Genomic DNA, 144,179 nt, shown 5'->3' on the forward strand with positions numbered 1-144,179 from the left:
GTTAATTCACCAGTGGGAAGTTAGCTAAATTGTAACGTCTGCTTCCAACTCACACTCTCAAACACGTAGATCCCCTGAACGCAACTTACTTTCCAGCCCACTTTCCAGCTCACACTCTCAAACACTTTTCAGCTCACTCTCCAGATCCCAATCACCTGAATTCTGATCACCTGTTCACACACCTGTATGTCATTTACACACACTATTTAGTTCAGTTCTTTGCACCCCATCATTGTGAGGTATTGTTACACGGTCTAGTCGGAGCGCTGGTCATTTCCGTATTAGTCCTCCTGTGTATTGTAGTTTTTGGCCATCCTCACTAACGACGCCTATTCCCTGCCTGTACTTTTGCCTTTCAGATTTCCTGTCGTCAACCTCTTGCCTGATCTCCCAGACTACGTTATTAGCCTTTTCCCTGCCTGTACTGTTTCCGTTTTGGAGTCCCTGTGTATGACCTTCTGCCTGTCCCTGGACCCAGCTACCTGCCTCTTCCTGTGGTCCTTTGCTAATAAACACCTGCTGCGCCCTGCACTTGAAACCAGCACTCTGTCTCCCATCGTATTCATGCCGTTACTAAAACAGTTGTACCTCTTGATTGGTAGTAAATAATTCTGTACTGATTCCAAATTTAAATACCAGCTAAGTAGACCAAGATGTCACACCTTTATATGTTTTGTCTAAATCGCTGGCAAAGTGATAAATGTTTTATTGTTTTTGTTCTGACATCAGATATCAATAGTAAAAAAGAAGGAGAAGATGTCATATGCTTTACATTTTCCTCTAACTGGTTGGGAAAGTGGTCAAAATTTGTTGTTAAAAAGTTTGCGAAAATGTTTTTGATGTAGTTACTTAAATAGCTGTAACGTTGGATCGGTACCAGATAATTATTTTCTGAGAAGTAGAGGAAGATTTCATACGCTGTAACTTATTGTCTAAGTTGTTGTGAAGGTGGTCAAAGTAGCGGATTTGTGTCAAAAGTTACATTGTTTATAGTGAATAGAAAAGTTGGAAGTGATGATATCACAATTGGACCTTTAGAAAACTGAAGAAATCTCATGAAAGTGTATGGAGGACAAAAAAGGGAAAAAAGGTAATAGTTTAAACAGGATCAGTGGATCCCCCACAGGAAAGTTGAGCTAACGTAGGCTAATGCGATTAGCATGAGGTTGTAAGTAGCAAGAACATTTCCCAGGACATATCTGATATTGGCAGAAAGCTTAAATTCTTGTTAATCTAACTGCACTGTTCAATGTACAGAAGCTTTTACAGTGAAATAATACCATGCTATTGTTTGAGAGTGCACAGTTATGAATTTAAAGTTATTAATAAACCAATTAACCACATTTGGGCAGTCCTGATACAACATTTTGAACATGATTGTAATGGTTCATTGGATCAGTCTAAAACGTTGCACATACACTGCTGCCATCTAGGGGCCAAAATCTAAATTGCGCCTAGGCTGGAATAATACATTATGGCCTTTTTCTTGCATTTCAAAGATGATGGTACAAAAAAACGCATGAGGAACTCTGGAGCTCTGCCAGAGTGACCCTCTGGCAGAGCTCCATGCAACAATTTGACTGAGTTATTGTTTTTATAAGGAAATCAGTCAATTGAAATACATTTATTAGGCCCTAATCTATGGATTGCACATGACTGAGAATAAAGATACAGTGCATTCGAAAAGTATTCAGACCCCTTCACGTTTTCCAGATTTTGTTACATTACGGTCTTATTCTAAAATGGATCAAAACCCCCCAGTTACGCCCTGACCTACTATACCATAGAAAAACAAAGGCTCTCTGTGGTCAGGGTGTGACAGCTAATTTGACCGCTACACGTCAAAGTACATGACCGCTACGGTGTAAGGAAAAAAGAACCAGCCATTTATCTAGCGTACTTTAAGAGAAATAATTCATTGTCCGTTCGGTGATGGTTAAAGAAATGTGTTTTCCTTTTCAAAAAAGTTATAGATCCAGTTGCGGCATGTTTGGAGATCTACATGATTTATGTGATTTTCTGAACTCACACACATACAGTCAATGGGGAGTGACACAGTGTGAGGATTACAGACATACAGAGACTGCAATAGCTACCTGCGTTCGAACTATCAAAGAACCGTCAGACCTTGAGCTCTGAAACTTTCTTTACATGTTCTAGAGCTTAAGTCGATAGTGCACAGTGAGTTATGTGGCTCTAGAAGGTTCTCAGGCCGAGAAACAAATCAAATCAAATGTATTTACAGTGGGGAGAACAAGTATTTGATACACTGCCGATTTTGCAGGTTTTCCTACTTACAAAGCATGTAGAAGTCTGTAATCTTTATCATAGGTACACTTCAACTGTGAGAGACGGAATCTAAAACAAAAATCCAGAAAATCACATTGTATGATTTTTAAGTAATTCATTTGCATTTTATTGCATGACATAAGTATTTGATCACCTACCAACCAGTAAGAATTCCGGCTCTCACAGACCTGTTAGTTTTTCTTTAAGAAGCCCCCCTGTTCTCCACTCATTACCTGTAGTAACTGCACCTGTTTGAACTCGTTACCTGTATAAAAGACACCTGTCCACACACTCAATCAAACAGACTCCAACCTCTCCACAATGGCCAAGACCAGAGGGCTGTGTAAGGACATCAGGGATAAAACCATCAGGGATAGACCTGCACAAGGCTGGGATGGGCTACAGGACAATAGGCATGCAGCTTGGTGAGAAGGCAACAACTGTTGGCGCAATTATTAGAAAATGGAAGAAGTTCAAGATGACGGTCAATCACCCTCGGTCTGGGGCTCCATGCAAGATCTCACCTCGTGGGGCATCAATGATCATAAGGAAGGTGAGGGATCAGCCCAGAACTACACGGCAGGACCTGGTCAATGACCTGAAGAGAGCTGGGACCACAGTCTCAAAGAAAACCATTAGTAACACACTATGCCGTCATGGATTAAAATCCTGCAGCGCACGCAAGGTCCCCCTGCTCAAGCCAGCGCATGTCCAGGCCCGTCTGAAGTTTGCCAATGACCATCTGGATGATCCAGAGGAGGAATGGGAGAAGGTCATGTGGTCTGATGAGACAAAAATAGAGCTTTTTGGTCTAAACTCCACTCGCCGTGTTTGGAGGAAGAAGAAGGATGAGTACAACCCCAAGAACACCATCCCAACCGTGAAGCATGGAGGTGGAAACATCATTCTTTGGGATGCTTTTCTGCAAAGGGGACAGGACGACTGCACCGTATTGAGGGGAGGATGGATGGGGCCATGTATCGCGAGATCTTGGCCAACAACCTCCTTCCCTCAGTAAGAGCATTGAAGATGGGTCGTGGCTGGGTCTTCCAGCATGACAACGACCCGAAACACACAGCCAGGGCAACTAAGGAGTGGCTCCGTAAGAAGCATCTCAAGGTCCTGGAGTGGCCTAGCCAGTCTCCAGACCTGAACCCAATAGAACATCTTTGGAGGGAGCTGAAAGTCCATATTGCCCAGCGACAGCCCCGAACCCTGAAGGATCTGGAGAAGGTCTGTATAGAGGAGTGGGCCAAAATCCCTGCTGCAGTGTGTGCATACCTGGTCAAGAACTACAGGAAACGTATGATCTCTGTAATTGCAAACAAAGGTTTCTGTACCAAATATTAAGTTCTGCTTTTCTGATGTATCAAATACTTATGTCATGCAATAAAATGCAAATTAAATACTTAAAAATCATACAAAATGATTTTCTGGATTTTTGTTTTAGATTCCATCTCTCACAGTTGAAGTGTACCTATGATAAAAATTACAGACTTCTACATGCTTTGTAAGTAGGAAAACCTGCAAAATCGGCAGTGTATCAAATACTTGTTCTCCCCACTGTACTTCTTACACTGGAGGCACCGTCATATCTCTCCAAAAATGATAGCCTAACATTTTGTAATTTCTTATGAGTAATTATAACAGTTTGCATAGACTGTGGATTTATAGCAGGAGAGTGTATAAAAGCCGAAGTCGTTATATTTGTGATGAAAAACAGTTGAAGTCGACAAAACCGTCATCTGTCAGCAGGCAGCTGCCATCTTTGACCACCTCGGCCTAGGATGGGAATTGGCTTGGAGATACAGCAGAAGTTGGAAGTTTACATACACTTAGGTTGGAGTCATTAAAACTTGTTTTTCAACCACTCCACAAATTTCTTGTTAATAAACTATAGTTTTGACAATCGGATAGGACATCTACTTTGTGCAAGACACAAGTAATTTTTCCAACAATTGTTTACAGACTTAAAACACTTAAAACTCACTGTATCACAATTCCAGTGGGTCAGAAGTTTACATACACTAAGTTGACTGTGCCTTTAAACAGCTTAGAAAATGCCAGAAAATAATGTCATGGCTTTAGAAGCTTCTGATGGGCTAATTGACATCATTTGAGTCAATTGGAGGTGTACCTGTGGATGTATTTCAAGGCCTACCTTCAGACTCAATGCCTCTTTGCTTGACATCATGGGAAAACCAAAGGAAACCAGCCAAGACCGCAGAAAAAAAAACTCTAGACCTCCACAAGTCTGGTTCATCCTTGGGAGCAATTTCCAAACGCCTGAAGGTGCCACGTTCATCTGTACAAACAATAGTACGTAAGTATAAACACCATGGGACCACGCAGCCGTCATACCGCTCAGGAAGGAGACGTGTTCTGTCTCCTAGAGATGAACGTACTTTGGTGCGAAAAGTGCAAATCAATCCCAGAACAACAGCAAAGGACCTTGTGAAGATGCTGGAGGAAATAGGTACAAAATGATCTATATCCACAGTAAAACGAGTCCTATATCGACATAACCTGAAAAGCCGCGCAGCTAGGAAGAAGCCACTGCTCCACAACCACCATGAAAAGCCAAACTACGGTTTGCAACTGCACATGGGGACAAAGATCATCATTTTTATTAGAGAAATGTCCTCTGGTCTGATGAAACAAAAATAGAACTGTTTGGCCATAATGACCATTGTTATGTTTGGAGGAAAAAGAGGGAAGCTTGCAAGTCGAAGAACACCATCCCAACCGTGAAGCATGGGGGTGGCAGCATCATGTTGTGGGGGTGCTTTGCTGCCTGAGGGACTGGTGCACTTCACAAAATAGATGACATCATGAGGAAAGGAAAATTAGGTGGATATATTGAAGCAACATCTCAAGACATCAGTCAGGAAGTTAAAGCTTGGTCGCAAATGGGTCTTCCAAATGGACAATGAGCCCAAGTATAGTTCCAAAGTTGTGGCAAAATGGCTTAAGGACAACAAAGTCAAGGTATTGGAGTGGCCATCACAAAGCTCTGACCTCAATCCTATATAAAAAATATGGGCAGAACTGAAAAAGCATGTGCGAGCAAGGAGGCCTACAAACCTGATTCAGTTGCACCAGCTCTGTCAGGAGTAATGGGCCAGAATTCACCCAACTTATTGTGGGAAGCTTGTGCAAGACTACCCGAAACGTTTGACCCAAGTTAAACAATTTAAAGGCAATGCTACCAAATACTAATTGAGTGTATGTAAACTTCTGACCCACTGGGAGTGTGATGAAAGAAATAAAAGCTGAAATAAATCATTCTCTCTGCTATTATTCTGACATTTCACATTCTTAAAATAAAGTGGTGATCCTAACTGACCAAAGACAGGGAATTTTTACTAGGATTAAATGTCAGGAATTGTAAAAAACTGAGTTTAAATGTATTTGGCTAAGGTGTATGTAAACTTCCGACTTCAACTGTATTTGCTTCCCACCCCAAAGAAAGAAGGTTGATGTAGTAGTCTATGAAAGTAATCAGACCAGATACTTTAATATATTTCACTATATTTCACCGATTCACATAAATAAAACTTTTTTAACTTCTTGTACTACCGCAAAAATAGTTTCAAAGCATTTGATAGTCTTCCATATTGGCATTACCAGAGAATTTAAAACAATTTTTGTAATAACATAGTATAGATTTTAAGAAATCTGGCTTAATTCATTTGATTAATATTATGGTGTTTCTATTCCAAGAAAAACAAAAAACAAAACCCTCAGGGTTTCCGTTAGGATGGAATGGAAAATATGCCACTGTAGAACGTGACAGTTTGGAGTAGGCTACAGCATAGGAGGATTTGAAGATTCTAAATTCATATCTAACGGGCATAACATTTTCCACACCCTAATTGTAGTGTAACCGAACTTTCAGTTGAGCGTACTTGCTCTTCGCCTTCTCTACTTCTCTACCGGAAGTGGATGCTGTTACTATGCAACCTCTTGCTAGCTAGTTAGCATACCCAATTACTAGATAGACATTTTTCGACTTTGGGTGTGTTCTTAAATTCAATCTGGAGTGCCTGCGCTCATAAATTCAGAGCGTTGTCAGATTGTCCGTTTGTAAATTTAGACCGTTTCGCTCTCTCAATGGAAAAACAGCCTTTCAAAATAATAGTACTTCCTGGTTGGATTTTCCTCAGGTCTTCGACTGCCATATCAGTTCTGTTATAATCACAGACATTATTCTAACAGTTTTGGAAACTTTTGAGTGTTTTATATGCATATCCTAGCTTATGGGCCTGAGTAGCAGGCAGTTTAATTTGGGCACGCTTTTCATCCGGAGGTGAAAATATTGCCCCCTACTCAAGAGAGGTTAAATTGTTTCCAGCAGCCCAGTTACAGTTACCAACGCTCTGGTTAACATGAAAACTGCCTAACCAGCTCTGTTAGGGCAAGTAAAATGGTCAGAGTGGTCTCATTTGTGTCTGGAAGTAGCTAGCAAGCTAGCCAACGTTAGCTTGGTTGCTTGACTGCCAATGTAAGGCCAGAATGCTCAAATCAACCCTACTCCTCGCCCGAACGTCCAGTGCGCTAACTGAGGAAAGATTGACCCAACACAAGCAGTCATATTTTCTAACTCTCGGCTGACATAAAATACAATATGAATTAGCTAATAGCAATTACTATGTATAATTAATCACATCAAGGGTGAGCTCACCATTGATCTAAATAATTAGGTAAAACACTTTCTAGAAATCGAAAGCAATCGATTAGTTTCAGCGCGCAGCCATGCATTTTTTTCCTCACAGAAACCGAAGATAATATAAGAAGTATGCATGTTGAAGGGGTGTGTCATCGACCGTGGTTCACATCCCACCATTCATTTCATAATCAGTACAACCTTCAAAAAAGTATTTTACACACATAATATGTACCCATTACAATCTATGCAAAAATCGGAATGCATGGTTTGTCACCTAGAATTGAAAACGTGAATAAAACAGTAAATACACAAATAATTACCACACAAAACATTTTCTGGTAGTGATTTATTGATACAAGTGGCGCGTGCCGGCAGTCAACCACGTACCCTCTCACTCCCACTCTGAGCCATTCAGTGTTGTTTATGTATGTAGCTAGTGAGCTAAGCTGTAGCAATGTCTTTCAAAAGGAGACAACTCACAAATGTGGAAATTATGGAGATTTTTTAAAATTCTGACAATGAGTCTGAGTATGAAAGTCAGGAATCAGATTCTGACAGTGACAGTGAGGAGCTGCCCCCCAACCTTGTAGCCATTGAGAACCCTGAATCTGAGGTTCCCTTGTCCACTGACGAAGTACCAGGTCCCTTTGAAAATGCTGGTGATGATGGAGGCAGACCGACAGTGGATGATGCAGAGAGGGGAGGTGGAGTTCCAGGAGAACGGTCAACAGCTGGCAGTAAAGTGGCATGAGAAACGAGACGTCCGTGTCCTCTCCACTGTCCAATCAGCAACCATGTCGGCCACAGGGAAGGTGGATCACCTGACTGGAGTGAGAAAGATCAAACCAGACTGTGTGCTTGACTATAACCTCAAAATGGGGGCAGTGGATAAAACAGCTTTGTGGAATGCACTCGGTATAAGAAGATATTTTCCATCTGATCGACACTGCTGTCCTCAATGGCCACATAGTTCACCGCCAACTGACAGGTGAGATGATTATTGAACAAGGTATTTTTGTAATTGGATGCACATACAGTTCCATTATGCCACCCACCTACCCACTGCCTCATCCTCCCCTCATAGGTAAAGTAATTACCTACCAAAAGTACAGAGAGAACCTAATGAGAGCGCTGCTGGAGGAGCACCCCTCGGCGTCCATCCACTAGGGGCTGTCCTGCTGCAGACAATCCCTACGCCTCACTGCACGGCATTTTCCCTGCAAAGTCCCTCAAACTGCTGCTCAAGGTAGTCACACACGGAGGCACTGCAAAGTCTGCCTGTCTGGCACCAGGAGAAGGAAGCAGAGGAAGATGACAAAATACATGTGTTTAGCTTGTGATACACCTCTATGTATTTCACCATGCTTTGAGGAGTATCACATGCTCAAGCACTATTGAGCACATCTGCAGCAATAAGTCACTGATTGACCTGACAGGTGACTTGACAGGTGACCTCCTATGATACTATGCCTTTAGAGGTGGGGGGGTGGAAATGTAGTTGTTGTTCATGCATGAATATTAAATATGGGTTATGCATATTCAGTTTTTTGTCCTCTAGTAAAACAAGTTGTTGTTGAACCAACTACCAATACCGCAATAAAATAGACGACTATTACATATTGGCCTATGTGTTTTCATCCAGTAAAACTGTTAAGGAGTGTACGTTAACTTTTGAGCTCCACAAGGGGGCAAGGCAGGGCAGAACAGAGCTATGCTGAATAGACCAAATAAACAAACCATGGTCATATTTTTTATTTATTTAACAACAAATTCTTATGTACAATGATGGCCTACACCGGCCAAAACCAGACAACGCTGGGCCAATTGTGCGCTGCCCTATGGGACTCCCAATCACAGCCAGTTGTGATAGAGCCTGGATTCGAACCAGGGTGTCTGTAGTGATGCCTCTAGCACTGAGATGCAGTGCCATAGACCGCTGCGCCACTTGGGAGTCATAAGGCCAGGGTAGCTTCAAAATACAACACAAGCTAATACTTCTCTGACGCAACTAGCATTGTTTTACAGAGCTGATAGAAGAATGTAGCTAGCTGCATAAGCACGATTGAATATAACACCATAAAGGTTATAAATTGAGTAACGTCCCCTCGCATGTCCGCGGTTATAAGGAATATACACAAATATACGGCCCAGTACATCACTGCGGCTAAGCTGTCTGCCATCCAGGACCTCTACACCAGGCGGTGTCCGAGGAAGGCCCTAAAAGTTGTCAAAGACCCCAGCTACCCCAGTCATAGACTGTTCTCTCTACTACCGCATGGCAAGCGGTACCAGAGTGCCAAGTCTAGGACAAAAAGGCTTCTCAACAGTTTTTACCCCCAAGCCATAAGACTCCTGAACAGGTTATCAAATGGCTACCCAGACTTTTTATATTGTGTGCCCCCCCACCCAAACCCATCTTTTTACGCTGCTGCTACTCTCTGTTCATAATATATGCATAGTCTCTTTAACCATATCTACATGTACATACTACCTCAATCAGCCTGACTAACCGGTGTCTGTATGTAGCCTCGCTACTGTATATAGCCTGTCTTTTTACTGTTGTTTTATTTCTTTACCTACCTATTGTTCACCTCATCCTTTTTTGCACTATTGGTTAGAGCCTGTAAGTAAGCATTTCACTGTAAGGTCTACACCCGTTGTATTCGGCGCACGTGACAAATAAACTTTGATTTGATTTGAGAAGTGTTTGATTATATTTTCGATGACATTTGCATTTATGTCAGACTGATTCGAGGGAAAATAGTGCTGACTACCAGGCAGTTAGCAAGTTTGGTATGCTACTAATGACCATCAGCAGCATCAGAGCTTGGAGAAGCCTTAATACCGTGACTAAATGTTCTCATGGAATTTGACTTCCTTCATGACGCATGTCCACCGGTGTGGCGGTAATATGGTCAACGCAACAGCCCTAGTTGTATAAAACAAAGTTATCAGCAATTGGATAATCTCTACCCAATCAGAGTATCAAAACCAATTATTCATTTTCAAAATTCCGCTTTACCCACGCTCTGGCCCAACCCATTGGTTTCTAGGAACAATCAAGCAGTCTAGAATGGATTTCCATAGAAATTGTCAGGGAAGTACTCAGAACTAATCTCCGTGGGCGTGGTGTAAGGTTTGGCTTTCAGGAAACTAGACGTATTTCGTGCGTCACTACTTCACAGGACAGGCATCGGAACGTCAACTTTTTTTTTTTTTTACGCGTTTTTAGGTGTAAATGCCTTCTGGAACATGTGAACTTTCATGTGCCTTAATAACAAACTTGTATGCCATCTGTAAATACGAATATGATAAATAAAGATTCTAGTTGGTTTAGACACGGAAAAAGACAGGAACATTCCCCCTAGCTATGGTTGGCTCAGATAATGGATGGGCTGGACTTGCCAAGAGATGAGTTTGGATTGGGTCTGCCATGTAGCCCGCTTCTGTTTATAACATAAACTGTTTATTATGTGTAGGTAATCTGTTCTAACGCAGCTTAAAAAATAAAACAGATATCACGAAGAACTGTGATAATGTTGCTAATGCTCTCCACTCCCTGGAGGACCCGAGTTTTGAAATCAGTGGAATGCCCGGTGGAAGCAAAGTATGATAGCTAAGGAGATTCAGGCATTTGATTGCAAAAATGCGGAGAGAGTTCAAAAAAGAGAACAAACAAAGGCTGTTGTTTAAAAAACCTGTCTCCGAATTAGATTTTCAAACTAAGGGCAATCATGGCATCCGTGACAGAGAGAGAGAAGCATTCATCCATGTATACGGGTAAGAGATTCTAGCTGGCTACATTTCAAATAGTATATGTTTCAAATTTTAATCAGAAAATCATTTTCATTGCAAGTTAAAGCATACAGTCATGGCCAAAAGTTTTGAGAATGACACAAATATTAATTGTCACAAAGTCGGCTGCCACAGTTTGTATGATGACAATTTGCATATACTCCAGAATGTTATGAAGAGTGATCAGACGAATTGCAATTAATTGCAAAGTCCCTCTTTGCCATGCAAATGAACTGAATCCCCAAAAAAACATTTCCACTGCATTTCAGGCCTGCCACAAAAGGACCAGCTGACATCATGTCAGTGATTCTCTCGTTAACACAGGTGTGAGTGTTGACAAGGACAAGGCTGGAGATCACTCTGTCATGCTGATTGAGTTCGAATAACCGACTGGAAGCTTCAAAAGGAGGGTGGTGCTTGGAATCATTGTTCTTCCTCTGTCAACCATGGTTACCTGCAAGGAAACACGTGCCATCATCATTGCTTTGCACAAAAAGGGCTTCCCAGGCAAGGATATTGCTGCCAGTAAGATTGCACCTAAATCAACCATTTATCGGATCATCAACAACTTCAAGGAGAGCGGTTCAATTGTTGTGAAGAAGGCTTCAGGGCGCCCAAGAAAGTCCAGCAAGCTCCAGGACCGTCTCCTAAAGTTGATTCAGCTGCGGGATCGGGGCACCACCAGTACAGAGCTTGCTCAGGAATGGCAGCAGGCAGGTGTGAGTGCATCTGCACGCACAGTGAGGTGAAGACTTTTGGAGGATGGCCTGGTGTCAAGAAGGACAGCAAAGAAGCCACTTCTCTCCAGGAAAAACATCAGGGACAGACTGATTTTCTGCAAAAGGTACAGGGATTGGACTGCTGAGGACTGGGGTAAAGTCATTTTCTCTGATGAATCCCCTTTCCGATTGTTTGAGGCATCCGGAAAAAAGCTTGTCCGGAGAAGACAAGGTGAGCGCTACCATCAGTCCTGTGTCATGCCAACAGTAAAGCATCCTGAGACCATTCATGTGTGGGGTTGCTTCTCAGCCAAGGGAGTGGGCTCACTCACAATTTTGCCTCAGAACACAGCCATGAATAAAGAATGGGGACCAACACATCCTCCGAGAGCAACTTCTCCCAACCATCCAGGAACAGTTTGGTGACGAACAATGCCTTTTCCAGCATGATGGAGCACCTTGCCAAAAGGCAAAAGTGATAACTAAGTGGCTCGGGGAACAAAACATCAATATTTTGGGTCCATGGCCAGGAAACTCAGACCTTAATCCCATTGAGAACTTGTGGTCAATCCTCAAGAGGCAGGTGGACAAACAAAAACACACAAATTCTGACAAACTCCAAGCATTGATTATGCAAGAATGGGCTGCCATCAGTCAGGATGTGGCCCAGAAGTTAATTGACAGCATGCCAGGGCAGATTGCAGAGGTCTTGAAATTTGAAGGGTCAACTTTGAAAATATTGACTCTAGGCATCAACTTCATGTAATTATCAATAAAAGCCTTTAACACTTATGAAATACTTGTAATTATACTTCAGTATTCCATAGTAACATCTGACAAAAAATATCTAAAGACACTGAAGCAGCAAACTTTGTGGAAATTAATATTTGTGTCATTCTCAAAACTTTTGGCCACGACTGTACTGTTAGCTAGCTAGCTAATGTTACGTGTATGAGCTGTGTAGTAATATTATTCATATCTCAGAGCCATTTGCATTGCTAGTTATAGCCTAATGTTAGCTACCTAGCTAACATTGAACCAAGTTGGTTAGCTTTAGCTACCTATAGATTCATGCAGGGTAGTAACATTATGAGGTGGGATAATTGTTTAGCGAGCTACATGTCTAAACAAAAGACTCCACTATGCAATTAACAGTTTCAGTGTGCCGTTTCCATCTTCTGTATCCTGTGCATCTGTCAAATAAACTTTGATTATATTTGATATAGTATGTGTTCACCAGAGATGGTAATGTGAAGAACAACATGACCTGCACCAAAGTTAGATTAGGATACAGGCCAAGGACTAGATAAAGTGTATTTTTACTACTACTTTCACCACTTTTAGTCTTGAAATCTTTGGTTGTTTACTACACTACCTTACACTGTTTAGCACATGGACCCACATGTGAATCCTTAAAGAGATGGGTGGGGCTAAACCTTGAGTGTGTGAACAATGCTGAAAGGGTGTAGACAAATAAAAGTTCTCCAGTAGGTGTACCAAAACATTCACAGGCCATTTTTTTTAATCAAAAGTGGGGTTACAAGTTTATCAACTTTCAAAGCAGAATTACTTTCCCATTGTTCCTCAACTGCACTGTATGATACACAGTACCATTTTGTAGCTCTGAGTCTCTACTTTTATCCAATCTAAAAAACACAATTTCAAATGTTGCTACATAGGACCGAATCCAGGTGGTAGGTCACATATGAAATATTTGTCTTCTGCTATTTAAGCCCTGTTTATACCTGGTGCTAACATGGGTCCTTTTTCCTGATCTTTTCTACATTCTGACTGTGCCCACATTTCCAAAAAATATGTCTACACATGGTATTAAAGTGTGTCTGTTATCCATCCAATGTGTCTGCATTGTGACCAGATTTCCTGTTCCCTTCATTTATGCAAATTATTATATTAAATTGTCTCTCTGTCCAGATCTGTCTACACTTGTAAGAAGATATCCAGACGCAATGCATGCCTGACTACCTCTGGAGATGAGCAGGATGATCACAATCAGATCAATGTCTTTTGATTGTCTACAACTGTTTAAAAATGTGGGCACAATCAGGATATGGAGAAGTTCAGGACAAAGGATGCAAGTTAGAAACAAGTATAAACTGGGCTTTAAATCTGAAATCAGAACAGAAATATCTTCGATCAAAAGTTAAGCTGTTTATCATTTAATGCGCTGAAAAGTAGCTAGTCAAGGCCAGCTAACAGCTCTCTAATGTCCGTTGCTATGGATACTCATTTGCAGAACCATCAATAATTTTCTCTCGTCTCAACACAGTGTAATTTTCGACAGACCACAACAACCAGAAACAGGGTGTTAACAAAGCTTGAATGAATGAAGGAAAATGTCACGGCTACTTTTGCATCTGACTAACATTATACTGCATAGCTTTTTTGGAATATAAACCTGCAAGGAGATAGGTTTTTGCCGACATCGACACTTATTTTTTTTTAGCCGGGTTGTCACACCCCTAATAACAACACAGTAGACATATCTGATACGTAGGCTAAAGAGGAAAACTTATTTCAGTTTAATTTGTTGCATGTGAAAACTATCCACTATCCAAAGTAAAAAGGTTGATATAGTAGTATATCAAAGAAATTAGACCAATTATCTTACTAAATTTAACTTTGACTATATGTAACTGCTTTGCTTTAAATAGTACAGTAACATGATTTAAACGTCTTCCACTACCCAAAGAAATATTTTAAATAGCTAAAGCAAGCCACACTAGTTATTAATGGGACATGCAACAGCAAACATCCCAGTTGCAATCTTCGTAATACTTCTGACTTTTTAGGTGGTATTGTGAAGCAAAATTCACGACTTTAAAGAACGTTCTGGGATAATCTGCTTGCATTGAACTATTTCTTCGTTTTTAAACTATAATTTTTTGTCTTCCTTTTTCTTCTCATTCAATGGGACTTTTTTTCAGCATTCTAAAGCTCCCCATTGTGACATCATGACTTCCAACATTCACTGTAAACAATGTAACTTTTGTCACAAATTAGCTACTTTAACCACTTTCCCAACAAGTTAGACAAAAAGTTAGAGGGTATGACATCTTGGAATCAGAACAGAAATATCTTGTACAGATCTAACAATACAGCTGTTTTAGTAACTGCTTCAAAAATGTTGTCTCAATTTTAATACACCCACCTGACAGGTGTGGCATATCAAAATACTTCTTAAGCAGCATGATCGTTACATAGGTGCACCTTGTGCTGGGGGACAATAAAAGGCCATTATAAAATGTACAGTTTTGTCACACAACACAACACAGATATCTCAAGTTTTGAGGGAGCGTGCAACTGTCATGCTGACTGCAGGAATGTCCACCAGAGCTGTTGCTAGATAATTGAATGTTAATTTCTCTATCATAAGCTGGCTCCAATGTTGTTTTAGAGCATTTGTGTTAGTGGAATTAAATAATTCCTACAATATACTCATTAATTAAACTCAATCTGTCTATCTATAAGAATTTGTAAGATACTTATCAACATAAAATAGACAGGATACAGTCATATCAAAACTAGACAATAGTGTTTATTCTCGGAGCAAGCTCCCATTTGATCATAAACACAGGTTTATATACAATATATGACGTCATAGATTACAGAATGAGTCTTATTGTCCTAACAAATAGAAAACAGGTTCAAAAGTTCATTCTTACCTCACAGGACACTCACATGAAACACCATATAATCATTTATCCTGAAGGCTCACTATAATTGATTACCACTTTAGCAGACAACTCAAGATAATGAAAGACCTAAAAAGTGACCCACAGCCTTATCTAAACATCTCAGGGCTAAGTTGGGTCAGTTCAACCAGAGTTTAATGACCCTTTCTGCTTACTTTATAACCCACAACACAAATCTCTTTTCACCAGGCATGCAGAGTTCAATTTGTTATATTTTTATCTAAAGCTAGAATTTGTTTTAACTATTTATTAACAAAATTCCTAACAATTTGGCAGTACGTCCAACCGGCCTCACATCCACAGACCACGTGTAACCACGCCAGCCCAGGACTTCCACATCTGGATTCTTCACCTGCGGGATCATCTGAGACCAGCCACCCGGACAGCTTATGAAACTGTGGGTTTGAACAACCAAAGAATTTATGTAGTGAAGCTCATCTGTGTGCTCGTCATGCTCACCAGGGTCTTGACCTGACTGCAGTTCAGCATCGTAACCGACTTGATGAGAAATGCTCACCTTCGATGGCCACTGGCACGCTGGAGGAGTGTCCTCTTAATGGATGAATCCCGTTTGCAACTGTACCGGGGAGATGATCCATGCCCTTACCTTTTCTTTAAGGTATCTGTGTTCTTTGAGGTATTTTGTGGTTACGATGACATCTTTAGAGCAGAGCATTTTCTGTTTGGTTTCCAGAGCATTGAAAGAGAATTATATTGAGGTATGTAGTGCAAATCGTTTGCGAGCTATTGAAGTTTGAAGGTCTGAATGTCAGGCAAATATTGAATCTCAAACCAACTTTACCACAGTAAATGAAATAGGCTACTACCGAGGTTTGATGATGCTTCTGATAGTATAGTAAAAGTGTGTTGAGTCGGTGCTGTGTTCGAGCGGCGTTCGACGTCACCGGCCTTCTAGCCATCACCGATCCACTTTTCATTTTCCATTTGTTTTGTCTTTGTTTTTTACACACCTGGTTTCAATTCCCCCATTACATGTTCATTATTTAACCCTCTGGTTTCCCCCATGTTTGTATGCATTTTTGTTTTATTGTAAGGCTGTATCTGACGGCTGGTATTATTGTTACCGGGTTTTGTTATTACACTCGTTTATTTTAGTGGTACCAGTATTTTTCCAGCACCATAGTATTTTGTTTATACTGGTGTTTTCTTGAATTAAACACCTTGTCCACGCATCTCAGCTCTCCTGCGCCTGACTCCTTTCACCAGTTACCCACAGCCTTGACATTGGCAGAGATCTAACATTGTGAATCTGTGACACAAATGTATCACATAAAATGTATATGCAATATCTCACAATCTAATGGACTTCACGAATTTAGTATTTTTGCTGTGACAGACCTTTTAAATTTTTCGTAGATTTACGTTCCTCCACAAAGTTCTATCTAGCGCTGCAGTGAGTGGGGGGCTGTATAACCCTGTGACATAGTTCTCTCTATAGCTCTACTATGCTGTTCCAGCGTGAGAGGTGCGCACTTTGACAGACAGTTCAATAACGAGTCAGAGGGGTTTACAGTGGTTCGCCCTTTAAAAGTTGCAGCATACTGCGGCGCAGCTTGCATGGTGCCACAGAATTCTATGGCACGTTATTTAAGTCTGAACAACTGTTACCATTTAATGCTAGTTAGTGCTAGTTCGACCATCAGAGGGCATCTTTGAGAAGCCTTCGATAGTGGCTGTACTAGAGAATTTAAAACCTTTTTTTGTAAGTATATAGAACTGATTTAAATACATTTTGCTTAATATTATGGTGTTTCTATTCCAATACAAACAAAAAAACCTCTGGGTTTCCGTTAGGATGGAACAGAAAATATGGCGCTGTACAACATGATGGTTGGGAGTAGGCTACAGGCTATTTAGCTAAAGAATCCCTGTGTCGTGCGGGCACGCAGGAGACCGGGGTTCAATTACCCGACAGGGAGGAAGGAGTAAGCTGTCCTTGTAAATAAGAATTTGTTCTTAACTGATTCCATATGTGTTATTTCATAGTTGTGATGTCTTCACTATTATTCTACAATATAGAAAATAGTCAAAATAAAGAAAAAGCCTGGAATGAGTAGGTGTGTCCACATTTTTGACTGGTACTTGCTTAATTAATTTGATTAATATTATGGTGTTTCCGTTAGGATGGAACGGAAAATATGGTGCTGTACAATGTGACGGTCGGGAGTACAGCACTGGGCTATTTAGCTAAAGAATCCCTGTGTTGTTCGAGCACGTGGGAGACTGGGGTTCAATTCCCCGATGGGAGGAAGGAGTAGGCTGGCCTTGTAAATAAGAATTTGTTTTTAACTGACTTGCCTGGTTAAATAAATGTTACACTAAGAGCATAATATTTCTACACCCTCATTTTCTAATTCTAGTCTAACCAATATCCAAACAGAGATACTGTGAAAATAGAAAACTCATTGATTTATCAAGATCAGTCCCCATGCTTGTCTCAGAGCAGCGTAAAACAGTGCTGAAATAGTTGTAGGCTACTGCTTCAAATCCTATTGCTTCTAGCTTCAATATGCTCTTTAAATAAATATGACCTACAGCACATTACTCAACACTAGTGAGACTCAAGTCGCCTATGGTAGGCCTACAATGAATCGAAAAACTATGACGTGACTCTCCGCCAATAATTACAGAGGATATATAGAGGATTGGAGGATATTTCTGTAATTTTGTGATATTTATTCCCATAGTAATTCATTATGGATCCATAACTAAATAAACATTGGCATTTTGAAAGAATATTTTTATCATAATTTTATAAACGAAAGCATAAAGATGCCATTATTAGTTACATTGTTTTAGTTTCAATGTGCAGACTGGCACTAAGAACAGAACAGCGGGAACGTTTCCCTAGTCAGCGCCATTATTAGGGCGATCCCCCTTAAAGTGTTGGCAGTAACTCCCCGATGCATTTGAAACGTAGATTGGCCCAAAATAGCTACGTAGATTGGCTCACCAAGTTTGTGAATTAAACACATTTGAAGTCATTGAATGTCTAATATTAATAGTAGTATACTGACTAGCTAGCATTGTTGGTAGTTATTTTCAAACCGTACAGACCTGAACTTTGGTTCTGAACTCTGTTGCCCCTGATCAGTGGCACTGTGGTACTTATAGGTTCTGCTGTACAGATGATTGGCTGTGGGGAACATTCTGAATGTATTTCATTTAAATGTTATTGTATTTATGTAGATATTTTAGTGCTAGTGTAATTGCAAAGTAAAACATTTAAATATGCAGTGGTCACAAAATAGAAGTTAAGAGAACAAATCAAATCAAATCAAATCAAATTTTATTAGTCACATACACATGGTTAGCAGATGTTAACCTATTTAATCCCATCGGTCACAATAGTGACCGTAAAAAAACGTTTTCAGTTATAAGGCTCTAAAAATGTTACTGAATGATCTATCAATGTATTTCCAGCAAATATTGAAATAATAAAGGGTCTCAATGAAAGATGTGCAGTGTCACATGTTTAGTGTGAATTGTCACATGACCAAAGCTGTTTACTTCCTGGTTGCACCATGAGAAGAGGATGACTGCATCAAAGCTCCCAAACAAAAGGTTAGTAAAGTATGTTAACATAAAGTTAGGACAAAGATTTTTGGTACACATCATCTTTAAGGTGTCTAGTATTGATACATTAATTTGCAATTACTCAACTTTGTTCAGTGTGGTCATAGAATGTGTAAACATGTTGACGGCAACAATAGTGACCGGCGGGATAACACAGTGCGTCTAGGTATACACATAGTTATACACATACATAGTTATTGTTATACCTAACTTTCTACTCTGTTCTTTCTTTTAGTTTCACTTTGAGTCAAGTTCTGGATATGTTGGATCTAGGTGACTGCCCAGACAAGGCATGCAACATTGCAGTTATCCCTCAAAATGAGAAAGATGCTGTCCTGAGTGATTGTGATAGCGATGGGTCAGATATGGACTATGGACAGGCCATTTGCCAGCCAGGCTGTTGAATGCATATGCTGAACATATGCAAACAGATCATGACAGGAACAACGTTATCAGTGATGATGACCTACCCCTCATCCCCCCCATCCACAAACTCCCCCACCCCCCTCCATTGTTGATAATGAAGAGCCAAGGGCCTCTACCCACCAGAGGGTCCAGTCAGAAGAGCCAAGGGCCTCTACAAGCCATAGGGGTCAGCCAGAAGAGCCAAGGGAAAAGCTGCAGGTGGTCAAAAATAAAGATTGAGTGTTCAAACAATCGAAGAGGCCTGCCACTGATGTGATTCCAAAACACATAGTATACAGCCCAAATATGCAAAAGTTTGGCACGAAACCACTGAGCCACGGAAGGAGATCTTTACTGACTGCTACTGTTGAAGATCAGGCAAGATATGACAAAACTTCTCACTGGCCAATCAAGACGATGCACCAGTTCCAGAGAAGTCGTCATTGTGACAAACGTACTACCTATGCATGTGAGAAATGCAAAGCGCCACTGCACATTGAGTGCTTCAAGATATACCATGGACAGTAGAAACGGATATAAGATCGAATGAAAAAGGGCTGAAAAAGACAATAAAAGAAAAATAGAAAAGTCGATAAAGGGTGAGGAGAAGCAGTACAACGGACTCTAGGAAGAAAAGAAAAGTCGACGAAAAAGACAATCAAAATGACTGAAATGTTTTTGGAAAAGGTCAATTGATTCAAGACATACTGTATGACAGTAGGACTGACTGATCACAGTTCAAAATAGTGATGCACAAACTAATTTTGCTCTTGGTTCTGAAGCCTAACTCTACAATATACTGTATATATATATAAGCACTCATTGTGCAGTGGTGCTTTTTAAATATATATATATATATACATATAATTGTATTTTGTTCAGTGTAGGCCTCTACTTGAATGCATATTCTACAGGCTACCTCTATCCTAAATGTTACCTTTATGTTCAGTGGGAATGAATCACACGACTGCTATACAGTTGTTAGTGAATGTTGCACTAAAATGTCACAATGACAATGTTACAATGAATATTGCACTAAAGTACAAGTTCAAATGTTACAATAAAGTTACAATAATAATGTTTCAATACATGTTGCACTAAAGTAACAATGTTACAATAAATTAACAATGTTGAAATACGTTGATGGTTGTTGTTTTTTTGTCTTTGCTCTCAGTATTCATATCGGTGTTGTAAAAGGGTTTTTGATGTGTAAAATAGTCACACTAGAATGTGACGGGGCATTCTAGTGGCAATGCTGGGGACTGCTAGTGACAGAGTTTTAAATGTGTTAATAACTGTGTTGGGATATATAAGAACTTTGATAACTGCATAGGAGAAATATGTTAATTCAGTATACGTAACATTATCCCACCGGTCACAATTGTGACCGACCATAAAACACACTTTTTCACCTACTTTTCCATTAAAATTTCAAAAAATAATGATTGATTACTTCAAAGGGTTACTAATGGCACTTGATTTGGATATTTTCATGTCTGGGAAAAATTTGGGATTAAATGGGTTAATGCGAGTGTAGCGAAATGCTTGTGCTTCTAGTTCCGACAATGCAGTAATAACCAACAAGTAATCTAACCTAACAATTCCACAACTACTACCTTATACACACACACAAGTGTAAAGGGATAAAGAATATGTACATAAAGATATATGAATGAGTGGTGGTACAGAACGGCATGGCAAGATGCAGTAGATGGTATAGAGTACGGTATATACATATGAGATGAGTACTGTAGGGTATGTAAACATAAAGTGGCATAGTTTAAAGTGGCTAGTGGTACATGTGTTACATAAAGATGGCAAGATGCAGTAGATGATATAGAGTACAGTATATACATATGAGATGGGTAATGTAGGGTATGTAAACATTATATTAAGTGGCATTGTTTAAAGTGGCTAGTGGTACATTTTTACATAATTTCCATCAATTCCTATTTTTAAAGTGGCTGGAGTTGAGTCAGTATGTTGGCAGCGGCCGCTAAATGTTAGTGGTGGCTGTTTAACAGTCTGATGGCCTTGAGATAGAAGCTGTTTTTCAGTCTCTCGGTCCCTGCTTTGATGCACCTGTACTGACCTCGCCTTCTGGATGATAGCGGGGTGAACAGGCAGTGGCTTGGGTGGTTGTTGTCCTTGATGATCTTTATGGCCTTCCTGTGACATCGGGTGGTGTAGGTGTCCTGGAGGGCAGGTAGTTTGCCCCCGGTGGTGCGTTCTGCAGACCTCACTACCCTCTGGAGAGCCTTACGGTTGTGGGCGGAGCAGTTGCCGTACCAGGCGGTGATACAGCCCGACAGGATGCTCTCGATTGTGCATCTGTAGAAGTTTGTGAGTGCTTTTGGTGACAAGCCGAATTTCTTCAGCCTCCTGAGGTTGAAGAGGCGCTGCTGCGCCTTCTTCACAACGCTGTCTGTGTGGGTGGACCAATTCAGTTTGTCCGTGATGTGTACACCGAGGAACTTAAAACTTTCCACCTTCTCCACTACTGACCCGTCGATGTGGATAGGGGGGTGCTCCCTCTGCTGTTTCCTGAAGTCCACAATCATCTCCTTTGTTTTGTTGACGTTGAGTGTGAGGTTATTTTCCTGACACCACACTCCGAGGGCCCTCACCTCCTCCCTGTAGGCCGTCTCGTCGTTGTTGGTAATCAAGCCTACCACTGTAGTGTCATCCGCAAACTTGATGATTGAGTTGGAGGCGTGCATGGCCACGCAGTCGTGGGTGAACAGGGAGTACAGGAGAGGGCTCAGAACGCACCCTTGTGGGGCCCCAGTGTTGAGGATCAGCGGGGTGGAGATGTTGTTACCTACCCTCACCACCTGGGGGCGGCCCGTCAGGAAGTCCAGGACCCAGTTGCACAGGGCGGGGTCGAGACCCAGGGTCTCGAGCTTGATGACGAGTTTGGAGGGTACTATGGTGTTAAATGCTGAGCTGTAATCGATGAACAGCATTCTCACATGGGTATTCCTCTTGTCCAGATGGGTTAGGGCAGTGTGCAGTGTGGTTGCGATTGCATCGTCTGTGGACCTATTGGGTCGGTAAGCAAATTGGAGTGGGTCTAGGGTGTCCGGTAGGGTGGAGGTGATATGGTCCTTGACTAGTCTCTCAAAGCACTTCATGATGACGGAAGTGAGTGCTACGGGGCGGTAGTCGTTTAGCTCAGTTACCTTAGCTTTCTTGGGAACAGGAACAATGGTGGCCCTCTTGAAGCATGTGGGAACAGCAGACTGGGATAAGGATTGATTGAATATGTCCGTAAACACACCAGCCAGCTGGTCTGCGCATGCTCTGAGGACGCGGCTGGGAATGCCGTCTGGGCCTGCAGCCTTGCGAGGGTTAACACGTTTAAATGTTTTACTCACCTCGGCTGCAGTGAAGGAGAGCCCGCAGGTTTTGGTAGGGGGCCGTGTCAGTGGCACTGTATTGTCCTCAAAGCGGGCAAAAAAGTTGTTTAGCCTGTCTGGGAGCAAGACATCCTGGTCCGCGACGGGGCTGGTTTTCTTTTTGTAATCCGTGATTGACTGTAGACCCTGCCACATACCTCTTGTGTCTGAGCTGTTGAATTGCGACTCGATTTTGTCTCTGTACTGGGACTTAGCCTGTTTGATTGCCTTGCGGAGAGAATAGCTACACTGTTTGTATTCGGTCATGCTTCCGGTCACCTTGCCCTGGTTAAAAGCAGTGGTTCGCGCTTTCAGTTTCACGCGAATGCTGCCGTCAATCCACGGTTTCTGGTTTGGGAATGTTTTAATCGTTGCTGTGGGTACGACATCGTCAATGCACTTCCTAATGAACTCGCTCACCGAATCAGCATATTCGTCAATATTGTTGTTGGACGCAATGCGGAACATATTCCAATCCGCGTGATCGAAGCAGTCTTGAAGCGTGGATTCAGATTGGTCGGACCAGCGTTGAACAGACCTGAGCGCGGGAGCTTGTTGTTTTAGTTTTAGTTCAACGGCCCATGCCATGTTGTCATGGTAATACTAAAGGCTACGGACCAGATGAAGTACATCATAGTCAGACTAGCAATTTATTGATTAGAAGTTTTAAACTTGACTGGACTCATAGGTCTGTCTCCATACTGCATGTCAACTAATGCAACGTTTGTGAATCATTTGAAAAAGGAGTGAATGCTGGGGTCAAAAGTTGCAACATTCTATTTAAAAGTTTCAGTTACGAAGTGTGTGTGTGTGTGTGTGGAAATTACAACATGATGTTATTCACATTACTTTAAAATAGAATGGATTTTTATATTAGTACTTTCACACTGTCTGTTCTTCTAAGAGGAGCCTCTGAGGCTTCATGCTGACAGTTGATTTACGATGCCTTGGTGATAAAACCTAGACTGCATTCCATTCCATGATTAGTGTCTGTGAAATGTCGGCCTATCTGCCAGTGCCAGGCAAACCCTCCCTCCAGTTTATTTCTCCCACATTGCAGATGAAGGCTGGACTTCATTATTTGAGGGAAGGACCTAGTGTCCTATGTTACATTCGTATTTCTGTATATACAAGCAGTAAATGACATAGAGACAGAAACCTGGTGCAGTGTAAATATTGCTGTCTCTTGCTTGATAGCACAATGTAACTTTGTATAATTCTACTCCTGTTGTTTGTCATGAACAATCAGGAGGATGTACTTTGCTATAAAATGCTGTGGCTCAGTTCTGCTCGTTGGGTTCTCAACGATTACCGTCGGGTGGTCGTTGACCAGATTCATTAATTCAACTCTTAATCGATTACGAAGATTGATTGTTTGAAGAAATCTAAAAGTCTCTCTCCTTTGAATCAGAAATATTCCACGACAGTCAAAAGTTAAAACGTTCTATTTAAACGTTTCAGTTTTGAAGTGTGAGTGTGTGGTGTGAAAAGCCATGTGTTGAAGTTAATCCTTGATATGGATGTTCTTTCTCTGTGTTTCCCCCTTGAAGGAGCTGCATCAGATGTTCCATCTTCACACAATCGTTACATCTGACGTTCATCATATCACAACATCATGTATTATGACCTAGGTAGGTTATGACCCATCCCCTGGCATTCCGTTTGGATCACAATCAGTTCAATGTGGCGTTACTGCAGGTTTTCTTCGAAAGCCTGATTGAAAAAATACGCACCATATGTATGTCACCGACCAAAGCACACTCAAAGTTCAACACCACTACTCGTTCTCTTAGTAGTTATATATTGAGCTGGTTTATTTTGTCTTGAAGTATTTGCCTCTATTTATAATTATACTTTTTGCTTAAATACAAGCATTCTCCTAGATGTCCACATACTTTTCCTCAGATCTTTTGCCCTGTCCAGGATCCAATGGAGTGCGTGCACGAGGGAAGATGTTTGAGGTAAAAATCCAGCACAGGGAAGCTGCTGTTCTCAGCTGACGACAAGGGGGTTGCATAAACATTACGCTTTCACCCAAGCCATTGGGTTGTTGTCTACTTCGACCTCCCATTCCCAGAAAGGTTCCTCCTGAATGTGGTTGTGGGGCACATTGATGTTGAAGGTAGTGATTCTCCGGAGACTGTCCAGGATGTTGGCGTCCTCAAAGACACACGCCAGTCTGAAGCAGCGGTTGCAGTAGTGGGTTGGATCTTCGGACTCTGCATACACCTTGGCCCGGATGGTTGTCACATCACTGCCAGCTACGACAAGAACCTTCAACACATCAGACATGTTTAGTGGATATGTATGACCTGTCCTCATCACATTGAACTTGACCCAATTTGACCTCAAACATGTTTTAGACAGGTCATGTGAAGTCTCGGAATGTGGATGTAGTGCATTCCTGGCTTTGTCTCTTGAGGTGCTTTCTTCTTCGTCGCTCCCGTCCTGAGCGTTGGAGAGGACGCTGCCCAGGTATTTCAAAGATTCCACTATTGTAAGTGGCTTGTTGGGGAAGGTTGGTGGGTGAGATGGAATAGAAGATGCCCGCTTGTGTTCACCGAGAGACGCAGCCTGCTATAGGCTTTGGTGTATGTTAAGCCTTGTTCACGTTGACAGTTTGAAGTGACTCTAATCCTGTTTTTTGTATTTCCGATTAGAATCTGTTTTGAACAGTCTGAACTGCCAAAAGCCAAATAAAATGGGATATTCCAAGCCAGATACAAATCTGATTCCTGGCCATGGGACTTGTGTCTGAACGATCAAGTCTGATTTATTTGGCTTGCAGTTTGACAAGGCATTTACTTACACACTGTCCTCCTAGCATCTGTAGACGTCAAAGACAGACAGGTTGAGGAACAAGTAAGTAAAAAATGTGCAGATGTTATTGTGGGTGTAGCAAAATGCTTGTGTTCCCAGCTCCAACAGTGCAGTAGTATCTAACAATTCACAACAATATATGAATCTAAGTAAAATAAAGGAATTAAGAAATATCAGGACGAGCAATGTCAGAGTGACATTGACTAAAATACAGTAGAATAGAGTGCAGTATTTACATGAGATGAGTAAAGCAGTATTTAAACATTATTAAAGTGGACAGTGATTCCATGTCTATGTATAGAGGGCAGCAGCCTCTAAGGTGCAGGGTTGAGTAACCGGGAGGTAGCCAGCTAGTGATGGCTATTTAACAGTCTGATGGCCTTGAGTTAGAAGCTATTTTTCAGTCCCAGCTTTGATGAACCTGTACTGACCACGCCTTCTGGATGATGGCAAGTTGAACAGGCCATTGTTCAGGTGGTTGATGTCCTTGATGATCTTTTTGGCCTTCCTGTGACATCGTATGCTGTAGGTGTCCTGGAAAGGAGGCCGTGTAACCCCGGGGATGCGTTAGGCAGACCTCACCACCCTCTGGAGAGCCCTGCGGTTGCGGGCGGTACAGTTGCCTTACCAGGCGGTGATACAGCCGACAGGATGCCATCACGTGTGCATATGTAAATGTTTGTGAGGATCTTAGAGACCAAGCTGATTTCCTTCTCCCTCCTGAGGTTGAAGAGGTGCTATGGCGCCCTCTTCACCACCCTGTCTGTGTGGGTGGACAATTTCAGTGATCTGTAGGCCAAGGAACTTTAAGCTATCCACCTTCTCCACTGCGGTCCCGTCGATGTGGATAGAGGGGATCCCTCTGCTGTTTCCTAAAGTCTACAATCAGCTCCTTAGTTTTGTTGACGTTGAGGGAGCAGTTATTTTTCTGGCACCAGGGCCCTCGCCTCCTCCCTGTAGGCTGTCTCGTCATTATTTGTAATCAGGCCTACTACTGTTGTGTCATCTGCAAACTTGATGACTGTGCTTGGATACACAGTCATGGGTGAACAGGGAGTACAGGAGGGGGCTGAGAATGCACACTTGTGGGGCCCCTGTGTTGAGGATCAGTGTAGCGCAGGTGTTGTTGCATACCTTCACCACCTAGGGGCGGCCCTTCAGGAAGTCCAGGACCCAGTTGCACACGGCGGGGTTTAGACCCAGGGCCCTGAGATGAATAATGATCTTGGAGGGTACTATGGTGTTGAAGTCTGAGCTATAGTCAATGAACAGCATTCTTACTTAGGTATTCCTCTTGTCCAGAAGCAATGGCGATTGCATTGTCTGTGGATCTATTGGGGTGGTAAGCAAATTTAAGTGGGTCTAGGGTGTCAGGTAAGGTAGAGTTGATATGATACTTTTAACTAGCTTCTCAAAGCACTTCATGATGACAGAGTGAGTGCTATGTGGCGATAGTCACTTAGTTCAGTTCCCTTACCTTTACCTTTGCTTTCTTGGGTACAGGAACATCTTGAAGCAAGTGGGGACAGCAGACTGGGATAGGGAGATATTGAATATGTCCGTAAACACTCTAGCCAGCTGGTCTGAGGACCCGGCTGGTGATGCCATCTGGGCTGGCAGCCTTGCGAGGGATAACACGCTTACATTTCTTACTCACGTCGGCCACGGAGAACGAGAGCCCACAGTCCTTGGGAGCATGCCAATTCGGTGGCACTGTGTTATCCTCAAAGCAGGAGAAGGTGTTTAGCTTGTCAGGGAGCGGTGTCCGCGACGTGGCTGGTTTTCCCTTTTCTTCTGGCCCACCGTCCATCACTAGTAATAGTCTCTGTGTCTGCTGCATGTTACACACTTTCCTCTTTGCATCTGAAGACGTCGAAGCTAGACAGGTTGAGGAACAGGTGAACTCCCAACTTGGTCGACGATGTTTCAGACTTCACAGTGGTCCCTCTTTCATTTGCGGTCATGGTTGTCTAACATAAAAAATAAAATAAACTTTACTTTGTGTTCACCACCCTCCACTGACAGTTTCACAACTCCAACATTGTTTACACACACTCCTTCGACCACCAGCACGGTAGTGGTAGTCTCCTCTTTCCAACAAGTAAAAGAAATTAGAAAATTAAATATAGTCTAATATATTTAATGGATTGGTCGGGACTATCATGAACCAATGCACTGAACCGTCCAAACATCCTGAGTCCCTATAAATAATGTTTTTTAAATTGTCACCGGTTAACTGATGTGCGCATCTGATGTGCTTTAATCATCAAAACATTTAACGTTAGTGATTTTCTAATTATGGTTGAAAGAATCTCAACCTTGATGGTGGTGTAGGAAGACAACTGGCTATCTGATGACACTGGTGATGTCAAGATATTTCATTCTACACAATTTATATATATTTTAAAAATACAGGTAGGTAACAGTCATGTTTGGAGTCTGTATGATAAACTGTTAACACTGATCTATATTTAGTGGCTTAGTTGAGGGTTGACATATGACATTTTAACAATATGCTTATGTTTTTAAAAACTTAGGAACAGTCATCAATGTAAGACAATGCTTTGGTTAAAGGTGAATATTCCCAGTCACTGAACCCTGAAAAGTCTATCCTTGGTACTTACTGATACAATCTTTTCACCTTGTGTGTTAGGAGTCCATTTACTGTTTTTAAAATGTGCAAATGGCTGGGGACGACCCAGGGTGCAGGAGCCGATCCCCAGACGGGGGGTGCCGAACCCGGGCCCATGGCTACCAGGAGGTGCTACTTCATCCAGCCAGCTCCCTGCCCCAAGAAGATGGTGGGAGGGGGGCGAAACACCGGAGGGGTCCTAACTCCCACCAAAGGCCTCCTGGGGGACGCCACTACATCCAGCCAACTCCCTGTCTCAGCTATAGAGAGAATTAGTAATGGCGTATTTCTGCAAGCACTATCTCCGCCATGGTTTGTTCAACAGCCTATGTTTTTTGTTGTTGATGATTATCGAAAATAACTTATTTGGTAAATACAGGCTTAGGAAACATTTTGTTCAATGAGATAATCTTCATCAGCTAAGCATTTACACTACCGGTCAAACGTTTTAGAACACCTACTCATTCAAGGTTTCTTCTCTATTTTTACTATTTTCTACATTGTAGGATAATAGTGAAGACATCAAAACTATAAAATAACACATATGGAATCATGTTGTAACCAAAAGTGTTAAACAAAACAAAATATACTTTGCATTTGCGATTCTTCAAATAGCCACCATTTGCCTTGATGACAGCTTTGCACACTCTTGGCATTCTCTCAACCAGCTTCACCTGGAAGGCTTTTCCAACAGTCTTGAAGGAGTTCCCACATATGCTGAGCACTTGTTGTCTGCTTTTCCTTCACTCTGCGACCTGACTCATCCCAGACCATCTCAATTGGGTTGAGGTCAGGGGATTGTGGAGGCCAGGTCATCTGATGCAGCACTCCATCACTCTCCTTCTTGGTAAAATAGCCCTTACACAGCCTGGAGGTGTGTTGGGTCATTGTACTGTTAAAAAACAAATGATAGTCCCACAAGCCAAAACCAGATGTGATGGCGTATTGCTGCAGAATGCTGTGATAGCCATGCTGGTTAAGTGCACCTTGAATTCTAAATAAATCACAGACAGTGTCACCAGCAAAGCACCCCCACACCATAACACATCCTCCTCCAAGCTTTACGGTCAGAAATACACATGTAGAGATGTTCACCCACACCGCGTCTCACAAAGACACAGCGGTTGGAACCGAAAATCTCAAATTTGGACTCCACAGCATAGGACACATTTCCACCGGTCTAATGTCCATTGCTCATGTTTCTTGGCCGAAGCAAGTCTTCTTCTTATTGGTGTCCTTTAGTATTGGTTTCTTTGCAGTGCTTCGACCATGAAGGCCTGATTCACACAGTCTCCTCTGAACAGTTGATGTTGAGATGTGTCTGTTACTTGAACTCTGTGACACATTTATTTGGACTGCAATCTCTGAGGCTGGTAACTCTAATGAACTTATCCTCTACAGCAGAGGTAACTCTGGGTCTTCCATTCCTGTGGCGGTCCTCGTGAGAGCCAGTTTCATCATAGCGCTTGATGGTTTTTGCGACTGCACTTGAAAAAACTTTAAAAGTTCTTGACATTTTCTGTATTTACTGACCTTCATGTCTTAAAGTAATGATGGACTGTTGTTTCTCTTTGGTTATTTGAGCTGTTCCTGCCATAATATGGACTTGGTCTTTTACCAAATAGGGCTATCCTCTGTATACCCCCCTACCTTGTCACAAAATAACGGATTGGTTCAAAGGCATTAAGGAACTAAATTCCACAAATTAACTTTTAAGAAGGCACACCTGCTATTTGAAATGCATTCCAGGTGACTACCTCATGAAGCTGGTTGAGAGAATGCCAAGAGTGTGCAAGACTGTCATCAAGGAAAAGGGTGGTTATTCAAATCTAAAACTATTTTGATTTATTAAACACTTTTTTTGGTTTCTACGTGATTCCATATTGTGTTATTTCATAGTTTTGATGTCTTCACTTTTATTCAACATTGTAGAAAATAGTAAAAAATTAAGAAAAACCCTTGAATGAGTAGGTGTTCTAAATATTTTCACCGGTAGTGTATTTATTAAAATAAAGCAGATTAAACACAAATGCTTAATAATTCATAAAGGTCATGTTAAATGACTGGTTTTATCTCATAGAAGAAAACGTATAAGATCTTGTAAGCGGGTCTTCAACCTTGACCTAATTTTCGGGATGTATTGTCATATTTCTACCATTCTTACGTTTACATGTTAGTAATTAAGCAGACACTGGTAATATTTTGTAGACACATCTCTGGGCCATCTTTTAGCATTTTCCTCACAGTAGCACATATTTTCAGCCTTTGTTGGTCTTATTAAACCAATATCTATTCCTTTATGGCATTTAAAAATCAATTGACTTCCTCCACACTGAAATGAATTGCGGCCAACTTGAAAATAGGCTGCTTTTACACAAAACTTTTCCAATGGGTCGCCTTGGTAACATCTAGGGTACCCCACAATATACACAGGTACGACCTTTGACCCCCCCAAGGTGGGCCCATGGAGATTTCATTAACATTCCAATTATTTCATACTTTATTTCATACCTCGAGTTATGGTGATTTTTCAGTAGCATATTGTGAAATAATAATGTAATGTAACAGAATCATTAAAAGCTTTAAAGGAACCTGTAACCACACCTGTATAGCATAAGAAAGGCCAATATACAAAGGAAACAGACATACAATGTAATCCAGATGCATGCCTGGATAAGTAATGTCATAATCAATATAATGAATGTATTTATGACTATAGCCTGGTGGGTGCTGATATAATCTATACAATGAATGTACATATGACTGCAGCCTGGTAAAGGCCCCTATTATTTTTTTTGCCAAACTGTTACAGTTGCGTCGCCAATATAATCGGTTCAGTGATTTGTGGAGGCGGGAAAAAGCCCTCCTCAAAGATTGTAGTGTTAAATGATTTGTAGAGGCGGGAAAAAGCCCTCCTCAAAGATTGTAGTGTTAAATGATTTGTAGAGGCGGGAAAAAGCCCTCCTCAAAGATTGTAGTGTTAAATGATTTGTGGAGGCGGGAAAAAGCCCTCCTCAAAGATTGTAGTGTTAAATGATTTGTTGAGGCGGGAAAAAGCCCTCCTCAAAGATTGTAGTGTTAAATGATTTGTGGAGGCGGGAAAAAGCCCTCCTCAAAGATTGTAGTGTTAAATGATTTGTGGAGGCGGGAAAAAGCCCTCCTCAAAGATTGTAGTGTTAAATGATTTGTAGAGGCGGGAAAAAGCCCTCCTCAAAGATTGTAGTGTTAAATGATTTGTGGAGGCGGGAAAAAGCCCTCAAAGATTGTAGTGTTAAATGATTTGTGGAGGCGGGAAAAAGCCCTCCTCAAAGATTGTAGTGTTAAATGATTTGTGGAGGCGGGAAAAAGCCCTCCTCAAAGATTGTAGTGTTAAATGATTTGTAGAGGCGGGAAAAAGCCCTCCTCAAAGATTGTAGTGTTAAATGATTTGTAGAGGCGGGAAAAAGCCCTCCTCAAAAAATAACTTAGGGAGGGAAAACAATAGTGGCGCAAAGCCAAAAAGAGTTGATCCATGGAGTAACTATGTATGTGTCACGTTCTGACCTTAGTTCCTTTTTTTATGTCTCTATTTTGGTTTGGTCAGGGCGTGGGGTGGGGTGGGCATTCTATGTTTTGTTCTATGTTTTGTATTTCTGTGTTTGGCCTGGTATGGTTCCCAATCAGAGGCAGCTGTCAATCGTTGTCTCTGATTGAGAACCATACTTAGGTAGCCTGTTCCCACCTGTGTTTGTGGGTAGTTGTTTCCTGTTTTGTGTTGTGTCACCTGATAGGACTGTTTCGTTTTTTCGTTGTTTCACCTTTGTTATTTTGTGTTCAGTTTAATAAATTTAACATGGACACGTACCACGCTGCATTTTGGTCCGATCCTTCCTATTCCTCATCAGACGAGGACGACGAACGTTACAGTATGTGATATAAGGATGAAAACTGTATAAAAGGAGTGTGCCGAGGCTGGGAAGACAGTTGATCCATGGACCAGCTTGGCTTGTTACTTTGTAATAAAGTCTATTTTGAATTCACAAGTTCCGGCATCTGAGAAATATTATTGGACCAATATTTCTACGACAAAGTAAATACATTTTCCCCCTGATAATACAAAATGACATTTCATATCTTCAATGCTATTGACTCAAAAACCAATGACAGTGATAACCACTTATAGGAGGTAGCTAAATGTGGTTATCATACCAAAATAGACTGTCACACACTGATCTGTTTCACCTGTCTTTGTGCTTGTCTCCACCCCCCTCCAGGTGTCGCCCATCTTCCCCATTATCCCCAGTGTATTTATACCTGTGTTCTGTTTGTCTGTTGCCAGTTCGTCTTGTTTGTCAAGTCAACCAGTGCCGTCCTGTGCCTTTGTCCCTACTCTGGATTACCGACCTCTGCCTGACCTGACCCTGACCCTGACTGCCGTCCTGTGCCTTTGACACCACTCTGGATTATTTTCCCCTGCCTGCCTTGACTTGTCGTTTACCTGCCCCTGTTGCTGTAATTAACAAGGTTACTTCAACACAGTCTGCATTTGGGTCTTACCTGAAACGTGATATCGTCATTAGACTTTGCCACACCAAAGTGGAAAAATGTTTGAAATTTGAGATGCAGACAGTGTCTTCAATCATTGCGTAATCCATGTTTTTCCTCTTAGTGTGTTTTTATATGCAATTTTTATTATGTTAATTCAGAATGTTTTTATTTTATTTTTTACTGTGGACAATAAAACCAAATTCTGTTGTAATTGATATCAGAAAAGTGTTCTACGGATAGTAGCTGAGGTTCTGACTGACTGCGCTACACAGACATGCAATTCTAGAGTTCAATCCAACGATTACAATTGATATTTTTTTTTAAATTTCTATTGTCTGGATATCAACAATTTAACTTCTGAAGTAACACGCTATTAGTCCATGAGAAAACAAATACCCTCCATCGTTTATTCATTATTTTATAGAAGCAAAATCTTCCTCCAGCCTTTGTCTTGAATAGTGATTTCCTACACATTCTAATGACACTATACAGTGCATTCAGAAAGTAGTCAGACCCATTGACTTTTTTCACATTGTTATGTTACAGCCTTATTTTAAAATGTATTCAATTAGCATTTTTCCTCCATTATTAATTTACACACAATACTTTATAATGACAAAAACTGTTTTTTTCACATTTTGGCAAATTCATTGAATATTAAAAACAGAAATACCTTATTTACATAAGAATTCAGAGCCTTTGCTATGATACTCGAAATTGAGCATCAGGTACATCCTGTTTCCATTGATCATCCATCAGATGTTTCTACAACTTGATTGGAGTACACCTGTGGTCAATTCAATTGTTTGGACATCATTTGGAAAGGCACACACCTGTCTATATAAGGTCCCACAGTTGACAGTGCATGTCAGAGCGATAACCAAGCCATGAGGTTGAAGGAATTATCCGCAGAAGTCCAAGACAGGATTGTGTCGAGGCAGATCTGGGGAATGGTACCAAAACATTTCTGCAGCATTGAAGAATTCAAGAACACAGTGGCCTCCATCATTCTTTAATGGAAGAAGTTTGGAACCACCAAGACTCTTCCTAGAGCTGGCCGACAAGTCAAATCGGGGGAGAAGGGAGTTGGTCAGGGAGGTGACCATGTCTGGCCAGATTCTCTCTCTGTGCTTTGGCTCCAATGATAAGTACCTTGGTCTTGACTTGATTTAGCTGGAGGAAGTTGTGAGCCATCCAAGTATTTAAATACTGTGTATGTTGCTTTATCAACGAAGTAGCTATCAGGAACCAAGGTAAGACCCAGATGCAGACTGTCAAAGTAACAATGGTTATTGTAGCAGAGTACAGTAATCCAGAGGTGGCGCAAAGGTGCAGGATGGCAGGCAGGCTCAGGGTCAGGCAGAGAGGTCACGCGGGCGGGTACAGGGTCAAGACAGGCGAAGGTCAAAAACCAGGAGGAGGAGAAAAGAGGCAGGAAAAAGATAGGCGCTGACAGAAAAACCGCTGGTAAGCTTGAACAGACAAGATGAACTGGCAACAAACAGACAGAGAACACAGGTATAAATACACAGGGGATAATTGGGAAGATGGGTGACACCTGGAGGGGGGTGGAGACAAGCACAGGGACAAGTGAAACAGATCAGGGCGTGACAGTAGCATAACAACGGTTGGACTGTGGAAACCATGACACATATTAACAGGATTTTTGTCCTGAATATACCCTGAACAAAATATTCAAGCCATTTCACAAAATAAAAATAGGGAATAGGATTTTTTTATTGTTAGTCTGCGATGACAATGCCCAAGCATTGGCCATGGTGGCGAAGTAAATACAATATAGCAAGTAAAACACTGGAATGGTAGATTTGCAGTGGAAGAATAGAGATAGAAATAATGGGGTGCAAAGGAGCAAAATAAATAAATACAGTAGGGGAAGAGGTAGTTGTTTGGGCTAAATTATAGATGGGCTATGTACAGGTGCAGTAATCTGTGAGCTGTTCTGACAGCTGGTGCTTAAAGCTAGTGAGGGAGATAAGTGTTTCCAGTTTCAGAGATTTTTGTAGTTCGTTCCAGTCGTTGGCAGCAGAAAACTGGAAGGAGAGGCGGCCAAAGGAGGGATTGGTTTTGGGGGTGACCAGAGAGATATACCTGCTGGAGCGCGTGCTACAGGTGGGTGCTGCTATGGTGACCAGCGAGCTGAGATAAGGGGGAACTTTACCTATCAGGGTCTTGTAGATGACCTGGAGCCAGTGGGTTTGGCGACGAGTATGAAGCGAGGGCCAGCCAAGGAGAGCGTACAGGTCGCATTGGTGGGTAGTATATGGGGCTTTGGTGACAAAACGGATGGCACTGTGATAGACTGCATCCAATTTATTGAGTAGGGTATTGGAGGCTATTTTGTAAATGACATCGCAGAAGTCAAGGATCGGTAGGATGGTCAGTTTTACGAGGGTGTTTGGCAGCATGAGTGACGGATGCTTTTTTGCGAAATAGGAAGCCGATTCTAGATTTAACTTTGGATTGGAGATGTTTGATGTGAGTCTGGAAGGAGAGTTTACAGTCTAACCAGACACCTAGGTATTTGTAGTTGTACACATATTCTAAGTCAGAACCGTCCAGAGTAGTGATGCTGGAAGGGCGGGCAGTTGAAGAGCATGCATTTAGTTTTACTTGTATTTAAGAGCAGTTGGAGGCCACGGAAGGAGAGTTGTATGGCATTGAAGCTCGTGTGGAGGGTTGTTAACACAGTGTCCAAAGAAGGGCCAGAAGTATACAGAATGGTGTCGTCTGCGTAGAGGTGGATCAGAGACTCACCAGCAGCAAGAGCGAGTCGGCACAAGAATTGAACCCTGTGGCCCCCATAGAGACTGCCAGAGGCCCGGACAACAGGCCCTCCGATTTGACACACTGAACTCTATCAGAGAAGTAGTTGGTGAACCAGGCGAGGCAATCATTTGAGAAACCAAGGCTATCGAGTCTGCCGATGAGGATGTGGTGATTGACAGAGTCGAAAGCCTTGGCCAGGTCAAGGAATACGGCTGCACCGTATTGTTTCTTATCGATGGCGTTAAGATATTGTTTAGGACCTTGAGCGTGGCTGAGGTGCACCCATGACCAGCTCTGAAACCAGATTGCATAGCAGAGAAGGTGCGGTGGATTCGAAATGATCGGTAATCTGTTTGTTGACTTGGCTTTCGAAGACCTTAGAAAGGCAGGGTAGGATAGCAGTTTGGGTCAAGAGTGTCCGCCCCTTTGAAAAGTGGGATGACCGCAGCTGCTTTCCAATCTTTGGGAATCTCAGACGACACGAAAGATAGGTTGAACAGCCTAGTAATAGGGGTTGCAACAATTTCGGCAGATAATTTTAGAAAGAAAGGGTCCAGATTGTCTAGCCCGGCTGATTTGTAGGGGTCCAGATTTTGCAGCTCTTTCAGAACATCAGCTGACTGGATTTGGGAGAAGGAGAAATGGGCAAGGCTTGGGCAAGTTGCTATGAGGGGTGCTGTGCTGTTGACCGGGGTAGGGGTAGCCAGGTGGAAAGCATGGCCAGCCGTAGAAAAATGCTTATTGAAATTCTCAATTATAGTGGATTTATCGGTGGTGACAGAGTTTCCTATCCTCAGTGCAGTGGGCAGCTGGGAGGAAGTGTTCTTATTCTCCATGGATTTTACAGTGTCCCAGAACTTTTTTGAGGTTGTGTTGCAGGAATCAAATTTCTGCCTGAAAAAGCAAGCCTTGGCTTTTCTAACTGCCTGTGTATATTGGTTTCTAACTTCACTGAAAAGTTGCATATCACGGGGGCTGTTCGATGCTAATGCAGAACATCATAGGATGTTTTTGTGTTGGTTAAGGGCAGTCAGGTCTGGAGAGAACCAAGGGCTATATCTGTTCCTGGTTCTAAATTTCTTGAATGGGGCATGCTTATTTAAGATGGTGAAAAAAATAACCAGGCATCCTCTACTGACTGGATGAGGTCAATATCCTACCAGGTTACCCGGGCCAGGTCGATTAGAAAGGCCTGCTCGCTGAAGTGTTTCAGGGAGCGCTTGACAGTGATGAGTGGAGGTCGTTTGACCGCTGACCCATTACGGATGCAGGCAATGAGGCAGTGATCGCTGAGATCTTGGTTGAAAACAGCAGAGGTGTATTTAGAGGGCAAGTTGGTTAGGATGATATCTATGAGGGTGCCCGTGTTTACGGCTTTGGGGTGGTACCTGGTAGGTTCATTGATAATTTGTGTGAGATTGAGGGCATCAAGCTTAGATTGTAGGATGGCTGGGATGTTAACTTCTTATGGCTGCATCCCGCTCCCGGGATCGATATGAAAGTGAAAGTGCAGGGCGCCAAATTCAAACAACAGAAATCTCATTGTAACGCAGTGAGATTTCGGACCAAGACGCAGCGTAGTTAGTGTCCATGTTTTAATAATAAACAACTGAACAAGACACAATACAAAATAACACTAGTGAATCTAACCGAAACAGTCCTATCTGGTGCAATGAACACAAAGACAGAAGACAACCACCCACAAAACCCAACACAAAACAGGCTACCTAAATATGGTTCCCAATCAGAGACAATGACAAACACCTGCCTCTGATTGAGAACCATATTAGGCCAAACAACAAACCCAACATAGAAACACAACATATAGATAACCCACCCAACTCACGCCCTGACCACACTAAAACAAAGACAAAACAGAGGAAAATAAAGGTCAGAACGTGACACTCATAATTAAAATTCCTCAAACATACATGTGTCTTATATCATTTTAAAGGTAATCTTGTTGTTAATCCCACCAAAGTGTCCGATTTCAGATATGCTTTTCAGTGAAAGCACTACAAACGATTATGTTAGGTCACCACCAAACCACAATAAGCACAGCCATTTTTCCAGCGAAATATAGCAGTCACAAAAAGCAGAAATAGAGATGAAATTAATCACTAACCTTTGATGATCTTCATCAGATGACACTCATAGGACTTCATGTTACACAATACATGCATGTTTTGGTTGATAAAGTTCATATTTATATCAAAAAATCTGAGTTTACATTGGCGTGTTACATTCACTAGTTCCAAAAACATCAAGTGATTTTGCATAGCCACATCGTTTCAACAGAAATACTCATCATAAATGTAGATGATAATACAAGTTATACACATGGAATTATAGATATACCTCTCCTTAATGCAACCGCTGTGTCAGATTTCAAAAAAACTTTACGGAAAAAGCAACCCAAGCAATAATCTGAGACGGCGCTCAGAAATATAATAAAATTAGCCGCCATTTTGGAGTCAACAGAAACCAGAAAATAAATGATAAATGTTTCCTTACCTTTGATGAACTTCATCAGAATGCAGTCCTAGAAATCCCAGGTCCACAATAAATGCTTGATTTGTTCGATAATGTCCGTTATTTATGTCCAATTAGCTACTTTGGTTAGCGCGTTTGGCAAACAATTCCAAAGTCACAAAGCGCGTCCACTATAACGTGACGAAATGTCCAAAAGTTCCGTAACAGTCAGTTACGTAAACATGTCATACGATGTACTGAATCAATCTTTAGAATGTTGTTAACATACATCTTGAATAACGTTCCAACCGGAGAATTAGATTGACTTCAGATGAGCGGTGGAACGGAGGTCCTCCTCATGTGAACGTGCATGTGAAAGCATGGTCAGCTCGTGGCAGTGGTGACTAATTCCTGTCTCCTTCGGCCCCCCTTCACATTAGAGTCATCAGACAAAGTTATATTACATTTACATTTTACATGTTGTTAACATACATCTTGAATAACGTTCCAACCGGAGAATTAGATTGACTTCAGATGAGCGGTGGAACGGAGGTCCTCCTCATGTGAACGTGCATGTGAAAGCATGGTCAGCTCGTGGCAGTGGTGACTAATTCCTGTCTCCTTCGGCCCCCCTTCACATTAGAGTCATCAGACAAAGTTATATTACATTTACATTTTACATGTTGTTAACATACATCTTGAATAACGTTCCAACCGGAGAATTAGATTGACTTCAGATGAGCGGTGGAACGGAGGTCCTCCTCATGTGAACGTGCATGTGAAAGCATGGTCAGCTCGTGGCAGTGGTGACTAATTCCTGTCTCCTTCGGCCCCCCTTCACATTAGAGTCATCAGACAAAGTTATATTACATTTACATTTTACATTTTAGTCATTTAGCAGACGCTCTTATCCAGAGCGACTTACAGTAGAGTGCATACATTTTATTACATTTATTTATTTTATTTTTTTTACATACTGAGACAAGGATATCCCTACCGGCCAAACCCTCCCTACCGGCCAAACCCTCCCTAACCCGGACGACGCTATGCCAATTGTGCGTCGCCCCACGGATCTCCCGGTTGCGGCCGGCTGCGACAGAGCCTGGGCGCGAACCCAGCCCAGCCTGGGCGCGAACCCAGAGACTCTGGTGGCGCAGCTAGCACTGCGATGCAGTGCCCTAGACCACTGCGCCACCCGGGAGATATTGACTGTTGACATCTAGTGGAAGCCGTAGGAAGTGAAAACTCATCAATATCTCGCTGTAATTTCAATGAGAGCTTGGTTGAAAATCTGCCACCTCAGAAAAAATCCAAACAGGAAGTGGAACTTCTCAGGTTTTTGCCTGCCATATGAGTTCTGTTATACTCACAGACATAATTCAAACAGTTTTAGAAACGTCAGAGTGTTTTCTATCCAATACGAATAATATATTAGCAACTGGGACTGAGCAGCAGGCAGTTTACTATGGGCACCTCTGTGCACCTTTCATCCAAGCTACTCAATACTGCCCCTGCAGCCAAAAGAAGTTAAGCATGTCCCAGTTTAGGTCACCTAGCAGCACAAGCTCTGAAGATAGATGGGGGCAATCAGTTCACATATGGTGTCCAGAGCACAGCTGGGGGCAGAGGGGGCTGTATAGCAGGCGGCAACGGTGAGAGACTTGTTTTTAGAGAGGTGGATTTTTAAAAGTAGAAGTTCAAATTGTTTGGGTACAGACCTGGATAGTAGGACAGAACTCTGCAGGCTATCAGAACTCTGCAGGATTCAGATACGGCTAGGACATCCGGGTTGGCAGAGTGTGCTAAAGCAGTGAATAAAACAAACTTAGGGAGGAGGCTTCTAATGTTAACATGCATGAAACCAAGGCTATTACGGTTACAGAAGTCATCAAAAGAGAGTGCCTGGGGAATAGGAGTGGAGCTAGACACTGCAGGGCCTGGATCCACCTCTACATCTCTACATCACCAGAGGAACAGAGGAGGAGTAGGATAAGGGTACGGCTAAAAGCTATGAGAATTGGTCGTCTAGGACGTCTGGAACAGAGAGTAAAAGGAGGTTTCTGGGGGCGATAAAATAGCTTCAAGGTATAATGTACAGACAAAGGTATGGTAGGATGTGAATACAGTGGAGGTAAACCTAGGCATTGAGTGATGATGAGAGAGATATTGTCTCTAGAAACATAATTGAAACCAGGTGATGTCATCGCATGTGTGGGTGGTGTAACTGAAAGGTTGGATAAGGTATAATGAGCAGGGCTAGAGGCTCTACAGGTTAATAAGCCAATAAACACTAAACAGAACAGCAATGGACGAGGCATATTGACATTAAGGAGAGGCATGCTTAGCCGATTGATCATAAGGGTCCAGTGAGTACTGAGGTTGGTTGGGGTCACGGCGATTCAGACAGCTGGCCGGGCCATGGGTAGCAAGCTGGCAGAGGATGGAGGAGATTAGTGGAGTTCCGTGTGGTAGAGGGGACCAATCTAATTGGCAAAATAGATATAGTGACCCAAGAGAATTGTCCGATAGACCTATTCAGATAGCAGCCGATAAGACAGCTAACAATTAGCGGGCCGCAGATGGGCTTTCAGGTTACGTCGCGACGGAGGGGCCAGTTGGATAACTCCCTCGGGCAGATAACGTCGGTAGTCCAGTCTTGAAGGCCCGGTGGGGCTCCGTATCGGCAGTAAAACGGGTCCGGATAGGTGATTGTAGCCCAGGAGTGGCTGATGGAACTCTTCAGCTGGCTAGCTCCGGAATAATTGATGTTTGCTCCGGGACCGACATAAGCCAATAGTCACTCGGATAGCAGCTAGTTAGATACAGAGAAGATACAGGCATACTTCCTAACTCAGTTACCGGACAGGAAAGAAACCACTCGGGGATTTCACCACTAGGCCAATGGTGACTTTAAAACAGTTACAGACTTTAATGGCTGTTATAGGAGAAAACTGAGGATGGATCAACAACATTGTAGTTACTAACCTAATTGACGGAGTGAAAAGTAAGAAGCCTGTACAAAATAAAAATATTCCAAAACATGCATCCTGTTTGCAACAAGGCACTAAAGTAATACTGCAAAAAAAAACGTCCCACCTGCCCATAAGAAGTTAAGCCATTTTGCCACAACTTTGGTAGTAAGCTTGAGTTCATTGTCCATTTGGAAGACCCATTTGCGACCAAGCTTTAACTTCCTGACTGATGTCTTGAGATGTTGCTTCAATATATCCACATAATTTTACTGCCTCATGATGCCATATATTTTGTGAAGTGCACCAGTCCCTCCTGCAGCAAAGCACACCCCACAACATGATGCTGCCACCCCCGTGCTTCACGGTTGGGATGGTGTTCTTCGGCTTGCAAGCGTCCCCCTTTTTCTTCCAAACATAACAATGGTCATTATGGCCAAACAGTTATATTTTTGTTTCATCAGACCAGAGGACATTTCTCCAAAAAGTACGATCTTTGTCCCCATGTGCAGTTGCAAACCGTAGGCTGGCTTTTTTATGGCGGTTTTGGAGCAGTGGCTTCTTCTTTGCTGAGCGGCCTTCAGGTTATGTTGATATAGGACTTGTTTTACCGGGGATATAGATACTTTTGTACCTGCTTCCTCCAGCATCTTCACAAGGTCCTTTGCTGTTGTTCTGGGATTGATTTGTACTTTCGCACCAAGTACGTTCATCTCTAGGAGAAAGAACGCGTCTCCTTTCTGAGCAGTTTACGGCTGCGTGGTCCCATGATGTTTATACTTGCGTACTATTATTTGTACAGATGAACGTGGTACCTTCAGGCGTTTGGAAATTGCTCCTAAGGATGAACCAGACTTGTGGAGGTCTGCAATTTTTTTCTGAGGTCTTGGCTGATTTCTTTTGATTTTCCCATGATGTCAAACAAAGATGCACTGAGTTTGAAGGTAGGTCTTGAAATACATCCACAGGTACACCTCTAATTGATTCAAATTATGATGTAAATTAGCCTATCAGAAGTTTCTAAAGCCATGACATTATTTTCTGGAATTTTTCAAGCAGTTTAAAGGCACAGTCAACTTAGTGTATGTAAACCTCTGACCCACTGGAATTGTGATACAGTGAAATAATCTGTCTGTAAACAATTGTTGGAAAAAGTACTTGTGTCATGCACAAAGTAGATGTCCTAACCGACTTGCCAAAACTATAGTTTGTTATTAACCTCTCTGGTACAAGTGGGACGGTAGCGTCCCACCTCCACAACAGCCAGTGAAATTGCAGGGCACCAAATTCAAAACAACAGAAACCCCATAATAAAAATGTCTCAAACATACAAGTATTATACACCATTTTAAAGATAAACTTCTTGTAAATCCAACCACAGTGTCTGATTTCAAAAAGGCTTTACGGCGAAAGCACACTTTGCGACTATGTTAGGTCAGCGCCTAGCCACAGAAAACCATTTTCCTACCAAGGATTGGTGTCACAAAAGTCAGAAATAGAGTTAAAATGAATCACTTACCTTTGATGATCTTCATCTGATGGCACTCCCATCTTAGACAGCAATTGTTCGTTTTGTTTGATACAGTCCATCATTTATGTCCAAATACCTCCTTTTTGTTCACGCATTTAGACCAGTAATCCGAAATGCACAAGGCGCGAGCACAAAGTCTAGACGAAAAGTCAAAGTTCTATTACAGTTTGTAGAAACATGTCAAACGATGTATAGAATCAATCTTTTAGGATGTTTTTATCATAAATCTTCAATAATATTCCAACCGGACAATTCCTTTGTCTTTAGAAATGAAAAGGAACGGAGCTCGTGCTCACGGCTGCATGCGTAACTAAACTGAAGGCGTTCAACCAGACCCCTGGTTCAAACAGCTCTTATTCGCTCCCCTTTTCATAGTAGAGGCCTGAAACAAGGTTCTAAAGACTGTTGACATCCAGTGGAAGCCTTAGGAAGTGCAATCTGACCCCATAGACACAGTATACTGGATAGGAAATCACTTGTAAAAATAAAAACCTCAAATCCAACCAGGAAGTGGGAAATCTTTCTCAGGTTTTCGCCTGCCATACTCACAGACATCATTCAAACCGTTTTAGAAACTTCAGAGTGTTTTCTGTCCAAATCTACTAATAATATGCATATCGTAGCCTCTGGGCCTGAGTAGCAGGCAGTTTACTCTGGGCACGCTTTTCATCCGGATGTGAAAATACTGCCCCCTACACCAGTGAGGTTAACAAGAAATTTGTGGAGTGGTTGAAAAACAAGTTTTAATGACTCCAACCTAAGTGTATGTAAACTTCCAATTTCAACTGCATATACAAACAAATTCTAGTTTACAGTGACGGCCTATCGAACCCACAACCTTGGCTTTGCAAGTACCATGCTTTACCAACTGAGCCACATAGGACCTTTTGCTTTATTATCACATGGTACCCTAGATGATAACTACACCAAATTTCCCACAGAACAAGGCGACCCATTGGAAAAGGTTCATAGAGTCATCATAAAATCAGTCACAGCAGCCTATTTTCCAGTTGGCCTCCATTAATTTCATTGTGGAGGAACTGAATAGATTTTTCAATGCAATAAAGGAATAAATATTGGTTTAATAAGGCCAACATAGGCTGAAAATCTGTGTTACTGTGAGGAAAATACTAAAAGATGGTGCAGAGATGTGAGTTATACGTATTTAGCTAAATATTACCAGAGTGTCTGCTAAATTACTAAAATGTAATGATGGTAGTAAGGTATGAGGTTAAGACGGGCTTAGGAGATCTTATACGTTTTGTTCTATGAGATAATATCAGTCATTTAACATGACCTTCATGAATTATGAAGCCTTTATGTGCTTTTTAAAAATACATAAATGCATAACAATTTACAAAATGTGACGTTAGCTGATGAAGATGATCTCATTGAACAAAACGTATAACATTTACCAAATAAGTTGTTTCTGGGAATATATTTTTTTTAACTACAAAAATGCAATTTATTATGCCATAGGCTGTTGAACGAACCATGGCGGAGTTAAGGTTGCAAAAATATGGCAATACACTTTCTCTCTATAGCTGAGACAGGGAACTGTCTGGATGTAGTGGCACCCCCTGGTGGCCTTGACTCAGGGTGGGGGTCGCCCCCTTCCCCCCACCCTTCCTTGGGTTGCCCCAGCCCATGCAGGGAGCTGGCTGAATGTGTGGTGCCCCCTGGTGGCCATGGGCGAGGGTTAGCACCCCTCCGGGGGTTGCCTCCCCCTCACTGGGCCCTCTCCCCTCATCTCCTTGGGGCAGGGAGCTGGCTGGATGAAGTAGCGCCTCCTGGTGGACGCAGGTGGGGGTCAAAAATGACCATAACAAGCATTTGAAGAAAGCAAGTGAAAAATGAAAATTACAAGTGTTAATGCATGTTCCTGCTAATACGATTTGAACCTTTTGGCTTTCCATATAGTAGAGCAGCAGACGGGCGGGAACGGTTCCTGTGGGCGGCACTTGAAGCGCGCATAAAAGGTGTTGCCCTGTAAAAAAAAAACATCAACTCACAATGGTCTCGCAGTCCACTTTCATGCGCACGCTATGATGTGTGCATTTGGATACCATACAACAGAGCTTATTGCAGCAGTTTTATGCGGTTTAATCTTTTTTTCCCTGTTTGGATACTACTGACTGGGGCATTGGATATGTGCACACGGGATGATGAAAACCCCTTTCCTCCCCGCAGAAGTAAGATAAAATAGGGTTTCGAATACATTGGATTTACTCCTCTCGTTCCATATGAAGAAGTCAAAAGTAAGTTAACATCGGAACTGAACATTTTCTTACTTACTTTCTTGTTATAGGCTGTCTTATTTGCATGTCCTTTTACGCCTGGTGCGGTGCGCGTATTCGAGTGGCAGGTGAGAACGAAAGGTGTGAATTGGCCTATTTCTGTCCATAGATTTTGAGAAGTATGCATCAATATGACATTATATGACATTGACATGAAGCCCGTTCCTTTTGTGGTCAGCGTCTTTGGAAACGTTTGTTAAGTTAAGCACCTCACTCCCCATTTTTCCAATACGGCCAAACAGAATATGCCAACGGTAATTATGTTTGGGTGTCCGAACCGATCAGGCACCTAATCATCCTAGATTTTCTCATATATCGTATCACAGTAACACACGAATGACATTTAGTGGCCTATTTGCCTGCACATATCCCATGATGTGTGCAATGAGTGCGCCCCTGTTGAATTGTGTGCAATAATGTACAATCTTTTCGCGCGTAGGGCCTAATCGTTTTCCTTTCATGAAGTCACTAGTTTGTGGTTTAAGGTTAAATAATAAGCAGTGATTAACATACTGTAAGTTCATGTCAGTACATGTACAGTATTTTGATGTGCCATGCGCTATGCCTATTGGTTTTTGGTTTTGGGGGTATTGAAATGAAAGTGTAATACAGGCTATTGGTTTTGGCACACTGCATTAGGAAAGTATTCAGACCCCTTGACTTTTTCCACATTTTGTTACGTTACAGCCTTATTCTAAAATTGATTAAATTACTTGTTTTACTCAATCTACACACAATACCCAATAATGACAAAGAGAAAACAGATTTTTAGAATTTTTAGCAAATTTATAAAACAAAAAAATTATAAAAGAAAGTACCTTATTTACATAAGTATTCAGACCCTTTGCTATGAGACTCGAAATTGAGCTCAGGTCAATTCTGTTTCCATTGATCATCCTTGAGATGTTTCTGTATCTTGATTGGAGTCCACCTGTGGTAAATTCAATTGACTGGACATGATTTGGAAAGGCACACCTGTCTATATAAGGTCCCACAGTTGACAATGCATGTCAGAGCAAAAACCAAGCCATGAGGTCAAAGGAATGGTCTGTAGGGTACCGTAACATTTCTGCCGCATTGAAGGTCCCCCAAGAACAGGGAGGCCTCCATCATTCTTAAATGGATTAAGTTTTAAACCACCAAGACTCTTCCTAGAGCGGGCTGCATGGCCAAACTGAGCAATCGGGTGAGAAGGGCCTTGGTCAGGGAGGTGACCAAGAACCCAATGGTTACTCTGACAGAGCTCCAGCGTTCCTCTGTGGAGATGGGAGAACCTTCCAGAAGGGCAACAATCTCTGCAGCACTCCACCAATCAGGCCTTTATGGTAGAGTGGCCAGACAGAACACACTCCTCAGTAAAGGGCACATGCCAGCCCACTTGGAGTTTACCGAAAAGGCACCTAAAGGACTTTCAGACCATGAGAAACAAGATTCTCTTGCCTGATGAAACCAAGATTGAACTCTTTGGCCAGGCTTGAACCTGATGCACCACATCCAACCTGCCAGAGCTTGAGAGGATCTGCACAGAAGAATAGGAGAAACTCCCCAAATACAGTTTGTAGTGTCATACCAAAGAAGAATAGAGGCTGTAATCCCTGCGAGAGGTGCTTCAACAAAGTAAAGGGTCTGAATACTTATGTAAATGTGATATTTCCAGTTTTTTTATATATACATTTGCTAAAGTTTCTAAACCTGTTTTTGCTTTGTCATTATGGGGTGTTATGTGTAGATTGATGGGAAGAAAAATAAAACTATTTAATTAATGTTAAAATAAGGCTGTAATGTAATTTTGTTGGGGAAAAAGTCAAGGGGTCTGAATTCTTTCCAAATGTCATCTTTAGCAATGTCATTTTTACATCAAAGATGTGGAAAATTGTTGTACTTCAGTATTCTACACAGCCTCTCAACATCCTGTTTTTGAATAGCCTAACAATATTCAGGTCGTTTATTTATGTAGGCCTACAGTGGGGTCTGAAATTATTGACACCCTTGATAGAGATAATAAAATAATGACCATATAAATAATTCAAATCCTGAGGTGCTCGAATTGGGAAATTATTTTCTACTAATACAATTGCTTCAGAGGGATTTTGTTTAACAAATAATAAAACATTCTCAAAGGTAGGGGTCAAAATTGACACCCCTAAAGATAAGTTATCAATGAAATAGTGAAGTTTAGTATTTGGTCCCATATTCCTAGCACACAATGACAAAATCAAACTTGTGACTATACAGACGTGTTGGATGCATTTCCAGTTAATTTTGGTTGCGTTTTAGATTATTTTGTGCCCAATAGAAATGAATGGTCAATAATGTATTGTCATTTTGGAGTCACTTTTTTATTATAATTAAGAATACAATCTGTTTCTAAACACTTCTACATTAGTGAAACAACATTGCTTTCTCTGAGCAGTTGTATAAAATAATACAATTTACCCTTTTTATTTGCATACAACACAGCTCAGCATTTGAATTTTATATTTTATACAGTCATTATTGCTCATCTTTATCAATGGTGTCAATAATTTCGGACCCCACTGGGTATAGGCTTATGTATGGCAATGTATGTATTATGTGTGTAATGTACAGTCTCTTTTTTTGTAATTTCAACAGTGAAACAAGAGTAAAATACTGTTATTAATGTTTTAAAACATTAATGCTGTAGATTGCACTGCATTATGGGTCAAATTCGGAAAAATACTGTTATTAACTTTAATTGGAAGCCAGCTGTAACAATTACTCTAAAGCACTTTCTTCACAGTAATAGCTTATGCCTACTATAGATTAAAATGATCCGTTTCAGGTGCCAACCTCATGCTGTCGAGTGAGACACATGAAGCTCAGACTATTTAAAAAAAAATATCTTCTTGAAGCGTCTGTGGTGGAAAAATATTTTCAGCAGCTGCTGGGTGGGTACCTTGACTTGTTTATACGTATCTTTATTGAATTGAATTACTGCATGTTTTCTTAGCTTAGCTAGCTTAAGTTGACACATGCCATTTTGGTCTGCTCTAAATTGCTCATAAATATCTTGCTGTGTGACCGAGAAAAGCATCACCTCCTAAATGATAATGAACCAGTATGTTTTCACCATTACTACAGAGAAATGGCATGGTTCGAGCAGTTCAAAAGATTTGACCCATATTACTGGCACAACGTTTTTTGAGAGGCTTGACGGGCCACATTTTGCACATAAACCGTGGGCTGTACTCTAAAGCCGCTGTGAATGACCAGTGCACCAGTGTGTATTGAGGTGCCTGCCGACCTAAGGTGCACTGGGCAGCTGTAGCCTGTCATCGTGTCACTGGCGGTAGCTAGGAACATGGACTCCAAAATTCAATGTAATGTTACAGTATTAGTAAACCTATTCACTTTATCATTAGTATGTAAACATTTGGTGGAAAAGAAAGGAAAATGTGAGTCTGGTAAATAATCTGTGGGATTGCGTAGGCTACAGAAATGTTTTATTAGTTAGAAAGGGTTTGAAGTATGTGTATCTAGCTGTCGATTTTGTTCAATGACTCCATTGATTTCATAAACTACCGTATATTGGATATATGCTGTAAATTCGAATCAACACAAGATGATGAACCCTGAAGATGGGACAAAGTGCATGAAAAGGTGGCCCAGAACAGCAGGCTTTTTCTCAACCCCTACATTGCCCCATTGTTCCAAGAGATTACTGAGTTTGAATGAAGGCCTTTAGCGAGTTAAGTACGCACACAACACCAGTTCGATATGTCCCTTGTCACCTGTGTTTTTGCCCCACAGATTAACTGCCCTGGTGCTCTGCCTCTCATTATATTCTTCATTTTTCTATACTTGTCCTAATTAAGGGTGAGAAGAACTAACAAATCAGAACTGAGGATGATTGTTTGAGCCCCATGAGGAACACCTGATGCTGCGCTGAGTTCTCTCCTGGATGCCCAAACTATCACGTTGTGTGTTTCAACTCCTCGGAACCCCCTTACCCCTAGTAGTTGCCCCTGATCATAGATCTAGGATGGTACCCAATCCCAATTTTTAACTCCATCTCCCTTTCTCTCTTCGTCTCTCGCTCCCCCACAGGCACACAATATTGTTTTTAGATTAGTGTTGCTCTTATTTGGTTACATGCGTTAACTGTAACTTCTGTTGTCAATTATGTTCACTTGTTTATGTTACCAATATGAATAAATGTATTTTATGTTCAAATGTATTGTTTTTCTTACTTTTAGATTTGAGGGAAAATGTCACTGTAAATTTACAGCATTATCCTAGTATGAGAGTTGCTAGATTAATACTGTAATTTTGCTTCACAGCAGAGATGCTATAATATATTTCACAGTACTATTTTCCTTACTGTAAAACATTACAGCATCCATGTAAATTTACAGCAGGGATGCTGTATGTTTTTACAGTAAGGAAAATAGTACTGTGAAATATACTACATCTCTGCTGTAAAACAAAATTACAGTATTAGGCAGGCAACTCTGCCAGGATAATGCAGTAGCTTTACAGGGAAAGTTCTTACAGTGTGTTTCTAAGACAATTTTCTGCTCTGGGACATTAAAGTTGATCCTACCATATCAAGTTTTAATGTCACATGCACAAGTACAGTGAAATGCCTTTTTTACAAACTCAAAACCCAACAATTCAATGTTTTACAACAAAAAAACATGAGAAATATAAAATGCATACTAAATACAGGAAATATTAAAGTCAGTTCCAATAGCATATTTACATGTGCATGGATACTGGATTGATGTAGATATGTATAGAGGTAGGGTGACTAAGCAACAGAATATAAGATAAACAGAGTAGCAGCAGCTTGCATGTGAGTGGGTGTGTAGAGTCAGTATAAATGTGTGAGTGAGCAAATTATGGAGTGTTTGTGTGTGTGTGTTAGAGTGACGTGTGTAAATACTTAAATAAAAGGTCAAAGATACCAGGTCAATTTGGTCCATGTAGCTATTTTGTTAGCTATTTATCAGTTGTATTGCCTGCGAATAGAAGCTGTTCAGGAGCCTGTTGGTGTCAGACTTGATGTACCGGTACCTCTTGCCGTGCGGCAGCAGAGAAAATTGTCTAAAATAGTCTATTTATTTACGGGCCTTCTTTTCACACCACCTGTTAGAGGTCCTGGATTCATGGTGTCATCAGCAAACTTGATAATGGTGTTGGAGTCGTGCGTGGCCACACAGTCGTGAGTGAACAGGGAGTACAGGAGGGCACTGAGCCAACACCCCTGTTGGGTACTTGTGTTAAGGGTCAGCGTGATGGAGGTGGTGTTGCCTACCCTCACCACCTGGGGTCGGCCTGTCAAAGTCCAGGATCCAGTTGCAGACCCAGAGTCCTTATCCTAACTTTCCTTGTATCCAGACTTGGTATATGAGCCTAACTGAAATCAGGTGTTTCTCACTTTCACCATAGCCTACAATGTGAACTTTACTGTAGCCTAATCTTTTAGTCAGTGAAACTTTTTTTCTCTGATTCAGTTAGTGTAATTGAACTTCTCACATCTAGACTTGCATTCCTGTTTCTTATTCACACAGCTACTTCAGCACAGCAACTGACAAATACATTATGCACGCTGTGAAACTTTGCACCCTTTGGTCAGCCTATGATGTATAGTCTATCCAGTGTTCTCAATAACTTGGTTAAATTAAAGTATTATATAAATCCTGATAATTCATATTAACGCAAATATTCTGCCTGTTCCATGTTGTGTGGAAGCCCTTATTGGCAACGTCCTGCTAAGACGGGTTATACCAATCTAGAGTACTCTATCGCTATCGTTTGGAACAAAACTTTATTGACTCCAATGAGCCACTCATACTTTTGACATATGTATGGTACCTCACAGAAAAGAGGAAACATTCCCCTCTTTCATTTCCCTCTTGCTTGTTTTTTATCATGTCAACTACAGTAATAACATATATTTTTTTAAATCTCATTGTGCAATAGTCTGCAGCTGCTGCTGAAAAATAAATGGAGCTGTAAAAGTATAATACGATACAGGATGTGTGAAATGTTTGGCTATCAAGAGAATAATGTGTGAGGCGAGGTGCGTGACATTGAGCATTTCTAAAAAGCAATGCACATCGACAGATATAAGCTACACATACTGTACCTCCTAGGTTGTGTTTTATGTCTGCTATTAAACATATCCATGGCCGCCTTCCACGAAGGTCCCAAATGCCTCAGTAGTCAAGGTTTCCAAGACCATAATAAGGCTGGGTATATCGGTTCACTTTAATGCTCTTAACCCCCATTTACAGTCTTGACAGCAGACCGGGGGGGCTCCAAGGTCTCCTTAGAAGTTAGGGACCCAGGGCACCTGTGGAGACACCGGGGTGTGCATAGAGGGGTCACACGCCGACAGCCCTGTTTGTATCTCTGCTTTACGGTGTGCCCCCTGTGGAGAGCCGAGCACATTTAGGAAGAGTTAGTGATCCAGCGGAGTGGGTCAACGAGGCTATGAATTGAGTGAGATTTTCCCCTCAGATGCCCTTTTCCCCTCAGGTATACAACCTTTCGGTGGGGTAGAGACTGCGGAAGATGACACTACCCCATGCCGCAATTTGGTCAACCTTCAAGGGGAAGCTTTTTTGTTGTTGTTGGTCTGTCATAATTTACGAGGCAACATTTCAGAGGGCTAAGCATCTGGAAAGTGTTAGGAGCAAGCCACAAAACATGGCCTGAGTGAAAGAAAGTGGTTAAACTAAACAGTCCAGGTGATTTTTACATGATTGCCAGTAAAATGGAATGCTGCTGAGGCTGTCTGCATCCCAAATTACACCATATTCCCCATAGGGGGAAAGAAGTGCACTATGAAGGGAATAGGGTGCTATGTCTCCTGAACTCTAGACTCCACATGCCTGAGAATGCTAGTAAAATGGGTCAGACTGGATGATCTGTAAGCAGCTCAGGTATGCTAAATCAACCTGTGTCCCTGCTGAGACTAACAGCATTATTGTCAGTCATGACTTTTTACCATACATTCTACCCACAGACTGGTATTAGAGAGGCATATCACGATCGAGGAACTCTTCGACCAGACTTGAAAGACTTGTGAAGCACCGGCACTGAGTGAAATATTTGTTGTCCCTTTGGCCTAAAGCAAAACAAAAGCCTGACTGACCAGCAGCATGTTTGTAGGAGCCTGTAATGCTCTTCCTAATACAGGGGATAGGCTCTAACAATCGCCTGTAGGGCTATACCGTTGAAGTCGGAAGTTTACACACACCTTAGCCAAATACATTTAAACTCAGTTTTTCACAATTCCTGACGTTTAATCCTAGTAAAAATCCCTGTTTTAGGTCAGTTAGGATCACCACTTTATTTTAAGAATGTGAAATGTCAGAATAATAGAAGTTTACATACACTCAATTAGTATTTGGTAGCATTTATGGACATGATTAGATAAGTATTCACCCCCCTGAGTCAATAAAGCAAAAGGGCCCGGGGGTGGGGGGGTGGGTACAGCTAAGGGCTGTTCTTAAGCACGACGCAAAGCGGAGTGCCTGGATACAGCCCTTAGCCGTGGTATATTGGCCATATACCACATACCCCCGAGGTGCCTTGTTGCTATTATAAACGGGTTACCAATGTAATTTGAGCAGTTAAAATTCATATTTTGTCATACCCATGGTATACTGTCTGAGATACCACGACTTTCTTCCAATCAGCATTCAGGGCTCGAACCACCCAGTTTATAATACATGTTAGAAACACATTTGACAGCGATTACAGCTGTAAGTCTCATAAGAGCTTTGCACATTTCATTATTTTCAAAATTATTCAAGCTCTGTCAAGGTGTTGGTGATCATGGCTTAAGTACAATTTTCCAGTCTTGCCATAGATTTTCAATCAGATTTAAGTCAAAACTGTAACTTGGCCACTCAGGAACTTTCACTGTCTTCTTGGTAAGCAACTTCAGTGTAGATTTGGCTTTGTGTTGTAAGTTATTGTCCTGCAGAAAGGTGAATTCCTCTCCCAGTGTATGGTGTAAAGCAAACAGAAGCAGGTTTTCCTCTAGAATTTTGCCTGTGCTTAGCTCCATCCCACATTTTTTCATCCTGAAAAACTCCCCAGTCTTTGCCAATGTCAAGCATGCCCATACCATGATGCAGCCACCACCATACTTGAAAATGGGGAGGCAGTTACTCAGTGATGTGTTTGATTTGATCCAATATAAATACTTTCATCAAATAAAACTGTCGTATATACTATAGTAATTCATGTCGTGTTTTTGCAGATTGTAGTATTTACTGTTGTATACTGTAGTATTTACTGTTGTGTGTTGGCAGACATCACTGTAATATTTGCTAGAGTGGTTTTGTTTTATTTTCTTTGACATAGAAGTGGAGGCTTTCTCTTTTAAGAAAACCTGAAGCAAAAATACAAAAATCGCATATTTTTCATAACCTGTAGGTAGGACTGGGGTCTGATGGATAGTTATTTTCTATAACCTGTAGTGAACACAATATATGATCTATACTTCGCATGTAGGTTTCTCACTTATGGGTGGCACAAATTGTAATATGGGGGAGGGGGATGTGCAATATATTTGTAATTAAATACTCTCGTGAATGTACCAGCCCCCTTATTATCTCAACCAATCATGGCTAGGAAAGATTCTGTACTTTCTCCATGGCTGAACAGCTTCGTGATTTCCAGTGAAGTAATAATGTCTGTCTTCCGCCTCATTTCCATTTGTAGGCGTGTGACCATCAATGCAAATTATGAGCCGAATCCAAACTCTGATTGTATTTACACTGCGTTTTCACATTAGACATGCATTGATGTCAACAGTAGATTTGCAATAGAAGTAGGCACATCTAAGGTCAGGGTGTGATTATACATATGTACGAGGCAGAGAACAAGCCGTTGGATGTATAGTTAATTATGTTTACTTTTCCCCTGTGGCTGTGGATAAATCCCCCACTGTCTATGACACTGCTACTGTAATTCATGAAATTTGATTTTCAAGGAAATGTTGGAGGGGGTGCCGCGTGTTGGATTTCTAAGTCACTCAGTAATGTCCTTGTATTTTAAAGAAAAGCAACAAAAAAAAGTGTCTTAAAATAACATCAAATTGATCAGAAATACAGTGTAGACATTGTTAATGTTGTAAACGACTATTGTAGCTGGAAACGCTTAATTTTGTTTAATGGAATACCTACATAGGCGTACAGAGGCCCATTGTCAGCAACCATAATTTCTGTGTTCCAATGGCATGTTGTGTAAACTAATCCAAGTTCATAATTTTAAAAGGCTAAATGATCATTAGAAAACCCGTTTGCAATTATGTTAGTACAGTTAAACTGTGGCAACTCCGGGATGCTGGCCTTCTAGGCAGAATTCGCAAAGAAAAATGCATATCTCAGAATGGACAATAAAAAGAAAAGATTAAGATGGGCAAAATAACACAGACACTGGACAGAGGAACTCTGCCTAGAAAGTCAGCATCCCGGAGTCACCTCTTCTCTGTTGACGTTGAGACTGGTGTTTTGCGGGTACTATTTACCAGAGGTTTGGACTCGAGTCAGATTCGAGTCACAAATATGATGACTTGCAACTAGACTTTGACTTTAACACCAATGACTCGTGACTTGACCTGACTTGCTACCCTCCCCAAGCCCAAATATTAAATATGATGCTATAAGAAAAGTGTGCAGCACATCAACTCTTCATTTAACAGATTACAGTTTGAATCGGACAGCAGCCAATCAAATTGTGCGTGGCAGTGCAGAGGAACGTCAGCGGGTGAATTTAGATGGAGCCCTTGGAAAGATGATACCCCAAAATATTATTTTCGGATATAAAGACGACGCTGTATCAACAAAAAACGGATTGTGGGAAGAAAATTACAGACGGAGGTGCAACAATTTCCAACTTTGTTCGACATTTGAAGCTGCACAAAGAACGGTAAGTCGTGGGTAATATAGCCGACAGCTATCCATCACACAAGGTTGTGTGTTTATGAGTGTGTGTAACTTGTTTGTTTCATGGGTTTCTTTTTGCTGGCTTGTGATGTCTGGAGCCTGTATTGTTATGTGCGCTCCTCACTGCTTGCCTAGATTAGACTTGCAGATATACTTGCCACCACGCTGTTTGGAGCTGGAAAAGATCAAATGAGCACATTTGTGGCAGAGTGCCTCCTAGAATGGTTGCGTACTCTTCCTAACCTGCTGATTATGGTGAGTGCTTGAACCTCTGATTGTGTTTATGCTTCACACAAATCCCACCATCCTTCTCTCTGCTGTCCTCCATTGATAATGAAGATCGGAGGCTTATTTCATCTGAGGCACCGCATTCAGATACAGTTTTCCAGATAGAAATGCAATATATAGATCTGTACTCGATTCTCTATTCCACACGGCAAAGGCTGTTGTAGGTGATGTATTTCTGTGAATTGCCATGTTGGATGGCCAGCAGATACTCTGCTGCTTAATTCATCTACAGGAGAGCAGCCACCCCACACGACCGGACCCATCCTACCACGCCTCTCCCGCTGTCACAGAGAGAGAGAGAGGGGAGGGGGGAGGTCTTTCTCATGGCTACCCATGTATTTTCATGGAAATATAACGTTTATTTGGAAATGAATAATAAAGATATTTAATAATAATAATAATAAAGATATTTTTAAAAGCATTCATGATTTGCGTGAATGTAATATACTAACTATTACTCTTGTTAAAAATATGAAATGGTATTACATTTGGTGAAGAGCACATTATGACTTGTTTAGGACTCAACTCAAAGTTTAGGACTTGAGACTTGACTCAGACTTGCCTGTCTTGACTTGGGACTTGTGACTTGTAAAACAATGACTTGGTCCCACCTCTGCTAATTACTGAAGCTGACAGTTGAGGACTTGTGAGGCGTCTATTTCTCAAACTAGACACCCTAATGTACTTCTCGTCTTGCTCAGTTGTGCACCGGGGCCTTCCACTCCTCTTTCTCTGCTGGTTAGAGCCAGTTTGCCCTGTTCTGTGAAATAATACACAGTGTATGAGATCTTCAGTTTCTTGGCAATTACTCTCATGGAATAAGCCTTCATTTCTCAGAACAACAATAGACTGATGAGTTTCAGAAAAGTGTTTTGTTTCTGGACATTTTGAGCCTCTAATAGAACCCACAAACGCTGATGCTCCCGATACTCAACTAGTCTAAAGAAGGCCAATTTTATTGCTTATTTAATTAGAACAACCGTTTTCAGCTGTGCTAACATTGCAAAAGGATTTTCTAATGATCAATTAGCCTCAACTTGGATTAGCTAACATAACGTGCCATTGGAACACAGGAGGGATGTTTGCTGATAATGGGCCTCTGTACGCCTATGTAGATATTCCATTTAAAAAATCAGCCGTTTACAACATTAACAATGTCTCCGCTGTATTTCTGATCAATTTGATGTTATTTTAATGAACATAAAATGTTTTTTTTTAACAAGGACATTTCTATGTGACCCCAAACTTTTGAACGGTAGTCTATATTTAAAAAGGAATAGTTTCAACATAAACTAGTCTTAGAGTGAAACACATATTCTGGTCTTCATTTTGACAGTTGTTGGAAAAGTTATATATTTTGGTCTTTTTGTAGTCAATCTTTTTGCCCCTAACAGTTAAACTCTACTTTTGAAATTGTGATTAGAGGCACCTTCTCTCATCTCAAGGGAGGGGTTAGGTATGAAATACACTCCCTTCTAGATAAGCTGGGTGGTACTACCTCAAGGGAGGGGTTAGGTATGAAATACACTCCCTTCTAGATAAGCTGGGTGGTACTACCTCAAGGCTTACTATAAAAGCAGATGACATCAATGGTCTTGGTAAGTGGAGCGTGCCAATATTTTTTGCATGATGCTTCCTTGTCTAGACGACTGACATTACACAAAATTCAAAAGGCAATAAGGCACATTTCCCGCAGTTAGGCACATTTCTGCATATGACCAAATTCAACATTTTTGCTTACCATTTCATACACATCTGTGCTTTTCCGAAGAAAAAAAACATGTACGGTAGGCTGATTATGTGTTTATATTTGTAGCTACATCCATCGTAACAAGAAATAGATGACAACATGTCAATTCAATGTATTTTGTCACAAACTCTACAACTGATTGTTGGCGCAGTCAGCCAAAATAATTAGCTGATTGTTCAATGATTGTAAATTCTTATCCCACAATGGGCAGAAATCTTTTTTTTTTTCCTTCAAAACCTTTATTTACAATATTCATCCCATGCCTAATTCTGAAAAGTGAAAGCTTTCCTGTGAGAGGGATCGCCCTGGTAGTAGTTGTATGTTTTTATACAGTACCCAAGACCAATCTGTGAGTTAATTTGACCAATGGAAAAAGATCTACTGAATAAATATTGCAATGCGGGTTGGATTAAATAGAGCCCCTAATCTTCATTTTTCAAGGTGATGATTGCACTTTTCTTCCCAACACAAAAGGCACAATAAATGTGAGTCTACATTTCAAAGATAAGTGGCAACAGGTGTCAGGAACTTAGCGCCTCACCACTGTGAGGTAGCTGTCCAGAGCCATTTTTACTCGCGATGCACATTCTTTTATTATCAGAGCCTGCCAGTAGACTTCTGGTAAAGTATGCTCTAGACAGAAAGTGTTGGGATCAGGTACAACTACATTTACCCCCCCCCCCATTATTTATGAGCAATATCCCCACTCACAACTATTTTTTTTAAGGGGTTGTGCAAATGCTGAAATTGGGATTTAGTTACCCTTTTAAAACAAATGTTCTGTTGATGTAACAGGGTTGACCTGAAAATGAGGGACAGGGTTTTTTCTCCCTAAAATTATTCAAAAATAACTTTGTGAAAGCAACAAAATAACTATGGCTTTACAATGATGGTGAAAACTTGTATAAATATTCCAGTTAAATGGGTTAAAATATTCCTAGAAGTCACAATGCTGTATTTTTATTCGTATAAGAAAATCAGATGTATTGAGTTTTCTATGTGGTCTATGTTAAAGGCTACTTCATTTAATATAACAGGCTTTAAAATGCAATATTTGTGCACAATTACTACTTAAAATATCAAAGGGATGCCAAAAGGCACTCATTTCTTGGAATGACCCAGTAGTAGTAGTACTTTATTGATCCGAAGATATACTACTCAATGTGCTCTTTAGTTGCCAACGCAATGTACTTCCAGTACTCAATCTCTTCAGTTGACCACATGGCATTGAGTGAGCCTCTACATTTTAGACAGTATAATCCCCATGGCATCGTATCCATTTGTGTTTATTTAGTTAACATGGGCCTTTAAGTGCACCTGAGTGGACAGAGGCAGGCAGAATGCAATTTGTAGATGCAGATTTGATTTATACACATTTTGTGTGGGCGCTGGTCCGCTTTCTGAATCGCTGTGGGAATAGATCAATCGCATTTCCTGTTTTGTATCATAGACTTTACTTTTCCTGATGGTTTTCATTTTTACCCACTCTTGTAGGCCTTCTATTTTGGGTTACCATCAGATATGATGAAACCATTATTTTACACAAATGCCAATGTTCTAAATCTATGTTTACACTGTCATTCTTAGACCGAAATGTTTCAGATTTCCATTACATATGATTTTAGCAATACCTGGGAACACTGCAGAAATGTTTTTGTTTGTTGTTAAGATGGACAAGACACAGTAGAAGCCAGAAGCCTACCAAGACCGTGTCATTGTCGTTCCATTCCAGTCAGTAAAAAATGCACTGGACCATAAAGCCTTGGTCATAGACCTCAAGTCCACTGAAAAACAATAGTTTGTTCCTTAGTAATTTCTTCCATCTCATAGCATCTAAGCTTTGAAAACAGATTTTATCTGCAAATGTTTTACTCCTTTATAAAACATTTAGCGCACTGGCTGAGATGTTGTATTGTCGTTAGACCAAAATAATTTAGATGAGATTAGGAACAGGGTCTTGCCTGTGAAAAACTGATGACCTAAATAAAAATATGCCATGTGGCAATAATGATATGCATGGCCCTGTGTTTTTGTACAATGAGATTACTGTATGTTGTTGGAGAAGGCTGGAGAGGAAGGCACAGGCCTGGGTATCTGGAGGGCCTGTTGAGTCTATTTGGTTAATGATACCGCAGGATCAAAGTGGCTGTAGAATCAAAGTAAGTTGTAGACAATGAGGACATGGGTAATCATCATCAGGCAGGGCCCTAAAATTTTGGCAGATATTTGTTTTTGTTTAAAGTACATTTCCTGGGAGTAGAGCAGATGTTGCAGTTTTAAAGCAAGCTTTCTGCAATTCTACACATTTTGCCATGGGGCGGAGAGAGGTTTAGACATTTTATAACACATTTCATGCAATTATACTCATTTTGCCATGTTGCAGAGATAAAAATGGGCAGTTTTACAGCTAATTTCCTGCAATTCTACACATTTTGCAAATACTTATGCCATGTTAATGATATCTGAGGAAGAGTGACTAACAAAATCCATGGGGGCCCCCAGGAGATCAGGGCCCCTGGGCACATGCCCTGCATCGGTATTCGGCCATGATTACTACAAGTTTAGATAGCTGGCTAGACCAATTTACCAATCAAAAAATGGTTTGCTGACATAATAAGAGAAACTGATGATGCACAACCAAATTTCGAGTCCCTAACTGAGCTAAAAAAAAAAAGACCGCTTATGTCACTTATGCCTGTAGCTGGCCCTGTCATCAGGCAGTGCAGTGCAGCCAACACAACATACCTCGAGCAGTAATGCACCAAACAAAGCGTGAACACAGGCCTTTTAAGAAGTAGAGAAGTGTTAGTCTGGAGTTCAATCAAACCTGCACTGCAGAAACCTGGCTTTGTTCTTTTTCTACTAAAACGTGCTATGGCTTACTGAAGCAAACAAGGAAGCATTCATTTAAGTTCTTTATGAAAATGTGTGTTCGATTTGTTAAACAATGTAATTTAATCTCCAATTACTATTAATTTCCAACTTACCTTGTTTTCATTTTGACCAAGCACTGGTGTGTCAATCTAAGTAACACAATGCAAAAATCCCCTTCAAAATCTGTCAGTTTAAGCTAGAGATATGTATTTTTTGCATTGGAGGTTAAAGGTGACAGAGCTAGAGCGGTGTTTGTTAGACCATGAGACATCCGTAAAATCGGTCTTCTCACAAATGTCTTTAGCGTCCGAATGTTTTGACCCCTCTATGGAAAGATGAGACTCTCTCATGAACACGATGGTGTTCTCCGTTTTTCTCTACGACCCACACAAGTGTCAAGGGCCTCATCTGAAGGTGAACGGTACAGTTTTTTTTATATGGAAGAATTATGGTAGTTTTATGCATACACAAAAAAAGGTTAAATGTGTGTAAAAAAATAAATAATAATATATTACCCACAAAACACCAATCTCAACGTCAACAGTGAAGTGGCGACTCCGGGATGCTGGCCTTCTAGGTTGACATAGAGACTGGTGTTTTGTGGGTACTATTTAATGAAACTGCCAGTTGAGGACTTGTGAGGCATCTGTTTCTCAAACTAGACACTCTAATGTACTTGTCCTCTTGATCTTTTGTGCACCGGGGCCTCCCACTCCTCTTTCTATTCTGTTTAGAACCAGTTTGCGCTGTTCTGTGAAGGGTACACAGCGTTGTACAAGATCTTCAGTTTCTTACGTAGCATAGCCTTCATTTCTCAGAACAAGAATAGACTGACAGAAGAAACTTTCAGAAGAAAGTTATTTGTTTCTGGATATTTTGAGCCTGTAATCGAACCCACAAATGCTGATGCTCCAGATACTCAACTAGTCTGAAGAAGGCCAGTTTTATTGCTTCTTTAAATCAGAACAACCATTTTCAGCTGTGCTAACATAATTGCAAAAGGGTTTTCGAGTGATCAATTCCCCTTTTTAAAATGATAAACTTTGATTAGCTAACACAATGTGCCATTGGAACACATGAGTGATGTTTGCTCATAATGGGCCTCTGTACGCCTATGTAGATATTCCATAAAAAAATCAGCCGTTTCCAGCTACAATAGTCATTTACAACATTAATAATCTCTCCATTGTATTTATGATCAATTTGATGTTATTTTAATGGACAAACAATGTGTTTTTCTATCAAAAACAAGAACATTTCTATGTGACCCGAAACTGCATTCGGAAAGTATTCAGTACCCTTGCCTTTTTCCCACATTTTGTTACGTTACAGCCTTATTCTAAAATGGATTAAATACATTATTACCTCATCAATCTACACACTATACCCCATAATGACAAAGCTGAAACAGGTTATAATACAATTTTGCAAATGTATTTAAAATAAACATACCTTATTTCCATAAGTATTCAGACCCTTTGCTATTAGATTTGAAATTGAGATCAGGTGCATCCTGTTTCCATTGATCTTCCTTGATGTTTCTACGACTTGATTGGAGTCCACCTGGGGAACATTTTATTGATTGGACATGATTTGGAAAGGCACACACATCTGTCTACGTAAGGTCCCACAGTTGACAGTGCATGTCAGAGCAAAAACCAAGCCATGAGATCGAAGGAATTGTCTGTAGAGCTCCGAGAAGGGATTGTCGAGGAACAGATCTGGGGAAGGGTACCAAAACATTTCTGCAGCATTGAAGAATTCAAGAACACAGTGGCCTCCATCATTCTTTAATGGAAGAAGTTTGGAGGTAAGGTCCACAAGAACAGATTTGCGTCCATCATTCTAGACGAAATCGGGGGAGAAGGGCCTTGGTCGGGGGAGGTGACAAAGAACCTGATTGTCACTCTGACAGAGCTCCAGAGTCCCTCTGTGGAGATGGGAGAACCTTCCAGAAGGACAACCATCTCTGCAGCACTCCACCAATTAGGCCTTTATGGTAGAGATGCCAGACAGAAGCCACTCATCAGTAAAAGGCACATGACAGCCCGCTTGGAGTTTTCCAAAAGGCACTTAAAGACTCTCAGACCATGAGAAACAAGATTCTCTCATCTATGAAACCAAGATCTAACTATTTGGCCTGAATACCAAGCGTCAAGTCTGGAGGAAACCTGGCACCATCCCTACTGTGAAACATGATGGTAGCAGCATCATGCTATGGGGATGTTTTTCAGCGGCAGGGACTGGGAGATTAGTCAGTATCGAGGGAAAGGGAGCAAAGTACAGAGATCCTTGATGAAAACTTGCTCGAGAGCACTCAGGGCCTCAGACTGGGGCAAAAGTTCACCTTCCATCAGGACAACGACCTTAAGCACACAGCCAAGACAACACAGAAGTGGCTTTGGGACAAGTCTCTGAATGTTCTTGAGTGGCCCAGCCAGATCCCAGACTTGAACCCGATTGAACATCTCTTAAGAGACCTGAAAATAGCTGTGCAGCGACATTCCCCATCCAAACTGACAGAGCTTGAGAGATCTGCAGAGAAGAATGAGGGAAACTCCCCAAATACAGGTGCGCCAAGCTTGTAGCGGCATACCCAAGAAGACTTGAGGCTTTAATCACTGCCAAATGTGCTTCAACAAAGTACTTAGTAAAGGGTCTGAATACTTATGTAAATGTGATATTTCTGCGGGGGGGTTATTAATACATTTGCAAAAAAATGATACAAACCTGTTTTTGCTTTGTCATTATGGGGTATTGTGTGTAGATTGATGAGGGAGAAAATGATTTAATCCTTTTTAGAAAAAGGCTCCAACGTAAAAAATAATGTGGAAAAAGTCAAGGGCTCTGAATACATTCCTGATATTGATTTGCAGCCCCTTTTGCCCTCGGAACAGACCCAATTCTTCCAGGCATGGAAGAAGCGCTCCACAGGGATGCTGGCCCATGTTGACTCCAATGCTTGATACACACGGGAAACTGTTGAGATTGAAAAACACAACAGCGTTGCGGTTCTTGACACACTCAACCAGTTCGCCAGGTACCTACTACCAGACCCCGTTCAAAGGCACTTAAATCTTTTGTCTTGCCCATTCACCCTCTGAATGGCACACATACACAATCCATGTCTCAATTGTCTCGAGGCTTAAACAGCCTTATTTAACCCGTCTCCTCCCCTTCATCTTCATCTTTGCCTCTACTTACTACTTACTACTCTCACTTATTACAGGAGATGACATGGTGGCTGTGCCACAGTCTGCTGGCCTGGAGATAGAAGTTGTTTTTCAGTCTTTTGGCTTTGATGCACCTGTACTGTCTCTTTCCGCTAGATTGTAGCAGAGTGAACAGACCGTGACTTTGGTGTCTGAGGTTCCTTTGACACCAAGTTCGGTAAGTGTCCTGGAGGGCAGGAAGCCTGCCCCCGGTGATGCATTGGGCTGACTGCACCACCCTGTGGAGAGCCATTTGGTTGACGGCGGTGTAGATTCCATATTGGGCGGGGATGCAGCCCAACAGAATGCTCTCAATGGTGCATCTATAGAAGTTTGAGGGTTTTAGGGGCTTTTTTGTTTAGGCATCTGAGGTTGTAGAGGCGCTGTTGCACCTTCACCATGGTGTCAGTGTGGTGGGACCATTTCAGGTCCTCCGCGTTGAGGATAAGAGTGGCGGAGGTGTTGTTGGCTACCCTCACCACCTGGAGTCGGCCCTTCAGGTAGTCTAAGACCCAGTTGCAGAGGGAGGGGTTCAGACCCAGGGCCCTGAGCTTAGTGACAAGCTTGGGGGCACTATGGTGTTCAAAGCAGAGCTGTAGTCGATGAACAGCATTCTCACATAGGTATTCCTCTTGTCCAGGTGGGATAGGGTGGTGTGCAGTGCAACAGCAATTACGTTGTTCGTGGCGCTGTTGGGGGTGGTATGCAAACTGTAGTGGGTCTAGGGTCCTCAAACTCAACTCTGGACCACAAAGACAGTTCCGCTGTGTTTTTCATTGTTCCCATCTAATCAGGGACTGATTTAGACCTGGTGAGTGCAATTAATTATCAGGTAGAACAGAAAACCAGCAGGCTCTGGACCTCATAGGATAAGAGTTGAATACCTCTGGTCTAGTGTGTCAGGCAAGGTGGAGGGGATATGGTCCTTGACCAGCCTCTCAAAGCACTTCATCATGACAGAGGTCAGTGCTATGGGTCGATGTTCAGTTACCTTAGCTTGCTTGTTGGTTACATGAACAATCAATGGTGGACATCTTGAAGCAAGTGGGGACAACAGACTGGGATAGGGTGAGGTTGAAAATGTCCGTAAACACTCCAGCCAGCTAGTCTGCTCATGCACTGAGGATGCGGCTTGGAATGCCGTCCGGCCTAGCAGCCTTGCGAGGGTTAACACACTTGAAAGTCCAACTCATGACGGCTACAGCCAAGACGGCGGTGTGTTTTCCTCAAAGCGGGCAAAGAATGTGTTAAGTTTGTCTGAGAGTGAGGCGTCGATGTCTGTGACGTGGCTAGTTTTCCCTTGATAATCCATGATTGTCTGGAATCCCTGCAACATGCGTCTTGTGTCTGAGCCATTGAATTTTTCCCTATGATGTATTTTTGTCCCTGATTGACTTATAGAGGTCATGGATGGTCTGTTTGTACTTGTCCATGTTCCCAGTCACCTTATTGTGGTTAAATGCGGTGGTTCATTCATCCACATTCTTTGGTTTGGATATGTTCTAAGTGTCACTGTAGGAACAACATTCTCTATGCACTTCCTGATTAAACCAGTGACAGTGTTGGAAAACGTGTTTGACATTGTGCCAGTGCTTAGCTAGCTGCTACCTACTATTAGTGAAAAGAGGGGAAATGATAGTTAGCTTTACAACCCTGTGTGCATACGTTTTACGAACTAGTTATTACGTTTTAATAATAGTTATTGCTTTGAGTCTGACATGGGAATTGAATTTGAATAGTTTGAATATGATTCTTTTTCAAATCCATATTAGAAAAGTCAAACAGAAAAGTTTTATTTTTCTCCTGATTAGCCTGTTGCCTGCAAAGGTTGTTACATTGTAACTACAAGTAATACAAAATGGCACATCACTTTACATTAAGTTGCTTGCTCCTGGTAAGTACATTGTCAATATATACTTTTATTTTTCTTTTTCTTTTTTTTTTCAACTTTATTTAACCAGGTAGGCAAGTTGAGAACATGTTCTCATTTAAAATTGCGACCTGGCCAAGATAAAGCAAAGCAGTTCGACACATACAACAACACAGAGTTACACATGGAGTAAAACAAACATAGAGTCAATAATACAGTAGAAAAATAAGTCTATATACAATGTGAGCAAATGAGGTGAGATAAGGGAGGTAAAGGCAAAAAAGGCCATGGTGGCAAAATAAATACAATATAGCAAGTAAAACACCGGAATGGTAGATTTGCAGTGGAAGAATGTGCAAAGTAGAGATAGAAATAATGGGGTGCAAAGGAGCAAAATAAATAAATACAGTAGGGAAAGAGGTAGTTGTTTGGGCTAAATTATAGATGGGCTATGTACAGGTGCAGTAATCTGTGAGCTGCTCTGACAGCTGGTGCTTAAACCTAGTGAGGGAGATAAGTGTTTCCAGTTTCAGAGATTTTTGTAGTTCGTTCCAGTCATTGGCAGCAGAGAACTGGAAGGAGAGGGGGCCAAAGGAAGAATTGGTTTTGGGGGTGACCAGAAAGATAAACCTGCTGGAGCGCGTGCTACAGGTGGGTGCTGCTATGGTGACCAGCGAGCTGAGACACCCCACCTCTTTAAGGAATACCTAGGATAGGATAAAGTAATCCTTCTCACTCCCCCCCCCCTTAAAAGATTTAGATGCACTATTGTAAAGTGGCCGTTCCACTGGATGTCATAAGGTGAATGCACCAATTTGTAAGTCGCTCTGGATAAGAGCGTCTGCTAAATGACTTAAATGTAAATGTAAATAAGGGGGGACTTTACCTAGCAGGGTCTTGTAGATGACCTGGAGCCAGTGGGTTTGGCGACGAGTATGAAGCGAGGGCCAGCCAACGAGAGTGTACAGGTCGCAGTGGTGGGTAGTATATGGGGCTTTGGTGACAAAACGGATGGCACTGTGATAGACTGTATCCAATTTATTGAGTAGGGTATTGGAGGCTATTTTGTAAATGACATCGCCAAAGTCGAGGATCTAAAGGACGGTCAGTTTTACGAGGTTATGTTTGGCAGCATGAGTGAAGGATGCTTTGTTGCGAAATAGGAAGACAATTCTAGATTTAACTTTGGATTGGAGATGTTTGATGTGAGTCTGGAAGGAGCGTTTACAGTCTAACCAGACACCTAGGTATTTGTAGTTGTCCACATATTCTAAGTCAGAACCGTCCAGAGTTGTGATGCTGGACGGGCGGGCAGGTGCAGGCAGCGATCGGTTGAAGAGCATGCATTTAGTTTTACTTGTATTTAAGAGCAGTTGGAGGCCACGGAAGGAGAGTTGTATGGCATTGAAGCTCGTCTGGAGGTTTGTTAACAGTGTCCAAAGAAGGGCCAGAAGTATACATAATGGTGTCATCTGCGTAGAGGTCGAGACTCACCAGCAGCAAGAGCGACATCATTGATGTATACAGAGAAGAGAGTCGGCCCAAGAATTGAACCCTGTGGCACCCCCATAGAGACTGCCAGAGGCCTAGACAATATGCAATCCGATTTGACACACTGAACCCTGTCAGAGAAGTAGTTGGTGAACCAGGCGAGGCAATCATTTGAGAAACCAAGGCTATCGAGTCTGCCGATGAGGATGTGGTGATTGACAGAGTCGAAAGCCTTGGCCAGGTCAATGAATACGGCTGCACAGTATTGTTTCTTATCGATGGTGGTTAAGATATCGTTTAGGACCTTGAGCGTGGCTGAGGTGCACCCATGACCAGCTCTGAAACCAGATTGCATAGCGAATGGTGGGATTCGAAATGGTGAAGGTGGGATTCGAAGGTGGGATTCGAAATGGTCGGTAATCTGTTTATTGACTTGGCTTTCGAAGACCTTAGAAAGGCAGGGTAGGATAGATCTAGGTCTGTAGCAGTTTGGGTCAAGAGTGTCCCCCCCTTTGAAGAGGGGGATGACCGCAGCTGCTTTCCAATCTTTGGGAATCTCAGACGACACAAAAGAGAGGTTGAACAGGCTAGTAATAGGGGTTGCAACAATTTAGGCAGATCATTTTAGAAAGAAAGGGTCCAGATTGTCTAACCCGGCTGATTTGTAGGGCTCCAGATTCTGCAGCTCTTTCAGAACATCAGCTGACTGGATTTGGGAGAAGGAGAAATGGGGAAGGCTTGTGCAAGTTGCTGTGGGGGGTGCAGTGCTGTTGACCGGGGTAGGGGTAGCCAGGTGGAAAGCATGGCCAGCCGTAGAGAAATGCTTATTGAAATTCTCAATTATAGTGGATTTATTGGTGGTGACAGAGTTTCCTATCCTCAGTGCAGTGGGCAGCTGGGAGGAGGTGTTCTTATTCTCCCAGAACTTTTTTGAGTTTGTGTTGCAGGAAGCAAATTTCTGCTTGAAAAAGCTAGCCTTGGCTTTTCTAACTGCCTGTGTATATTGGTTTCTAGCTTCCCTGAAAAGTTGCATATCACGGGGGCTGTTTGATGCTAATGCAGAACGCCATAGGATGTTTTTGTGTTGGTTAAGGGCAGTCAGGTCTGGAGAGAACCAAGGGCTATATATGTTCCTGGTTCTAAATTTCTGGAATGGGGCATGCTTATTTAAGACGGTGAGGAAGGCATTTAAAAAAAATAACCAGGCATCCTCTACTGACTGGATGAGGTCAATATCCTACCAGGATACCCGGGCCAGGTCGATTAGAAAGGCCTGCTCGCTGAAGTGTTTCAGGGAGCGTTTGACAGTGATGAGGGGAGGTCGTTTGACCGCTGACCCATTACGGATGCAGGCAATGAGGCAGTGATCGCTGAGATCTTGGTTGAAAACAGCAGAGGTGTATTTAGAGGGCAAGTTGGTTAGGATGATATCTATGAGGGTGCCCGTGTTTACGGGTTTGGGGTGGTACCTGGTAGGTTCATTGATAATTTGTGTGAGATTGAGGGCATCAAGCTTAGAATGTAGGATGGCTGGGGTGTTAAGCATGTTCCAGTTTAGGTCACCTAGCAGCACGAGCTCTGAAGATAAATGGGGGGCAATCAGTTCACATATGGTGTCCAGAGCACAGCTGGGGGCAGAGGGTGGTCTATAGCAGACGTCAACGGTGAGAGACTTGTTTTTAGAGGTGGATGATTTTTAAAAGTAGAAGTTTAAATTGTTTGGGTACAGACCTGGATAGTAGGACAGAACTCTGCAGGATTCAGACACGGCTAGGACATCCGGGTTGGCAGAGTGTGCTAAAGCAGTGAATAAAACAAACTTAGAGAGGAGGCTTCTAATGTTAACATGCATGAAACCAAGGCTATTACGGTTACAGAAGTCATCAAAAGAGAGTGCCTGGGGAATAGGAGTGGAGCTAGGCACTGCAGGGCCTGGATGTCATCATATGTGTGGGTGGTGGAACCAAAAGGTTGGATAAGGTATAATGAGCAGGGCTAGAGGCTCTACAGTGAAATAAGCCAATAAACACTAACCAGAACAGCAATGGACAAGGCATATTGACATTAAGGAGAGGCATGCTTAGCCGAGTGATCATAAGGGTCCAGTGAGTAGTGAGGTTGGTTGGGGTCACGGCGATTCAGACAGCTGGCCGGGCCATCGGTAGCAAGCTGGCAGAGGATGGAGGTCTGTTTTTAGCCACCTCGTGCGTTTCTGTCGGTAGATTAGTGGTGTTCCGTGTGGTAGAGGGGACCAATCCAATTGGCAAAATAGATGTAGTGACCCAAGAAAATTGTCCGATAGACCTGTTCAGATAGCAGCCGATAAGACAGCTAACGATTAGTGGGCCGCAGATGGGCGTTCAGGTAACGTCGCGTCGGAGGGGCCAGTTGGATAAAACCATCGGGCAGATAACGTCGGTAGTCCAGTCTTGAAGGCCCGGTGGGGCTCCGCATCGGCAGTAAAACGGGTCCGGATAGGTGATTGTAGCCCAGGAGTGGCTGATGGAACTCTTCAGCTGGCTAGCTCGGGAATAATTGATGTTTGCTCCGGGACGGACGTAAGCCAATAGTCACTCGGATAGCAGCTAGCTAGCTGCAAGATCCAGGTGTAAATGTCCAGAGCTTGCGGTAGAAATCCGGGGATATGGAGAGAAAAATACGTCCGTTATGCTCTGGTCTGAGTCGCGTTGTACAAAACTGGCGATAGCTTTTCGAGCTAAAGGATAGCTGATGACCACCAACCGTGGTTAGCAATATTGTAATTACCGAGTGGGTTGGTAAAGATTGTAAGTACAATGTAACGTAAAATGGTTATACCTAGTGCTCTCCTGTCTCCTAATTTGACCTGGTTAGGGTAGTGTCTGAAAAAGTTGTTACACACTACTGGATTTCAACTTACATTAAGTTGCTTGGTTAATAACAACTATATCATATGTAACTACCTTGTTTTACATTACACTTGAATCGGTGTAGCTTTTGAGTGATAACATAACTTTACCATCTGTAGACTACTGATTTATCTTATTTCAGGAATGTCCTCCAGAATATGCAAATTACAGATAAGATCACTTCAACCCAGCAGTTACCGGAAACAAATTCCAATCATACTCAGATGGTGGACCTTAATTTGATAACCCTGTTGTTGCAGTAAATGCACAGCTGGAAATGCGAACGTTTAGTGTATTCAAGGTTTATAAAAATGCTTCTAAAGTTTATAATTAACACTTTAACATGTCAAACTTGATTTGCTTTAAGGGGCCTTTTGTTGCAAGACATAAGTCATAAATATTGTTCCCTGATCTATTATACTGTCTTCCAATCTGATTTTTTTGGATACAAACAGAACCTCAATTCATGCTGTCTCTGAAGTAGCTCTCATAACATCCCTCACAAGACCCTGACACCATTGTGTTCTCCCAGTTTAACCAAAGCCAGATGTCAAAGCCTATGATGCTATTATATCCATTTCCTCATCTTGAAGTGGTTTACCAGTGACAGTTTACCAAACGTGCCACTGTGTATAGTCCCCAGGCATCTATGAAACAATGGCTGTTCCACCGGGGCCTGGCATTTTCCTGCCTCACATGACACTTTTTTAAGACCAAGTGCTACACCAAAGTAGTTTGAACTTTTGCTCAGTTGTGGCATAGCTAATTGTAAAATAACGACCACAACACCAGGGTTTTATTTCCTTTGTTTTAAGCATAGACAGGGGTAAAGTTCTCCGTCACTGCAACAGTTTTTCCTCATATGGATTGTGGAGAGATCATTTTTGAGATCCACAATAAAATCTCCAGACAGAAGCATGTCTTTTCTACGAAATATGTATTCTCAAATATGTTATTTTCTCTGTTACCCTGTGTGCACTGAACTGACATGTCTGATTGTGGATTAAACCCAGATGAATCAAATTAAATCGTCGATAATGCTCACCACAGCAGCGCTCAACTCAGACAACCGTGTGTAGCTTATTGTAACTGCTTGCAAAGTAATTTAAAGCCTATACTTTATCATTCAGGATGTTTTTTATTTATTTTATTTCACCTTTATTTAACCAGGTAGGCAAGTTGAGAACAAGTTCTCATTTACAATTACGACCTGTCCAAGATAAAGCAAAGCAGTTCGACACATACAACAACACAGAGTTACACATGGAGTAAAACAAACATACAGTCAATAATGCAGTAGATAAATAAGTCTATATACAATGTGAGCAAATGAGGTGAGATAAGGGAGGTAAAGGCAAAAAAAGGCCATGTTGGCGAGGTAAATACAATATAGCAAGTAAAACACTGGAATGGTAGATTTGCAGTGGAAGAATGTGCAAAGTAGAGATAGAAATAATGGTGTAACTTTCCAGTGCTACTATATTTGTGATTGTAATGTTGTTATAAAGAAATTCACAGACAACCCCATTGTAGAATACTTTACCTACTTACCTAGTCGGCTTGTTGGGTGTGAGATAAATATTATTCTCAAGGCGTATTAAAGTTGCGAGAGCCATAGGAGGGGAAACTGTATTAGGAGAGAAACTGTATTCTGACAAGCAGTCAATGCACAACAATTCTTAACTAAAAACAGTTTTGGCCTTTGTTTAAAAAAAAAAGAGAGGGATCACAGTTTTACATTGCTACCAATTGCTATTTCTCTACTCCTTCATCTGCTTGTGTAGCATGGAGTTTCAAGCATGTCTTAGGTGTAGCTACTAACAGAGCTCTTAAAGGGGCAATGTCCTTAAAAGGGCAATAACATACTTTGTAATAACAACAAAAACATTTTATTATTATTTATATATTCATCTGTATGATAAAATTATTAATAATAACAAATCAGGATTTTGTGTCCAATGGAGTAAATGCAGATGTATAAACCCCATGCTTTTGCCTGTGTACATTTTATAGGCACTATGCATTCATCAGTTGGGCTACAGGTGATAATGCTTTTTGCTAATAGCACATCTGCGTAAACAAGTTGGTCTTAAATGCTAGGTCCGACTTCGGGATCAGAATTTACACCTGTTGCAACAATCAAAATGAGACTAATTGTTGCTAAGTCCGGCATAAGCAATGCACATTCGTACCATCCTTGTGGCATTTCTAAACTTTGCGATGCATTTCACTTTGCAAAGCCCACCACTATGCATGCACGCTTCCTTAACCACAACTGGATGGATCAATAAATAATTACTGGGGGAACGAATATCACTGAATGACAAAAATATTGGAATAAAGTAGGTTAATGCAATTGAAGGCATGTATCAAATTGTTGCTTACCGAAACTCCCAAAGTCATCCAACTGTTTTAAATAATTTAAAGCAATAGCCGTGTGTGGTCAACTACACTATATACAAAAGTATGTGGACAACCCTTCAAATTAGTGGATTCGGCTATTTCAGCCACACCCGTTGCTGACAGGTGTATTAAATCGAGCACACAACCATGCAATCTCCATAGACAAACATTGGCAGCAGAATGGCCTTACTGAAGAGCTCAGTGACATTCAACGTGGCACCGTCATAGGATGCTACCTTTCCAAGAACTCAGTTCATACATTTTCTTCCCTACTAGAGGTCCCCCGGTCAACTGTAAGTGCTGTTATTGTGAAGTGGAAACGTCTAGGAGCAACAACGGCTCAGCTGCAAAGTGGTAGGCCACACAAGCTCATAGAACGGGACTACTGAGTGCTGAAGCACGTAGCACGTTAAAATCTGCTGTTTTCGGTTGCAACACTCACTACCAAGTTCCAAACTGCTTCTGGAAGCAACGTCAGCACAAGAACTGTTCATCAGGAGCTTCATGAAATAGGTTTCCATGGCCAGGCAGCCGCACACATGCCTAAGATCAGCATGCGCAATGCCAAGAGTCGGCTGGAGTGGTGTACAGCTGAATCACGCTTCACCATCTGGCGGTCCAACGGACAAATCTGGGTTTGGCAGATGCCTGCTCCAATGCATAGTGCCAACTGTAACGTTTGTGGAGGAGGAATAATGGTCTGGGGAGGTTTTTCATGGTTTCAGGCTAGGCTCCTTAGTTCCAGTGAAGGGAGATCTTAATGCTACAGCATACTATAACATTCTAGACGGTTCTGTGCATCCAACTTTATGGCAACAATTTGGGGAAGGCCCTTTTCTGGTTCAGTATAACAATGCCCCCGTGCACAAAGCGAGGTCCATACAGAAATGGTTTGTTTAGATCAGTGTGGAAGAACTTTACATTTACATTTTAGTCATTTAGCAGACGCTCTTATCCAGAGCGACTTACAGTAGAGTGCATACATTTTTATTACATTTTTACATACTGAGACAAGGATATCCCTACCGGCCAAGAGCAGACGCTCTTATTCAGAGTGTCTTACAGTAGAGTGCATACATTTTCTAATTTTTTTTTTTTTTTTTTTTTTTTTTACTGAGACAAGGATATCCCTACCGGCCAAACCCTCCCTAACCCGGACGACGCTATGCCAATTGTGCGTCGCCCCACGGATCTCCCGGTTGCGGCCGGCTGCGACAGAGCCTGGGCGCGAACCCAGCCCAGCCTGGGCGCGAACCCAGAGACTCTGGTGGCGCAGCTAGCACTGCGATGCAGTGCCCTAGACCACTGCGCCACCCATCCACTAGACCACTAGACCACTGCGCCACCCGTCTGCACAGATCCCTGACCTCAACCCCATCGAACACCTTTGGGATGAATTGGAATGCCGACTGCGAGCCAGGCCTAATCGCCCAACATCAGTGCCTGACTTCACCAATGCTCTTGTGGCTGAATGGAAGCAAGTCCCCACATCTAGTGGAAAGCCTTCCCAGAAGTGTGGAGGCTGTTATAGCATAAAAGGGGGGACCAACAATGCCATGATCCATATCAATGCCATGATTTTGGAATGAGATGTTTGACGAGCAGGTTTCCACATACTTTTGGTCCTGTAGTGTATCATTTCACCACCGTTTTTGATTGATTGAGACAAGCGTTGGGACTCATCTTGATAAATCAATGTCAAATGTTTTTCACTGAATCTCTGCTTGGATATTTGGTTACAATTAGCTATATTGAGGTTAGTGCTCATGATCATAATCTTTAGTCTACCTTGTTTAGCACTAGTTGATTATTTTGCTCTTCACGCGTAGTAGCCTATATCCCAACCAAAAGCCCTTGACTTGTCGGATAATCAATCAATTTGATTTTGCTTTACTGAATCTCCGTCTGTAGCATATATGCGGTTATTTTATCTCTGGCTGGACTAATAAATAGTGGTGGTAGCTAGTCTATTTGTTTGCTAATCTGTCACTGATCAGAAAAAGGTAGAATGATATAATGTAGAATAAATCAGGTTTATTAGTTTTGCTATTGACTCATAGGCAACTCAAAAATGTTACGTTGGATGTAGAGTTATGACCCACTTACAATCAACTGGTGCAACCGGCCCTTGATAATATACACAGTGCTCAAAACATTCAGAACACCTTCCTAATATTGAGTTCTTATCTGGGCTATGAGGGTGTAAGGTGTGGGTCAGGTCGATCTGTTGCATAAGGGAATTTACATCGAAAAGGACCCATGAGCACCAACATCTGAAGTTCATAGGAGCATGTCAAATGAAAGCTAAGAGTCTATAGTTTTGGGAAAAAGTTAAAACTTTGATTTCTGGATAAACAGATGGAAAAGGGGTCTGAATATATAATAATAATATATGCCATTTAGCAGGCGCCTTAATCCAAAGCAATTACAGTCATGCGTGCATACATTTTAGAAAACATCTACCAGAAAAAGTCTTAAAAGGTATCAGAAATACATCAAAATACAATAATGCTGAGGTAAAGACCCCTACCAACTAATGTAAACACTTATATTTCGTTTTGGAGAAATTGTCTACCTTCTGTAAGTTTAAGAAATACTGTCTTGTAATTCCGTGACCAAAAACCTACATATCTTTAAGATATTTTCTCATTTCTCTCCCTCATGAGGAGAGAGGATGATGATAAGTTTACTGAAGTCAAAAGTAAAGGTAGACCTACCAGTTAGTTATAGTGTTTTTACTGATAACAATTTTGTTTATGAATTAAGTGATTAAATCTCTGAATTATGTTACGGAATTACCCAAAAATGAGGAAAATGACATTAATATCCATAATTATACATTACTGTGTAGAACAGATCAGGGACCCATGATGTAATTCCATTACCGGGTGTAAATCAACTTCACTTACTGTAGTTCATTAACCAAAAGAGATTTTGGTAGCACTTCATTTGAATGGGTCCTTATTACAGTGTAATTACACATGTAATTTCACTGTAACATGTAGTTATTTATAATAACTTATCGTTACACTGTAATAACATGTAACTGGTGGTAATTGCAGTCTGTTATTACAGAGGTGTAACTAATGCTTATTACCATGCTCAATAAACTCTAATTACCTACACGTGAATGCGCACTATTCAAAATCTCCACTCGTTGTTGCTAGCACTTGCCCCAAAAGAGTGTAACATCTGGGTTAACTTGGTTGAGTTTACAAAAACAGATCAGATATTTGGTTTGGATAACTGGTTGTCATCCCAGTTTAGAATAAAAAGAAAACTTGTAATCAATGTGTACATTACCCGTTATGACAACCTGAACCTCCTTGCCATCCAAGTGAGGGGATAAACCCACAAGTACACCACAGAGTACAGAAATATCTGCATAAGTACAATGCAATTACAAGGTGTTACACAGGATTTAGCTACTTAAAATGAAGTGCATCTTGAATGGTACTTACTTGTAATTAATGTGAACTTATTTTAAGGCTTCTGGAAGCTCCATCCAAGTGAGAGGATAAACTAGTACACCACAGAGTACATGTAATATCTGTATAAGTACAATGCAATTAATAGGTGTTACACAGGATTTAGCTTGTTGAAATTGAGGATATCTTGAGGGGTACTTACTTTGAAATATTATGTACCTACAAAGTACGTTACCTTTTCTGACAATCCAATCGTCAGCATCTGAATGCGCCATCCAAGTAAGAAAATAAACACAGTAATATACCACGGAGTACATATCTGTAATATCGGAATAAGTACAAGGTTGTTGCTAGTTACACAGGATTTAGCTATTTAATAAGTGTCACTTTATAGTGAGCTATGATCAATATCTATATAGTTACTTATGTATTGCTCATTACCAAGTGAAAATACCTACAAACAAAAGATGAGCTTCTACTTTAGTCAACCTTATTGCAACATGTTAAAATACCTTACAAGATAATACAGATTTGTATTGTTAGATTAAACAAAGATATAGGCCTATAACACAAAAACAACTATTCTAGTGGTGACTCACATCTTTAGCCTAAATTATGGTGAGTAGCCTAGATAGCTAGCTAATTTAGAAATATGGGATTGTCTTTTTCTTCCCTTTTTAACATTACACGTAACAATGGACAACTCAGTCTCTGACCTCATCTGTTTCTTACTTGTAAGCATTTTCCCATCCTGGAGTCTAAGACCTTGTTGGAATCTGTGGTAGAGAAGATGAATGTATGACAATTTAGCATAGACACTATTCATTACCCCTAGTTATCATCATCATGATTTCTGTAGTTTTTGCATATAGCTAGCTAGGCCTAACTAGCATCTTAGCTAGTTATCACGTTATCCAGCGAGCAACAATAGTGTTTGTGTTGACACAAGTAACTAGCTAACAGATACCCTTATAAAAGGGTTCAGGGAAGAGCCCAGCTAACGTTAGCTAGCTAGCTAGTGACTAGCAACCATAGCATATTTGCCAACTTTAGGTAGCTAGCTAGCAAGTCAAGGTTGGAAAACTAGCTAGCTAGCATGCTAGCTTATCCAAAAAAACAACAGATTGCATGGAAAGTCTATTCTTTAACTAACTAGCTAGCCTAGTTGGTGGGCCCAACAAAAACTAGCTAAAGTTTGATAGCTAGCAAACGCTAGCTTACTACCTATGTTAAATCGTCAAGGAAGAATTAATGTATACAAAAAAGCTAAACAAATTGCATGAAAATGTACTTTCTGTCTCGTGTGTTGACATTTTTGACACAACACCTTGTTTTATTTAAAGCAATCTTTCATGTTTGGAATTCGCACACTGACCTTCTCGATCCCGTTCTTTACACACTGTTACATGAAGTCAGTGTCAACACTTGGGCATGTTCGAGGTCGCCATTATTCCGAACGTGTAGCAGATGGGCAGATCTTGACATGATGCATTAATTCCTTGAATAAATAAATAAATAATTGCACCAATGTATCCCATCCAAAAGTGAGAATGTTCCAACAGTGAAAACCCTTGCATGATCGACAGTTTGTCGAATGACATTTTTAAGTGCATTTATAAACCATTATTCAACCAAGCTTCATAGGGTTACAATTTGGCAAGCACGAATGACTCTCACAATTTGACCATAACTGTTTATTAATGTGTCTAAAAAAATGTAATTGATGGTTAAAATAACTGACCCATTTTCAAATTAAATTGTTAAATCATTTAATGTTCAAGTATTTTTTTATGTCAACCGTTTGAACCCGTTTTTGCCAGACCTTTATTGCAGAGTTGTCTCAATGAGGTGGTCGGTTATCAATTGGCTAACACTTATAACATGGTTTGTGCAGGCTGAAATATGGTGTGTTGGGATGGTATCGGAAACTTTTACATTTAACAAGCATGGTAACAAGCATTCGTTGTTACACCCCTGTAATTAACAGACTGCAATTACCACCATGTTGTTATTAAAGTGTAACTCTGAAGTATTAAACTTAATTACAATACGTGTTAGTGTATTTACACATGTAATTGCACTGTAATAAGGACCCCTTAAAATGAGGTGTTACCGAGATTATTTCAAACTCAAGGTGCCATGTCACAGTTGACACCCCATTCTTTCTGCAGACATTGTTGAATCTTAATTCGGCGCAGATATTTAACAGTTAATCACCTGAGGGAAATTTGACCCTGGATACCAAGGCTGCAATTCCATTACCAAAGTTTGCATCTGCAACTTTATATCACTAAATTTGTTTTTGTACATTTTTCAGTGGAGATTGTTAAAAGTAGTCCTTGTTCAAAGAGTTTTATGGTTTGTTAAACTTTAAAATCAATGTGTTTTTTTTGGCATACATTTAAAAGTGAAAATACTGGGTCAAAGCGTAATTCCGTTACTGTGGAATTGCCCATAACATGCTCAGACTGTCATGGGGAAAAGGGTGGAAGGGGGGACAGGGGCGAGGGGGGGTGACAGGGGCGAGGGAATGTTCCAGGGGCGAGGTGTAGGCAGACTGTCACACAGGCCTCCCTGAAACACTACAGGCATTAGTCATTAGACAGTGAAAGGCCTGGTCTGGATACCAAGCCTGCAATTCAGAAGATTGAAGTGAGCCAATTAGATAATAACAAAAGAGAAGCATCCAAGTTAGCTGCTGACAACCATATAATGGCAAGCTGTGTCTGGAAAGGACTAGAGCACTAATCACTGTCTATTTTACGGAGCCTAGTGTTTGAAGACAGACTTCTAAGGGAACAATATCATCACCATGGTGAAAATAAAGTTGCGTGGATATGTGCTCTTCTCTTCTCATGCCTAGGATGGTTTTTAAGTGTCAGGTTGCTACCTTTGATCAACTTAGATCGGCCTAAGGGTTAACTTTAGTGGATTATGTCTAATTTAAATAATATATTTCCAAAATGCTATATCCACTTTTTTTTATGTTTTTTTTTCTAATGATTTTTTATCAGATATTTTATTCATAGATTTTAGATGTTTATGAGTGTTTTTTTTGCAAAACGCTATATATTCATATGTTGGTATCCTGTATATTTTACTGTGATATGTGGTTGTCTTACTCAATTATCTAAAGATGAATGCACTTACTGTAAGTTGCTCTGGATAAGAGCATCTGCTAAATTACTCAAATGTAAAATGTTTTACATACAAATCTCATATTACTGTATTGAATTATAATAAAGTATAATATGTCACAAATGTATAATTTGTACTGTTCTTAAAAAACAATTATCAGAGAGTGAGGTGGAAAAGTAGCATTTGCCCCAAAAAATATATGATTATCTCGCTGTCACGACTTCTACCGAAGTCAGTTCTTCTCCTTGTTCGGGCGGTGTTCGGCGGTCGACGTCACCGGTCTTCTGGCCATCGCCGATCCATTTTTCATTTGTTTTGTCTTGTTTTTCCACACACCTGGTTTTCATTACGTGTTGTGTATTTAACCCTCTGTCCCCCCCCATGTCTTTGTGTGGTATTGTTTGTTTGTAAGTGCTTGTGCACATGTTGACTGGTGCGCGCCGGGTTTTGTCCCCAAGTTATTTTCTTGATGCCGTTGGTTTTGGAATTAAACTGCTCCGGCTATTACCTAGTTCTGCTCTCCTGCGTTTGACTTCCTTGCCACCAGTTACGCACCCCTTACACTCTCTGAAATGAAACCATCAAGTGACAGATTTTAAACAAATACAGTACGTCTGTCATTGAACAACCCCATGCCATAATTAGATAGTGAAAAAACACACCAATCTATTTAAGAATGTCTTTAAAACAATAAAAGCTAATATACCAACATTTCTGAAAATGGATATATGGCATTTTGAAATGAAACTCTTCAATTGTAGGCAACAGCTAGCTACGCTAATATAATATTTATCTGTAGACATTTCTCATGATGTTGTGTGTTTGTCTTTCTTGGTTTTCAGATTTGGATACGCATCTGTGTCCATTTATTGCTGTGCACCACATTTGGAGTTCACTCAAGTGAATTTGGAGATGCTGTAACAGATGACATCACAAGCATTTCACTATTGGTAAGGTCCTCGGAAGTACTTACTACTTCAAGCCAACAAAACTGCAAATTAAAGCTCTTTGGCTAATGCTCTTATTGTATTTAGCTGTCTCGGTCCAGTTACTGCCAGTATGTAGTTTTATTCTCAACCAGGGATCCTTTCGAAATCAACCTTTAGGCAGGCTTATGCGTAACATTGTTGCAATGCCAGTTGCACACAATTCATTTGTGAACATTATACTTTGATACATTGATCCATTGTTTCCAAATACCACTTATTTTCCTAATGGGTATTGTAATGCAGTTGGACTTCCTGCATTAGCATTAGTGTTGTCACGATACCAGAATTTTTACTTCGATACCGATACCAGGTTTAATATCGCGATACTCGATACCATCATGATACTCAATACCAAAACGATACCACGGCAAAACAGGCGTATTAGCCAAAGTCACAGAATGGCACTTTATCCAGACAGATAAACTCCGCTACTGCTCTCTTCAATAGTTGGGAATCTTGAGTTCAATATCATTACATTTGAAATTTGATGTCAACATGTTTCAGGGACAGCTATGTTTGCATTAATTATAAAATCATACAATTAATGTGGCTTTGTTTTTACCAATCTAACTAAATAACAGCATAATGGTAATCATTTATTTGAATAGTAAATCTCTATTAATAAACTGGGAAAACAAGATGTAGTCTAGGCGGTCTATCCACAATACAGGTGAATGCATATTCAATAGGACTGTGTACATGCATTGAGTTTTGAGCTTGTTTTCGCTGCTTTCATATGGCTACAGATAACAGACAATCTGTTTCCCTTCCATTTGGGACTTATTTTATTGTACTGATCAACAAAATGTCGTAGAAGTAGCAATCTCTTCTTTTATAAAAGTGCCCGCTGTCTCCTTAAACCCAGTAATGACGTCATTCATGATGAGTCACATGCCCACACAGTCAGTTTAGTTCGGTGAGGAAGAGACGTGACAGACGAAGGGGGAAAGGATCTTTGGATGGAGATGATTAAGTGAATTTGTAACGATTGTTCTCCTCCTCTTCGTCTGAAGAGGAGGAGTACGGATTGCACCAAAGCGCAGCGGTGATTGTAGACATAATGATATTTATTAAAGCAAAGACGAAACACTAAGAACACTTGAGAAAATACAAAACAACAAAACGACGTAGACAGACCTGGACTTGAGAACTTACAAATTACGAAGAACGCACGAACAGGAACAGACTACATACACGAACGACAAAACGAAACAGTCCCGTGTGGTAACATATACGGACACAGGAGACAACCACCCACAACAAACAATGTGAAACAACCTACCTATATATGGTTCTCAATCAGAGGAAAACGTCAAACACCTGCCTCTGATTGAGAGCCATACAAGGTCAATTAACACTGACACTTAACATAGAACAAACACAGACTGCCCACCCAGCTCACGTCCTGACCCACTAAACACAACTATACAAAAGGAAAACAAGGTCAGGAACGTGACAGAATTAATAAAGTTTTTGGTGACAATTAGCTTTGAAATCATCATATTTTGCATCACAAACAAAGTACTAGGATAGTGAATTGATGTCAGCGTCATCTGTAAGCTAGCAAGGAAAGTTAGCTTACAAAGCTGGAAGCTACCGGTATCATCTTGTATTGTAAAGTTTTCTAATAAGTAATTAACAGTATCAACATTTCAACATGCCTTGTTGCATTATTCAAGTGTGTTAACTTCTGTGCAGCATGAGTGGGGAGCCAACATGTTGCATGAACGGTGCACTCGTGCTAAGGGGACATCGGCTGCACTGATAGGCAGACTTGATCCTCTCAATCAGTATACGACATGAGACACATTTGAGAAAAGTGACGAAAGTAACAACAACAGTTTTTCATGTTCTAGTATCAAAAAAGTACATATGTTTTGATATACTGTGCAACACTAATTAGCATTAATGTAAATTAGTAGTTTCCGGTATAAATGTTTTGATATTGTCTGTTTTTCAACAGAAACAAAATATACCTAAAGATTACAAGATTCCAGTGACATACATTCCAAAAGAAGTGGTAAGATGTAGTTTTCTTCTCAATAGCATGATTACACTATTATTATAACTTCAAATGTTTGTATTTCTTAGAAAATATAATTGAATGTCTGTGATGCCTGACTTTTTTAGAGGGTGGACTATACATTTGAAGTGTCAAAACTGTCCAGTAGCCATGATTCTTATGTCCGGATTATTGTTTTCTTTTTCAGGGTGGAATGTGTTGGGTCACGCTAAATGTTTTCCACTTGGAACTCAGTTTACGAGGATTGGCAGACAAGTTTGGAAACATTTCTTCCAACAAATATAATATCAGCATATTGATCGAAATGCTGAAAGAGACGCGATATCACATGAAGAACTTGGTACGTTTGGAGCTTTGATTCTAATACTAATAATGTAACTACGATAGATACTATGACAGGTTTATTTTAATGAGGACACATGTTTAAGACTATTCAAAAATGCACCTTTGAAGTGCATTACTGTACATATAATATTTATGATACCAATATGTCATTACCAATTACAATTATCGCAATAAGCATACCACCCATAGTGCAATGAGTTAGTTAAACGCTTCAAAACATTGAAGACTGAATTGGCAAAGGACTTGTTGGATAGAGGCTTTGACTGGGATGACTACCTGGTTGCTTCTAGTGGAGCTGGCCAATAACACATACATTCATGCAATTCTTTCTGGCCCATTGACATGAAATAGAGAAATACAAGAGACTAGAATAAATTAATAAACAGGTTATATCCCAGTGACCACATCAGAGTTGTCAGCAATAATGTCTTGTGAGTACTGGGTCATTTGTCAGGTAGATCAGGTATTCACAAAGGGACCTCTTGTAGTCTCATGAGAGTGAAGAAATATGTTCATAATGCAGATGTAATAAATTTAAAGCATATTACTCATATTAACTTTGCTCATAATCCAATAGGGATAATTAAGTCCCCCTTGTCCTATATGTCTTAATTTTGGTCTCAAACATCTCTGTCCAGCTGTGTTCTTTGAACTATTTGCTGCATCGCTAAATGAGAGCGCTATTGGGGGGGAAAAGTGCAAGCTAACATGTTTATGTTTTGAATTTCACACCATTGAGATTAGTATTTCCCTTTTGTATCCTCAGGAGGTGATCACGTCTGATTTTGAGTGCCACTATAGAGACGAGAAATGGCAGACAGGACACTATTTTCAGTTTGTTGAAGATTTTCTAAAAACGGCCCGTTCGAATAGAGATTCGCCAGAAGAATGCGATCCACCTCCCTGTCCAACAACAACAACAAAGGCATCAGCAACTACAATAACAACACAATACCCCACATCAGGTAAATGTTCAAGTATTTTTTTAAAGTGTAAATGTTATCTTACATCATTGTTGCATTCGCTCATATTCAGATAGTGTTCAATGCTGATATGGTCATGGGAGTCTCTGTTTCGATCTTGTTAACTCGTCTAAAATATAATGTGGTGGTTATCATATGCCAGAATTAAAAATGACTATTTGTCTTCTTTGGTGCATGGGCACCAGTACCTCTCCATCAAACCTCCTGCTGTGTTCCTGCCGAATTTGACCGATTTACAAGTTCTTTCTCTGAAAAATGGTATATACATCTTTTTGAAGCCTTGCTCACAATTCATTCTGTGGCAGCACAATGACCAAACGATATACTGTATGTGAGGCTCTGGATAATATCTTTGATCATGACACTAGTGAGGAGGAGAGAGTCCTTGTTAAACTTTGAGTAGTCTGTGATAAATAGCACAATATAGTTTCATCTGAGTATTTGTTATTGTCAAAATAATCCATACATTATGCTTTTTTTAAACTCATAAACGAGTTGTATGAGCTCAGGTCATTAAGGCCTACAGGTCATAAATTGCAAATAGAAGTTCAAAACTCGTAATGTTCACAAGAACGTAAGTTGATAAAAAGATCTAACACAACATTAGGTGATAATATATGTATTATTATTGATTTATAATCAGCTATAATGGAGCGGTCATTTTGGACAGGGAACAGAATTAATTAACATAAAAAGAACACAACAGGAGTGTTAAATGATTCCTCTTGTGAACAGACTTTTTTGTTTTGTTTTAGATCTCTTCTTCACATGACAAAACATGAAACGTACCAGGTGCTTGGAAGGTCCATTGTGACATTAGTGCTTTTTAATTATAATACTTTTTCAAATTTAACTAGGCAAGTCAGTTAAGAACACATTTTTATTTACAATGACGGCCTACCGGAGAACACTGCCTCTGAACATTGCCTTGTTCAGAGGCAGAACGACAGATTTTTACCTTGTCAGCTCAAGGATTCGATCCAGCAAACTTTAGTTTACTGGCCCAACGCTCTAACCACTAGGCTATCTGCCGCCTCTTCAGCCGAGTCACAGAACCAAAAGGAAGATTAGGGCAGCTCACAATTGGCCCAGCGTCATCCGGGTTTGGCCTGTGTAGGCCATCATTATAAATAAGAATTTGTTCTTAACTGACTTGCCTAGTTAAAGAAAGGTTAAATTTTAAAAATAAAGTAAAAGTAAAGCCCAATGTTTGAACTTGTTATCAGTGTAAAAGACACCTGTCCACAACCTCAAAGTCACACTCCAAACTCCACTATGGCCAAGACCAAAGAGCTGTCAAAGGACACCAGAAACAAAATTGTAGACCTGCACCAGGCTGGGAAGACTGAATCTGCAATAGGTAAGCTGCTTGGTTTGAAGAAATCAACTGTGGGAGCAATTATTAGGAAATGGAAGACATACAAGACCACTGATAATCTCCCTCGATCTGGGGCTCCACGCAAGATCTCACCCCGTGGGGTCAAAATGATCACAAGAACGGTGAGCAAAAATCCCAGAACCACACGGGGGGACCTAGTGAATGACCTGCAGAGAGCTGGGACCAAAGTAACAAGTAATCAGTAACACACTACGCCGCCAGGGACTCAAATCCTGCAGTGCCAGATGTGTCCCCCTGCTTAAGCCGGTACATGTCCAGGCCCATCTGAAGTTTGCTAGAGAGCATTTGGATGATCCAGAAGAAGATTGGGAGAATGTCATATGGTCAGATGAAACCAAAATATAACTGTTTGGTAAAAACTCAACTCGTCGTGTTTGGAAGACAAAGAATGCTGAGTTGCATCCAAAGAACACCATACCTACTGTGAAGCATGGGGGTGGAAACATCATGCTTGGGGCTGTTTTACGCTGATGATTCATGTTTTCTTTTTAAACCACAATTAGAGTCTCTCCACGGCCTCTTAGAGGATCTAGATACTTTTGCTATCCTCTCTGGATTAAAACCAAATTATGATAAATGTACCATATTACGTATTGGATCACTAAAAAATGCACATTTTACATTACCATGTAGTTTACCAATTAAATGGTCTGATGGAGATGTGGACATACTCGGTATACAAATCCCAAAAGAAAGAAATGATCTCACTCATTTTTATAGAAAGTTTGCAAAAATAGATAAGATCTTGCTACCATGGAAAGGAAAATACCTGTCTATTTGTGGAAAAATCACCCTGATTAACTCTTTAGTCATATCACAGTTTACCTATTTGCTTATGGTTTTGCCTACACCTAGTGACCTGCTTTTTAAATTATATGAACAAAAAATATTCAATTTTATTTGGAACGGCAAGCCAGATAAAATTAAAAGGGCCTATTTATATAACGAATATAAATTCGGAGGGCAGAAATTATTAAATATTAAAGCATTAGACCTCTCACTAAAGGCATCAGTTATACAAAAGTTATACTTAACTCCAAACTGGTTCTCTAGTAAATTGGTACGAATGTCTCATCCTATGTTCAAGAAGGGCCTTTTTCCCTTTATTCAGATTACACCTGCTCACTTTCAGTTGTTTGAAAAGGAAATCATCTCCAAAATATCTTTATTTTTTAAACAAGCCTTAGAAAGTTGGTTGCAATTTCAGTTTAATCCACCTGAAAGGACGGAACAAATAGTACAACAAATATTGTGGTTAAATTCAAATATAGTAATTGATAAACAAACTGTATTTATCGAAGAAATGTTTTAAAAAGGTATAATTTTAGTGAATGATATCATAAATAGGACTGGTGGAGTTATGTCACACATGCAGCCAACACAGACATATGGAAATGTCTGCTCTACCCAAAATTACAACCAATTATTAGCAAAATTACCACAAAAATGGAAGAGGCAAGTAGAAGGGGAAAAAAGTAAGGAACTTGTATGTCGGCCCTATATTAAAGAACATAAATGGTTAAAGAAAAGTGTGATAAATAAAAACATATACCAATTTCATTTAAGGACCAAAAAACTGACAGCTGTGCCATAAATTGCAAAATAGTTGGGAAGAGATTTGATGTACCCATTCCATGGCACATGGTTTATGAATTGATACGCAAAACAACGCCGGATTCAAAACTTCGAATTTTTCCATTTAAATTACTATACAAAATTCTTGCAACTAATAGAATGTTATATATATGGGGGATACAATCTTCCCAGCTCTGCAGATTCTGCTGTGAGGAGGCAGAGTCATTAGATCATATATTTTGGTATTGTCCATATGTAGCTCGTTTTTGGTCACAGGTCCAGGAATGGCTGAAGAATTGCAACATTTGCCTAGAACTAACGCTACAGATAGCAATACTGGGTGATTTGAAAAGCCATAGTCAATCAATCAATAATATAATATAATAATTATTTTAGGATTTATTTTTATTTTTTTATTTACAATCTGTAGAAGCTATGAGAATAGGAAGGTTAAATTATTTTGTGAAGCATCACAGCACAGTTGAAAAATATATGGCAAATAAAAATCCGAAATGGATGATGTTGGAAGATAGATGGGAAAGGTTGAGTGGAGCTGAAGGGTGGGACTAATAACAAGATAAACAATGTAAGGCATACGGGATCTGTGAAATGTGTATAGGTTCGGAGCTTTTGTGAAATAGCACAGTTACAAGTGGAAATCAAACTGGATGGACATCAGAAATAGAGGAAGGACTAAGAACAAACAAGAGAGAACTATTGTAAAGTAGACTGTGTCTGTAAAATGTGTATAAGATGTATAAATTGAAGGTAAAAGCAGAAGTGTTTATTAGTTTACTCCAATTGGGGGATCGGTGGTAGGGTTTGCGGGGAATAACAATAAATGTATATTCTTTAAAAAAGTATGTATGTCTATATAAGTATGTGTATATGTATGCATACGTGTATGGATATATATATATATATTTACCCAAAAAATATGGGGGATTGGAAATGATGCAGACAATTACATTGGAAGCAACATTCTTTCCACAATATTAAGCTGATCCACCCCTAAAAAATAAATTAAAAAACAACAACAAAAAATGTAATTAAATATTTTTTAAAAACAGACACATCTCAACATCAACTGTTCAGAGGAGACTGTGTTAATCAGGCCATCTTGGTCGAATTTCTGCAAAGAAACCACTACCAAAGGACACCCATAATAAGAAAAGACTTGCTTTGGCCAAGAAACATGAGCAGTGGAAATTTGTCCTTTGATGTGATGAGTCCAAATTTGAGATTTTTGGTTCCAACCGCCGTATCTTCGTGAGATGCGGTGTGGATGAACCGATGATCTCAGCATGTGTACAGGACAATGACCCAACACACCTCCAGGCTGTGTAAGGGCTATTTTACCAAGAAGGAGAGTGATGGAGTGCTGATTAGATGACCTGACCTCAACCAAATTGAGATGGTTTGGGATGAGTCGGACCACAAAGTGAAGGAAAAGCAGCCAACAAGTGCTCAGCATATGTGGGAACTCCTTCAAGAATATTGAAAAGTGAAGCTGAGAGAATGCCAAGAGTGCAAAGCTGTCATCAAGGCAAAGGGTGGCTATTTGAAGAATCTCAAATATAAAATGTATTTTGATTTGTTTAACACTTTTTTGGTTACTACATGATTCCATATGTGTTATTTCATAGTTTTGATGTCTTCACTATTATTCTACAATATAGAAAATAGTAAAAATAAAGAAGAACCCTTGAATGAGTAGGTGTTCTAAAACTTTTGACCGGTAGTGTATATAGACACAGAACTTACACAATCCACATACAGTATGTACACTATAAAACTGAAGCTAAAAACTACAGAATACACCATAAACACTATAACGGATGCATGTAGAGATGTATGAATTTAAAAAAAATTACAGGATGATGAGCAATGGGGGAAATATATATGTAACAGTCAATCGGTGGCAGAGCGCAGAAGAAAGTGCAAAGAGCAATGTGCAGTTGTAGGATAAAAGTGCAGGGTGGATAGTCCGTGGATTAAAATTGCAGAGTGGAAAGTCCATGAGTGAGAAGATCATTGTGTACCAGGTGGCCACGGTAAGGGCCAAGGTGTGGGGGAAGAAGCTGTTCAGGTGATGCAAGGTTTTGGTCGTGATTGACTTGAACAGTTTGCCAGAGTTGAGTCATTGGAATAGTGGGTGATCAGAGTGGAAGGGGTCGACGAAGATCTTTCTGCACGCTTCCTCGCCCTGGAGTCGTGCAGGAACTCGATGGAGGGCAGGTGGCAGCCGATGGAGGGCAGTGTGGAGTGTGATTGAGATTGCGTCATCTGTGGATCTATTGGAGTGGGTATAGGGTTTCCGGCATGATTACATACTCAATTTACATCACAAATAATATTGTTAGTGCAGTTAGTATGAGTATTTCGAACACAGCTTCACTAGTTACTGTGCCTCATAAGCACATGATTGACATCAGGAAAGGAGGGTGGGCTATCAGCTGATCATTGATTTACATCAATCAGGCCAAACCAACGGATAGGATGGAGGGTGGCGACGACGACTTGCGGGCAGTAGGTTTCGAATAATAATAATAATAAATAAAAAGGGCACTTTGGAGACAGGAAAGGCAAAAAAACATGTGCTCTGCACTCTAGTCAGTGAGAAGGTTACAATCTAAGATAGATGCCCTCAAATTATCAAGGATCCAAAAAGATACAACCCGAAATCCGTAAACATGGGATTATCATGCTGACCATCTTCTACTGACCAAACGACCACCCATCATCACTGTCAAACGCTCCCTAAAACACTTCTGCAACCAGGCCTTTCTAATCGACCTCTCCCAGGTATCCTGGAAGGATATTAAACTCATCCCGTCAGTTCGAAGATGTCTGGTTGTTCTTTAAAAGTGCTTTCCTCACCATCTTAAATAAGCATGCCCCTTTCAAAAAATGTAGAACTAAGAACAGATATAGCCCTTGGTAACCCATAACCAACACAAAACCCATAACCAGCACAAAAACATCCTGTGGCGTATTGCACTAGCATCGAATAGTCCCCATGATATGCAACTTTTCAGGGAAGTCAGGAACCAATATACACAGTCAGTTAGGAAAGCAAAGGCTAGGTTTTTCAAACAGCAATTTGCATCCTGCAGCACTAATTCCAAAAAGTTTTGGGACACTGTAAAGTCCATGGAGAATAAGAGCATCTCCTTCCAGCTGGCCACTGCACTGAGGCTAGGAAACCCTGTCACCACCGATAAATCCACGATAATCGAGAATTTAAAAAATAATTTCTCTACGGCTGGCCATGCTTTCCACCTGGCTACCCCAACCTCGGCCAACAGCTCTGCACCCCACGCAGCAACTGGCCCGAGCCCCTGCGCTTCTCCTTCACCCAAATCCAGACAGCTGATGTTCTGAAAGAGCTTCAAAATCTGGATCCCTACAAATTAGCTGGGCTAGACAATCTGGACCCTCTCTTCCTAAAGTTACCCGTCGCCATTGTTGCAACCCCTATTACTAGTCTGTTCAACCTCTTTCGTATCGTCTGAGATCCCTAAAGATTGGAAAGCGGCCGCGGTCATCCGCCTCTTCAAAGGGGTAGACACTCTAGACCCAAACTGTTACAGACCTATATCCATCTAATGTCTTCGAAAGCCAAGTTAACAAACAGATCACCGACCATTTCCAATCCCACTGTACCTTCTCCGCTATGCAATCTGGTTTCCGAGCTGGTCACGGGTGCACCTCAATGTCCTAAACGATATCTTAACCGCCATCGATAAAAGACAGTACTGTGCAGCCGTCTTCATCGACCTGGCCAAGGCTTTCTACTCTGTCAATCATCGTATTCTTATCGGCAGACTCAACAGCTTTGGTTTCTCTAATCACTGCCTCACCTGGTTCACTAACTACTTCTCAGATAGAGTTCAGTGTGTCAAATCAAAGGGCCTGTTGTCCGGACCTCTGGCAGTATCTATGGGGGTGCCACAGGGTTCAATTCTCGAGCTGACTCTTTTCTCTGTATATATCAATGATGTCTCTCTTGCTGCTGGTGATTCTCTGATCCACCTCTACACAGACGACACCATTCTGTATACATCTGGCCCTTTGGACACTGTGTTAACAAACCTCCAAACGAGCTTCAATACCATACAACACTCCTTCCGTGGCCTCCAACTGCTTTTAAATGCATGCTCTTCAACCGATCGCTGCCCGCACCCACCTGCCCGACTAGCATCACTACTTTGGACGTTCTGGCTAAGAATATGTAGACAACTATAAATACCTAGGTGTCTGGCTAGACTGTAAACTCTCCTTCCAGACTCATATTAAGCACCTCCAATACAAAATTAAATCTAGAATCGGCTTCCTATTTCACAACAAAGCCTCCTTCACTCATGCTGCCAAACATACCCTCGTAAAACTGACTATCCTACCGATCCTTGACTTCGGCGATGTCATTTACAAAATAGCCTCCAACATTCTACTCAGCAAATTGGATGCAGTCTATAACAGTGCCATCTGTTTTGTCACCAAAGCCCCATATACTACCCACCACTGCGACCCGTATGCTCTCGTTGGCTTGCCCTCGCTACATATTCGTTGCCAAACCCACTCGCTCCAGGTCATCTATAAGTCTTTGCTAGGTAAAGCCCTGCCTTACCTCAGCTCACTGGTCACCATAGCAACACCCACCCATAGCACGCGCTCCAGCAGGTATATTTCACTGGTCATACCCAAAGCCAACACCCCTTTCGTCCGCCTTTCCTTCCAGTTCTCTGCTGCCAATGACTGGAACGAATTGCCAAAATCACTGAAGTTGGAGACTTATATCTCCCTGACTAACTTTAAGCGTCAGCTGTCAGAGCAGCTTACCGATTGCTGCAGCTGTACACAGCCCATCTGTAAATAGCCCATCCAACTACCTACCTCATCCCCATATTTGTTTTTGTTTTTCTGCTCTTTTGCACACCAGTATTTCTACTTGCACATCCTCATCTGCACATCTATCACTCCAGTGTTAATTGCTAAATTGTAATTACTTCGCCACTGTGGCCTATTTATTGCCTTTCCTCCTTATTTCATTTGCACACATTGTACACAGATTTTTCTATTGTGTTCTTGACTGTACGTTTGTTTATCCCATGTGTAACTCTGTGTTGTTGTTTTTGCCGCACTGCTTTGCTTTATCTTGGCCAGGTCGCAGTTGTAAATGAGAACTTGTTCTCAACTGGCCTACCTGGTTAAATAAAGGTGAAATAAAATTTAAAAAAATATATTTATAAAATAATATATATATAAATATATATATATATATATATATTACAATTATTTGCCAGCTTTCAAATACAAATGGTTTGAATTGTCCGATTTCGTATGATTTCTTTGCTTGCACCTTTTCGATAATTTTACAGACTAGAAACATTTCTGTCCCTACAGGGAAAGAGCCTCTGAGGTTCCTGCCAGAAGTAGTGGAGAGAAGCCTCCTGTCACTACTTGTAATTCCTATTGCAGCCATCGTGTTTCTGTTTGTGTGGAAGGTGAGCTGTTCTTTGACACGAAAGACCTGCAACTTAAAACCTGACTGTTGGCAATTGTCAATCTCTTTGATTGCAAGTAAATTTTTTGGTCTTTGATGGTTTTTGTCTGTGACTGTCTGGGTGTTTCTTTCCCAGTAACTGCTACTTTGACTTCTCTTTTGAATTTAACTTTGTTTGTGGGTTAACATGGGTTTCCTTGGTGTCTTAAGGGCCAACGCAGCCTTTTTTAAATATGAAATAATTTCTGGGTAACAATTAACTTCTTACGGCTGATATCCCGTTAACGGGATCGATATGACAACAGCCAGTGAAAGTGCAGGGCGCCAAATTCAAACAACAGAAATCTCATAATTAAAATTCCTCAAACATACAAGTATTTTACACAATTTTAAAGATAAACTTGTTGTTAATCCCAACACAGTGTCCGATTTCAAAAAGTCTTTACGACGAAAGCATACCATGCGATTTTGTTAGGCCAGCACCTAGTCACAGAAAAACACAGCCAGTCACAAAAAGCAGAAAGAGATAAAATGAATCACTAACCTTTGATCTTCACCAGATGACACTCATAGGACTTCATGATACACAATACACGTATGTTTTGTTCGATAAAGTTCATATTTATATCCAAAAATCTCACTAATGTTTTGCCTTCAAAACATCCGGTGATTTTGCAGAGAGCCACATCAATTTACAGAAATACTCATAATAAACATTGATAAAAGATACAAGTGTTATGCATGGAACTTTAGATAAACTTCTCCTTAATGCAACTGCTGTGTCAAATTTCGAAAAAGCACACCATGCTATAATCTGAGTACAGCACTCAGAGACCAAAACAAGCCATACAGATACCCGCCATGTTGTGGAGTCAACAGAAATCAGAAATAGCATTATAAATATTCACTTACCTTTGATGAGCTTCATCAGAATGCACTCCCAGGAATCCCAGTTCCACAATAAATGTTTGTTTTGTTCGATTAAGTCCATAATTTATGTCTAAATACCTCCTTTTTGTTTGCGCGTTTAGTTCACAAATCCAAATTCACGATGCGCAGGCCAGACGAAAAGTAAAAAAATTCCATTACAGTTTGTAGAAACATGTCAAACGATGTATAGAATCGATCTTTAAGATGTTTTTAACATAAATCTTCAAAAATGTTTCAACCAGAGAATTCCTTTGTCTTTAGAAAGGAAAAGGAACGCAGCTACCTCTCACGGATGCACGCCTGACTGAGCTCATGGCATTCTGCCAGACCTCTTACTCAATCAGCTCTTATTCTCTCATCCTTCACATTAGAAGCCTGAAACAAGGTTCTAAAGACTGTTGACATCTAGTGGAAGCCTTAGGAAGTGCAATATGACCTCATAGACACTGTATATTGGATAGGCAAAGACTTGAAAACCTACAAACCTCAGATTTCCCACTTCCTGGTTGGATTTTTTCTCAGGTTTTTGCCTGCCATATGAGTTCTGTTATACTCACAGACATCATTCAAACAGTTTTAGAAACCTCAGTGTTTTCTATCCAAATCTTCTAATAATATGCATATCTTAGCTTCTGGGCCTGATTAGCAGCCAGTTTACTCTGGGCACCTTATTCATCCAAGCTACTCAATACTGCCCCCAGCAATAAGAAGTTAAGTACGTTACTGTGATTGTTTTAAATTAAAATTGTAACAAATCAACAAAAATTGCTTTTTAGCAAAGAGTAATTTCTCAAGCAAGAATTTAGCTAGGACTGTCTGGGAGGGGAAAACTGAAAACTATCTGTTGTTGGCAGAGAGGTTTGGAACTCTTATCAGTTTATTAACTAATTTAAAGCATAGCGATGTCACCAGGCAGGCCAAAACTACATACATAACAAGTAGACATTTCAGGTGGTATTTTCAAACAACTATCACAATTGCACAGTATTATTCCAACCTCAGTGTGGAAATACATATACAACACAGGAAATTAAGTTTTTGAATGCACTGGGCCTTTAACAAAGTATTACTCTTATCTAACAGGTGAAATCCAGGAGCAACCAACATCAATCAGATGAACTGAAATCAGTGGAAGGAGGCCTCTTCACAGGAACAGAAGAGAGTTTGGCACCTCCACTCGACGACATTTCTGAAAAGTAAAGACATTCACTCATCTGTTTAATTGAATCTATCAATTCACTAATCTTAATATCTGACAGGTTTGCGTGTGCCAAAATAATTTAGTAGTTTTGTGGTGAGGTGAATTTGTATCTACATATGTCAATAGATTTATGGTACATGTTTTGTCCATTACAGGAACAGATTGAACATCATTGAGACAGTGTAATTGTTCAAGCCTTGGAAATTGGTGAGATTTTTCATATCAATATGTGACCTCAGAAATGGAAAACCGTCTTAGGCAACTCCTGACATTTATGGCTTGACAACAAAGAGTATGGAACTAGGATAATTATTCTTAGTTCGCTGTATGTAAAGATTAACACTAATTTACTGTACATCCACTTCTTTCTCTCTCTCTTAGGTGTACAGAGGAGTCATCTAAGAAAGAGCGAGCAAACATAAAACTGCATTTCTTACGGTGAAAGACTTGCTTCTTTCCTGTCCAGAAACAGACAGCCTTCTCATACCAGAACCAGATAATGGCACACAAAAATGTGCTCAGTCTTATCACTCCTGCAATAAGCTGGGAGTTGTTCTTGCGAGAATATATTAACCTGTCATCTACTATCAAATGTCATCAAATGAAGCTGAAAAGGAGAGTGTGATTCTCATGGAAACATCTGGAGACACCGGTGAAAACAGTGAACTTCACGGGACAAAGTTGGTTTCACAAGCACTCCCCCGTTTGCACTTTTTGTGGGTTTGGCTGGAGCGTGGACACTGGTTCTACTCCAGAACGCAGCATAGAACAAACACCTATAACTGGCTTTCTTTCATTAGGACTGAAGCATAAATGACTACCTCTAGTCGCCCTCACTTTCCTCAACTTCTCAGCAGCATTCCACTCCACCTCCTTATCCATTTTGGTTTCCATTGGACATTCCCTGAGAATCTATTTTGAAATGAGTTAGCTAGAAATACTCTCAAATTTAACCATCTGTTTTATTTGATGTTTTGATGAGGTTGTGTGATGGATTTATTTATTTACTCGGATTGCTGACAGCATAATATTGCTGCAGTTGGAGAGAAAAAACTGTCAGTGATTCAGCTCATCTATAGACATACTAAATGAGCAGGAAAAGGTCTACGAGGGTGGTTTATAAAGACTACATAACCCATTATTCTGCAATGCATAAAGCCTACTTAAACAGCACACTGGAATCTATAAACACATGCGTTATCTATATTAAGACAGCCATAGAGTATGTGTGATGGTGTATGTGTGATGGTGTTAATTGCTTATGAATGGGTTGTATGAAAGGCCTTTGTTAGAGTTGTAAATGTAAAAAAAAAAAAATGCTACTTTGACTAACTTTCATTTATCCCATTATATACAGTAAAAATGATTGTCCCTATAGCAATCAATGTTAGATCAAGGGTAAATCGTACATATCCATATTGATTTAGATCAGACATTGAGGATCTGATAACACAAGGTTTTTCTATGCCCTCAATGCACAAGAAAGAGGTGGTCTAGCCTCAAGTAAACCAGTTTTGCATCAGATTCTGCAATTACATTAGAACTCCGCTCTGGTATATTGCAGCCTAACCACCCATAAGGCATATTATGTATGTTGCATGTACACAGCTGTACAGTTTAATAATGTGTTGAAGTGGTTCAAAGCTATGAATTGACCTTGAGCCAAAAAACATTTTTACTTGAACAATATACTTGTCAATCCAGTAACCAAGTACCCTAATGAATTGTGTTCCAAATAACCTTCAGTAACCTATACAGAAAGTGAGCTAAAACGTTTATTTCTCAGGTAACAATATTAGAACATTTTCTTAACACGCACGTCAAAAGCCAGAATATAGCAAAGTTTGGAGAGGACCAGACTCTAAAATTCACCATTATTTAGAAAAGTGATATGATCTGTGAGGACAGTCTCTAGCAGTTTGTCCACTGTCTATCAAATCGTGTGGTACTCAGCAACTCAGGCTAAGATATTGCAGCATAATTAGGAAGATTAGCCTGATAAAAGTTGGGTCCGCAGTCATGGCCATCATTCTATTATACCCAAAATGTTGTGTATGACATTTCACCAACTCATCAGGAGACTACTAAGAGTTGAGGCTAACCGTTGAAGAAAACAGCAACATGGAGGACCTGAGACCAAGAACCCCGTCTCATTGATAGTTGTTGGTTGTCTCTCAGTGACCATGAACCAATGGGATAGAAAGTGTTGTGGACCATACCTAGAGAGTGTTGAATCATTGCCCAACTGGTTGTAATGATCTCACACCAATGGAAACAACGTGTTACTTGTGTTGTCATTGTGGCCCTTATATGTTAACCCATTTTCCTCATTTCTATTCACAATTTTGATACTCGTCCAAACAAATGGACCCTAAGCCTAAGTGGAAGCCATATTAAATATCAGGACACAGTCAGAGCAATAACCCTCTTTCTTTGGACACTTATACTCCACAACACCAAGCTCTTATAACGCAATTCTACACTAAATAACATGTGACAGAAAAATGCGTTAAACTCCAGTTTGCATTCATTTAGACAATCCTGCCTGCATGTAATGTTTTAGCTGTTGTACTCTTTATAGGAAACGGGTCAAATGGTAAAACCTGTTTATTTCACCAAGTGTATTTGGGAAATTGTCCTCTTGGACTTTTCTGTTAGAAGAGTGTTTTTATTATGCAAAATGGAGTGTAGGTAAAAAATAAAAACACATTGGTGTTCATATAGTTCTCAGCAAAAGTGACAGTTTCAGCATGAGAAGCTGAAACTGCTTGGTGTGAGTAAGTGTTGTTTTGTTAAAGGTACAAGAGTATTCTTTTTCATCCCCCTCTCCACAATGAAAAACGTAAAAAATTGCCACAACAAAACAATCATGTAAGCTTTTAAAGAGTTAACTTCAGAAGGTTTGCAGGTGTTTTACATATTGTATGAATATTGCGATTAGTTGAAACATGGTTTAAGCTGTGAACAGAAATGTTCTTGTCTGTCTGAGAGCCTATGAACACAGATATGGGTCTGCGTCCCAAATAGCACCCTATTCCCTATTTACAGTCCATTTGGAAAGTATTCAGACCCCTTGACTTTCACAATTTGTTACATTACAGCCTTATTTTAAAATGTATTAAATAGATTTTTCCCCTTATCAAATCGACACACAATACCCCATAATGACAAAGCAAAAAACGATTTTTATACAAAATGCATACAAAACAAGAAAACTGACATAACATTTACATAAGTATTGACCCTTTACACAGACCCCACTCAGTACTTTGTTGAAGCACCTTTTGCAGCGATTACAGCCATGAGTCTTCTTGGGTATGACTCTTCAAGCTTGGCACACCTGTATTTGGCGAGTTTCTCATATTCTTCTTTGCAGATCCTCTCAAGCTCTGTCAGGTTGGATGGGGAGCGTCGCTGCACAGCTTTTTTCAGGTCTCTCCAGAGATGTTCGATCGGGTTCAAGTCCGGGTTCCGGGTGGGCCACTCAAGGTCATTCAGAGACTTGTTCCGAAGCCACTCCTGTGTTGTCTTGGCTGTGTTCTTAGGGTCGTTGTCCTGTTGGAAGGTGAACTTTCGCCCCAGTCTGAAGTCCTGAGCAATCTGGAGCAGGTTTTCATCAAGGATCTCTCTGTACTTTGCCTTTCCCTCGATCCTGACTAGGCTCCCAGTCCCTGCAGTTGAAAAACATCCCCACAGCATGCTGCTGCCACCACCATGCCTCACTGTAGAGATGGTGCCAGGCTTCTTCCAGACGTGACCCTTGGCATTCAGGCCAAAGAGTTCAATCTTGCTTTCATCAGACCAGATAATCTTGTTTCTCATGGTCAGAGTCCTTTAGGTGCCTTTCAGCAAACTCCAAGCGACCTGTCATGTGCCTTTTACTGAGATTGGCTTCCATCTGGCCACTCTACCATAAAGGCCTGATTGGTGGAGTGCTGCAGAGATGGTTGTCCTTCTGGAAGGTTCACCCATCTACACAGATGAACTCTGGAGCTCTGTCAGAGTGACCATCAGGTTCTTGGTCACCTCCCTGACCAAGGCCCTTCTCCCCCGATTGCTCAGTTTGGCTCTAGGAAGAGTATTGGTGGTTCCAAGCTTCTTCCATTTAAGAATGATGATGGCCACTGTGTTCTTGCGGACCTTCAATGCTGCAGAAATGTTTTGGTACCCTTTCCCAGGATTGTGTCGAGGCACAGATCTATCTCGGAGGTCTACGGACAATTCCTTCGACCCGATTGCTTTGTTTTTGCTCTGACATGCACTGTCAACTGTAAGACCTTATATAGACAGGTGTGTGCCTTTCCAAATCATGTCCAATCAATTGAATTTACCACAGGTGTACTCCAATTAAGTTGTAGAAACAGGATGCACCTGAGCTCAATGTCAAGTCTCATTGCAAATATAAAAAATAAAAAAAACAGTTTATACATTTGCTGACATTTCTAAAATGCTGTTTTCACTTTGTCATTATAGGGTATTGTGTGTAGATTGTTGGTGGGAGAAAATCTGGGGTCAAGGGGTCTGAATACACTGTAGTTCACTATATAGGGAATAGGGTGCTATTTTGAATGTCTTTCCATGGAGCCTCAACAGCCCTGCAGTCCATGGTGAAGAGAGCAAGAGTGAGCAGCATACCACAATGCATCCCACTGCTGGCTTGCCTCTTAAACTAAGCAGAGTTGGTATTGGATGTGAGACCAGATGCTGCTGGAAGTGGTGGTGAAGAGGCTAGTAGAAGGTCAAATCAAAGTGTATTTGTCATGTGCACCGAATACAAGAGGTGCAGTCCTTACTTACAGGCTCTAACCAATAGTGCAAAAAAGGTGTTAGGTGAACAGTAGGTAAGGTACTCTTTCCTCTGGTCTAAAAAAATATCTCAATGCCCCAGGGGGGGCAGTGATTGGCGACATTGCCCTGTGTAGGGTGCCGTCTTTCGGATGGGATGTTAAACGAGTGTCCTGACTCTCTGTGGTCACTAAAGATCCCATGGCACTTATCGTAAGAGTAGAGGTGTTAATCCTGATGTCCTGGCTAAAGTCCCAATCTGGTCCTCATACCATCATCTCCAGCTTCCAATTGGCTCATTCCTCTCCCCTGTAACTATTCCCCAGGTCGTTGCTCTAAATGAGAATGTGTTCTCAGTCAACTTGCCTGGTAAAATAATGGTTCAATAAAAGAGCCCTAAATATGTTATGGTATCAGTTCTGATATGCTCTTTAGCTTATTTTGGTTGAAAGTAGCTGTGCCCTGAACAGTGGTGTTCAGTTTAGTCTCCCACCATCGAAATAGAATTCCATATTTCTAATGTTAGAATTTGAATTGAGGAATTCTGTGTTTATGTGTTCCAGGAAGTTAGTCTGGGTGCCAAAAGTAAACGTAATTGTGACCCAGGCGAAAGCTGGGCAACACTCTACTGTTTACTGTATTATTGTATAAATTAAAACAGACATATACAGTATATGATGATATGAATAAAGTACACTTATCCAAATATGCAGTGTTGTATTTGCTGATCATTATATAAAAAGTGTTAGAAAGAAATACAGTATACCTTCTAGAGCAAAGGAAATATATAGAGTACCAGTCAAAGGTTTGGACACACCTACTCATTCAAGGGTTTTAAATTTATTTTTACTATTTTCTACATTGTAGAATAGTAGTGAAGACATCAAAACTATGAAATAACACATCTCCCCTGACTTCACTCCTTCTAAAGATGTAATCAAATCATTGTTTTCGTCATGAGAAAATAAAGAGCCCAACACATGTGGAATATGTCAGTGTGAATACAGCATTGTGTTGCTGTGAATATACATACAGTACTGTAACATTTCGGACAATGACTACCGAAGAAGGACTGACCTAAACTGCAGCGACTTATCGACCTCAACTAAGGTAAACCCAAGGGTATGGTCATGGGTCAGGTGGCTGACTAATGGCTCATTTCTTCATCCTCAAAAGATCCATATGTCCTGCATGCTTTTTGTCACACCACAATATTTGATACGGCTGTGAATACACAATATGTCACAGAGTGCCCTCTGTAATTATTGGGACAGTGAAGCATTTTATCTTCTTTTGGCGCTACACTCAAAGTAATTTGAGCGTATTTTCATCCATATCAGATTAGTATTTTGTGTAGATCGTTGACAAAAAAATGAAAATTAAATCCATTTGAATCTCACTTTGTAACACGAAAAAAGTGGAAAGGTCAAGGGTTGTGAATAGTTTCTGAAGGCACTGTAGTTAGTTATTAGCCCATGTCAGTCCATGCTATGAAACGGCTACGACCACAACCAACATTGCGTTAGGCCTTTTGTGTACCTTGTAGATATAAGCAGGATATGTACAGTACTGTACATCCTTGTAGCTTTAGCTACTGCTATGAAGCATATATGACTCAGGCATGTGTGGGAAACAGGCCCGTGCACAGATCTTTCAGGAGGCATGTGTTCAAAATATAATCCTAATTCATTTCTCAAAATTCATAACATACCAAATGCTTTTGTAGCTATTTCTTTTTTCTTTTTGAGCATAGGCATAGTTATATATATACACACACACACACACGCAACATTGTGGACAGTTAGTATTTGGACATCTATATAGTGTTTTCAGTAATAACTAGTACCGATCATGCGCTTTTTAAACCCAACCGTCTGCTACTCTCGGCCCATCCCACCTATCTCCATAGACACCCTTTGATTTTCACGTGCCATACATTTTACAACTGTGCTGTGATGTCTCACATGAACTTTGAACTTCTCTAATCGCAGACTAGCCACAGAATGTACGTTAAAGATACAAGAGAATTATTATATTGTTGATTTTCCAAATCGCCCAACATTACTATTTGAAGCGTTCATTTTAAATGATTGTTGTGATTTTTTTTGCCATTCCTGAACCTGTGACCAAAGACATGCTACATGGGGACAATATCAGAATAAATGATCTAATGCTCTAAGCCTGAAATTGTTTTATGCCTCATATAATATTCTGTTGGTGGTAAGAATTTTGTATAATAATTTAAATTGAAAAACTCAGCGTTGAATCAAGCTCTGTTTTGTATGTATCCGTTCGTACACTACGTGCCATGGAATTTGTACATCAAACATTTCTTCCAAGCTATTTTGCAACCTGCATGGCACAGCTGCAAACATTTTTGTCCTCAAATGAAACTGGTAAATGTGTCTAGTAATGCCAATATTTTTCAGTCAATTTTGGTCTTTAATATATAGCAGACAAACAAGTTTCCTACCTTCACCCCCTTCCACTTGCCTACTCCATTTTCACAGTAATAATGTAGTCAGTTGGTTTTAACTTGGATTCAGCAAACATTGTCACACCCGGATCTGTTTCACCTGTCTTGTGCTTGTCTCCACCCCCCTCCAGGTGTCACCCATTTTCCCAGTTATCCCATGTGCATTTATACCTGTGTTTTCTGTTTGTCTGTTGCCAGTTCGTCTTGTCTCATCAAGCCTACCAGCATGTTTTTCCCCATAATCCTGTCCAATGCCTATTTTCTAGTTCTTCTGGTTTTGACCATTCTGCATGCCCTGAGCCTGCCTGCCCCTGACCTGTCGTTTTCCTGCCCCGTTCTGGATGGCCATACTTCTTCATTACTCAAAGGAAAAACCTCAACCAATTTCTAAAGACTGTTGACATCCAGTGGAAGCGGTAAGAACTGCAAGAAGGTCCCTTAGAAATCTGTATTCCCAATGAAAGCTCATTGAAAAGAGTGACCTCAACAACAAAAAACATCTGAATGGTTTGTCCTCGGGGTTTCGCCTGCTAAATAAGTTCTGTTATACTCACAGACATGATTCAAACAGTTTTAGAAACTTCAGAGTGTTTTCTATCCAAATCATAATACTAATAATATACACTGCTCAAAAAAATAAAGGGAACACTTAAACAACACAATGTAACTCCAAGTCAATCACACTTCTGTGAAATCAAACTGTCCACTTAGGAAGCAACACTGATTGACAATAAATGTCACATGCTGTTGTGCAAATGGAATAGACAAAAGGTGGAAATTATAGGCAATTAGCAAGACACCCCCAAAAAAGGAGTGATTCTGCAGGTGGTGACCACAGACCACTTCTCAGTTCCTATGCTTCCTGGCTGATGTTTTGGTCACTTTTGAATGCTGGCGGTGCTCTCACTCTAGTGGTAGCATGAGACGGAGTCTACAACCCACACAAGTGGCTCAGGTAGTGCAGTTCATCCAGGATGGTACATCAATGCGAGCTGTGGCAAAAAGGTTTGCTGTGTCTGTCAGCGTAGTGTCCAGAGCATGGAGGCGCTACCAGGAGACAGGCCAGTACATCAGGAGACGTGGAGGAGGCCGTAGGAGGGCAACAACCCAGCAGCAGGACCGCTACCTCCGCCTTTGTGCAAGGAGGTGCACTGCCAGAGCCCTGCAAAATGATCTCCAGCAGGCCACAAATGTGCATGTGTCTGCTCAAACGGTCAGAAACAGACTCCATGAGGGTGGTATGAGGGCCCGACGTCCACAGGTGGGGGTTGTGCTTACAGCCCAACACCGTGCAGGACGTTTGGCATTTGCCAGAGAACACCAAGATTGGCAAATTCGCCACTGGCGCCCTGTGCTCTTCACAGATGAAAGCAGGTTCACACTGAGCACATGAGCACATGTGACAGACGTGACAGAGTCTGGAGACGCCGTGGAGAACGTTCTGCTGCCTGCAACATCCTCCAGCATGACCGGTTTGGCGATGGGTCAGTCATGGTGTGGGGTGGCATTTCTTTGTGGGGCCGCACAGCCCTCCATGTGCTCGCCAGAGACTGCCATTAGGTACCGAGATGAGATCCTCAGACCCCTTGTGAGACCATATGCTGACACATGCACATTTGTGGCCTGCTGGAGGTCATTTTGCAGGGCTCTGGCAGTGCACCTCCTTGCACAAAGGCGGAGGTAGCGGTCCTGCTGCTGGGTTGTTGCCCTCCTACGGCCTCCTCCACGTCTCCTGATGTACTGGCCTGTCTCCTGGTAGCGCCTCCATGCTCTGGACACTACGCTGACAGACACAGCAAACCTTTTTGCCACAGCTCGCATTGATGTGCCATCCTGGATGAACTGCACTACCTGAGCCACTTGTGTGGGTTGTAGACTCCGTCTCATGCTACCACTGGAGTGAGAGCACCGCCAGCATTCAAAAGTGACCAAAACATCAGCCAGGAAGCATAGGAACTGAGAAGTGGTCTGTGGTCACCACCTGCAGAATCACTCCTTTTTTGGGGGTGTCTTGCTAATTGCCTATAATTTCCACCTTTTGTCTATTCCATTTGCACAACAGCATGTGAAATTTATTGTCAATCAGTGTTGCTTCCTAAGTAGACAGTTTGATTTCATAGAAGTGTGATTGACTTGGAGTTACATTGTGTTGTTTAAGTGTTCCCTTTATTTTTTTGAGCAGTGTATATATCTTATCTTCTGGGGATGAGTAGCTGGCAGTTGAATTTGGGTATGCTTTTCATCCAAACGTGAAAATGCTGCCCCCTATCCTAGAGAAGTTGTTAACAAACTATAGTTTTGACAATCGGATAGGACATCTACTTTGTGCATGACACAGGTAATTGTTTACAGATTATTTCACTTATAATTCACTGTATCACAATTCCAGTGGGTCAGAAGTTTACATACACTCAGTTGACTGTGCCTTTAAACAGCTTGGAAAATTACAGAAAATTATATCATGGCTTTAGAAGCTTCTGATAGGCTAATTGACATCAGTTGAGTCAATTGGAGGTGTACCTGTGGATGTATTTCAAGGCCTACCTTCAAACTCAGTGCCTCTTTGCTTGACATCATGGGAAAATCAAAAGAAATCAGCCAAGCCCTCAGAAAAAAAACTCTAGACCTCCACAAGTCTGGTTCATCCTTGGGAGCAATTTCCAAACACCTGAAGGTTCCACGTTCATCTGTAAAAACAATAGTACGCAAGTATTAACACAATGGGACCACGCAGCCGTCATACCGTTCAAGGAGACGCGTTCTGTATCCTAGAGATGAACGTACTTTGGTGCGTCTTAGTTTTCCTCCACAGCATCCAGCAAACTCTGCTGCTGAGCCGGAGAGAGCTTCTTAAATTTCTGCATCAGCATTGTGTCGTTGGGGCTGTTGTCTTGATTCCATTTTCCCTTAGACGGAACCTGCTTCTCCTGGCCACTTCTCATTAAATAAGTTTTCTTTTCCGACATTCTCGTTGCCAGTGACCAGAAATCCCGCAATAATGACATACACCTGGTTTCTTTTTTGCTGAATGAATAATGTTGTTGGTTTCACTCGGAACCTGCACAACTCTGATACCCACGTCTTGTGGATGCTTAAAAGTTTTTGATCATTCATCCAACTGTTTTGGAGATGCTGATTTGTGTGATTACTCTCACTAGAAGTTTATCTTTACTTCCTTTTACAGCCTGTTTTCTGTTTGGCCTAAGACATCGTTTGTGACTGCTGTCAGAATCTGTTGACTCGAAGCTAGGAAGTACTGACCAGATGCTTGAAACCTGATCTGCCATGCACAATTCAGTGTGAGGATAGATAAAGGGAACAGAGAGGCCACAGGTGGGGGTCACATCTGACTTTTTCACCCGTGCCTCCTCCTCTACTTTGAAATGGTTCTTTATATCAAGAAACTGTGAATTTAAAATCTCTTTCATGCTCACATCCGGAAGAGCTGTTCCACCCTTTTCCAGAGTGGTTTTCTCACTTAACAATGACATTACATTAACGTCAAAAGTTGTATATTTATTTAACTCAGCCAAAAAATAAACATTCTCTCAATGGGGATGTTTCTTCACTTCAATGAGGATGGCTTTCACTTCAGCAGTAATACATTCATGAACTTCTTTGAGGAACAGATCATGATCATTAGAAAGCAAATTACGGACTCCTCTTTAAATCTGCCTATTCCTCCAAAGCTCAGCTGTCCTGAGTCTGCACAACTCTGCCAGGACCTAGGATCAAGAGAGACAACTAAGTGTTTTAGTACCATATCTCTTGACACAGTGATGAAAATAATCTTGGCCTCTAAACCTTCAAGCTGCATACTGGACCCTATTCCAACTAAACTACTGAAAGAGCTGCTTCCTGCTCTTGGCCCTCCTATGTTGAACATAATAAACGGCTCTCTATCCACCGGATGTGTAGCAAACTCACTAAAAGTGGCAGTAATAAAGCCTCTCTTGAAAAAGCCAAACCTTGACCCAGAAAATATAAAAAACTATCGGCCTATATCGAATCTTCCATTCCTCTCAAATTTTAGAAAAAGCTGTTGCGCAGCAACTCACTGCCTTCCTGAAGACAAAGAATGTATACGAAATGCTTCAGTCTGGTTTTAGACCCCATCATAGCACTGAGACTGCACTTGTGAAGGTGGTAAATTACCTTTTAATGGCGTCAGACCGAGGCTCTGCATCTGTCCTCGTGCTCCTAGACCTTAGTGCTGCCTTTGATACCATCGATCACCACATTCTTTTGGAGAGATTGGAAACCCAAATTGGTCTACACGGACAAGTTCTGGCCTGGTTTAGATCTTATCTGTCGGAAAGATATCAGTTTGTCTCTGTGAATGTTTTGTCCTCTGACAAATCAAGTGTACATTTCGGTGTTTCTCAAAGTTCCGTTTTAGGACCACTACTGTTTTCACTATATATTTTACCTCTTGGTGATGTCATTCGGAAACATAATGTTAACTTCTACTGCTATGCGGATGATACACAGCTGTACATTTCGATGAAACATGGTGAAGCCCCAAAAGTGCCCTCGCTAGAAGCCTGTGTTTCAGACATAAGGAAGTGGATGGCTGCAAACGTTCTACTTTTAAACTCGGACAAAACAGAGATGCTTGTTCTAGGTCCCAAGAAACAAAGAGATCTTCTGTTGAATCTGACAATTAATCTTGATGGTTGTACAGTCGGCTCAAATAAAACTGAAGGACCTCGGCGTTACTCTGGACCCTGATCTCTCTTTTGACGAACATATCAAGACTGTTTCAAGGACAGGTTTTTTCCATCTACGTAACATTGCAAAAATCAGAAACTTTCTGTCCTAAAATGATGCAGAAAAATGAATCCATGCTTTTGTTACTTCTAGGTTAGACTACTGCAATGCTCTACTTTCTGGCTAAAGCACTAAATAAACTTCAGTTAGTGCTAAATAAGGCTGCTAGAATCCTGACTAGAACCAAAAAGTTTTAGCATATTACTCCAGTGTTAGCCTCCCTACACTGGCTTCCTGTTAAATTTCTTCTGAAATAAATTTCATTTGATTTAAGGCAAGGGCTGATTTCAAGGTTTTACTGCTAACCTACAAAGCATTACATGGGCTTGCTCCTACCTATCTTTCCGATTTGGTCCTGCCGTACATACCTACATGTACACAAGACACAGGCCTCCTAATTGTCCCTAGAATTTCTAAGCAAACAGCTGGAGGCAGGGCTTTTTCCTATAGAGCTGCATTTTTATGGAATGGTCTGCCTACCCATGTGAGAGACGCAGACTCGGTCTCAACTTTTAAGTCTTTACTGAAGACTCATCTCTTCAGTAGGTCATATGATTGAGTGTAGTCTGGCCCAGGAGTGTGAAGGTGAACGGAAAGGCTCTGGAGCAACGAACCGACCTTGCTGTCTCTGCCTGGCCGGTTCCCCTCTCTCCACTGGGATTCTCTGCCTCTAACCCTATTACAGTGGCTGAGTCACTGGCTTACTGGTGCTCTTTCATGCCGTCCCTAAGAAGGGTGCGTCACTTGAGTGGGTTGAGTCACTGACGTGATCTTCCTGTCTGGGTTGGCGCCCCACCTTGGGTTTTGCCGTGGCGGAGATCTTTGTGGGCTATACTCGGCCTTGTCTCAGGATGGTAAGTTGGTGGTTGAAGATATCCCTCTAGTGGTGTGGGGGCTGTGCTTTGGCAAAGTGGGTGGGGTTATATCCTTCCTGTTTGGCCCTGTCCGGGGGTATCATCGGATGGGGCCACAGTGTCTCCTGACCCCTCCTGTCTCAGTCTCCAGTATTTATGCTGCAGTATTTTATGTGTTGGGGGGCTAGGGTCAGTTTGTTATATCTGGAGTACTTCTCCTGTCTTATCCGGTGTCCTGTGTGAATTTAAGTATGCTCTCTCTAATTCTCTCTTTCTTTCTCTCTCTCGGGGGACCTGAGCCCTAAGACCATGCCTCAGGACTACCTGGCATGATGACTCCTTTCTGTCCCCAGTCCACCTGGCCGTGCTGCTGCTCCAGTTTCAACTGTTCTGCCTGCGGCTATGGAACCCTGACCTGTTCACCGGATGTGCTACCTGTCCCAGACCTGCTGTTTTCAACTCTCTAGAGACAGCAGGATACTCTTAATGATCGGCTATAAAAAGCCAACTGACATTTACTCCTGAGGTGCTGACTTGCTGCACCCTTGACAACTACTGTGATTATTATTATTTGACCATGCTGGTCATTTATGAACATTTGAACATCTTGGCCATGTTCTGTTATAATCTCCACCCAGCACAGCCAGAAGAGGACTGGCCACCCCTCATAGCCTGGTTCCTCTCTAGGTTTCTTCCTAGGTTTTGGCCTTTCTAGGGAGTTTTTCCTAGCCACCGTGCTTCTACACCTGCATTGCTTGCTGTTTGGGGTTTTAGGCTGGGTTTCTGTACAGCACTTTGAGATATCAGCTGATGTAAGAAGGGCTATATAAATAAATTTGATGTCAACTGAGTTTATTTTCAGCAAACTTAACATGTGTAAATATTTGTATGAACCTAGATTCAACAACTTAGACATAAACTGAACAAGTTCCACAGACATGTGACTAACATAAATTGAATAATGTTTCCCTGAACAAAGGGGTGGTCAAAATCAAAAGTAACAGTCAGTATCTGGTGTGGCCACCAGCTGCATTAAGTACTGCAGTGTATCTCCTCCTCATGGACTGCACCAGATTTGCCAGTTCTTGCTGTGAGATGTTACCCCACTCTTCCACCAAGGCACCTGCAAGTTCCTGGACATTTCTGGGGGGAATGGCTCTAGCCCTCACCCTCCGATCCAACAGGTCCCAGACGTGCTCAATGGGATTGAGATCCGGGCACTTCGCTGGCCATGGCAGGACACTGACATTCCTGTCTTGCAGGAAATCATGCACAGAACAAGCAGTATGGCTGGTGGCATTGTCATGCTGGAGGGTCATGTCAGGATGACCCTGCAGGAAGGGTACCACATGAGGGAGGAGGATGTCTTCCCTGTAACACACAGCGTTGAGATTGCCTGCAATGACAACAAGCTCAGTCCAATGATGATGTGACACACCACCCCAGACCATGACGGACCCTCCAAATCGATCCCGCTCCAGAGTACAGGCCTCGGTGTAACGGTCATTCCTTCGACAATAAACTTGAATCCAACCATCACCCCTGGTGAGACAAAACCGCGACTCATCAGTGAAGAGCACTTTTTGCCAGTCCTGTCTGGTCCAGTGACAGTGTAATTGTGCCCATAGGCGACGTTGTTGCCGGTGATGTCTGGTGAGTACCTGCCTTACAACAGTCCAGCCTCTCTCAGCCTTTTGTGGACAGTCTGAGCACTGATGGAGGGATTGTGTGTTCCTGGTGTAACTTGGGCAGTTGTTGTTGCCATCCTGTACCTGTCCCGCAGGTGTGATGTTCGGATGTACCGATCCTGTGCAGGTGTTGTTACACGTGGGCTGCCACTGCGAGGACGATCAGCTGTCCGTCCTGTCTCCCTGTAGCGCTGTCTTAGGTGTCTCACATAGTACGGACATTGCAATTTATTGCCCTGGCCACCTCTGCAGTCCTCATGCCTCCTTGCAGCATGCCTAAGGCACGTTCACACAGATGAGCAGAGACCCTGGGCATCTTTCTTTTGGTGTTTTTCAGAGTCAGTAGAAAGGCCTCTTTAGTGTCCTATGTTTTCATAACTGTGACCTTAATTGCTTACCATCTGTAACCTGTTAGTGTCTTAACGACCGTTCCACAGATGCATGTTCATTAACCTTTATAGGACACACGTTCCGCTAGCGGAATGCCTCGACAACATTCCGCTGAAAAGGCAGCGTAGACATAGAAATATGTAACTTTCACACATGAACAATTCCAATACAGCAAATAAAAGATAAACATCTTGTTAACTTCTCTAGGGTAGGTGAGACGCTAACATCCCACCAGGCCAACATCCGGTGAAACTGCAGAGAGCTAACATTTTAAATACACCATTCGTTGTATTAAACATTCTTGTAAATACATGTATCTTACATCATTTAAAAGATGAACGTCTTATTAATCCAGCCGCTGTGTCAGATTTCAAAAAGGTTTACTGCAAAAGCAAACATACAATTTTCTGAGGACGGCGCTCCACACACACAAGTATTACTAGCATTTTCCAACCAAGCATTAGCGTCACGAAAGTCAGAAATAACAATAAAATAAATTGCTTACCATTGAAGATCTTCCTCTGGTGGCAATGCCAAGTGTCCTAACTACAGAGTGAATGTTCGTTTTGTTTGATAAAACACGAAACATTTGTAAACCGGTTGCGTCGTGATTTCCCTCTCATTCAACTTTGGACGAAGCGTTCGTGGTAATTACACACACTAAACAAACGTTTATCCAGTCATGGTTTCATTGCAATCCTCTGGTTGTTACTAACACAACCATACATGATGGCTCTTTTCCCGGGACGTATTAACCGATTTGAAGACACCAATCAATGACCTCATTGCGCACCAATGGTAGGACCGGTCTATCGTTGATTGACTGGCTCAATGACCACTGATCATCTTGAAATTTAGCTTGGAAGATAGCCAATGAGCTGAGGTAAACGGCAATATGTAATGGTTATACGTTTGAAGACCAGCCTTTGTCGTAAACTCTGGCGTAAAAGAGGTTCATTAGCCATTGCAAATCCTACTTGACGGAGCCACGAGTGTTACGCATAGCAGTACATATTCAATAGCATTTTCAACAAGTTTATATATTTAAATTATGGCGAATAAATCAGGAAAAGCTAAAACAAAGTCTAGGTATACAGATTTAACCCAAATTATAGAGGAAATTGATAGAGACAGCCCCCCATCTCACAGCTAGCCTTCAGGGAGCTGCTCATCCAGGAAAGTCCACTGCAGCACCTTCTGCTCCGTCAACCAGTGGTGTTCACCTGCCCAGATTCATCTCTGCAGGCATGAATGTGCCTCAGGGCAAAAAGGGCACAGTAGGGAGACGTCGTTGTGCGCTTTGTCACAGGAAATGCCCCATCACCTGCACCACCTTTTCAGTAAGCCTCTGCTTTACAGCAGAAAGAGACTGCTATGGGCCATGGCACCAGGACTGAGGGCTGAGGGTCTTCACAATATTTATCTATTTATAAAATATACAATATTGTAAATAGAAAATGTGTAAATAGTTACCCTTGTTATTTGTTTGTTTATTATTATATATATATATATATTTTGACGGTGTGTTAGAATAGCATTTATGTATTTTGTATATAGTTATTTCCTTAAAAATGTATCACTGTACCATTTCGGCCACTTGGGTACATTTGTGTGGGACACCTGGGTGACTTCATGCTCAATGTCATGTAGCTCGCTCATTTTTTAAGTTATCTGTCTAAAACTTTGCTCAGCTATTGTTGCCATCTTATGTTCTTCATTCACAGCATCATGTTTGGCTGTTCTTGGTCATTTGAAAGATGATGCAGCAACAATAAAAAACAGAAAACGTATGTTTATTTCCTTGTATTTTCGTCTACCAGATCTATTGTGTTACATTCAATTCACATTTCCACAAAATTCAGAGTGTTTCCTTTCAAATGATACCAAGAATATGCATATCCTTGCTTCTGTGCCTGAGCTACAGGCAGTTAGATTAGGGTATGTCTTTAGGCGTAAATTGAGAAGAAGTGGGGGTACCCCAAAGAAGTTAATCTACCCATCGTGTCCGATTTTTAAATTATGCTTTACAGCGAAAACACAACATATGATTATGTTAGCTCACTGCCAAGTCCAAAAAACACAGCCATTTTCCCAGCCAAAGATAGGAGTCACAAAAAGCAGAAATAGAGATAAAATTAATCACTAACCTTTGATGATCTTCATCAGATGACACTCATAGGACATCATGTTACACAATACATGTATGTTTTGTTCGATAATGTGCATATTTATATCCAAAAATCTCAGTTTATATTGGCGCCATGTTCAGAAATGCCTCCAATATCCGGAGAAATTGCAGAGCCACATCAAATAACAGAAATACTCATCATAAACTTTGATGAAAGATACATGTTTAACATAGAATTAAAGATACACTTGTTCTTAATGCAACCGTGTCAGATTTACGGAAAAAGCACACCATGCAATAATCTGAGACGGCGCTCAGATAAACAACATTTCTCTGCCATGTTGGAGTCAACAGAAATACGAAATTACATGATAAATATTCCCTTACTTTTGATGATCTTTATCAGAATGCACTCCCAGGAATCCTAGTTCCACAATAAATTGTTGTTTTGTTCGATAATGTCCATTATTCATGTCCAAGTAGCTACTTTTGTTAGCGCGTTTAGTGAACACATCCGAACGTCGGACGAAAACTTCAAAAAGTTAAATACCAGGGCGAATAAACTTGTCAAACTAACTGTAGAATCAATCTTTCGGATGTTGTTATCCTAAATATTCAATAACGTTCCAACCGGAGAATTCCTTTGTGTCTGTAGAAATATTGGAACGCAAGTCGATATCATTTGGAATGCGCGTGACCAGGACCTGGCTCTCTGCCAGACCACTGACTCAAACAACCCCCATCCGGCACAACATCACAGTAGAAGCTTCATTTAACGTTCTCCAGACTGTTGACATCTAGTGGAAGGCGTAGGAAGTGCAAACAGATCCATATCCCACAGGGATTTCAATAGGCGATGAGTTGAAAATCGACCAGCCTCAGAATTCCCACTTCCTGTTTGGGTTTTCCTGCCATATGAGTTCTGTTATACTCCGACATCCTTCAAACAGTTTTAGAAACTTCAGAGTGTTTTCTATCCAATAGTAATAATAATATGCATATATTAGCATCTGGGACAGAGTAGGAGGCAGTTCACTTTGGGCACGCTATTCATCCAAAGTGAAAATGCTGCCCCCTATCCCTAAAAAGTTAAACAAGCAAGGGAAACAGTGTTTAAACCCTTTACAATGAAGATCTGTGAAGTTATTTGGATTTTTATTAATTATCTTGGAAAGACAAGATCCTGAAAAAGGGACGTTTCTTTTTATGTTGAGTTTACATCACAGATACGTATCACTCATTGCATGCATTATTTTAACCTGATTTGGTTCTTTTAAAATGATATCGGTCTAGACTCAACAAGCAACTATGCTATCAATCGGGAGAAGTGGGTTGCGCACAGCCTTCTCTCTTTGTCACGATCGTTATAATGAGTGGACCCAGATGCAGCGTGGTATGGTTCCATCCTCTTTATTTTGAAGTGAAACTCAAAGAAAACAATAAATGCAAAACGAAACGTGAAGCTGCTATAGTGCTCACATACATAGTCACCATCCCACAAAGCACAATGGGGGAATGGCTGCCTAAATATGAACCATACCAGGCCAACATAGATAATTAATCACCTAGATAACCCACCCTAGTCAGTGTCACGCCCCAACCACCATAGAGAATAAACAACTCTCTAAGGTCAAGGCGTGTTTTTAATATTGGCTGTACTAGAAAATGTTAAACCTTTTTTGTAAGAACAAAGTATTTGGGAATGATTTTAAAAAATGTAGCTTAATTAATTTGAGTGTTTCTATTCCAAGAAAAAACAAAAATTATACATCTGACAGACAGCGCCTGATTCAGTAACACTAAACAAGGATTAGATGGAGGCAGATGTTATAGGAAGAGCCATGAAAGTATAGCTGAGGGAAAGGTGGGATGTATCTGGGCAACTACAGTACCTTTTATTTAGCGAGAAGAAAATAGGAGAATAAGAAATAGTGAAAAAGTTTTGTTAAAGTTGGCGCTGTACAATGTGACCGGTCCGGAGTAGGTTACTAAGTGACTGCGAGTGAAGAGCAAAATAAACCTAGCATTTCCAAATAAAAATCTGATTGATTTATCAAGACCAGTCCCCATGCTGTCATTCAGTGATATTTATACCCACAGTATTTCGCTATGGATCCATTAATATATTTAAAGTCCCCGAACTCGGCACGAGTCCATTGTCCTGCTGATAGTTGAAATAAACATCTGCCTTTTGAAAGATAATTTTTATAACAAAAGGATAAAGATGTTGATGAAGAAATACTGTACAGTACATGCTTTACCTGACATTTTGCGGTTGCATGACGTCTGTAGTTAGAAATGTACCACTTTAATACATTGCAAGTTGGGGGGAATTTTTTCCACACATGGCCCGAGATATCATTTTGTAATGGTTGAAGAGTTGTTTACACCCATAGGTTTTAGGCCTGCAGTAGGTTATAAAAATCCATGCCCTTCTGGGAATGTTTAAAAGTCCAAAAGTTCTGTCAGAAGTATTAAAATCAACCAATGTCAGCCTTTAAATGCTTTATTATCCAAATGTTTAAAGTGTGTGGGGGACGTAGAGAATGCATTTGACTGTTTTTAATATGAGGGCTTTCAGGAGGAACGGAAAATTGCGTGTCAATTCATAAACCATGTGCCATGGAATCGGTACATCAAAAATCTCTTCCCAACTATTTTGAAATCTATATGGCACAGCTCTCAATTCGTTGGTCCTTGAAGAGCAACTGCCTTTAAAAAGCACCGAATCCTTTTGAAAACAGCATGTGGCATCGATGAGTCAGGAACAGTTATTCTAGTGTCAAAATTGACTACAGAGTGTAAATAGGATACTTTAGTAATTAAATCTTTCTCTTCTAAAAGAGATTTTGGAACATCCGTGATCACAACAGGTAAATGAAGGTTGGGTTTTGATTTAACAATGTACATAGCTGCGGTGATTGCTCTCTATCCAATAGCATAGACAGTGAGACAGACCTGCCCAGCAGCCCGACTTTGTTTACATAAGACAACACGTTGCATATTTATTTATTTGAGAAACATGTACCAAACATCTTCAAAATGTAAAATTGCACAACTAAAACATCCTCAGCAAAAAGGTCAAAATTAATTTCTAATTTCTTGAGTTATCTTACATTTATTCTGGGGATTTTGAGGACGTGAAATAGGCTACAGTGTCTCATGGTGGGCAAACATCATTAACCAAATGCGGATTTGGTCAGGAAACACACCTCCAAGACTGAAATCTCGTTTTTTTTAATGAGCAACAGAAAAACAAAAATGCCAAATGGCATGTTCAGTGGTTCTTTAAATACTTTTTTAGTTAAGGTAAGCTTAACCAGCTTCGTTTATATTTTTTGCTTGGTGCAGGGAATCCGAACGTATCCACTTGTCATCCAGGCCACTCGAGATAAACTGCAGGAATCACTCCCATTAATCCCTAAATGAGGGGTCTGCTTGCAGACCATTTTTATATGCATTCATAATTAATTGCAGATTCTGTTGAGCTCATTAAAGATTATTACAAGATTAATTTCTCGATTTGTATTTATTTTTGTAACACAGAACACTGTGGGTAAAAATAGACACACAAGGACAGCGGAGTCCCACAAGACCCACTTCAGAGAGGAAGAGCCATGCATGGAGATGTTTGTTTTTTTTATGTGGAAAAGGGGAAAATAAGGATGTGGAGATGTGCTGATAAATGCATTTGCGGAACTAATTTGAATCAATCTTCAAGTGATGTTATTTAAAAAGTAAGTGTCCAGTGTTTCCAGATTTCTATGAAATATGACCTATAATTAATTACAATACCAGTGAAATAGTTATTTCCCAAAAAGGATAATTAAGTATGTTAAAAAGCAGCTTTTCTGTGTTGGAATGGTGTGGGTGTACCCCAACAACAGAATGGTGTGGGCGTATACCGGTCATTAAAAAAAAGAAGAGTAGACCGCTGATTGGCCATCTCATCATCCTCAGAGGAAATAGCAAGCATTTTTTAAATGGCCTGTTTCAGATACAAGTCTGAGGAGGCATTTTAAGTGTTTTTTTCTCCAATGTATCTTTTAGAAACAAATACTACAGTATATAGGATGAGTCAATAACATTATTTGTTTGAGTTAACAGAATTTAGTCTTTTAAAAGTGAGATATTCGCTGGAGAGTTAATCTAACGCAACCTTGAATTCTGAAATTGAATCATAGTTACAAATACAAGATTCTCCTTGTAAAAATGTGCACTCTTCATACTTTATCTTAACGGAGAACCGAATGACCTTCTTTCATATCTTTATTGATTTTTAAAGAGGTACATAGTCCAATGAGACAGATCTTGCATGCTTTATACAGTGCTTTCAGAAAGTATTCAGACCCCTTGACTTTAACCATATTTTGTTTTACATTGCAGCCTTATTCTAAAATGTATTAAATATAATTTTTTCCTCACGAATCTACACACAATAATGACAAAGCGAAAACAGGTCTTTATACATTTTTGCCCCAAACAATACAAATAAAAACTGAAATACCTTATTTACATAAGTATTCAGACTCAAATTTGAGCTCAGGTGCATCCTGTTTCCATTGATCATCCTTGAGATGTTTCTACAACTTGGAGCTCACCTGTGGTAAATTCAATTGATTGGACATGATCAGGAAAAACACAAACTTGTCTATATAAGGTCCCACAGTTGAAAGTGCATGTCAGAGCAAAAACCAAGACATGAGGTCAAAGGAGTTGTCCATAGAGCTCCGGGACAAGATTGTGTCAAGGCACAGATCTGGAGAAGGGTACTAAAACATTTCTGCAGCATTGAAGATCGCCAAGAACACAGTGCCTTCCATCATTCTTTAATGGAAGAAGTTTGGAACCACCAAGACTCTTTCTAGAGCTGGCCGCCCGGCCAAACTGAGCAATCGGGGAAGAAGGACCTTGGTTAGGGAGGTGACCAAGTACCCAATGGTCAATCTGACAGAGCTCCTCTGTGGAGATGGGAGAACCTTCCAGAAGGCCAACCATCTCTGCAGCACTCCACCAATCAGGCCTTTATGGTAGAGTGGCCAGACAGAAGCCACTCCTCAGTAAAGGGCACATGACAGCTTGCGTGGAGTTTGCCAAAAGGCACCTAAAGAAACAAGATTATTTGGTCTGATGAAACCAAGATTGAACTCTTTGGCCTGAACGTCATATCCGGAGGAAACCTGGCACCATCCCTAAATTGACGCATGGGTGGCACCTGCCTAAATTACTACCGACTCATAGCACTCACATCTATAGCCATGAAGTGCTTTGAAAGGTTGGTCATGGCTCACATCAACATCATCATCCCAGAAACCCTAGACCTAATCCAATTTGCATTCCGCCCCAACAGATCCACAGATGACTATCTCTATTGCACTCAACACTGCCCTTTCCCACCTGGACAAAAATAACATCTAGTTGAGAATGCTGTTCATTGACTACAGCTCAGCGTTCAACACCATAGTGCTCTCAAAGCTCAAATCAAATCACATTTTATTGGTCACATACACATCGTTAGCAGATGTTAATGCGAGAGTAGCAAAATGCTTTTGCTTCTAGTTCAGACATGTCAGTAATATCTAACAAGCAGTCTAACAGTTCCACAGCAACTACCTTACACACAAATGTAAAGGGATGGAATAGGAATATGTAAATATAAATATATGGATGAGTGATGGCCGAGCGGCATAAGCAAGATGCAACAAATGGTATAAAATATAGTATATACATATGAGATGAGTAAAGTAAGATATGTACACATTATTAAAGTGGCATTGTTTAAAGTGACTAGTGATCCATTTATTAAAGTGGTCAATGATTTGAGTCTGTATGTAGGCAGCAGCCTCACTGTGTTAGTGATGGCTGTTTAACAGTCTGACGGCATTGAGATAGAAGCTGTTTTTCAGTCTCTCGGGCAGAGCTTTGATGCACCTGTACTGACCTCACCTTTTGGATGGTAGCGGGGTGAACAGGCAGTGGCTCGGGTGGTTGTTGTCCTTGATGATCTTTTTGGACTTCCTGGGACATCGGGTGCTGTAGGTGTCCTGGAGGGCAGGTAGTTTACCCCCGGTGATGCGTTGTGCAGACCGCACCACCCTCTGGAGAGCCTTGCATTTGAGGGCGGTGCAGTTGCCGTACCAGGCGGTGAAACAGCCGACAGGATGCTCTCAATATGGTGCATCTGTAAAAGTTTGTGAGGGTTTTAGGTGACAAGACACATTTCTTCAGCCTCCTGAGGTTGAAAAGGCGCTGTTGCACCTTCTTCACTACACTGTCTGTGTGGGTGGATCATTGATTGCCCACCCGAGAGATCAGCAAACAAGTTGTCCTTACCAGAGACATGTCTGATTTCAAGAGGAAACTCTTGCAATATACAGTTGTATGAAAAAGTTTGGGCACCCCTCTGAGGCTGCATAATAATTTACTCTGTCGTCACAGAAAATGATCACAGTGGCATGCCATTCATTTTCTAATAAAAGCTGAGTACTGGAGTATTGTCCAGACAAAGATTTTTAGTGTAGCAATATTAAGTTGTATGAAATTAAATCAGATGTGAAAAATAAGCTATGCAAAAATGTGGGCACCCTTGTCATTCTGTTGATTTGAATACCTGTAACTACTTAGCACTGATTAATTGGAACACACAATTGGTTTGGTGAGCTCATTAAGCCTTGAACTTCAAGTGCATCCAATCATGAGAAAAGGTATTTAAGGTGGCCAATTGCAAGTTGTTGTTCTCTTTGACTCTCCTCTGAAGAGTGGCAACATGGGTGCCTCAAAACAACTCTCAAATGACCTGAAAACAAAGATTGTTCAACATTATGGTTCAGAGGAAGGCTACAAAAAGCTATCGCAGAGATTTAAGCTGTCAGTGTCCACTGTGAGGAACATAGTGAGGAAATGGAAGACCACAGGCACAGTTCTTGTTAAGGCCAGAAGTGGCAGGCCAAGTAAAATATCGGAGAGGCAAAGGCGAAGGATGGTGAGAACGGTCAAAAACAGCCCACAGACCACCTCCAAAGACCTACAACATCATCTTGCTGCAGATGGTGTCACTGTGCATCGGTCAACAATTCAGCGCACTTTGCACAAGGAGAAGCTGTATGGGAGAGTGATGCGGAAGAAGCCTTTTCTGCACACACGCCACAAACAGAGTCACTTGAGGTATGCAAACGCACATTTGGACAAGCCAGCTTCATTTTGGAATAAGGTGCTGTGGACTGATGAAACAAAGATTGAGTTATTTGGTCATAACAAGGGACGTTATGCATGGCGGCAAAAGAACACAGCGTTCCAAGAAAAACACTTGCCCACAGTAAAATTTGGTGGGGGTTCCATCATGCTGTGGGGCTGTGTGGCCAGTGCCGGTACTGGGAATCTTGTTAAAGTTGGGGGTCGCATGGATTCCACTCAATATCAGCAGATTCTTGGGAATAATGTTGAAGAATCAGTCACAAAGTTGAAGTTACGCCGGCGCTGGATATTTAAACAAGACAACGACCGAAAACACTGCTCAAAATCTACCCGGGCATTTATGCAGAGGAACAAGTACAATGTTCTGGAATGGCCATCCCAGTCCCCAGACCTGAATATCATTGAGAATCTGTGGGATGATTTGAAGCGGGCTGTCCATGCTCGGCAACCATCAAACCTAACTGAACTGGAGATGTTTTGTAAGGAGGAATGGTCCAAAATACCTTCATCCAGAATCCAGAAACTCATTAGAGGCTATGGGAAGCGTCTAGAGGCTGTTATTTTAGCAAAAGGAGGCTCTACTAAATATTGATGTGATTTTTCTATTGGGGTGCCCAAATTTATGCACCTGTCTAATTTTGTTTTGATGCATATTGCACATTTTCTGTTAATCCAATAAACCTCATTTCACTACTGAAATATGACTGTGTCCATCAGTTATTTGATAGATCAAAATGAAATTATTTATAAATGGAAATCATGGAAATTGTCAGGGGTGCCCAAACTTTTTCATACGACTGTACATAGTAACTTTCCTCTCATGAGTCCCCAAGGTCAATGTCATGCTCTAGTACATTTGTCTAACTTGGCACATCTGAGAAGAAGCTCTGATATTCTAAAAGCAATGCAATAATCTCACTTTTTTCCTACAGAGACAAGTGTGCCAAAAAGACATCAACGTTTTCTAGAATCTCGTAGTTACTCAAACGTCTAACCAGCACAGGGTGTATTGGGCTTTCCTCGTACTCTTGAGGAAGACTATATATAGTCAGCAGAGACAGCAGTGGCCACAAGCACAACATCACTACCGGTTTCCACTGACTTTGTCGCCCGATCCAAGCAGGTGAAGTATGATTTCAACATGTTGACATGACATAGCCAGGTTTTTTTTCCCTGCGCTCCGGTCTGGCGATGATGTAATCCAGATTATCAATTTTTTTTCACTATGAGGTAAGGGCCTGAACTGCGAGCCTGCAACAGTGACCCCAGAACGAGCAACAAAACCAAGACTTGGTCACCGACATCGAAAGTGCGGATTCGGGCCTTCCTATCGTACCAAACTTTCATTTTCGTTTGCACCCTCTCCAGATTCTCACTGGAAAACTCATAGGCGTGGTGCAATGTGTATCGGAAAAGGCTAACGTGCTTCAACAGACTTGGTCCTGTTTTTAAGAAATCGCCCTGCAGCAACCTCTCTCTCAGCAAACTCAAAGGACCTCTGACATGATGTCCAAACATGAGTTCATTCTGGCTAAAAGCGAGAGATTTCTGAACAACCTCCCGTGCTGCACAAGAGGGACCCCTTCATCACAGTTTTTTTCAAACTCAAAGCAGTAAGCTCTCAACATGGGTTATACCAACTGCACCTGCGGAAGTCCAAACGTTGAAAATAATTTCACCAGGGCCTTAACAATAGTGGGAGCTGTGATTTTCTGTGGAATGGCCTCAGGGAAACAAGTGGCAACACACGTGATGGTTAAGAGGAACTGGTTACCACTCTTGGCTTTGGGCAAACACAGTCCACCAGAACCCAGCTGAAAGGTTTGTCGCGACAGGATTTACAGTAAGCCACAACATCCTGTTTCAGACCAGAAGAAGTTACGCAAAATAAGGTCATACGTTTTGTTGACTCCAAGTTCGCCTGCAATACTACCATTGTGAGCCAACCTAAGATCTCGCGATACATGGCCCCATCCATCCACCCCTCAATACGGTGCAGTCGTCCTGTCCCCTTTGCAGAAAAGCATCCCCAAAGAATGTTTCCACCTCCATGCTTCACGGTTGGGATGGTGCTCTTGGGGTTGTACTCATCCTTCTTCTTCCTCCAAACACGGCGAGTGGAGTTTAGACCAAAAAGCTCTATTTTTGTCTCATCAGACCACATGACCTTCTCCCATTCCTCCTCTGGATCATCCAGATGGTCATTGGCAAACTTCAGACGGGCCTGGACATGCGCTGGCTTGAGCAGGGGGACCTTGCGTGCGCTGCAGGATTTTAATCCATGACGGCGTAGTGTATTACTAATGGTTTTCTTTGAGACTGTGGTCCCAGCTCTCTTCAGGTCATTGACCAGGTCCTGCCGTGTAGTTCTGGGCTGATCCCCCACCTTCCTCATGATCATTGATGCCCACGAGGTGAGATCTTGCATGGAGCCCCAGACCGAGGGTGATGACCGTCATCTTGAACTTCTTCCATTTTCTATTAATTGAGCCAACAGTTGTTGCCTTCTCACCAAGCTGCTTGCCTATTGTCCTGTAGCCCATCCCAGCCTTGTGCAGGTCTACAATTTTAGCCCTGATGTCCTTACACAGCTCTCTGGTCTTGGCCATTGTGGAGAGGTTGGAGTCTGTTTGATTGAGTATGTGGACAGGTGTCTTTTATACAGGTAACGAGTTCAAACAGGTGCAGTTAATACAGGTAATGAGTGGAGAACAGGAGGGCTTGTCTGTGAGAGCCGGAATTCTTACTGGTTGGTAGGTGATCAAATACTTATGTCATGCAATAAAATGCAAATTATTTACTTAAAAATCATACAATGTGATTTTCTGGATTTTTGTTTTAGATTCCATCTCTCACAGTTGAAGTGTACCTATGATAAAAAATGACAGACCTCTACATGCTTTGTAAGTAGGAAAACCTGCAAAATCGGCAGTGTATCAAATACTTGTTCTCCCCACTGTATATTTGATTTTTTATGTACAAGATGTATATTTGAATAGATTACTCTTAATATAGAATATCAGAGAATTCTTCTGAAGATGGTGCCGGAGGGGATGGCTGCCATTTTATTGTCTCTTAACCAACCGTGATATTTTGTTTGTAACTTATTTCGTACATAATGTTGCTGCTACTGTCTCTTATGACCCGAAAAGAGCTTAATTAATCAGAACAGGGATTACTCACCTCGAATTGGATGAATAATTTTTCTTTAATGAATCGGACAGGAAGGATATACCCCAAACACACGAACAGGCCTTCATCCCTGTCATTCGCTGGAGAAAGAAACAGAGATTTCGCGGAAAGAGATCGGGGTGCCTTGTGAGGATCAGGCGACGAGTGGGTAAGAGCCGGATACCTGGTCAGGACCCGGAAAAACTGCCGTTACTATCAGTACTACTCGCCAACGTGCAATCATTGGACAATAAACTAGACGAGGTACGATCACAAATAACCTACCAAAGGGACATGAAAAACTGTAATATCCTATGTTTCACGGAATCGTGGCTGAATGACGACATGGATATTCAGCCACCGGGATACACGCTGCACTGGCAAGATAGAACAGCACACTCCGGTAAGACGAGGGGGGGCGGTCTATGCATATTTGTAAACAACAGCTGGTGCACGAAATCCAAGGAAGTCTCTAGATTTTGCTCGCCTGAAGTAGAGTATATTGTGATAAATTGCAGGCCACACTACTTGCCTAGAGAGTTTTCAGCTATACTTTTCGTGGCTGTTTATTTACCACCACAGACAGATGCTGGCACTAAGACCGCACTCTGTATAGCTGTATAAGGAAATAAGCAAACAGGAAACCACTCACCCAGAGGCAGTGCTCCTAGTGGCCGGAGACTTTAATGCAGGGAAACTTAAATCAGTTCTACCAAATTTCCATCAACATGTTAAATGTGCAACCAGAGGGAAAAGAATTCTAGATCACCTGTACTCCACACACAGAGACACGTACAAAGCTCTTCCTCGCCCTCCATTTGGTAAATCCGACCACAACTCTATCCTCCTGATTCCTGCTTACAAGCAAAAATGAAACCAGGAAGCACCAGTGACTCGGTCTATAAAAAAGTGGTCAGATGAAGCAGATGCTAAACTACAGGACTGTTTTGCTATCACAGACTGGAACATGTTCCGGGATTCTTCCGATGGCATTGAGGAGTACACCACATTAGTCACTAGCTTTATTAATAAGTGCATCGAGGACGTCATCCCCACCGTGACTGTACGTACATACCCCAACCAGAAGCCTTGTATTACAGGCAACATTCGCACTGAGCTAAAGGGCAGAGCTGCCGCTTTCAAGGTGCGGGACTCTAACCCGGAAGTTTACAAGAAATCCTGCTATGCCCTGCGACGATCCATCAAACAGGCAAAGTGTCAATACAGGGCTAAGACTGAATCATACTACACCGGGACCGACACTCGTCTTATGTGGCAGGGCTTGCAAACTATTACAGACTACAAAGGGAAGCACAGCCGCGAGCTGCCCAGTGACACGAGCCTACCAAACGAGCTAAATCACTTATATTTTCGCTTCGAGGCAAGCAACACTGAGGCATGCATGAGAGCATCAGCTGTTCCGGATGACTGTTTGATCACGCTCTTCGTAGCCGACGTGAGTAAGACCTTTAAACAGGTCAACATACACAAGGCTGTGGGACCACACGGATTACCAGGACATGTGCTCCGAGCATGTGCTGACCAACTGGCAGGTGTCTACACTGACATTTTCAACATGTCCCTGATTGAGTCTGTAATACCAACATGTTTCAAGCAGACCAGCATAGTCCCTGTGCCCAAGAACATAAAGTCAACATGCCTAAATGACTACAGACGCGTAGCACTCACATCCGTAGCCATGAAGTGCTTTGAAAGGTTGGTAATGGCTCACATCAACACCATTATCCCAGAAACCCTAGACCCACTCCAATTTGCATACCGCCCAAACAGATCCACAGATGAAGCAATCTCTATTGCATTCCACACTGTCCTTTCCCACTTGGACAAAAGGAACATCTGTGTGAGAATGCTACTGTTCTCTCTGCTACCACATGGCAAGCGGTACCGGTGCGCCAAGTGTAGGTCCAAGAGGCTTCTAAACAGCTTCTACCCCCAAGCCATAAGACACCTGAACATCTAGTCAAATGGCTACCCAGACTATTCACAGCCCCCCCCCCCCCCCTCCCCCCACACCACTGCCACTCTCTGTTGTCATCTATGCATAGTCACTTTATTTAACTCTACCTTCATCAAATCAAATCAAATCAAGTTTATTTTATATAGCCCTTCGTACATCAGCTAATATCTCGAAGTGCTGTACAGAAACCCAGCCTAAAACCCCAAACAGCAAGCAATGCAGGTGTAGAAGCACGGTGGCTAGGAAAAACTCCCTAGAAAGGCCAAAACCTAGGAAGAAACCTAGAGAGGAACCAGGCTATGAGGGGTGGCCAGTCCTCTTCTGGCTGTGCCGGGTGGAGATTATAACAGAACATGGCCAAGATGTTCAAAATGTTCATAAATGACAAGCATGGTCAAATAATAATCAGGAATAAATGTCAGTTGGCTTTTCATAGCCGATCATTAAGAGTTGAAAACAGCAGGTCTGGGACAGGTAGCACGTCCGGTGGACAGGTCAGGGTTCCATAACCACAGGCAGAACAGTTGAAACTGGAACAGCAGCAAGGCCAGGTGGACTGGGGACAGCAAGGAGTCATCATGCCCGGTAGTCCTGACGCATGGTCCTAGGGCTCAGGTCCTCCGAGAGAGAGAAAGAAAGAGAGAAGGAGAGAATTAGAGAGAGCATACTTAAATTCACACAGGACACTGGATAAGACAGGAGAAGTACTCCAGATATAACCAACTGACCCTAGCCCCCCGACACATAAACTACTGCAGCATAAATACTGGAGGCTGAGACAGGAGGGGTCAGGAGACACTGTGGCCCCATCCGATGATACCCCCGGACAGGGCCAAACAGGAAGGATATAACCCCATCCACTTTGCCAAAGCACAGGCCCCACACCACGAGGGATATCTTCAACCACCAACTTACAATCCTGAGACAAGGCCGAGTACAGCCCACAAAGATCTCCACCACAGCACAAACCAAGGGGGGGCGCCAACCCAGACAGGAAGATCACGTCAGTAACTCAACCCACTCAAGTGACGCACCCCTCCTAGGGACGGCATGAAAGAGCACCAGTAAGCCAGTGACTCAGCCCCTGTAATAGGGTTAGAGGCAGAGAATCCCAGTGGAGAGAGGGGAACCGGCCAGGCAGAGACAGCCAGGGCGGTTCGTTGCTCCAGAGCCTTTCCGTTCACCTTCACACTCCTGGGCCAGACTACACTCAATCATATGATCCACTGAAGAGATGAGTCTTCAGTAAAGACTTAAAGGTTGAGACCGAGTCTGCGTCTCTCACATGGGTAGGCAGACCATTCCATAAAAATGGAGCTCTATAGGAGAAAGCCCTGCCTCCAGCTGTTTGCTTAGAAATTCTAGGGACAGTTAGGAGGCCTGCGTCTTGTGACCGTAGCATACGTGTAGGTATGTACGGCAGGACCAACTCGGAAAGATAGGTAGGAGCAAGCCCATTTAACGCTTTATAGGTTAACAGTAAAACCTTGAAAGGTAAGCTAGCACTGGAGTAATATGATCAAATTTCTTGGTTCTAGTCAGGATTCTAGCAGCCGTATTTAGCACTAACTGAAGTTTATTTAGTGCTTTATCCGGGTAGCCGGAAAGTAGAGCATTGCAGTAGTCTAACCTAGAAGTAACAAATGCATGGATTAATTTTTCTGCATCATTTTTGGACAGAAAATTTCTGATTTTTGCAATGTTACGTAGATGGAAAAAAGCTGTCCTTGAAACAGTCTTGATATGTTCGTCAAAAGAGAGATCAGAGTCAAGAGTAACGCCGAGGTCCTTCACAGTTTTATTTGAGACGACTTTACAACCATCAAGATTAATTGTCAGATTTAACAGAAGATCTCTTTGTTTCTTGGGACCTAGAACAAGCATCTCTGTTTTGTCCGAGTTTAAAAGTAGAAAGTTTACAGCCATCCACTTCCGTATGTCTGAAACACAGGCTTCTAGCGAGGGCAATTTTGGGGCTTCACCATGTTTCATTGAAATGTACAGCTGTGTGTCATCCGCATAGCAGTGAAAGTTAACATTATGTTTTCGAATGACATCCCCAAGAGGTAAAATATATAGTGAAAACAATAGTGGTCCTAAAACGGAACCTTGAGGAACACCGAAATGTACAGTTGATTTGTCAGAGGACAAACCATTCACAGAGACAAACTGATATCTTTCCGACAGATAAGATCTAAACCAGGCCAGAACTTGTCCGTGTAGACCAATCTGGGTTTCCAGTCTCTCCAAAAGAATGTGGTGATCGATGGTGTCAAAGGCAGCACTAAGGTCTAGTAGCACGAGGACAGATGCAGAGCCTCGGTCTGACGCCTGTCATGTTTTGTCATTGATTATGATGTCTTGTCCCTGTGCTTCCCTCTGCTGGTCTTATTAGGTTCTTTCCCTCTTTCTATCCCTCTCTCTCCTCCTCCCTCTCTCCCTCTCCCGCTCTCTCTCTCTATCGTTCCGTTCCTGCTCCCAGCTGTTTCTCATTCTCCTAACGACCTCATTTACTCTTTCACACCTGTCCCCTATTTTGCCCTCTGATTAGAGTCCCTATTTCTCCCTCTGTTTTCCGCTTCTGTCCTTGTCGGATTCTCGTTTGATGTTTGCTGTTCTGTCCTTGTTCCGCCCTGTCGTGTTTTTGCCTTCTTCAGATGCTGCGTGTGAGCAGGTGTCTATGTCAGCTACGGCCTGTGCCTTCCTGAAGCGACCTGCAGTCTGTGGTCGCGTCTCCAGTCGTTCCTCTCTACTGACGAGAGGATTTCAGTTTCCTGTTTTGGATTTACCATCGATATATCCAGGAGAATCATTATTTGTTTAATACTGGAATAAAGACTCTGTTTCTATTACGTCGCTTTTGGGTCCTCATTCACCAGCTTAACAGAAGAATCCGACCAAGAATGGACCCAGCGACTACGGATTCTCGCAACACTGCTGTCGAGTTCCAGGGAGCAATGCTCGGCAGACACGAGCAGGAATTGTTTGCTGCTCGTCATGCCGTTGAGAACCTGGCCGCTCAGGTCTCCGATCTCTCAGGACGGTTTCAGAGTCTTCGTCTCGTGCCACCAGCTACTTCCTGGTCTTCCGAGTCTCCGGAACCTAGGGTTAATAACCCACCATGTTACTCTGGGCAGCCCACTGAGTGTCGCTCCTTTCTCATCCAGTGTGATATTGTGTTCTCTCTCCAGCCCAACACATACTCTAGAGAGAGAGCTCGGATCGCTTACGTCATATCACTCCTTACTGGTCGGGCTCGGGAGTGGGGCACAGCTATCTGGGAGGCAAGGGCTGAGTGTTCTAACGTTTATCAGAACTTTAAAGAGGAGATGATACGGGTTTTTGATCGTTCAGTTTTTGGGAAGGAGGCTTCCAGGGCCCTGGCTTCCCTATGTCAAGGTGATCGATCCATAACGGATTACTCTATAGAGTTTCGCACTCTTGCTGCATCCAGTGACTGGAACGAGCCGGCGTTGCTCGCTCGTTTTCTGGAGGGACTCCACACTGAGGTTAAGGATGAGATTCTCTCCCGGGAGGTTCCTTCCAGCGTGGACTCTTTGATTGCACTCGCCATCCGCATAGAACGACGGGTAGATCTTCGTCACCGAGCTCGTGGAAGAGAGCTCGCGTTAACGGTGTTTCCCCTCTCCGCATCTCAACCATCTCCTCCCACCGGCTCAGAGACTGAGCCCATGCAGCTGGGAGGTATTCGCATCTCGACTAAGGAGAGGGAACGGAGAATCACCAACCGTCTTTGCCTCTATTGCGGTTCTGCTGGACATTTTGTCATGTCATGTCCAGTAAAAGCCAGAGCTCACCAGTAAGCGGAGGGCTACTGGTGAGCGCTACTACTCAGGTCTCTCCATCAAGATCCTGTACTACCTTGTCGGTCCATCTACGCTGGACCGGTTCGGCTGCTTCCTGCAGTGCCTTGATAGACTCAGGGGCTGAGGGTTGTTTTATGGACGAAGCATGGGCTCGGAAACATGACATTCCTCTCAGACAGTTAGGGAAGCCCACGCCCATGTTCGCCTTAGATGGTAGTCTTCTCCCCAGTATCAGATGTGAGACACTACCTTTAACCCTCACAGTATCTGGTAACCACAGTGAGACCATTTCCTTTTTCATTTTTCGTTCACCTTTTACACCTGTTGTTTTGGGTCATCCCTGGCTAGTATGTCATAATCCTTCTATTAATTGGTCTAGTAATTCTATCCTATCCTGGAACGTTTCTTGTCATGTGAAGTGTTTAATGTCTGCTATCCCTCCTGTTTCTTCTGTCCCCTCTACTCAGGAGGAACCTGGTGATTTGACAGGAGTGCCGGAGGAATATCATGATCTGCGCACGGTCTTCAGTCGGTCCAGAGCCAACTCTCTTCCTCCTCACCGGTCGTATGATTGTTGTATTGATCTCCTTCCGGGGACCACTCCTCCTCGGGGTAGACTATACTCTCTGTCGGCTCCCGAACGTAAGGCTCTCGAGGATTATCTGTCTGTTTCTCTCGACGCCGGTACCGTGGTGCCTTCTTCCTCTCCCGCCGGAGCGGGGTTTTTTTTTGTTAAGAAGAAGGACGGTACTCTGCGCCCCTGCGTGGATTATCGAGGGCTGAATGACATAACGGTTAAGAATCGTTATCCGCTTCCCCTTATGTCGTCAGCCTTCGAGATTCTGCAGGGAGCCAGGTTCTTTACTAAGTTGGACCTTCGTAACGCTTACCATCTCGTGCGCATCAGAGAGGGGGACGAGTGGAAAACGGCGTTTAACACTCCGTTAGGGCATTTTGAATACCGGGTTCTGCCGTTCGGTCTCGCTAATGCTCCAGCTGTCTTTCAGGCATTAGTTAATGATGTACTGAGAGACATGCTGAACATCTTTGTTTTCGTTTACCTTGACGATATCCTGATTTTTTCACCGTCTCTCGAGATTCATGTTCAGCACGTTCGACGTGTACTCCAGCGCCTTTTAGAGAATTGTCTCTACGTGAAGGCTGAGAAGTGCGCCTTTCATGTCTCCTCTGTCACATTTCTCGGTTCTGTGATTTCCGCTGAAGGCATTCAGATGGATCCCGCTAAGGTCCAGGCTGTCAGCGATTGGCCCGTTCCTAAGTCACGTGTCGAGTTGCAGCGCTTTCTCGGTTTCGCTAATTTCTATCGGCGTTTCATTCGTAATTTCGGTCAAGTGGCTGCCCCTCTCACAGCGCTGACTTCTGTCAAGACTTGCTTTAAGTGGTCCGGTTCCGCCCAGGGAGCTTTTGATCTCCTCAAGAAGCGTTTTACATCCGCTCCTATCCTTGTTACTCCTGACGTCACTAAACAATTCATTGTCGAGGTTGACGCTTCAGAGGTGGGCGTGGGAGCCATTCTGTCCCAGCGCTTCCATTCTGACGATAAGGTTCATCCTTGCGCTTACTTTTCTCATCGCCTGTCGCCATCGGAACGCAACTATGATGTGGGTAACCGCGAACTGCTCGCCATCCGCTTAGCCATAGGCGAATGGCGACAGTGGTTGGAGGGGGCGACCGTCCCTTTTGTCGTTTGGACTGACCATAAGAACCTTGAGTACATCCGTTCTGCCAAACGACTTAATGCACGTCAAGCTCGTTGGGCGTTGTTTTTCGCTCGTTTCGAGTTCGTGATTTCCTATCGCCCGGGAAATAAGAACACCAAGCCTGATGCCTTATCCCGTCTCTTTAGTTCTTCTGTGGCTTCTACCGACCCCGAGGGGATTCTCCCTGAAGGGCGTGTTGTCGGGTTGACTGTCTGGGGAATTGAGAGACAGGTAAAGCAAGCACTCACTCACACTGCGTCGCCGCGCGCTTGTCCTAGTAACCTTCTGTTCGTTCCTGTCTCTACTCGTCTGGCTGTTCTTCAGTGGGCTCACTCTGCCAAGTTAGCTGGCCACCCCGGCGTTCGGGGTACGCTTGCTTCTATTCGCCAGCGGTTTTGGTGGCCTACTCAGGAGCGTGACACGCGCCGTTTCGTGGCTGCTTGTTCAGACTGCGCGCAGACTAAGTCAGGTAACTCTCCTCCTGCCGGTCGTCTCAGACCGCTTCCCATTCCTTCTCGACCATGGTCTCACATCGCCTTAGACTTTATTACCGGTCTGCCTTCGTCTGCGGGGAAGACTGTGATTCTTACGGTTATCGATAGGTTCTCTAAGGCGGCACATTTCATTCCCCTCGCTAAGCTTCCTTCCGCTAAGGAGACGGCACAAATCATCATTGAGAATGTGTTCAGAATTCATGGCCTCCCGTTAGACGCCGTTTCAGACAGAGGCCCGCAATTCACGTCACAGTTTTGGAGGGAGTTCTGTCGTTTGATTGGTGCTTCCGTCAGTCTCTCTTCCGGGTTTCATCCCCAGTCTAATGGTCAAGCAGAAAGGGCCAATCAGTCGATTGGTCGCATATTACGCAGCCTTTCGTTTCGAAACCCTGCGTCTTGGGCAGAACAGCTCCCCTGGGCTGAGTACGCTCACAACTCGCTTCCTTCGTCTGCTACCGGGCTATCTCCGTTTCAGAGTAGTCTTGGGTACCAGCCTCCTCTGTTCTCGTCCCAGCTCGCCGAGTCCAGCGTTCCCTCCGCTCAGGCTTTTGTCCAACGTTGTGAGCGCACCTGGAGGAGGGTCAGGTCTGCACTTTGCCGTTACAGGGCGCAGACTGTGAGAGCCGCCAATAAACGTAGGATTAAGAGTCCTAGGTATTGTCGCGGTCAGAGAGTGTGGCTTTCCACTCGTAACCTTCCCCTTACGACAGCTTCTCGCAAGTTGACTCCGCGGTTCATTGGTCCGTTTCGTGTCTCTCAGGTCGTCAATCCTGTCGCCGTGCGACTGCTTCTTCCGCGACATCTTCGTCGCGTCCACCCTGTCTTCCATGTCTCCTGTGTCAAGCCTTTTCTTCGCGCTCCCGTTCGTCTTCCCTCCCCCCCCCCCGTCCTTGTCGAGGGCGCACCTATTTACAAGGTACGGAAGATCATGGACATGCGTTCTCGGGGACGTGGTCACCAGTACTTAGTGGATTGGGAGGGTTACGGTCCTGAGGAGAGGAGTTGGGTTCCATCTCGGGACGTGCTGGACCGTTCGTTGATTGATGATTTCCTTCGTTGCCGCCAGGGTTCCTCCTCGAGTGCGCCAGGAGGCGCTCGGTGAGTGGGGGGGTACTGTCATGTTTTGTCATTGATTATCATGTCTTGTCCCTGTGCTTCCCTCTGCTGGTCTTATTAGGTTCTTTCCCTCTTTCTATCCCTCTCTCTCCTCCTCCCTCTCTCCCTCTCCCGCTCTCTCTCTCTATCGTTCCGTTCCTGCTCCCAGCTGTTTCTCATTCTCCTAACGACCTCATTTACTCTTTCACACCTGTCCCCTATTTTGCCCTCTGATTAGAGTCCCTATTTCTCCCTCTGTTTTCCGCTTCTGTCCTTGTCGGATTCTCGTTTGATGTTTGCTGTTCTGTCCTTGTTCCGCCCTGTCGTGTTTTTGCCTTCTTCAGATGCTGCGTGTGAGCAGGTGTCTATGTCAGCTACGGCCTGTGCCTTCCTGAAGCGACCTGCAGTCTGTGGTCGCGTCTCCAGTCGTTCCTCTCTACTGACGAGAGGATTTCAGTTTCCTGTTTTGGATTTACCATCGATATATCCAGGAGAATCATTATTTGTTTAATACTGGAATAAAGACTCTGTTTCTATTACGTCGCTTTTGGGTCCTCATTCACCAGCTTAACAACGCCATTAAAAGGTAATTTACCACCTTCACAAGTGCAGTCTCAGTGCTATGATGGGGTCTAAAACCAGACTGAAGCATTTCGTATACATTCTTTGTCTTCAGGAAGGCAGTGAGTTGCTGCGCAACAGCTTTTTCTAACATTTATGAGAGGAATGGAAGATTCAATATAGGCCGATAGTTTTTTATATTTTCTGGGTCAAGGTTTGGCTTTTTCAAGAGAGGCTTTATTACTGCCACTTTTAGTGAGTTTGGTACACATCCGGTGGATAGAGAGCCGTTTATTATGTTCAACATAGGAGGGCCAAGCACAGGAAGCAGCTCCTTCAGCAGTTTAGTAGGAATAGGATCCAGTATGCAGCTTGAAGGTTTAGAGGCCATGATTATTTTCATCATTGTGTCAAGAGATATAGTACTAAAACACTTAAGTGTCTCTCCCGATCCCAGGCCCTCGCAGAGCTGTGCAGATCCAGGACAGCTAAGCCCTGGAGGAATACGCAGATTCAAAGAGGAGTCCGTAATTTGCTTTCTAATGGTCATGATCTTTTCCTCAAAGAAGTTCATGAATTTATTACTGCTGAAGTGAAAGCCATCCTCTCTTGGGGAATGCTGCTTTTTAGTTAGCTTTGCATCAGTATCAAAAAGAAATTTTGGATTGTTCTTATTTTCCTCGATTAAGTTGGAAAAGTAGGATGATCGAGCAGCAGTGAGGGCTCTTCGGTACTGCACGGTACTGTCTTTCCAAGCTAGTCGGAAGACTTCCAGTTTGGTGTGGCGCCATTTCCGTTCCAATTTCCTGGAAGCTTGCTTCAGAGCTCGGGTATTTTCTGTATACCAGGGAGCTAGTTTCTTATGACAAATGTTTTTCGTTTTTAGGGGTGCAACTGCATCTAGGGTATTGCGCAAGGTTAAATTGAGTTCCTCAGTTAAGTGGTTAACTGATTTTTGTCCTCTGACGTCCTTGGGTAGGCAGAAGGAGTCTGGAAGGGCATCAAGGAATTTTTGTGTTGTCTGAGAATTTATAGCACGACTTTTGATGCTCCTTGGTTGGGGTCTGAGCAGATTATTTGTTGCGATTGCAAACGTAATAAAATGGTGGTCCGATAGTCCAGGATTATGTGGAAAAACATTAAGATCTACAACATTTATTCCATGGGACAAAACTAGGTCCAGAGTATGACTGTGGCAGTGAGTAGGTCCAGAGACATGTTGGACAAAACCCACTGAGTCGATGATGGCTCCGAAAGACTTTTGGAGTGGGTCTGTGGACTTCTCCATGTGAATATTAAAATCACAAAAAATTAGAATATGATCTGCTATGACTACAAGGTCTGATAGGAATTCAGGAAACTCAGAGAGGAACGCTGTATATGGCCCAGGAGGCCTGTAAACAGTAGCTATAAAAAGTGATTGAGTAGGCTGCATAGATTTCATGACTAGAAGCTCAAAAGACGAAAACGCCATTTTTTTTTTTTGTAAATTGAAATTTGCTATCATAAATGTTAGCAACACCTCCGCCTTTGCGGGATGCACGGGGGATATGGTCACTAGTGTAACCAGGAGGTGAGGCCTCATTTAACACAGTAAATTCATCAGGCTTAAGCCATGTTTCAGTCAGGCCAATCACATCAAGATTATGATCAGTGATTAGTTCATTGACTATGACTGCCTTTGAAGTGAGGGATCTAACATTAAGTAACCCTATTTTGAGATGTGAGGTATCACGATCTCTTTCAATAATGGCAGGAATGGAGGAGGTCTTTATCCTAATAAGATTGCTAAGGCGAACACCGCCATGTTTAGTTTTGCCCAACCTAGGTCGAGGCACAGACACAGTCTCAATGGGTATGGCTGAGCTGACTACACTGACTGTGCTATTGGCAGACTCCACTAAGCTGGCAGGTTGGCTAACAGCCTGCTGTCTGGCCTGCACCCTATTTCATTGTGGGGCTAGAGGAGTTAGAGCCCTATCTATGTTGTTAGATAAGATGAGAGCACCCCTCCAGCTAGGATGGAGTCCGTCACTCCTCAGCAGGTCAGGCTTGGTCCTGTTTGTGGGTGAGTCCCAGAAAGAGGGCCAATTATCTACAAATTCTATCTTTTGGGAGGGGCAGAAAACAGTTTTCAACCAGCGATTGAGTGCTGAGACTCTGCTGTAGAGCTCGTCACTCCCCCTAACTGGGAGGGGGCCAGAGACAATTACTCGATGCCGACACATCTTTCTAGCTGATTTACACGCTGAAGCTATGTTGCACTTGGTGACCTCTGACTGTTTCATCCTAACATCGTTGGTGCCGACGTGGATAACAATATCTCTATACTCTCTACACTCGCCAGATTTAGCTTTAGCCAGCACCATCTTTAGATTAGCCTTAACGTCGGTAGCCCTGCCCCCTGGTAAACAGTGTATGATCGCTGGGTGATTCTTTTTAAGTCTAATACTGCGGGTAATGGAGTCGCCAATGACTAGGGTTTTCAATTTGTCAGAGCTAATGGTGGGAGCCTTCGGCGTCTCAGACCCCGTAACGGGAGGAGTAGAGACAAGAGAAGACTCAGACTCCGACTCGCTACATAATGGGGAAAACCGGTTGAAAGTTTCTGTCGGCTGAATGAGCGACACCGGTTGAGCATTCCAACAGCATTTCCCTCCAGAAGCCATGAGAAAGTTGTCCGGCTGCGGGGACTGTGCGGGGGGATTTATACTAACGTTACTATCTGTACTTACTGGTGGCACAGACGCTGTTTCTTCCTTTCCTACACTGAAATTACCCTTGCCTAACGATTGCGTCTGAAGCTGGGCTTGTAGCACAGCTATTCTCGCCGTAAGGCGATCGTTCTCCTGTATATTATGAGTACAGCGACTGCAATTAGAAGACATCATGTTAATGTTACTACTTAGCTTCGGCTGTTGAAGGTGTTGACGAACCATGTCCAGATAAAGCGTCCGGAGTGAAAAAGTTGAATGAGGGAAAAAAGTTGCGATGGAAAAACTAAAAATATAAACGGTAATTAAAAACAAAAACAAAACAAAAAACGTAAAGTTGTCAGCTAGCAAAGTAAAGTAAAGTTGGCAGCAAAACGCACAGCAACAAAACGCACAGCAACACGTCTGCAGATTCAACAGGAAGTGACGTCAAGAATGTCAAGAGCAAAATGCAAAAGAATTCCTCCTTACTTATGCAACGAGTTATGGGATATTATAATCGTCTTGTCTTAGCATTTTATCTTCAACTTAGCCACGCACCGAACCTTTGGAATTCCCTTCCTGACAATCTCAGGGCAGCTCAAACTGTTGGGCTTTTAAAGCAGGCATTAAGACTTATCTCTATCAGCTGAGCTACTTTTCTCCTATACTTTGCTTGTTGTTTTTAATGATAGTATTTTACTTGGTTGAACAGCCTTAGGCCAATGTAACTGCAGACAAATGATTTGTGTAGCCATGACTAGGCTTGCAGCACATTTTTACTAGCAACTTGGCCCACTCTTCAGCAGAAGGACAACGACTCCAAACACACATAAAAAACACCCAGGAATGGTTTAATAACAGATGCTGGCTGTTCTGGAGTGGCCAGCAATGTACAGATCTGAATCCCATCGAAAACCTATGGCAAGATTTGAAAACAGCAGTTGGTCAAAGGCACCCCTCAAACATTGAATAATTGGAGCAGTTTGCAGCTGAAGAGTGGGCCAACTTGCCAGTAGAAAGGTGTAGTATGCTCATTGACGGCTACAGCTTCTATCTCAAGGTCATGAGACTGTTAACCAGCCATCACTAACATAGAGAGGCTGCTGCCAACATACAGACTCAAATACATGGCCACTTAAATAAATGGATACTTAATAAAGGTATCATGTATAAAGGTATAAAGGTATCACTAGTCACTTTAAATAACAATGTTTACATATCCTACATTACTCATCTCATATGTACAGTCGTGGTCAAAAGTTTTGAGAATGACCCAAATATACATTTTCACAAAGTCTGCTGCCTCAGTTTGAATGATGGCAATTTGCAGATACTCCAGAATGTTATGAAGAGTGATCAGATGAATTGTAATTAATTGCAAAGTCCCTCTTTGCCATGCAAATGAACTGAATCCCCCAAAAAACATTTCCATTGCATTTCAGCCCTGCCACAAAAGGACCAGCTGACATCATGTCAGTGATTCTCTCGTTAACACAGGTGTGAGTGTTGACGAGGACAAGGCTGGAGATCACTCTGTCATGCTGATTGAGTTCGAATATCAGACTGGAAGCTTCAAAAGGAGGGTGGTGCTTGGAATCATTGTTCTTCCTCTGTCAACCATGGTTACCTGCAAGGAAACACGTGCCGTCACCATTGCTTTGCACAAAAAGGGCTTCACAGGCAAGGATATTGCTGCCAGTAAGATTACACCTAAATCAACCATTTATCGGATCATCAACAACTTCAAGGAGAGCGGTTCAATTGTTGTGAAGAAGGCTTCAGGGCGCCCAAGAAAGTCCAGCTGTCACGTTCCTGACCTGTTTTCTGTTAATTTTGTATGTGTTTAGTTGGTCAGGGCGTGAGTTGGGGTGGGCATTCTATGTTTTGTGTTTCTATGTTTAGGTTAGTGGTAATTAGCCTTATATGGTTCTCAATCAGGGACAGGTGTTTGACGTTTCCTCTGATTGAGAACCATATAAAGGTAGGCTGTTCACACTGTTTGTTTGTGGGTGATTGTCTTCCGTGTCTGTGTAGGTTGCACCACACGGGACTGTTTCGGTTTGTTCGTTCGTTCGTTTGTTGTAGTCTGTACCTGTTCGTGCGTTCTTCGTGTTATGTAAGTTCTCATAGTTCAGGTCTGTCTACGTTCGTTTGTTATTTTGTAGTTTGTTGAAGTGTTTTCGTTTTTCGTTTTTACTTTAATAAACTTCATTATGTCAAATTATCACGCTGCGCTTTGGTCCAATCCCTACTCCTCCTCTTCTTCCGAAGAGGAGGAGGACACCCGTTACACCAGCAAGCACCAAGACCGTTTCCTAAAGTTGATTCAGCTGCGGGATCGGGGCACCACCAGTACAGAGCTTGCTCAGGAATGGCAGCAGGCAGGTGTGAGTGCATCTGCACGCACAGTGATGCGAAGACTTTTGGAGGATGGCCTGGTGTCAAGAAGGGCAACAAAGAAGCCACTTCTCTCCAGGAAAAACATCAGGGACAGACTGATATTCTGCAAAAGGTACAGGGATTGGAACTGCTGAGGACTGGGGTAAAGTCATTTTCTCTGATAAATCCCCTTTCCGATTGTTTTGGGGCATCCGGAAAAAAGATTGTCCGGAGAAGACAAGGTGAGCGCTACCATCAGTCCTGTGTCATGCCAACAGTAAAGCATCCTGAGACCATTCATGTGTGGGGTTGCTTCTCAGCCAAGGGAGTGGGCTCACTCACAATTTTGCCTAAGAACACAGCCATGAATAAAGAATGGTACAAACACATCCTCCGAGAGCAACTTCTCCCAACCATCCAGGAACAGTTTGGTGACGAACAATGCCTTTTCCAGCATGATGGAGCACCTTGCCCTAAGGCAAAAGTGATAACTAAGTGGCTCGGGGAACAAAACATCGATATTTTGGGTCCATGGCCAGGAAACTCCCCAGACCTTAATCCCATTGACAACTTGTGGTCAGTCCTAAAGAGGCGGGTGGACAAACAAAAACCCACAAATTCTGAGAAACTCCAAGCATTGATTATGCAAGAATGGGCTGCCATCAGTCAGGATGTGGCCCAGAAGTTAATTGACAGCATGCCAGGGCGGATTGCAGAGGTCTTGAAAAAGAAGGGTCAACACTGCAAATATTGACTCTTCATCAACTTCATGTAATTGTCAATAAAAGCCTTTGACACTTATGAAATGCTTGTAATTATACTTCAGTATTCCATAGTAACATCTGACAAAATATCTAAAGACACTGAGGCAGCAGACTTTGTGAAAATTAATATTTGTGTCATTCTCAAAACTTTTGGCCATGACTGTATATACTGTATTCTATACCATCTACTGCATCTTGCCTATTCTGCATGCCATCGCTCATCCATATATTTATATGTACATATTTTATTCATCTCTTTACATTTGTGTGTATTTGTGTGTATAGGGTAGTTGTGAATTTGTTAGATTACTTGTTAGATATTACTGCATAGTCGGAACTAGAAGCACAAGCATTTTGCTACACTCGCATTAACATCTGCTAACCATGTGTATGTGACCAATACAATTTCATTTGATTTGAAGAAGCATTGGTCTGCAGCAATCTTGACCTTAGATTGTACTAAGTACTAGCTTTTGTGTTGCCAATAATTTTGTTTTTAAGTTTCGCCAATAACAATTGGTTCTGCATTGTTGAAAATCCAATAACAAGTGGAGAACCTTTTTTGTCCAATATCAATGTATTTAAGGAGAAATAGGGAATTATTTAAGAAAAGTGCAAGGGTGCTAATATATTTGGCTGTATATTAAACACATTTTCTTGTTTATCTTTTATTTTATGTACTTTGAGATTATTCTTTTAAAATGAAAAGCGCTGTACAAATGTAAAAAAAAATATTATTATTAGTGTCCTCACGAACTTCCTGTCCTCAACTCAATGTCCTAAAAAAACAGCCACCCATATTTTCAACTCACTGACTCCCCTCAAACCAGCAGCCACCCATATGATCACTGGAACTCCTCACAGAACTAAGTGCTCAGGGCAGGCCCGCGTCATTCCCAAGAGCTTCAATGTTTGAAACCATTGTCCGTGAAAAATATATCAAAGTGGAAGAGGAATTTTCTAGGTCATGGCCGATCAGACAAACAGCAGCCCAGTTAAGGGTCGTCCTCAATTGAGATTTGAGCGAAATCATAGATTTGGTCACAGCAAGTGGTGGGTTGCTTCCCATTGACGTTCACATGCAGCATCACTGTGGGGTTCCACTTGACCGAGGAAGCAAACCAACCCTGTGTTTGACCCATGCAAGAGGGAAAGGGAGTGGAAGGAGAGAGGGAGTGGCAGAGTTTGAGAGGGAGAGGTTAAAATGGGAGGAGGCAAGGGGGACTGAGCACAAGAGAGAGAAAGGGAGAGAGGGAAAACGAGAGAGCGTGAGAGCACAAAAGAGAGAGAGAGAGAGAGAGAGAGAGAGAGAGAGAGAGAGAGACACCCTGGGGGATTACTACAGTACACTGTAATTTCTCCTCCAGATGTTAGTAGCCTATGAGAAACATTCCAGTGTCAAGTGAGGGTCTCAGTACTGCACATTTGACCGAGCCAAGCATAAATCTTGTTTCTAACCATGACGTTTGGGCTGAATATTGCCCTAGCCTAGAGCAGTGGTTGTCACACATACAAAGATTTATAGCAGTTCTAAATGTGGCATTTTAACCAGTAGCCTTTGAGATAACCTGCCTGCCCCAGTTGGCACCCTATTCCCTATGTAGTGCACTACCTTTGACCACGGCCCACAGGGGGACTATATAGACAATAGGGGGCCATTTGGGACACAGCCTTTATTCGGTGTCCTAAACACTTGAACCAAGGGCAGGCCTCTGACTTCAAGAACCGTGAATTCCCACAATTGTTCTGCTGCCAATGACTTTTATTTTTCTGTTTACTGAACAATGCCAGAGACCACTTGGCTAAATATACCCTTTCCCATGCAACACGGAGGAATTAGTCCATGGCCAGCACACAGTGCTCTAATTCAAGAACGTAGCAACATTAAGCTTCCGCCACACCTCTTTTGTTAGCGTTTTGATATTTCCAAAAGGACTCTGTTTACGAGTCATGGGTTTTGTGAGCTAAACGATCCATACAAAATCAAATCAAACAGGCTAATAAAAATGCAATAGGCTTGAGTTCTAAGGCCTGAGTTTTGAAGAACTTTTAGTTTTAAAAAGTTGCCTATTAGCAATAAGTTGGTTTAATAGGTGTTAAATAATCATTATACCTGTGAGACTGAGAGACGGGTTGAACCTGCAGCCTCATGCCAAGCCCGACTAAGCACCTTTACAGACATGAAATGGGTGGCTGTTTTGATAGATGGGACCCAATGGAAACTCATTATAATGAACTCTGTTACTGAAAATAAAATGTCATGATAAAGCTCAACATCGACGTTGTTTCCAAACATATTCAGTTTTCAATACAAAAACATCTACATCCAAAACCAAAAATCTACATTCAAAATAAATTGTTAAAATGGTGGGAAAAGATTGTTAAATATCTTGCACTCATTCAAGCCAAAACCATTGTCTATAATATCCTGAGACATTGATGAAAATATCATGTGATAAATTCTGTTTAAACATCTACATGAATTTTCTGTGACCCAGGGTTCAAAACATATATCTTGTGATTCCAAAGCAACATCAAAAACTAAAGCAGACAATTTCAAATTCAAGTCAATGAACATAACTTGAAATTAAATAGATCATGCTTTATTATGATGCCTGAAATTGACATTTTTCCAAATGTATTTCCTCCTCTATGTTTAGGACCTCAATGCAGCAAAGTAGGTAATTTTTTGACCAAAAAACGCAGCAAAAAAAGAAACGTCCCTTTTTCAGGACCCTGTCTTTCAAAGATAATTCGTAAAAATACAAATAACTTCACAGATCTTCATTGTAAAGGGTTTAAACACTGTTTCCCATGCTTGTTCAATGAACCATAAACAATTAATGAACATGCACCTGTGGAAAGGTCATTAAGACACTAACAGCTTACAGACGGTAGGCAATTAAGGTCACAGTTATGAAAACTTAGAACACTAAAGAGGGCTTTCTACTAACTCTGAAAAACACCAAAAGAAAGATGCCCAGGGTCCCTGCTCATTTGCGTGAACGTGCCTGCATGCTGCAAGGAGGCATGAGGACTGCAGATGTGACCAGGGCAATAAATTGCAATGTCCGTACTGTGAGACGCCTAAGACAGCACTACAGGGAGACAGAACGGACAGCTGATCGTCCTCGCAGAGGCAGACCACGTGTAACAACACCTGCACAGGATCGGTACATCCGAACATCACACCTGCGGGACAGGTACAGGATGGCAACAACAACTGCCCGAGTTAAACCTGGAATGCACAATCCCTCCATCAGTGCTCAGACTGTCCACAATAGGCTGAGAGAGGCTGGACTGAGGGCTTGTAGGCCTGATGCAAGGCAGGTCCTCACCAGACATTACCGGCAACAATGTCGCCTATGGGCACAAACCCACCGTCGCTGGACCAGACAGGACTGGCAAAAAGTGCTCTTCACTGACGAGTCACGGTTTTGTCTCACCAGGGGTGATGGTCAGATTTGTGTTTATCTTCGAAGGAATGAGCGTTACACCAAGGCCTGTACTCTGGAGCGGGATCGATTTGGAGGTGGAGGGTCTGTCATGGTCTGGGGCGGTGTGTCACAGCATCATCGGACTGAGCTTGTTGTCATTGCAGGCAATCTCAACGCTGTGCGTTACATGTGGTACCCTTCCTGCAGGCTCATCCTGACGTGACCCTCCAGCATGACAATGCCACCAGCCATACTGCTCGTTCTGTGCGTGATTTCCTGCAAGACAGGAATGTCAGTGTTCTGCCATGGCCAGCGAAGAGCCCGGATCTCAATCTCATTGAGCACGTCTGGGACCTGTTGGATCGGAGGGTGAGGGCTAGAGCCATTCCCCCCAGAAATGTCCGGGAACTTGCAGGTGTCTTGGTGGAAGAGTGGGGTAACATCTCACAGCAAGAACTGGCAAATCTGGTGCAGTCCATGAAGAGGAGATACACTGCAGTACTTAATGCAGCTGGTGGCCACACCAGATACTGACTGTTACTTTTGATTTTGACCCCCCCCCCCCCTTTGTTCAGGGACACATTCTTCCATTTCTGTTAGTCACATGTCTGTGGAACTTCAGTTTTTGAATCTTATGTTCATACAAATGTTTACACATGTTACGTTTGCTGAAAATAAACGCAGTTGATAGTGAGAGGACGTTTCTTTTTTTGCTGAGTTTATTATTTGAATCTACAGCAAGTATGAAACCATTCTATTATTTACCACTGGGATAGCAAAAGAGCAAAATGCTATTTTTAGTTAAATAGATTTTAGTTTGAACTGAAATGCACCGGAGATGAAAGCAAGCGTCGCTTATGTTTAGCTTTGCAAAAAAGTTGTGTGCTTTTCAAAAGTTAAGATTCTACTCACAGTGAACTATAATGTGTTTTTGATTTTACATTTACATTTACATTTAAGTCATTTAGCAGACGCTCTTATCCAGAGCGACTTACAAATTGGTGCATTCACCTTATGATATCCAGTGGAACAACCACTTTACAATAGTGCATCTAACTCTATTAAGGGGGGGGGTTAGAAGGATTACTTTATCTATTCCTAGGTATTCCTTAAAGAGGTGGGGTTTCAGGTGTCTCCGGAAGGTGGTGATTGACTCCGCTGACCTGGCGTCGTGAGGGAGTTTGTTCCACCATTGGGGTGCCAGAGCAGCGAACAGTTTTGACTGGGCTGAGCGGGAACTGTACTTCCTCAGAGGTAGGGAGGCGAGCAGGCCAGAGGTGGATGAACGCAGTGCCCTTGTTTGGGTGTAGGGCCTGATCAGAGCCTGAAGGTACGGAGGTGCCGTTCCCCTCACAGCTCCGTAGGCAAGCACCATGGTCTTGTAGCGGATGCGAGCTTCAACTGGAAGCCAGTGGAGAGAGCGGAGGAGCGGGGTGACGTGAGAGAACTTGGGAAGGTTGAACACCAGACGGGCTGCGGCGTTCTGGATGAGTTGTAGGGGTTTAATGGCACAGGCAGGGAGCCCAGCCAACAGCGAGTTGCAGTAATCCAGACGGGAGATGACAAGTGCCTGGATTAGGACCTGCGCCGCTTCCTGTGTGAGGCAGGGTCGTACTCTGCGAATGTTGTAGAGCATGAACCTACAGGAACGGGTCACCGCCTTGATGTTAGTTGAGAACGACAGGGTGTTGTCCAGGATCACGCCAAGGTTCTTAGCACTCTGGGAGGAGGACACAATGGAGTTGTCAACCGTGATGGCGAGATCATGGAACGGGCAGTCCTTCCCCGGGAGGAAGAGCAGCTCCGTCTTGCCGAGGTTCAGCTTGAGGTGGTGATCCGTCATCCACACTGATATGTCTGCCAGACATGCAGAGATGCGATTCGCCACCTGGTTATCAGAAGGGGGAAAGGAGAAGATTAATTGTGTGTCGTCTGCATAGCAATGATAGGAGAGACCATGTGAGGATATGACAGAGCCAAGTGACTTGGTGTATAGCGAGAATAGGAGAGGGCCTAGAACAGAGCCCTGGGGGACACCAGTGGTGAGAGCACGTGGTGCGGAGACAGATTTTCGCCACGCCACCTGGTAGGAGCGACCTGTCAGGTAGGACGCAATCCAAGCGTGGGCCGCGCCGGAGATGCCCAACTCCCAAGAGGCTTACAACAAGCACACATGAAATAGTACAATGTAGAGAGATTGATTGTCTCCTATCAACCTCTGTCATCAAGATAATTGAGCAGCCTACATCGCTCATTTCACTTGAGTTGTACCGTGATGCTATCATGTATCTACTTATACTAGCTGCATTCAAATATATTAATTTACTTGTGCATCACTGGGGAGCAAGTGAAATTAATCAGAACTCTGCTTGGGATTTGCAACCACTCACTGAGGGTTGGCACAAACCTACTGTATCCCAAATGGCACCCTATGCCCTACATAGTGCACTTCTTTTGACCAGAGCCCTATGGGCCCGGGTTGAATGGGGTGCCATATGAAACTCACCAACTAACTTATGTATTTCTGTACAATATCCAAGCTTATAAAGGAAGAGTTCACAGCAAGGGCAGAGGCAAAGGCAGCGTCATTCTGTCTCATAGTGAGCCAAACAAATTGGATCAATTTGTCTCTAATAACTCTAAAAAGTCAGGTTGAAATATTACGTCTTAAAGGAGGAAGTACAGTACGTAAGAAAGAGCCACAGCAGACAGTACAGTCTTCCGTTATATGTATTATCATAGGTCTGTATCTTAGCTGGATGTCTTAGGGGCATGGACTGGCTCAAGAATGTGCAGATGGGCATTTAAAAGCTAATAAGGTAGGATGACAACAAGAGACTCATTGAGCCTATAATTCAATAACAATATAGATGGTCCGCTCACATGAATGTAATCACATTATAGTGCTGTGATCAAAATGTCAGAACGATGACAATCTCTCCTCGGAATCTTAGCATTATTTTAGGCCATCCGGACTGTTGCTCCTTTGGCAGTCAGCTATACACACGCACACTTAGGCTACGTACGGCTGTAAACACACACACACAGACGTAAACATAGATACACACACTCAGGAAAGCACACACATGCGAGCACGCACGTGCACAAGGGAGCACACGCATGCATGCACACACATGCACGCATGCACACAAACACTAATGATACATCGTCCCATTGCATGCTGGGCTCATTTCCTTTTTCAATTCTGATCAGAATGTCTGACATTCATACAAATCTGGCCTAGAGGCAGACTTTAAATAACAGTAGAACGTAAGGAAGAGAAGATTCAACAAAGAACCGTTACCCATGAAATCACAGTAGAGCACAAGTAAATAGAATGACATCGTAGAGATCATTAGCCATCTATGAAATCAGAACAGTCTTTTAACCACATCCTTCAAGCATGCAAACAACCTCCTTCACACGAGGAGAGAAAAGACAATGTTGAAACAGTTACAGGGTGTTTGACTTTCAAAACAAATCTAATGTTATTTGCGACATGCTTCGTAAACAAGAGGTGTGGACTACCAGTGAAAGGCTTACTTATGGGCCCTTCCCAACAATGCAGAGAGACATTTTTTGATATAAAAAATAAATATACGAGGAATAAATACATAATGAGTAACGATAACTTGGCTATATACACAGGGTACCAGTACTGGGTCTATGTGCAGGGCTACGAGGTAATTGAGGTATATATGTACAGTACAGTAGCTATTTGGTTAACTATTTTAAGAATCTTATGGTTTGGGGGTAGAAGTTGTTCGGGGTCCTGTTGATTCAAGATTTACCCCAGAAACCAGGGCCTGTATTTATGAAAGGTTTCAAAGTATGAGTGCTGATCGAAGATCTGTAGATCACAGTGATCAGAACAACCTCAATTCGTCGGGTCATGGGCAAGGTGTCGTAAGCGTTCCACTGGGATGCTGGCCCATTTTTGACTCCAATGCTTCCCACGCTTGTGGCAAGTTGGCTGGTTGGTGGAAACAAACCAGTTCTTGACACAAAAACATTTCCCCTACAAATGCTTAATTTGTAAATTATGTCTGAGTTTTGGAGTGTGCTACTGGCTCTCCGTAAATAAAAAACAAGAAAATGGGGCCGTCTGGTTTGCTTAATATAGAGAATTTGAAATGATTTATACATTCACTATCGATAAATTCAGTATAATTAAAACCACATTCTTTTAGACTTTTACTCAAGTAGCATTTTAATGGGTGACTTTCACTTTTAAATGAGTAATTTTCTATTAAGGTATCTTTACTTTTACTCAAGTATGACAATTAGGTACTCTTTCCACCACTGCAAACTGATGAACCCAGCACCTACTACCATACCCCGTTAAAAGGCACTGAAAAATGTTGTCTTGCCCATTCACCCTCTGAATGGCACACATACACAATCCATGTCTCAATTGTCTCAAGGCTTACAAATCCTTCTTTAACCTGTCTCCCTCCTTCATCTACACTGATTGAAGTGGATTTAACAAGTGACATCAATAAGGGATCATAGCTTTCACCTGGATTCACCTGGTCAGTCTATGTCATGGAAAGAGCAGGTCTTCATAATGGTTTGTATGTGTGTATATATAAACTCAGCAAAAAAAGAAATGTCCTTTCACTGTCAACTGTGTTAATTTTCAACAACCTTAACATGTGTAAATATTTGTATGAACATAAAAAGATTCAACAACTGAGACATAAACTGAACAAGTTCCACAGACATGTAACTCGGGCAGTTGTTGTTGCCATCCTGTACCTGTCCTGCAGGTGGGATGTTCGGATGTACCGATCCTGTGCAGGTGTTACACGTGGTCTGCCACTGCGAGGACGATCAGCTGTCTGTCCTGTCTCCCTGAGCGCTGTCTTAGGCGTCTTACAGTACGGACATTGCAATTTATTGCCCTGGCCACATCTGCAGTCCTCATGC

General features: G+C 42.0%; 1 protein-coding gene and 1 long non-coding RNA gene across 2 annotated transcripts; one reads left to right on the top strand and one right to left on the bottom strand.

Annotated features, from left to right (window-relative positions):
• Nucleotides 1–7,287: 7,287 nt before the first annotated feature.
• Nucleotides 7,288–8,150, bottom strand: LOC139539288 (uncharacterized). Its single transcript, XR_011667918.1, has 2 exons — nt 8,060–8,150; nt 7,288–7,783 (listed from the first exon to the last, which is right to left on the bottom strand). It is a non-coding gene; the product is annotated as an uncharacterized lncRNA (long non-coding RNA).
• A 36,166-nt stretch (nt 8,151–44,316) lies between these two features.
• LOC139540305 (kit ligand-like) lies at nt 44,317–98,333 on the top strand. Its single transcript, XM_071344046.1, has 9 exons — nt 44,317–44,581; nt 78,734–78,841; nt 80,844–80,900; nt 81,091–81,243; nt 82,015–82,213; nt 90,612–90,712; nt 92,725–92,837; nt 92,998–93,049; nt 93,224–98,333. The coding sequence occupies exons 1-8, from the start codon at nt 44,567–44,569 to the stop codon at nt 93,026–93,028; spliced, it is 777 nt and encodes a 258-aa protein (XP_071200147.1). The 5' UTR covers nt 44,317–44,566; the 3' UTR covers nt 93,029–93,049; nt 93,224–98,333.
• Nucleotides 98,334–144,179: the final 45,846 nt, after the last annotated feature.

Source organism: Salvelinus alpinus, chromosome 15, assembly GCF_045679555.1.
Source record: "Salvelinus alpinus chromosome 15, SLU_Salpinus.1, whole genome shotgun sequence".
NCBI lineage: Eukaryota > Metazoa > Chordata > Actinopteri > Salmoniformes > Salmonidae > Salvelinus > Salvelinus alpinus.

Coding starts and splice junctions, on each gene's coding strand:
- LOC139540305 (XM_071344046.1), top strand. Junction 90,713..92,724: donor TGTTTCTGTTTGTGTGGAAG/GTGAGCTGTTCT, acceptor CTTATCTAACAG/GTGAAATCCAGGAGCAACCA. Junction 92,838..92,997: donor CTCGACGACATTTCTGAAAA/GTAAAGACATTC, acceptor TGTCCATTACAG/GAACAGATTGAACATCATTG.